This window comes from Staurois parvus, unplaced genomic scaffold, assembly GCF_062004578.1.
Source record: "Staurois parvus isolate SC_StPar_1 unplaced genomic scaffold, SC_StPar_1.0 ptg000465l, whole genome shotgun sequence".
Lineage (NCBI taxonomy): Eukaryota > Metazoa > Chordata > Amphibia > Anura > Ranidae > Staurois > Staurois parvus.
In genome coordinates, this window is record NW_028318261.1 from 374,575 (window position 1) to 518,753 (window position 144,179).

The 144,179-nt window shown below is 48.1% G+C and overlaps 1 protein-coding gene across 1 annotated transcript; it reads right to left on the reverse strand.

Moving 5' to 3' along the window:
* Window positions 1-46,160: 46,160 nt before the first annotated feature.
* LOC149452764 (GTPase KRas-like) lies at window positions 46,161-86,126 on the reverse strand. The gene is made up of 5 exons (XM_089688998.1): window positions 85,949-86,126; window positions 61,668-61,798; window positions 53,488-53,666; window positions 51,658-51,817; window positions 46,161-46,778 (listed from the first exon to the last, which is right to left on the reverse strand). Exons 2-5 carry the CDS (start codon window positions 61,776-61,778, stop codon window positions 46,668-46,670), a joined length of 561 nt encoding a protein of 186 aa, XP_089545124.1. The 5' UTR covers window positions 61,779-61,798; window positions 85,949-86,126; the 3' UTR covers window positions 46,161-46,667.
* Between the last annotated feature and the right edge of the window lie 58,053 nt (window positions 86,127-144,179).

Consider the following 144,179-nt stretch of genomic DNA (forward strand, 5'->3'; position numbering starts at 1 on the left):
GACAGCTCCAAGCAAGATTTGGAGAGCATCACAGAATTGTAGAAAAAGGCTTACCAAAATTCAGTATCACAACACTGCCTATTACATCATGGAAAGGATCCCAGTTGTGTTAGAGTCCATGTGATCAAGTCCATTATGGCCTCTTTGCCAGAAGGCGAACAATTCAAAACCCTATGTGCCAGAGATACATACTGTATTTTCAAACTTGATACCATGTCCCCTAATGGCCTCAACAAAGAGTTAGATGTGAGTACCATCCTATAGTTTTTTTACACATCTTCAGTATTCCTTGCACTATCATTTTCAACCTGGTCTGTCACCCGTGGTTTATATTTTTTGCAGATGGGTCAAGCATTGTGCATATTTTCTGATTTTTTTTCAGTCCATGGTTTCAGTTATACCCCACCCTGGATTTTAACACGAATATCCTTCACATTATTTTCATTTCATCTATCGCACCCTTATCATCAGCATTAACACTATTTGCATGTATTATCACCATACTGTGGTGCATATCTTTGATAGCAGTCCTCATTGTTATCTGCAGTCCTTTGATTCCATACATATTTCTTTCTTAGTAGCACCTCCTTTATTTAAATGGTACCATCGAGGGATAGGCTAGTTTACACAAAACCCACCTAAGTGTGGGTTTTATTGACTCCTCCAGTATTCTCTCGCTTGACACTTTGCGCTGACGTTCTTTACAGCAGAGTATACAGTTGTGTTCAAAATAATAGCAGTGTGTTAAAAAAAGTGAATAAAGCTCAAAATCCTTCTAATAGCTTTTATTTCCATACACACAAATGCATTGGGAACACTACACATTCTATTCCAAATCAAAACATGAAGAAAAATATATCAAATTTGTGTTGTTCATCTAAAAAAAATTGAAGAAAAGTGAATATTAGACTGTTCAAAAAAATAGCAGTGTTTGTATTCTTCTTTACAAACTCAAACATTCACTATATAAACTGAAAAACGTTTGAAGATTTTGCTTTCCTTTGAATCACTTAATGAATATTTAGTTGTATAAGCACTGTTTCTGAGAACTGCTGTACATCTGTGTTGCATGGAGTCACCCAACTTCTGGCACCTGTGAACAGGTATTCCAGCCTAGGATGATTGGACTACATTCCACAGTTCTTCTCTATTTCTTGGTTTTGCCTCAGAAACTGCATTTTTGATGTCACCCCACAAGTTTTCTATTGGATTAAGATCCGGGGATTGGGCTGGCCATGCCATAACATCAATCTTGTTGGTCTGGAACCAAGATGTTGCACGTTTACTGGTGTGTTTGGGTCGTTGTCTTGTTGGAACACCCATTTCAAGGGCATTTCCTCTTCAGCATAAGCCAGCATGACCTCTTCAAGTATTCTGATGTATTCAAACTGATCCATGATCCCTGGTATGCGATAAATAGACCCAACACCGTAGTATGAGAAACATCCCCATGTCATGATGCTTGCGCAACCATGCTTCCCTGTCTTCACAGTGTACTGTGGCTTGAATTCAGTGTTTGGGGGTCGTCTGACAAACTGTCTCCGCCCACTAGACCCAAAAAGAACAATCTTACTTTCATCAGTCCACAAAATGTTGCGCCATTTCTCTTTAGGCCAGTCAATGTGCTCTTTGGCAAATTGTAACCTCTTCAGCGCGTCTTTTTTTCAACAGTGGGACTTTGCGGGGGCTTCTTGCAGATAGCTTGGCTTCACAAAGGTGTCTTCTAATTGTAACAGTACTCACAGGTAACTTTAGACCTTCTTTGATCTTCCTGGAGCTGATTGTTGGCGGAGTCCTTGCCATGTTGGCTATTCTTCTATCCATTCGAATGGTAGTTTTTTGCTTTCTTCCACGTCTTTCAGGTTTTGGTTGCCATTTTAAAGCATTTGCGATCATTTTAGCTGAGCAGCCTATCATTTTCTGCACTCCTTTTTATGTTTTCCCCTCTCCAATCAACTTTTTAATCCAGGCACGCTGTTCTTCTGAACAATGTCTGGAACGACCCATTTTCCTCAGAATTTCAGAGAGAAATGCACTGTAACCAGCATGTACAACATTTGCTGCCTTCCTTCCTTAAATAAGGGCAATAATTGCCACCTGTTTTTCAAAGAATGAATGACCTCACTAATAGAACTCCACACTGCTATTATTTTGAACATGCCCCTTTCAATTAGTGATTCAATTACACAGAATCAGCAGCATGCATGTCATGACTGTTGGGTTTGTTGGATTTCTATTACTCTACTACACCTGCTAGTAAATTATTTGCCATGTAGAAATATCATTTCTACCAAAAACAGTGATTGATCAGGTTAGTGATGTCTGACTGCTATTATTTTGAACACAACTGTATATATTTTTTATATACACTTACTGGCCACTTTATTAGGTACACCTTGCTAGTATCGGGTTGGACCCCCCTTTGCCTTACTTGCCTTCATTCTACATGGCGTAGCACAAGCAAGGTGTTGGAAAAATTCCTCATAGATTTTGGTCTATATTGACATGATAGCACACAGTGACTGCAGATTTGTTGGCTGCACATCCATAATGTGAATCTCCCGTTCCATCACATCTGAAAGATGCTCTATTGGATTGAGATCTGGTGACTGTGGAGGTCATTGGAGTACAGTGAAAACATTGGTATGTGCAAGAAACCATTTTGAGATGTTTTGAGCTTTGTGACATGATGCATGATCCTGCTGGAAGTAGCCATCAAAAGATGGGTACACTGTAGTCATAACGGGATGGACATGGTCAACAACAATACTAAGGTAGGCAGTGGCATTTAAATGATGCTCAGTTGGTACTAAGGGGCCCAAAGTATGCCAAGAAAATATTCGCCACACCATTATACCACCACCACCAGCCTGAACTGTTGATACAAGGCAGGATGGATCCGTGCTTTCATGTTGTTTGTGCCAAATTCTGACCCTACCATCTGAATATTGCAGTTGAAATTAAGACTCATCAGACCAGGCAACGTTTTTCCAATCTTCTATTATCCTGTTTTGGTGAGCCTGTGCAAATTGTAACCTCTTCTTCCTGTTCTTAGCTGACAGGAGTGGCACCTGGTGTGGTCTGCTGCTGTAGCCCATATGCTTCAAAGTTCAACGTGTTGTGCATTCAGAGATGGTATTCTGCATACCTTGGTTGCAATGAGTAGTTACGAGGAGTTATTGTTGCTTTTCTATCATCTCAAACCAGTCTGTCCATTCTTCTCTGACATCAGCAAGGTATTTTCGTCCAAACAACTGCTGCTCACTAGATATTTTCTCTTTTTCGGACCATTCTCTGTAAACCTTAGAGATGGTTGTGCATGAAAATACCAGTAGATCATCAGTTTTTTAGATATTCAGACCAGCCCGTCCAGCACCAACAACCATGTCACATTCGGTCACTTAAATCCACTTTCTTCCCCATTCTGATGGTCGGTTTGAATTTTAGCAAGTCGTCTTCACCACGTCTAGATGCCTAAATGCATTTAGTTGCTGCCATGTGATTGGCTGATTAGCAATTTGTGTTACCAAGCAATTAAATAGGTGTACCTAATAAAGAGGCTGGTGAGTGTATATGTATATTTTATATACAGTCATGGCCGAAATTGTTGGCACCCTTGATATTTTTCCTGAAAATCAAGTATTTCACACAAAAAAGGTATTGCATTAACACATGTTTTGCTATACACATGTTTATTCCCTTTGTATGTATTGGAACAAATATAAAACAGAGGCAGAAAAGCAAATATGACATAATGTCACACAAAACCCCAAAAATGGGCTGGACAAAAGTATTGGCACCCTTAACTTAATATTTGGTTGCACACCCTTTGGAAAACATAACTGAAATCAGTCGCTTCCTATAACCATCAATAAGCTTCTGACACCTCTCACCCGGAATTTTGGACCACTCTTCCTTTGCAAACAGCTCCAGGTCTCTCTTATTGGAAGGACACCTTTTCCCAACAGCAATTTTAAGATCTCTCCACAGGTGTTCAATGGGATTTAGATCTGGGCTCATTGCTGGCCACTTCAGAACTCTCCAGCGCTTCTTTGCCATCCATTTCTGAGTGCTTTTTGACGTATGTTTGGGGTCATTGTCCTGCTGGAAGACCCAGGATCTTGGACGCAAACCCAGCTTTCTGACACTGGGCCCTACAGTGCGACCCAAAATCCTTTGGTAATCCTCAGATTTCATGATGCCTTGCACACAGTCAAGGCACCCAGTGCCAGAGGCAGCAAAACAACCCCAAAACATCATTGAACCTCCACCATATTTTACCGTAGGTACTGTGTTTTGTTCTTTGTAGGCCTCATTCCGTTTTCGGTAAACAGTAGAATGATGTGCTTTACCGAAAAGCTCTATCTTGGTCTCATCTGTCCACAAGACGTTTTCCCAGAAGGCTTTTGGCTTACTCAAGTACATTTTGGCAAACTGTAGTCTTGCTTTTTTATGTCTCTGTGTCAGCAGTGGGGTCCTCCTGGGTCTCCTGCCATAGCGTTTCATTTCATTTAAATGTCGACGGATAGTTCGCGCTGACACTGATGCTCCCTGAGCCTGCAGGACAGCTTGAATGTCTTTGGAACATGTTTGGGGCTGCTTATCCACCATCCGGACTATTCTGCGTTGCAATCTTTCATCAATTTTCCTCATCCGTCCACGACCAGGGAGATTAGCTACAGTGCCATGGGTTGCAAACTTCTTGATAATGTTGCGCACTGTGGACAAAGGCAAATCTAGTTCTCTGGAGATGGACTTGTAACCTTGAGATTGTTGATATTTTGCCACAATTTTGGTTCTCAGGTCCTCAGACAGTTCTCGTCTCCTCTTTCTGTTGTCCATGCTTAGTGTGGCACAGACAGACACACAATGCAAAGGTTAAGTGAACGTCTCTCCTTTTTATCTGCTTTCAGGTGTGATTTCTATATTGCCCACACCTGTTACTTGCCCCAGGTGAGTTTACAGGAGCATCACATGCTTGTAACATTCTTATTTATCCGCAGTTGTGAAAGGGTGCCAATACTTTTGTCCAGCCCATTTTTGGAGGTTTGTGTGACATTATGTCGAATTTGCTTTCTTTCCTCCCTTTTTTTGTTTTGTCCCAATACACACAAAGGGAATAAACATGTGTATAGCAAAACATGTGTTAATGCAATACGTTTCGTGAGAAATACATGATTTCCTGGAGAAATATCAAGGGTGCCAACAATTTCGGCCATGACTGTATATTTTACATAAAAATATTTTTAAAAAGTATGACGCATCTATCCATTTAAACCTTGGTTCAATGATGATGTGCTGTACTTTTCTTTTTTAAGCTGTATGCTTTTATTATGTTTTTATTACTTTACATGCTTTTAACATGCAATCATGTTTCATTATGTGTTTATCTTACTCCACTATCATCTATCAATTTATGTTTTGTGGTTGAGTGGATGTAATGCTAAGTGTGCATTTTGACAGCGCTCAGAGCAGTGTAATATGCTGGTTGCTCCCTACCTACGTCTGGAGTGGCACTCTCCCTGCACTGACAGGTCTATTTGCCAGCCATGTCTGAGCTTAGTCAGTCCGTTTACACCTGACAGTGCAGGATGGCTTAGAGCCTTCATTGCTGCCACATGTTGTGCGCTATATAAATAGCTCCGGTTGTCTTGCTGGTGATCTTGGTTGGTGGTCTTGAGTGGCTAGCTGAATACACTAGGCTGCAGACTCCAGTTGGCACAGACCAGTGTTCGCATTCAGTTAAGTCCTTGATTTGTTTTCATTCATTCATTTTATTTAAATTATTTGTGTTTGCCGGTCCCAGGTGACTTTTATGCAGGCACACACTCCCCCTCTCTCCAGCCAGCCTGCCTGTGGTCATATTCCCTGCTTATAATTTCTTTTTGGTTTTACTCTTGGCAGCTCTGGGTGCTTTGCTGCTTTTTCCTGTTGACAGCTGAGGCAATCAGCACATGAGGGTGTGTGTGCCGGCTTCCACCTCTTCTGGATCATATAAATTCTGGTGGGTAGCCCAATTTAGGCAGGCTGAAGAAGCAAGGTTGCTTTGAAACGTGCTTCTGTTGCAGCTCTAGCATTCTCCAGCAACGGAGGGCTCATATGCCTCGGCTCTGTGCTCCATCCATGTATCTGGCTCCGCAGTGATTGTGGTTTCTTGTTTCCATTCCACCTCTGCTTCCTTTCTGGTTGCCAAGGCAAGGCATTCTGGTTGCTGGTCTGTTTCTTGCCCAAGAGCCTGCCTGACTGTTATGCTGAGCTCCATTTTTACTTTGTGAATGCTACTTACTTTTTTCATTAAATCTATTTTTTACCGCTACACTATGGTTGGTGCGTTTCTTTCTCCCTACCCCCTCTTATAAGTTCCACTTTAATGTAGCTCTGTAATCACAGAAGACATCTAGTTGCAGAAAAACTGAATTTTTTTATTTACCTTTAAAATACTCCAAAAAAGGATTTGAAATGTAAGTAAAATATCCTGTTTTCTTTATTGTACATCCAAGAGACACAGGGCTTTCTAATCATTACCTTTGAAACATGCCCAAGCAATACTATGAAAGATGGGAACAGGCCCTACTGTAGGGCTGCCTGAAAGACCTTATATTCAAAACTTGCATCAACCAATGCTTGAACATTCACCTTGCAGAATTGTGTAAAGGTATTGTGACAGGAGGTCAGGAAGAACTAGGGGATGTGCTCAGGATGGGAGATATATTTGTCCCAGGTTCATGCTCTACACAGACTGTTTCTCCTTTGGTGCTGTGTAGTGAGCCTGTGTGGCTCACTGATGATGTAATTAGCTCAGGTGTAGTGAGTTAAGGGCTCTGGGCTCTATAAAACTCCCAGGCTGCAAAGGGAGAATGCTCCAACCTGGAACCAGTTTGCTTTGCAGGACAGACTGGGGAGCAACCAAATCATCCTGTGGTGAGAGATAATCTGTGTGATCTTAGACTGTGTGAACACCCTGTGTCTGAGCAGCGGTAGGCTGTATTCAGACAGCTAGATAGGAAACCTGTGTTTGTACTTAGATGCCCAGTGTGGCAAGGTTTTATTTTCTGTTTGTATTTTTTTGCTGTTTTGACCATATGCACCGTATGTTCACCAGACTTTGTAAATAAAGCACAACTTTTCACCAAGTACCTGCTGTTGTGCTGAGCCTCTTTCACGGTGTTCTGACCCATCCAGGGGGTCAAGCACAACCCGATACTGGGCTAATCCCTCACAGTATGTACCAAAGACCAGTTAGCTGCATTACAGAGTTGAAAAGCTGAAGCTTGATGTTGAAATACCCAAGAAGCACTTTTGCCCCTTGTAGAATGTGCTCTTGCTGTAAAATGAGGAATTTCCCTGTGCAGGTTAGAGGCTTGATTGATAACCTGCCTGATTCATCTAGCAAGGCTGCTTGATCCTTTCCCCTGTAAGATAAAAAATGAATCTGACCTTTCCCTAAAGGATGCTGTTGCTAAGGATATGCCCTTATAGCTCAAACTATGTATAAACAATGTAAAGCTATTTCTTTTTGCTGTTTTGGGTTGGAACAAAAGAAAGGTAAAACAATGTTCTGATTATTTCTAAAATGACATAAAAACCTTAGGTAAAAAATCCTGCCAAGGCTTTAAAACAAAACTTTCTTTGTGTATTATCAAGAATGGCACTTTACAAGACAAGGCTGCAAATTCCAATACTCTTTGAGCCAAAGTAATGGCCACGAGAAAGACCACCTATCTGGTAAAATCAGAGAGAAAGATGATAATCCAGAGGTTTAAAAGGAGATTGTTGAAGAACTGACAACACTAGATTCTGGTCCCCTGGTGCAGAAGGTTTACATACAGAGCTGTGTGCCCCCCCCCACCAAGTACAAATGTCTTTACCAGTGAATGTGAAGCCAACATCTTCTTGAAAAGTATAGCTAAAGCTTAAATTTAATTGAACTCAGAGCCAAAGAACTATCCGACCCAGCTTCACTGTATATTTTTTTAGGAAGCAATCCTTTCACTTTGTACCATCCAAAAAATGTTTTCCATAAACCTTATGGGAAGATGGCTTCCTAGCACCTAAAATAGTTCCAGTGGAAAAGTTCCCTGTTTCTTAAGACCTCAGTCTCAACAGCCAGGCCATTAAAGATTAGCTTTCTCTGCTACGTCTTACTTTGCCTTACTCTGGCTCAACTGTGGGTATAAGGATTATGTGTATGGTTTTCAACATATTGTATTTAATTTTTTTTCTGTTGGTTGAACTAGATGGACTTGTGTCATTTTTGCCAGACCCTGTTAAAGTAGGTCCAGCCATGATGGAAGGGCCCATGGAGCGTCTGTCACTAAACTGGTTATGTCCAGGTCAGGGGTGGACTGACAACTCGCGGGGCACCGGGCAATAGGGGATCATGGGGCCCCTGTGTCCTTGCCCAAACTCAAAAAAGCCTATGAAAAAGGGGCATCTCATGGGGCCCCCTGCTGACCCCGGGCCCTCGGGCAGTGCCCGAGTTTCCAAATGGTCAGTCCGCCCCTGGTCCGGGTACACCATCCTCATTGGCCAATTCAGAGCAACCATAATTACTGGAATCTACCCCAACCCTGCTCTGTAAATATGACAGTAAATTGATCAGAGGACAGGTATATATTACATGCAAATGATCCCACACAGTTACTATTCCATTCAAAACAAAAGGGATCTCTTGTTCTAGCTAAAAAGCTGTCAAGCTTGTTGTTGAACCTGGAACCAAACAGATCCAAAACCAAAACCCCCACTTGTGACATATCTGTTGAAGCACTTCTTGGTGTAAAGACCATTTCCTTAGATCTAGCTGGACCCATCTTTCAATTCTCTGTAGTATATTGTGAGTGTAATATTCATTCTCTCTCTATCTGTATAAATATACATACAGTTGTGTTCAAAATAATAGCAGTCAGACATCACTAACCTGATCAATCACTGTTACTAGCAGGTGTAGTAGAGTAATAGAAATCCAACAGACCCAACAGTCATGACATGCATGCTGCTGATTCAGTGTAATTGAATCACTAATTGGAAGGGGCATTGTCTAAATAATAGCAGTGTGGCATTCTATTAGTGAGGTCATTCATTCTTTGAAAAACAGGTGGCAATTGTTGCCCTTATTTAAGGAAGGAAGGCAGCAAATGTTGTACATGCTGGTTACAGTGCATTTCTCTCTGAAATTCTGAGGAAAATGGGTCGTTCCAGACATTGTTCAGAAGAACAGCGTACCTTGATTAAAAAGTTGATTGGAGAGGGGAAAACATATAAAGAAGTGCAGAAAATGATAGGCTGCTCAGCTAAAATGATCGCAAATGCTTTAAAATTGCAACCAAAACCTGAAAGACGTGGAAGAAAGCAAAAAACTACCATTCGAATGGATAGAAGAATAGCCAAAATGGCAAGGACTCAGTCAACAATCAGCTCCAGGAAGATCAAAGAAGGTCTAAAGTTACCTGTGAGTACTGTTACAATTAGAAGATGCCTATGTGAAGCCAAGCTATCTGCAAGAATCCCCCGCAAAGTCCCACTGTTGAAAAAAAGATGTGCTGAAGAGGTTACAATTTGCCAAAGAGCACATTGACTGGCCTAAAGAGAAACATTTTGTGGACTGATGAAAGTAAGATTGTTCTTTTTGGGTCTAGTGGCCGGAGACAGTTTGTCAGACGACCCCAAACACTGAATTCAAGCCACAGTACACTGTGAAGACAGTGAAGCATGGTTGCGCAAGCATCATGATATGGGGATGTTTCTCATACTACGGTGTTGGGCCTATTTATCGCATACCAGGGATCATGTATCAGTTTGAATACATCAGAATACTTGAAGAGGTCATGCTGCCTTATGCTGAAGAGGAAATGCCCTTGAAATGGGTGTTCCAACAAGACAACGACCCCAAACACACCAGTAAACATGCAACATCTTGGTTCCAGACCACCAAGATTGACGTTATGGCATGGCCAGCCCAATCCCCGGATCTTAATCCAATAGAAAACTTGTGGGGTGACATCAAAAATGCAGTTTCTGAGGCAAAACTAAGAAATAGAGAAGAACTGTGGAATGTAGTCCAATCATCCTGGGCTGGAATACCTGTTCACAGGTGCCAGAAGTTGGTTGACTCCATGCAACACAGATGTACAGCAGTTCTCAGAAACAGTGCTTATACAACTAAATATTAATTAGGTGATTCAAAGGAAAGCAAAATCTTCAAACATTTTTCAGTTTATATAGTGAATGTTTGAGTTTGTAAAGAAGAATATAAACACTGCTATTTTTTTGAACAGTCTAATATTCACTTTTCTTCAATTTTTTTTAGAAGAACACAAATTTGATATATTTTTCTTCATGTTTTGATTTGGAATAGAATGTGTAGTGTTCCCAATGCATTTGTGTGTATGGAAATAAATGCTATTAGAAGGATTTTGAGCTTTATTCACTTTTTTCAACACACTGCTATTATTTTGAACACGACTGTATATATCAGTGACAAGTCCATTTACACATTACAAGGGAAGTTATTAAGCTTGATGGAACTGGTAGGCTATTCCTATACCAACTCTAAAATATTCAAATGGGCAGTTGTAGTGATGGGCCAAACACTCCAGTTCATGATCGAACGTTCAGTTCACGATCGAACGTTCGAACCTGATGAACGATTAACCGCAAACTTTGAAGTTATTGGCCATAAAAGGGGTAAGGGGACTTGGGTACTGCTCTGAGGGACATGAAGCAGTCAAAACATTTTTTTCAAAAAGTACCATTTTTAAACAGGCAGTCATTTTTCATTGCTTAAAGTAAAAAAAAAAATAAAATGAAAAATTCCTTTACATATCATGCCTGGGAGGTCCCCTTAACCACCTCAATACTGGGCACCTTCACCCCCTTCCTGCCCAGGCCAATTTTCAGCTTTCAGGACTGTCACACTTTGACAATTACTCGGTCATGCAACACTGTACCTATATGAAATTATCATTTTTTTTTTAGACAGATAGAGCTTTCTTTTGGTGGTGTTTAATCACCACTGGGTTTTTTACCTTTTTCCACTATAAACGGAAAAAGACTGCAAATTTGGAAAAAGTGTGTTTTTCTTCATAAATTTTGATCGAAATATATACTGCTACATTTCTTTGGTAAAAATAATCCTAATCAGTGTATATTAGTTGGTCTGTGAGAATGTTATAGTCTACAAGCTATGGTACCAATTGAAAATTGATCACACCTGATGTACTGATGGCCTATCTCATTGCTTGAGGCCCTAACATGCCAGGACAGTACAAATACATCCCAAATGACCCCTTTTTGAAAAGTAGACAGTCCAAGGTATTTAGTAAGAGGCATGGCGAGTTTTTTTAAGTTGTAATTTTGTTTCCACAATTCTTTGGAAAATGAAGAAATGAAATAAAATTAGTTTTTTTTCCTACAAAATTGTCATAAATTATTTCTCTCACACGGCATAGGCATATTTGCAACTACACCCCAAAACACATTCTACTTATCCTAAGTATGGCAATACCCCATGTGTGAAACGTTTTCACAGCATAGCCACATGAAGAGGCCCAACGTCCAAGGAGAACCTGCAGGCGTTATCCACTTTAAGACAAGGCCGTCTTCTGACACTTTGTTTACAAGTAAAAATCTGTATTTTTGCTAGAACTTAGAACCCCAAATATTATATATTTTTTTAACAGAGGCCATAGAGAATAAAATATTGGGTTTTGCACACAAATACAATATAATACCAATCTTTTTTTGTAAAATATGGTGTTGGACCGAGTAAACAGATACCAAACATGCCACGGTTTAAAATTGGGCTTGTGAAATGGCGCCAAACTTCGGTAATTAAACATCTCCATAGACAACATTTTATAAGCCTTTAATGGTTACCAGTTTAGAGTTACAGTGAAAGTCTGGTGCTAGAATTATTGCTCTTGCACTGACGTCCGCAGCAATACCTCACATGTGTGGCGCGATCGCCGTTTACATATGCGTACAGGACCAATGTGTGCATTCGCCTTTGCATGCGAGCACGGGGATGCTTTAATTTTATTTATTTATTAGTGGGACACTGGTAAACTGCCAGATGTTTTTGCGTATTTGTACATTGTGACAATGTTGATCGCCCGCCGACAGATGTTGATGTTGTGATTGGAGCATTGTTGCAGTTTTGTGCACTTGTACGCTGTGACAGATATTGATGTGCCACTGGTGCAGATGTTTGTGCCACTGGCCCAGATGCTGATGTGACACTTGAACAGAGGCAGATGATGGTGCTTCATATACTGCGTGGGGATGGCAGCAATCTGTGTGTTCTTTGCCTAGCTGAACACTAAAATCATCAGCTATGCAGAGAGCTGTCACAGGCTTGGAGCATCCCCCTCTCAACAACCCACCCACTAAGCTTTCACTGAGCTCGGGGGTAAAGCCGAAACAGAGACACGTTTCTCTGTTTGCACTGAATGATGGCTGTGATTGGGAGGGTCAATCACAGTGCCAATATCTTGATCTGTGATTTGCTGTGTCCTTTAATATTAAAAATATTTTTAAAATGAATAAAAAAAAATAGTTCCATTGTCCATTATGGCATCTAGCGTTGCCAAGCTTGCCGAAATAGAAACCCCAATGCCTGCCAAGCACTTACAGCAATATGACAGGTCCAACATTTGCTGGTCAGTTGTAAACAAATGGGTGACGGAAGATGAGGATGGCTTAGTTATCCACTCCACCACCTCTTCTGCATGTTACGGCTCAATAACATGGCCAGCACCAGAAAAAAACGACAAGCATGCCTTGCCTGCAGATGATGCACCATGTCCACAATTACCACTTTTCAGTGTGGACACAGAGGCTACTTGCCCTCTTTTAGCTGCTTGTGAGCATCTGCCTTTCCTTGTTGGCCTTTCGAACATGATGGGGATTTTTCTTCAGGGATTTTTATAACTTTATTTTAGACTGTGGGATAGAAATTTGGTGCTTGGTTGCAATACTTTTGTGCTTGGTGCATTATAAACTGTTTTATTATTTTTTTTTGAATAAAGAAAATGGAGGGTACAGCAATTATGGAAAATATTTTTTTTACTACTGCAAAAAAAATTGAATTAAAATAAATGTAAAAAATTAAGAGACAATAAAAACAAACACTGGTGATGCAGGAGGACAAGCACCTGTGACTCAGAAGGAGGAACGGCAGTTATGGAGAAAATGTTTTTGCTACTGTACAACATAAATAAGGAAACCACAGCTGACACAGAAGGAGGAACACCTGGGAAGGGGGAACACTAATGGTGCAGCAACAGAACCTGATGCTGCAAAAAAAAAAAAAAATGGGAACAGCGGCAACGCAGAAGTGCTGTAAAACACACTGACACCACTACACTGGTCTTCACAACACTGCACTACACTCCTAGCTCCATTAAACTCCAGCAACACACTACATAAGGCTGCTGTGCAAGCAGCCTTATATAGTGAGAATCGTGGACTTAGCCGTGAGCCATGATTGGCCAAAGTCACCGTGACTTTGGCCAGTCATGGCTCTCACAGTGCATTGTGCTGAGGGGCCAAAGCATTACACCTTACCTGTGGTCTGGTGCATTGCTTTTTGCCAACCATGGCTTTCACACTGTGAGAGCGCAGTGCATTGTGGGGCACTCAGCGGGTGAATAGCCCGTTGAACGCCCTTACCATTCGTGTGTTCGGTGAACACGCGAACGGCCGATGTACAAGCCCAACACTAGGCAGATGTTTATGGTTGTAAGCAACAAGGATCGTAAATACTACAGCTGGTCTTAATTGGCAAATTATTACCGCTGGATTGTTTACCGCCAAGAGTGCTGAAACAACATTCCTTCCAATACAGAATGTGGAATGCCTCACTGTTCACCGTATGATTCCTTGCGACTCCCTGATGATTCACAAAACCTACGGCAGTTGCATTATCCGACTGGATCCTGACAGGTTGACCCTAAAGCAGCAATGTCCAGAAGTGTAAGGAGAGATGACTTGCTGAATTTCAGTATGTTGAGCAAACAAAAACATTCCTTGCTGACTACAGACCCTAAATTGACAGGGACCTCCAAACTGCACCTAAGCAGTTTTAAGGGATTTTAAATAAAGGACTTGTCAATAACATGTATGTAATTTTTTTGTGAATGAGTATGGGCAGCTATTTGCATGGGACCAGGAATGTGAGGGATAGGCCCCTGTCCTCCCTGGAAAAGTACCATGCCCATGCTAAGGGCATGTGGCCTGATCTGGATTAGGAGGGGGGGCACCCTCACTCTGCCCCCTTTTCTGGCCAGCCATGTTGCATGCTCATATTTAGGGGGGGGACACATTTTTTTTTAATATGTGCTTGGGGTTCACCCCATGTGGTTGTAAATGCAAAATGTTTTACCCTAATGCATTCCGAGCATTAAGGTAAAAAATGTCACAGTATTTTTACCCCCCCCCCACACCCCAAACACGTACCAGGGTCCTCACTAAATCCAGCAATGTGCCCATCTGTAGCAGCTCTCTCACTGTATTTACAGGACAGAGAGACAGCACTGCTGCTCTTAATCAAGCAGTGAGCAGGGGTGTGTGTGTGTGTGTTTATGGACCCACATAGCCTGGCTCAGGAGCAAGCCCACAGGTGCACCCCCATAGGAAGCAGCTTTCTATGGCAGTGCGTGGAGAAAAGCAGGAGCCAAGAGCGCCGGCAGGGGACCCCAGAAGAGGGGGTTTGGGGGGGCCTTTATGTGCAATACCATTGCACACACCAATTAAGTATAACATATTTGGACTTTTACTTACCTGATCCTCCGCTCCCACGCGCTTTGGCTGTGGACTGTCCCTCGGTATCATCATTTCCAATGCAGGTGTATAGACCTTGCTCTGTTCTTGATGACATCAGGATCCTAGAATGCTGGAGCATGGAGGAGAAAAAGCTGCGGGAAAAAGTCTAGGTGTGGGAAGGAGTGGAGCATCATAAATAAATCATTTTTTTTGTTCCCCTAGACCAAAATGAGCAATTACCCTTGCAAAAAATATTAAATTACAGTATGTTATGGTAAATACTGCAAAAAAAAAAAAAGACGGCATTTATTAACCTGCAGGTGCTTAGGTAGCAACTTACCGACAGATCCCTATGCTAGGCCCAGGTAAATTTGCTCCAAGAGATTCCTCTAAGAGTTAATATGTACATAGACCACCTTGCCTAAAGGTATTGGCCTATACTTTTAAAATGGACATCCTTGTAGTACAAGACAACACGGCTCGGTCCATTCTCTAAGGACACTGCCAGAAATCAGCCTGCTGAGAGGAGTAGTATACCTGGGATAAGGCCATCCCCTTATTCACACTATAACCCAATTGGGAGTGATTAGGAATCCTTGTACATCCCAGGACACAATAAAAAAAAATGCAGTGGGGAAAATTTCTGGATTGAAGGTAAATATTGCAGCAAATCTTGTTTTAATATATCTTAAAGCTGTTTTGTACACGTTTAAATAATTTTTGGCCTGAAGATTAGTTGAAATCCCCAAAACATTTTCTGAAAGCAGATATCCTGGAGAATAAAATAGTGTTAGTCCCAATTTTTTTGACACACAATATTTGCACAATTCAGTAAAAATATACACTAAAGTTCATTTTAGGACAATATATTGCCAAATTTTTAGGTGAATACAAAAGATGAGGTTGCACTGTGTAAATCCTGGATGTAACACAATCAAGTGTAAGGAAAATTCAACATTCCACCCTCAGAATGAATTACACTGGGCCTTTTCACAGTCAAGACTTGTATATACTCAGTATTAAATCTTTCTATTGCGTTTAGGTTACTTACAGTGGCATGGCGATTTTTGCTGTGGCTGAGGACACATCGTGGATCTTCCCTTTTCATTTCAGGGATATTGCCACTGTTTTTTCTGTGCGGCTTCCTGCTTTTACCAATCAGGCCAAGCGAGCACATCTGGACAGTTGCAGCTGGACTCTTATGGCCTCAGCTCAGGATGCAGCATCTGGACATGCCTCCGTTTTAAATCCCAGGTTGCGAAAGCAAAGCAGAAAAGCTCTTCAGGATTTGTACCTACAAGCTTAAGTATGTGAAAAAGCAAAATTTACAGCAAGATGTTACAAAGTATTCCGAAAGCTTTCAGCAAGCCTTACACTCCGTTCACACTGATCCCGACTTTGAAATTGTGCAACTTACAGTGCTAAATTTGAGGTGCGATTTGCAAGACATCTGACACAGATGTCTATACAAATCCCACCAAAAGTAGTGTATGCACTACTTTAGAAATCGGTGCTGCTCTGACCAAGTCAGCACTGCACTGATATGACTGCTATAATTGCAGACAATAAGGTGCGACTTGCCATGCGATTTTCAAGTCATATGGCATGCAAATCGAATGCATAGTTGCACCCAATGTGACTGGGCATTTAGGCTGCTTTGTTGAAGCCTTTATAGCAAACTACAGCTTCATTATGAAGACATTAAACAGATCTTAATGGGAGTGCTGAATGTCACTGCTAACAAGCTGTTCTCAGGTTGAAACATACTAGCTAGCAGCTCATATAAAGTGACAGCATTCAACTATGCAAATCTCTATTAGAAGGCAATAGAAAGTTTATGTAGAACCTTTTTTAATATATCCTATCATGCCCTGTTTATCCACATCTATACTTTAAAGCACAACTCTGGGCACAAAAAAACCCCAAAAACACTGCAGTGGGTCCTTCCACACTGCAAGTTTAAATGCTCATTAAGTCTACAGGGTTCCAGCAAGTTCCCTTGATCCCTGTGACTGGTATGCAGTCTTCTCTGTTCCTTGCTCCCTGCCACGCTAGTACTCCTGTCTTCACTACATATAATACAGGGTTAATAGCCCTGCATTGTATGTTATAACGGAAAGGCTCTGCTCAGAGACTGCAGCTTAGAGGACTGATAATTTGCTGGGTAACATAGCCTCTTTTGCAGCCACCTAGATTTAATGACCACCTAAGTATCTGAGATGTTGGCTGTCCAAAAGTGGGGGTAAGGTTGGCCCACAGAAAGGGTTTTTCTTTTGTTATGCCTGAAGTTGGGCTTTAAGGGCTTGTGTAGAATTTGTACTTCAAGTCTAAAATGGACCATGGTGTTACAGGCTGTGTATTGTCAGTACTTATCATAATTACACAAGGCAACTGTTACTGCTGTTCAGAGTTGTAACCCTCAACTCCACAGATTAAAATAAAAATCGTGTAGCTGAATTGTTGATGTTGTCAATGGGCAACAGAATTGACATTAAAAAGACAAGCACAAAAATGTTTGTTTTAAAGTGTTTGAATTCAAACTTTAAGAGACCTGGCTGCAGCAATAATAAAGTGGAACTAAACCCTCCTATCTTTTACAGCCAAGAAAGCTGCCACATTGGCCTCTGTTTGATCTCCACTTAACATGGTGCTGCACGTATGATAAGTTACTACACCAGCCATTTGATGGCTTGAAAGTTCAGCTGAAAGCACAACCAACTGTGACAGTGATCATTCATAGCATCCCTTAAAAGTAACGGTTTGGGAAGCAGTTATGTCAATGAGTATAATTGCGCTTTTCTTTTTTTTTTGTAAGTCTGCACAAGGGGGAAAAAACAACACACAATTTAGTTATACAATCATTAAAAATATATCAAGGAATCAGAGCAGGGTGCCAGATTAGAGTGTGTTAAAACAACACTTTAATACCATTTCGCACTTTCATCTGACAGACCTGTAGACTGCTCCAGGTGTGTGGTGGTGGTGGTGGTGCGATATGACAGCTCACAGCAATCTGGATGGACTGATATGGCTGCAAGGCACAATCAGGGATCCGCTGCAAGATGATAGATTGGCGCCGTCTCTTTTCTCACTCATAGCACAGGACCTTGCTTGGAAAAAGAAACGTGTTACCTGGAGGTTAAATAACCTTCCTTCGGTGCTTGAGTCACTAATGCTTTACTTCACATTGTTTTTCCTTCAAGTTATTTTTCCTTATGTGAATACTTGTTCCAGGTCACCTTGTTTCATAAAAATGTCAACACTTATTTTATGATTCAGCATTTTCCATTTAAAGCTCAGAAGCACACTGCTGTGCAAAAGTTTTAGACAGGTGTGGAAAAAAAACCTATAAATTAAGAATGATTTCAGAAACAGAAGTGTTAGAAGTTTATTTGTATCAATTAACATAATGGAAAGTAAAATGAACAGAAGAGAATTTTCTAGGTTTTTGAAGGAAATCAGGTAGGTTTTTTCAAGCTAACCACAATTCTTCTGTGGATGTAGGCTGCCTTAAATCTTTGTCTCTTCATGTAATTCCAGACAGACTCCATGATATCAAGTACAGGGCACTGTGGGTGCCAAATCATTGCTTCCAGGTCTCCTTGTTCGTTATGCTGAAGATAGTTCTTAATGACATTGCCTGTATGTTGTGGGGTACTGTCCTGCTGCAGAATAAATTTGGGGCCATTCACACACCTCCCTGATGGTATGGCATAATAGAAAAGGTATCTGTCTGTATTTTTTTTTTTTTTTAGCATTGAGGACACCCTTGATCCTGACCAAATCTCCAACTCCATCTGCAGAAATGTAGCCCCAAACTTACCTCCACAACACTTCACTGTGCCTGCAGAAACTCAGTGCACAGCTCTCCAGCCCTTTGGCCAACAAACTGCCTCCTGCTACAGCCAAATATTTCACATTTTGACTCATCAGTACAGAGCACCTGCTGCCATATTTCTGCACCCCAGTTCCAATGTTTTCTTGCATGGTTGAGTTGCTTAGCCTTGTTTTCATATCAGACGTATGGCTGTTGGCCACAATTCTTCTATGATGACCACTTCTGGCCAGACTTCTTCAGATAGTAGATGGCTGTAGCTGGGTCCCACTGGTTTCTGCCAGTTATGTGCTAATGGCACTGCTGAACATCTTTCGATGTCGAAGGGAAGTGCGCATGATGTGTTATCTGCTGCATTGTTTCCTTGGCTGCATCTAGAGTCCTCACCAGTGCCAATTTCGTTTTGTTTCATGAAAAGAGCTTGAACAGCACATCTTGAAACCTGAGTCTGCTTTGATATCTTTGCCTGGGAGAGACCTTGCTAAAGCAGTATAACTACCTTGTGTCTTGTTGCTGTGCTCAGTCTTGCCAAGGTGTACGACCTCTGACATGAACCCATTTTCCATAACCTCACCATAGTTGCAAAGTTTGGCTGTTCCTCACAGAATTTTAAGCCTCCTACACAGCTGTTTCCGTTAATGACTGTGTTTCAACCTACATATGAAATTGTGAGAATAAAATGCTACCAACAGAGTGTAGTTACTGTGGGTAACTAGTGCAGACCTGCCAGAAAGTGGTTTTTAATAAATCACATTTCTGGCAGGTCTGCACTAGTCAGCTGCAATTGTGTTCTTATAAGCTTTTTGGTTTAAAATCCACACTCGATATATGAAGTGAGACGAGGATATTGAAAGATCAGGTGATTGCACCTAATTATGATGGCAATTTTTCCTCTTTATATTAGTTACTGTGGGTGCATAACCATAGTCCTAAAGTGACTCATTCTCATTATTAACTAAATGAAAAGAGAGCGTAAACCATGGACTTTAACTGCTTCCTGACTGCCCTATAACAGGAATACTGCTACAGGGCGTCTCGGGTGTGCAAAATCAAGTATATATAAGTGATTTTGCATTTCCAAGTAGGGGGTGCATGAAGGCCATGCGCGCGCCCTACCCATGCCGCCATTCGCAGCTGCAGATGTCAATCACCGAGCCCCAGCTGCTACTTACCTGCCTGCACCCGGTGATTACCAAGCATCTCCGACGGGGAGAAAGACTGTTTTGTTTACAAACAGTCTTCTTCCCTGTCAGCTCAGACACACTGCTCGGGATGGCTGTGCACAGCACAGCCATCCTGATCAGTGTGCTTACAGTGACGCACAAACCCCCCGCCCCCTAGTAAAACACTCCCTACATAAGGAATGTGGAAAATATGTAGTGAGCGCAAAAAGATGAAAATTCACAAGCAGCTGACACAAAAGGACACTTCATCCACAAAAACATATACAAAAAAGAGTGCAGCGCTAATGTGTATACCATAAGTAACTAGTAAAACACTAAATGATTATAACTAGAGATGAGCGAAGAAATGAAAAATTCGATTCGACTGATTCGGCGAATTCGTGGACAATATTCGATTCGAGTCGAATAAATTCGCTGTGAATTTAACTTAAAAAAGGGTGTTTCTAGGCTTCAGAGAGACTTAATATTAGTGCAGAACACTGTACCTTTAATTTAAATGCCCTTGGAGTCTGCTGGGGAAGAGAAATAATACTGTCTGTCAGTATGACATGCAGATGAGTGCCGTCGATCTTAGAATCACTGCACACTTCACTCCTTTGGCCAGTCACGGGGCCAAAACCAGTGTTTGGAGCCACAGTGTGGCGGTGGAGGCAGCAGCAATGGGAGGCCATACAGCAACCTATGACAAAATGGAAACCAGCAGGAGCGTGAGGAGACCTGAAAGTGGCACATGGCAGAGTGGGAGCAATGGGAGGCGGTACAGGGACCCAGGTCACACTGTGGGCCCAGCAGCAGCGTGACCAGGCGGTACGGGGGCCCATGGCCGATATGGGGCTTGGTGGCACCTATGGAAGGCCTGTAATCTGCCAGCAACCTATGACAAAATGGACAACCGCAGGAGTGTGAGGAGATTTCAAAGTGGCACATGGCAGAGTGGAAGCAATGGGAGGCCGTACAGGGACCCAGGTCACACTGTGGGCTCAGCAGCAGCGTGACCAGGAGGTACGGGGGCCCATGGTCGATATGGGGCCTGGCGGCACCTATGGAAGGCCGCTAATCTGCCAGCAACCTATGACAAAATGGAAAACCGCAGGAGTGTAAGGAGACCTCAAAGTGGCACATGGCAGAGTGGAAGCAATGGGAGGCCGTACAGGGACCCAGGTCACACTGTGGGACCAGCAGCAGCGTGACCAGGAGGTACGGGGGCCCATGGCCGATATGGGGCCTGGCGGCACCTATGGAAGGCCGCTAATCTGCCAGCAACCTATGACAAAATGGAAAACCGCAGGAGTGTAAGGAGACCTCAAAGTGGCACATGGCAGAGTGGAAGCAATGGGAGGCCGTACAGGGACCCAGGTCACACTGTGGGACCAGCAGCAGCGTGACCAGGAGGTACGGGGGCCCATGGCCGATATGGGGCCTGGCGTAACCTATGGAAGGCCGCTAATCTGCCAGCACCCTATGACAAAATGGAACCCTGGGCTGGGGCAGGCAGAACCGCCGTATCTTTATCACGTTTTTCACAGGCCACCGAATTGCGACGCTGCATATGCTGACGCAACGCTGTAGTCCCAACATGGGCCCCCTGGCCACGCTTGACTTTCTGGCCACATAGTCGACATACGGCTACGTTTACTTCCTCGGGCGGCTTGACGAAAACTTGCCACACCGCCGAGTAGGAAACTTTGCACCCGCTACTCCTCACTGGCTGACTGCTACTTCCTCCGTGCACACCGGCACCACTACTGGCTGTGGTGGTAGGCTGCAGTGGAGCTGCTGCTCTACTCCGTGGCCGTTTGCCTCCACTGACACAGCTGCGACCCTGCTGCCTCCTGGCAGCAGCAATGGGAGGCCGTACAGGGACCCAGGTCACACTGTGGGCCCAGCAGCAGCGTGACCAGGCGGTACGGGGGCCCATGGCCGATATGGGGCCTGGCGGCACCTATGGGAGGCCGCTAATCTGCCAGCAACCTATGACAAAATGGACAACCGCAGGAGTGTGAGGAGATTTCAAAGAGGTACATGGCAGAGTGGAAGCAATGGGAGGCCGTACAGGGACCCAGGTCACACTGTGGGACCAGCATCAGCGTGAACAGGCGGTACGGGGGCCCATGGCCGATTTGACCTCATTCATCCCATAGTCCTGCCGACTCACGAATAGCGTGGCCTCCTCAAAGGGCCTGAGCAAGCGCAGGTGTCACACATGAGCTGACAATGGCTGACATCTAAGTTACACAGGGAGTACCTTTATCCGCTTTTAACATCAGGAAATCTGTGATGGCCTTTAGCTGTTCGTAAAGGCGGTCTAACATATGTAGGGTTGAATTACACCTTGTTGCAACGTCACAGCATGAGGAGTCGGTACGGGGGCCCATGGCAGATTACATGTCTGGCAGCAGCAATGGGAGGCCCGTAATCTGCCAGCACCCTATGTCAAAAAATTCAACACACCAGCAGTGTGAGGAGACCTGAAAGTGGCACATGGCAGAGTGTGGCGATGGAGACAGCAGCAATGGGAGGCCGTACAGGGACCCATGAGAGACTCTGGACCTAGCAGCAGCATGAGGAGGCGGTATATAGGGGCCTATGGCAGATTAGGGGCCTGGCAGCAGCTATGGGAGGCCCGTAATCTGCCAGCACCCTATGTCAAAAAATTAAACACACCAGCAGTGTGAGGAGACCTGAAAGTGGCACATGGCAGAGTGTGGCGATGGAGACAGCAGCAATGGGAGGCCGTACAGGGACCCATGAGAGACTCTGGACCTAGCAGCAGCATGAGGAGGCGGTATATAGGGGCCTATGGCAGATTAGGGGCCTGGCAGCAGCTATGGGAGGCCCGTAATCTGCCTGCACCCTATGTCAAAAAATTTAACACACCAGCAGTGTGAAGAGACCTGAAAGTGGCACATGGCAGCAGAGTGTGGCGATGGAGACAGCAGCAATGGGAGGCCGTACAGGGACCCATGAGAGACTCTGGACTTGGCAGCAGCATGAGGAGGCGGTATATAGGGGCCTATGGCAGATTAGGGGCCTGGCAGCAGCTATGGGAGGCCCATAATCTGCCTGCACCCTATGTCAAAAAATTTAACACACCAGCAGTGTGAAGAGACCTGAAAGTGGCACATGGCAGCAGAGTGTGGCGATGGAGACAGCAGCAATGGGAGGCCGTACAGGGACCCATGAGAGACTCTGGACTTGGCAGCAGCATGAGGAGGCGGTATATAGGGGCCCATGGCAGATTAGGGGCCTGGCAGCAGCTATGTGAGGCCCGTTATCTTGCAGCACCCTATGTCAAAAAATTAAACACACCAGCAGTGTGAAGAGACCTGAAAGTGGCACATGGCAGCAGAGTGTGGCGATGGAGACAGCAGCAATGGGAGGCCGTACAGGGACCCATGAGAGACTCTAGACTTGGCAGCAGCATGAGGAGGCGGTATATAGGGGCCCATGGCAGATTAGGGGCCTGGCAGCAGCTATGTGAGGCCCGTAATCTGCCTGCACCCTATGTCAAAAAATTTAACACACCAGCAGTGTGAAGAGACCTGAAAGTGGCACATGGCAGCAGAGTGTGGCGATGGAGACAGCAGCAATGGGAGGCCGTACAGGGACCCATGAGAGACTCTAGACTTGGCAGCAGCATGAGGAGGCGGTATATAGGGGCCCATGGCAGATTAGGGGCCTGGCAGCAGCTATGTGAGGCCCGTAATCTGCCTGCACCCTATGTCAAAAAATTAAACACACCAGCAGTGTGAAGAGACCTGAAAGTGGCACATGGCAGCAGAGTGTGGCGATGGAGACAGCAGCAATGGGAGGCCGTACAGGGACCCATGAGAGACTCTGGACTTGGCAGCAGCATGAGGAGGCGGTATATAGGGGCCCATGGCAGATTAGGGGCCTGGCAGCAGCTATGTGAGGCCCGTTATCTTGCAGCACCCTATGTCAAAAAATTAAACACACCAGCAGTGTGAAGAGACCTGAAAGTGGCACATGGCAGCAGAGTGTGGCGATGGAGACAGCAGCAATGGGAGGCCGTACAGGGACCCATGAGAGACTCTAGACTTGGCAGCAGCATGAGGAGGCGGTATATAGGGGCCCATGGCAGATTAGGGGCCTGGCAGCAGCTATGTGAGGCCCGTAATCTGCCTGCACCCTATGTCAAAAAATTTAACACACCAGCAGTGTGAAGAGACCTGAAAGTGGCACATGGCAGCAGAGTGTGGCGATGGAGACAGCAGCAATGGGAGGCCGTACAGGGACCCATGAGAGACTCTGGACTTGGCAGCAGCATGAGGAGGCGGTATATAGGGGCCCATGGCAGATTAGGGGCCTGGCAGCAGCTATGTGAGGCCCGTAATCTGCCTGCACCCTATGTCAAAAAATTAAACACACCAGCAGTGTGAAGAGACCTGAAAGTGGCACATGGCAGCAGAGTGTGGCGATGGAGACAGCAGCAATGGGAGGCCGTACAGGGACCCATGAGAGACTCTAGACTTGGCAGCAGCATGAGGAGGCGGTATATAGGGGCCCATGGCAGATTAGGGGCCTGGCAGCAGCTATGTGAGGCCCGTAATCTGCCTGCACCCTATGTCAAAAAATTAAACACACCAGCAGTGTGAAGAGACCTGAAAGTGGCACATGGCAGCAGAGTGTGGCGATGGAGACAGCAGCAATGGGAGGCCGTACAGGGACCCATGAGAGACTCTGGACTTGGCAGCAGCATGAGGAGGCGGTATATAGGGGCCCATGGCAGATTAGGGGCCTGGCAGCAGCTATGTGAGGCCCGTTATCTTGCAGCACCCTATGTCAAAAATTAAACACACCAGCAGTGTGAAGAGACCTGAAAGTGGCACATGGCAGCAGAGTGTGGCGATGGAGACAGCAGCAATGGGAGGCCGTACAGGGACCCATGAGAGACTCTAGACTTGGCAGCAGCATGAGGAGGCGGTATATAGGGGCCCATGGCAGATTAGGGGCCTGGCAGCAGCTATGTGAGGCCCGTAATCTGCCTGCACCCTATGTCAAAAAATTTAACACACCAGCAGTGTGAAGAGACCTGAAAGTGGCACATGGCAGCAGAGTGTGGCGATGGAGACAGCAGCAATGGGAGGCCGTACAGGGACCCATGAGAGACTCTGGACTTGGCAGCAGCATGAGGAGGCGGTATATAGGGGCCCATGGCAGATTAGGGGCCTGGCAGCAGCTATGTGAGGCCCGTAATCTGCCTGCACCCTATGTCAAAAAATTAAACACACCAGCAGTGTGAAGAGACCTGAAAGTGGCACATGGCAGCAGAGTGTGGCGATGGAGACAGCAGCAATGGGAGGCCGTACAGGGACCCATGAGAGACTCTGGACTTGGCAGCAGCATGAGGAGGCGGTATATAGGGGCCCATGGCAGATTAGGGGCCTGGCAGCAGCTATGTGAGGCCCGTAATCTGCCTGCACCCTATGTCAAAAAATTTAACACACCAGCAGTGTGAAGAGACCTGAAAGTGGCACATGGCAGCAGAGTGTGGCGATGGAGACAGCAGCAATGGGAGGCCGTACAGGGACCCATGAGAGACTCTGGACTTGGCAGCAGCATGAGGAGGCGGTATATAGGGGCCCATGGCAGATTAGGGGCCTGGCAGCAGCTATGTGAGGCCCGTAATCTGCCTGCACCCTATGTCAAAAAATTAAACACACCAGCAGTGTGAAGAGACCTGAAAGTGGCACATGGCAGCAGAGTGTGGCGATGGAGACAGCAGCAATGGGAGGCCGTACAGGGACCCATGAGAGACTCTGGACTTGGCAGCAGCATGAGGAGGCGGTATATAGGGGCCTATGGCAGATTAGGGGCCTGGCAGCAGCTATGTGAGGCCCGTAATCTGCCTGCACCCTATGTCAAAAAATTTAACACACCAGCAGTGTGAAGAGACCTGAAAGTGGCACATGGCAGCAGAGTGTGGCGATGGAGACAGCAGCAATGGGAGGCCGTACAGGGACCCATGAGAGACTCTGGACTTGGCAGCAGCATGAGGAGGCGGTATATAGGGGCCCATGGCAGATTAGGGGCCTGGCAGCAGCTATGTGAGGCCCGTTATCTTGCAGCACCCTATGTCAAAAAATTAAACACACCAGCAGTGTGAAGAGACCTGAAAGTGGCACATGGCAGCAGAGTGTGGCGATGGAGACAGCAGCAATGGGAGGCCGTACAGGGACCCATGAGAGACTCTAGACTTGGCAGCAGCATGAGGAGGCGGTATATAGGGGCCCATGGCAGATTAGGGGCCTGGCAGCAGCTATGTGAGGCCCGTAATCTGCCTGCACCCTATGTCAAAAAATTTAACACACCAGCAGTGTGAAGAGACCTGAAAGTGGCACATGGCAGCAGAGTGTGGCGATGGAGACAGCAGCAATGGGAGGCCGTACAGGGACCCATGAGAGACTCTAGACTTGGCAGCAGCATGAGGAGGCGGTATATAGGGGCCCATGGCAGATTAGGGGCCTGGCAGCAGCTATGTGAGGCCCGTAATCTGCCTGCACCCTATGTCAAAAAATTAAACACACCAGCAGTGTGAAGAGACCTGAAAGTGGCACATGGCAGCAGAGTGTGGCGATGGAGACAGCAGCAATGGGAGGCCGTACAGGGACCCATGACAGACTCTGGACCTGGCAGCAGCATGAGGAGGCGGTATATAGGGGCCTATGGCAGATTAGGGGCCTGGCAGCAGCTATGGGAGGCCCGTAATCTGCCAGCACCCTATGTCAAAAAATTCTACACACCAGCAGTGTGAGGAGACCTGAAAGTGGCACATGGCAGCAGAGTGTGGCGATGGAGACAGCAGCAATGGGAGGCCGTACAGGGACCCATGAGAGACTCTGGACTTGGCAGCAGCATGAGGAGGCGGTATATAGGGGCCCATGGCAGATTAGGGGCCTGGCAGCAGCTATGTGAGGCCCGTAATCTGCCTGCACCCTATGTCAAAAAATTAAACACACCAGCAGTGTGAAGAGACCTGAAAGTGGCACATGGCAGCAGAGTGTGGTGATGGAGACAGCAGCAATGGGAGGCCGTACAGGGACCCATGAGAGACTCTAGACTTGGCAGCAGCATGAGGAGGCGGTATATAGGGGCCCATGGCAGATTAGGGGCCTGGCAGCAGCTATGTGAGGCCCGTAATCTGCCTGCACCCTATGTCAAAAAATTAAACACACCAGCAGTGTGAAGAGACCTGAAAGTGGCACATGGCAGCAGAGTGTGGCGATGGAGACAGCAGCAATGGGAGGCCGTACAGGGACCCATGAGAGACTCTGGACCTAGCAGCAGCATGAGGAGGCGGTATATAGGGGCCTATGGCAGATTAGGGGCCTGGCAGCAGCTATAGGAGGCCCGTAATCTGCCAGCACCCTATGTCAAAAAATTAAACACACCAGCAGTGTGAGGAGACCTGAAAGTGGCACATGTTTGAGGCATGATTCATGGCGGATTTAGTCAGTTGTGTCAGGAACTGGTGGTTTGAAATCCAGACTAATCCACGCCTGATTCATTTTCACAAACGTGAGTCTCTCCACACTTTGGGTGGACAGTCGTGTCCTCCGCGGAGTTACAATACCTCCTGCCGCACTAAACACGCGCTCCGATGCCACGCTACTGGCCGGGCATGACAGCCTTTCAAGGGCAAATTCAGCTAGTTGGGGCCAAAGGTCAAGTTTCGTTGCCCAGTAGTCAAGGGGATTGTCTACCTCGGTTGGCAGGGTGCTGTCCAAGTAGGCCCAAGCCTGTTGTTTGAGCTCCTGCTCCAGGTCCACCTGATGCTGCTGCTGCTGCTGCTGCGGCTGGTTAGTAGTTTCCTCACTGCGCTGGTGAAGAAAGCTACTCATCATCGACTGCAGACTGAGGCAGCCGCTGCTGGTGGAGCTGCCACTGCTCCTACCACCCCACCCCTCCCCTGCTGCCATGCCAGCGGAACGCGAGCGCACAGGACCCACAGTGTCTGAGGATGGACGTTGGCGCACAAAGGCAGAGACCAACTGACTACATAGGTGGTTTTTATAGTACGTAATTTTGGCCTCCCTCTCAGCAGGTGTGAAAAAGGCCACCATTTTGGACCGGTAGCGAGGGTCCAACAAGGTGGACAGCCAAAAGTCATCCCTCTGTCTGATGGTTATTATTCGGCTGTCGCTACGCAAGCAACCGAGCATGCTATGGGCCATTTGTGCCAAGGAATGCGAGGGACTCCCTGCCTCCATCTCCACAGCATACTGCCACGGTGCGTCTGGGTCCTCTGTCTCCTCCTCCTCCTCCTCTACCAGATGCTCCTGCTCCTCCACTCCTGTCCGCTGAGTGGAAAAACCACCCATTTCACTCAATAATTCCTGAGCACAAATGTCCTCCTCTACCTCCTCCTCTTCTTCCTGTCCTGCCCCCACAGGGGTCATGTGGCGTTGAGATCTGTGCGCCACGTCTACCGCACCCTGACCAGCCATTGTTAACAGCATTTGTTCCAGGACGTGCAACAGAGGAATGACGTCGTTCATCCCATAGTCCTGCCGACTCACGAATAGCGTGGCCTCCTCAAAGGGCCTGAGCAAGCGGCAGGTGTCACGCATGAGCTGCCAATGGCTGACATCTAAGTTACACAGGGGAGTACCTTTATCCGCTTGTAACATCAGGAAATCGGTGATGGCCTTTCGCTGCTCGTAAAGGCGGTCTAACATGTGTAGGGTTGAATTCCACCTTGTTGCAACGTCGCAGATCAGGCGATGCTGTGGAATTCCGTTCTGCCGCTGCAGCTCAATGAGGGTGTTCTTTGCGGTGTAGGAATGGCTGAAATGCATGCACAGTTTACGTGACATTTTAAGGATGTCTTGCAGTGGGATGGTGGATTTTAGGAACCGCTTGACAACCAGATTGAACACGTGAGCCATGCATGGCGCATGGCACAACCTTCCTTGACGCAGAGCAGACACCATGTTCTTTCCGTTGTCAGTCAACATGGTTCCGATTTTTAGTTTGCGCGGAGACAGCCATCTGTCGATTTCTCTGTTCATTACACTCAGCAGTTCCTCCCCTGTGTGACTACGTTCGCCAAGGCATACCAGGTGCAGCACAGCGTGACACCGTTGCGCCCTGCACATGTGATATGCCGGTCGGGTAATGGGACTTGGCACGGGGGTGGCGGCTGAGGACACGGCGGAAAAAGAGGTGGTAGAGGCGGACATGCTTGCTGGACCAAGGACGTGCAAACGTGGAGGCAAAAGCGTCGTGACCTGTCCAAGTTGCTGGTGCGGCTGTGCCGGCACCACGTTCACCCAGTGGGCCGTAAATGACATGTACTGTCCCTGACCGTAGTTACAGCTCCACACGTCGGCGCTGCCGTGCACTTTGGCAGAGACCGACATGCTCATAGACTGGCCCACCATCTCTTCTACATGTGAATGCAGGGCTGGCACTGCCTTTTGGGCAAAGAAATGACGGCTTGGCACTCTCCACCGCGGCGCGGCACAAGCCATCATTTCTCGGAAAGGTGCTGAGTCCACCAGTTGGAAAGGGAGGGACTGCAGCACCAGCAACTTGGACAGGAGGACGTTCAGCTTTTGCACCGTCGGGTGCGTGCTCGCAAACTGTTGTCTCTTGGATACGGATTCCAAGAAAGACTGTTGACGGAATCCGAGAAGAGGAGTAGCAGGAGAAGGAGCATCTGAACGAGCGGAAGATGCCAACGAGCGACAACTCCCCTCAGCAGAGGTGTTGGAGCCTTGACTGGCTGATAGAGGGCGATTGACGACGTCGGGTGACGGAGCAAGTAACGGAGCGGGTGATGGAGCGGGGGCTGGGGCAGGCAGAACCGCCGTATGTTTATCACGGTTTTCCCAGGCCACCGAATGGTGACGCTGCATATGCTGACGCAACGCTGTAGTCCCAACATGGGCCCCCTGGCCACGCTTGCATTTCTGGCCACATAGTCGACATACGGCTACGTTTACTTCCTCGGGCGGCTTGAGGAAAAATTGCCACACCACCGAGTAGGAAACTTTGCCCCCGCTACTCTTCACTGGCTGACTGCTACTTCCTCCGTGCGCACCGGCACCACTACTGGCCGTGGTGGTAGGCTGCAGTGGAGCTGGTGCTCTACTCCGTGGACGTTTGGCTCCACTGACACTGATGCGACCCTGCTGCTGTCTCCTGGGCAACCCACCGACTGTTTTGCTCGCTGCCAAGCTGCCACCCTCTTCTCCTGATGATGCGGAAGAAATTGCCTGATGACGACGAGGCTGCCAAGTGCGATCAACCTCCTCATCATCAAGTAGGGTCTCCGCCTCACTACTAGCCCCCTCGGCTGCGTCTGGGTCAGGAGACAGACCTGTCTCTAGACCGGCTACCGAGCCACTCTCCTCGCCAGTACTTGTTCGCTTGGCTGCTGAAAAGGCCGATGTCTCCCCCCGTTCCTGACCGCCCTCTGTTAGCTCTTCCTCACTGTACAGTGGGGCTGAGCCCACAGCATGCGATACTTCGCTTGGTGAGGGAACAGCAAAGGACAGGGGCAGGTAGAGGACACGTGATTTCAGTGGGCTTGCTCCCGGGCCATGCCAACTAACGGTTGTGTCTGACGTACCCACCGACCGTTGGCTGTAGGTGTCAGAGGTGACCTGGGAAGAGGAAGACGACCGAGCCAACCAATCAATGACGGCAGGGTTGTCGGTGGAGACACGACCGCTGGATGACACCGGGAGCACTGGCCTCTGGCTGCGAATACTGCTGCCTCGACCCCTTCCTCTGCTGCCACGTCTGCTCGCTCCTAAAACATTGCCTCCTCTGCCACTCCTCTGCATGTTGTCTGACATACTATTTAATTCAACGATTAGGTGTCCCTGAGTAACAATTCTCTGGCACTCAGTAACAATTCTGTCTGTCCCTGAGTATGAATTCTGTGGCCCTGAGTAACAATTCTGTGTCTGTGCGAGTAACAATTCTGTGTCTGTGCGAGTAACAATTCTGTGTCTGTGCAAGTAACAATTTTGTGTCTGTGCGAGTAACAATTCTCTGGCACTCAGTAACAATTCTGTCTGTCCCTGAGTAACAATTCTCTGGCACTCAGTAACAATTCTGTCTGTCCCTGAGTAACAATTCTCTGGCACTCAGTAACAATTCTGTCTGTCCCTGAGTATGAATTCTGTGGCCCTGAGTAACAATTCTGTGTCTGTGCGAGTAACAATTCTGTGTCTGTGCAAGTAACAATTTTGTGTCTGTGCGAGTAACAATTCTCTGGCACTCCGTAACAATTCTGTCTGTCCCTGAGTAACAATTCTCTGGCACTCAGTAACAATTCTGTCTGTCCCTGAGTATGAATTCTGTGGCCCTGAGTAACAATTCTGTGTCTGTGCGAGTAACAATTCTGTGTCTGTGCAAGTAACAATTTTGTGTCTGTGCGAGTAACAATTCTCTGGCACTCAGTAACAATTCTGTCTGTCCCTGAGTAACAATTCTCTGGCACTCAGTAACAATTCTGTCTGTCCCTGAGTAACAATTCTCTGGCACTCAGTAACAATTCTGTCTGTCCCTGAGTAACAATTCTCTGGCACTCAGTAACAATTCTGTGTCTGTGCGAGTAACAATTCTGTGTCTGTGCAAGTAACAATTTTGTGTCTGTGCGAGTAACAATTCTCTGGCACTCAGTAACAATTCTGTCTGTCCCTGAGTAACAATTCTCTGGCACTCAGTAACAATTCTGTCTGTCCCTGAGTAACAATTCTCTGGCACTCAGTAACAATTCTGTCTGTCCCTGAGTATGAATTCTGTGGCCCTGAGTAACAATTCTGTGTCTGTGCGAGTAACAATTCTGTGTCTGTGCAAGTAACAATTTTGTGTCTGTGCGAGTAACAATTCTCTGGCACTCCGTAACAATTCTGTCTGTCCCTGAGTAACAATTCTCTGGCACTCAGTAACCATTCTGTCTGTCCCTGAGTATGAATTCTGTGGCCCTGAGTAACAATTCTGTGTCTGTGCGAGTAACAATTCTGTGTCTGTGCAAGTAACAATTTTGTGTCTGTGCGAGTAACAATTCTCTGGCACTCAGTAACAATTCTGTCTGTCCCTGAGTAACAATTCTCTGGCACTCAGTAACAATTCTGTCTGTCCCTGAGTAACAATTCTCTGGCACTCAGTAACAATTCTGTCTGTCCCTGAGTAACAATTCTCTGGCACTCAGTAACAATTCTGTGTCTGTGCGAGTAACAATTCTGTGTCTGTGCAAGTAACAATTTTGTGTCTGTGCGAGTAACAATTCTCTGGCACTCAGTAACAATTCTGTCTGTCCCTGAGTAACAATTCTCTGGCACTCAGTAACAATTCTGTCTGTCCCTGAGTAACAATTCTCTGGCACTCAGTAACAATTCTGTCTGTCCCTGAGTATGAATTCTGTGGCCCTGAGTAACAATTCTGTGTCTGTGCGAGTAACAATTCTGTGTCTGTGCAAGTAACAATTTTGTGTCTGTGCGAGTAACAATTCTCTGGCACTCAGTAACAATTCTGTCTGTCCCTGAGTAACAATTCTCTGGCACTCAGTAACAATTCTGTCTGTCCCTGAGTAACAATTCTCTGGCACTCAGTAACAATTCTGTCTGTCCCTGAGTAACAATTCTCTGGCACTCAGTAACAATTCTGTCTGTCCCTGAGTATGAATTCTGTGGCCCTGAGTAACAATTCTGTGTCTGTGCGAGTAACAATTCTGTGTCTGTGCAAGTAACAATTTTGTGTCTGTGCGAGTAACAATTCTCTGGCACTCAGTAACAATTCTGTCTGTCCCTGAGTAACAATTCTCTGGCACTCAGTAACAATTCTGTCTGTCCCTGAGTAACAATTCTCTGGCACTCAGTAACAATTCTGTCTGTCCCTGAGTATGAATTCTGTGGCCCTGAGTAACAATTCTGTGTCTGTGCGAGTAACAATTCTGTGTCTGTGCAAGTAACAATTTTGTGTCTGTGCGAGTAACAATTCTCTGGCACTCAGTAACAATTCTGTCTGTCCCTGAGTAACAATTCTCTGGCACTCAGTAACAATTCTGTCTGTCCCTGAGTAACAATTCTCTGGCACTCAGTAACAATTCTGTCTGTCCCCGAGTATGAATTCTGTGGCCCTGAGTAACAATTCTGTGTCTGTGCGAGTAACAATTCTGTGTCTGTGCAAGTAACAATTTTGTGTCTGTGCGAGTAACAATTCTCTGGCACTCAGTAACAATTCTGTCTGTCCCTGAGTAACAATTCTCTGGCACTCAGTAACAATTCTGTCTGTCCCTGAGTAACAATTCTCTGGCACTCAGTAACAATTCTGTCTGTCCCTGAGTAACAATTCTCTGGCACTCAGTAACAATTCTGTCTGTCCCTGAGTATGAATTCTGTGGCCCTGAGTAACAATTCTGTCTGTGCGAGTAACAATTCTGTGTCTGTGCAAGTAACAATTTTGTGTCTGTGCGAGTAACAATTCTCTGGCACTCAGTAACAATTCTGTCTGTCCCTGAGTAACAATTCTCTGGCACTCAGTAACAATTCTGTCTGTCCCTGAGTAACAATTCTCTGGCACTCAGTAACAATTCTGTCTGTCCCTGAGTAACAATTCTCTGGCACTCAGTAACAATTCTGTCTGTCCCTGAGTAACAATTCTGTCTGTCCCTGAGTATGAATTCTGTGGCCCTGAGTAAGAATTCTCTGGCACTCAGTAACAATTCTGTCTGTCCCTGAGTAACAATTCTCTGGCACTCAGTAACAATTCTGTCTGTCCCTGAGTAAAAATTCTGTGGCCCTAATAACGTTTCTGTGGCCCTAAGTAACAATTCTCTGGCACTGAGTGAAAATTCTGTCTGTCCCTGAGTATGAATTCTGTGGCCCTAACTAGCGTTTCTTTGTCCCTAAATAACGATTCTGTGGCCCTCATTAACAAGTCTGTGTCCCTGAGTAATGGTTCTCTGTCCCTAAGTAACTTCTCTCTGTCCCCAATTCTCGTTTCTGTGGCCCTAACTCTGTCCCTGTCCCTAGTACAGAGCGGTCTGCCTCTGTTCAATGACTGCAGGCAAATGAAGATTTCCAAAATGGCCGCTATATATACCTCGACCATTACACAGTGCTGGCTGGCTGGCTGCTGATTGGCTGATGCGATCACATGTCGTTGAGGAATGCATTATGGGGCAGCGCGCCTTGTCTGCGCGCCTTCCCCGACATCCCCGCTCCGTCGCCGCACATGTCAGCCGCCATTTTCGGAAAAATTTCGATTCGCGCGTCCGAATTAGGCTGTTTTTCGGATTCGGCACGAATCGAAATTTTTCCGATATTCGACTCGAATTCCACTTCGGATACTTCGATTCGCTCATCTCTAATTATAACATAAAGACTGGTGACATACGTGATAAGAATCATATTATAAGTGCATATATAAATAGCAAAAAAGTCCAAAAAAAAAAATCACAAAAATATAGTGTCCAAAAGTGTTGAATAATAATGGAGTGACATAAAGTGATAAGTGAATCCGTGGAGAAATCTTCTTCCTAATGCATTCACCAGAAGCAAAGGATAAATGAGCATTAAAAATGCAAATCCTCCTAAAGGTAAAACCTCTCCATGGCCAGAATGGATATATGACAGATACAGCTGGACTCTATGTGGATATCTTTTCCATACTGAGCAAAATGGTGACCCCCCCTTAGTCTTGGCCACGGCATTAGTGGAATGGAATGCTTTCGTAAAGTATTTACTTGACAGTTTCGGAATCTGACCAGTTTTAAAATGCGTTTCCTGCAGAAACACTATAGAGGGCTTGGCTTTGTCCAGCTCACGTAGCAGTTGGGAGCGCTTCTCAGGAACATTCAAGCCCCTGACATTGTGAGAGATAATCAGGGGCTTGTTTCCTATATTCAAGTAAGCCATGTCGGTGTAAGAAGAAAGAAAACAAAAGAAAGGAGAGATAGCAAGGAGAATCCGCAAAGAATGTGGAAGCGGTCCTGCTCCAAACAAACGTGTAGAAAAAAAAATCTTGTTTATCATTAACCTATAGGATACTGAAAACCTATAAAAGCAAGAGAAAAATGATGGAGAAAAAAGTACCGTATCACAAGGTTAATTAAGCATCAGCAGAAGTAGGCATGAATATTAGGTGTTGTAATATGAAACACAAGGTGGTACTCTGCCAAATTGCGGGACTAGTGGGAGGGGCTATTGCATGAGCAAAGCCGTCCGTCACCAAAAAAAAAAAAACAGTGCCTATGATAAAATATACCCTAGGGATGGCAAAAATGGTATAAAACAGATGTCAAAACATATAGGGAGGTCTGAGCTCCGAGCCAACAACATAAAATGCATATTTCAGGTAATTGCAAGGACAGTATCAAAGAGGGCAGCATAAGTCCAAAAATCATTTGCAATCCGTAAATATAACCCTTATGTAAGTGCAACATTTTCAAACAAAGTGCCAATAGGTGCATAACTAATACCCTTATATATAAGACATTAACATAAGGAGCTAGGACGAACACGTATCTGGGGAGGCCAGACTGCGGTGGATGGCCACAGAAAAGACCCCCACCCCCAAGCACGCGAACCCACAACCCCTTTTCTGTCTGGGAAAGGACAGTGAGGACTTCAAAAAGAGATGATAGGACAAAAATTGACTAAGCACAGTCAGGTATCATCAAAATCCTCTCTAGCTCTGCGCTGTTTGGACTTTGGAGAGGACAAGCTAAAGCCCGGACCGGTCTGCTTCTGGTGTCTGAGTTTGAAGGGGTTTACGGAGGCGTGCGTGTAGTGGCAGAAACTGCTGATGGAAGTTGAAATTCCTCATATCATTCAGGAAGATCCTCTTGCAGAAGTTGGAGGTCATCACAGAAACCCCTAAGGTCTGCAGGCAGACTGAGCAGATAATGCTTGCCATTCAGAGTCGTTTGTAGAGTAAAAGAAAACTGCCATCTGTAAGGAATCCCATTCTCCTGCATAACGACCAGTAGGGGGGTGCAACGCTTTTCTATTTTTCAGCGTAATGGGGGATAAATCCTGGAAGAGGGCAATTTTGTCACCGTTAAAAGTAATGAGCTCATTGTGCTGGGCTTTTTTTTTTTTTAAGGATTTCTTCTTTCAATACAAAATTGGCAAGACAGCAAATAATGTCCTTTGGGGTTCTTTGATGGTATTTGGATCCAGTACGGACCATTTTATATAAGACATTGTAATGTAATATTTTGCAAGCAGTTTTAGATATGTGTATGCTTAATAAAGTGTTTAAGCATTTTAATGAGTATATGCAGAGCCTTTAACCACTTGCCTAGTGGGCACTTTTACCCCCTTCATGCCCAGGCCAATTTTCAGCTTTTAGCGCTGTCGCACTTTGAATGACAATTGCGCAGTCATGCAACATTGTACCCATAAGAAATTTTTTAGCATGTTTTTCACACAAATAGAGCTTTTATTTGGTGGTATTTAATCGCCACTGAGTGTTTTATTTTTGCACTATAAACAAAAAAAAAGAACAAAAAATCTCGGGGAATAATAAAAAAAAAAAGTTTTTGTTTCTATTATAAAATTTTGCAAACAGGTAATTTTTCTCCTTCACTGATGTGCTTTTATGAGGCTGCACTGATGGGGTGGCACGGATAGGCCGCAGTGGTGGGCATTGATAAGGAGGCTCTGATATGCAGCAATGATGGGCACTGATAGGCGGCTCTGCTGGGCACTGATCATCAGTGCCCTGATCATCAGTGCAGATATCCTTTGTGTCATTAGCCGATAATCAGCAGCTGTAGTTACATTGTTATCTGCTGTGTCATTGGACACAGCTGATCACGTGGTAAAAGGCCGCTGTGATTGACCTTTTACCTCATCATGTGATCAGCACATTTTTATTATATATATATATATATATATATATACACACATAGTGGGGATCGAAAGTTTGGGCACCCCAGCTAAAAATTTGTATTAATGTGCATAAAGAAGCCAAGGAAAGATGGAACAATCTCCAAAAGGCATCAAATTACAGATTAGACATTCTTATAATATGTCAACAAAAGTTAGATTTTATTTCCATCATTTACACTTTCAAAAACAGAAAACAAAAAAATGGCGTCTGCAAAGGTTTGGGCACCCTGCAGAGTTAATATCTTGTACTGCCCCCTTTTGGCAAGTATCACAGCTTATAAACGCTTTTTGTAGCCAGCCAAGAGTCTTTCAATTCTTGTTTGAGGTATCTTTGCCCATTCTTCCTTACAAAAGTCTTCCAGTTCTTTGAGATTTCTGGGCTGTCTGTCACGCACTGCTCTTTTAAGGTCTATCCATAGATTTTCAATTATGTTGAGGTCAGGAGATTGTGAAGGCCATGGCAAAACCTTCAGTTTCCGCCTCTTGATGTAATCCCCTGTGGATTTCGAGGTGTGTTTAGGATCATTATCCATTTGTAGAAGCCATCCTCTCTTTAACTTCAGCTTTTTCACAGATAGTATCAAGTTACCATCCAAAATTTGAAATTTTATTGAATCCATTTTTCCTTCTACTCGTGAGATGTTCCCTGTGCCAGTTGGACAGAGGTTCTTTTCATTAAATTCTGTGCCCCTTCTTCTCCAAACGTACCTTTGCTCATTCCGGCCAAAAAGTTCAATTTTAACCTCATCGGTCCACAGAACTTTTTTCCAAAATGCATCAGGCTTGTCTATATGTTCATTTGCAAAGTTCAAACGATGATTTTTGTGGTGAGGACGTAGAAGAGGTTTTCTTCTGATGACTCTTCCATGAAGACAATATTTGTACAAGTATCTCTTTATAGTGGAATAGTGTACCACAACTCCAGTGTCTGCCAGATCTTTCTGGAGGGATCGTGCAGTCAAACGTGGGTTTTGAATTGTTTTTCTCACAATCCTGCGAGCTGTTTTGTCTGATATTTTTCTTGGTCTTCTAGATCTTGCTTTAACTTCCACTGTTCCTGATGACTGCCATTTCTTAATTACATTCCGAACAGAGGATATTGACATCTGAAAATGCTTTGCTATCTTCTTATAGCCTTCTCCAGCTTTGTGAGCGTCAACTATTTTCAGTTTCAGTTTTCTAGACAACTGCTTAGAAGAACCCATGGTGCTGATTGTTGGGGCAAGGTCAGATGAGTCTGGGCATTTAAAACCTTTGAGATTGACATAACCTGGTCTTCCCAGACAATGATTGAGAAGAATCCATGACACTGGCAGGTCTCAGCTTTGGAAAGGGGGCAGTGCATGCTATAAATTCTGCAGGGTGCCCAAACGTTTGCAGACGCCATTTTTTTGTTTTCTGTTATTTTGAAAGTGTAAATGATGGAAATAAAATCTAACTTTTGTTGACATATTATAAGAATGTCTAATCTGTAATTTGATGCCTTTTGGAGATTTTTCCATCGTTCCTTGGCTTCTTTATGCACATTAATACAAGTTTTTAGCTGGGGTGCCCAAACTTTCAATCCCCACTGTGTGTGTGTATATATATATATATATATATCTCTATCTATCACACACACAGTTAAGTTCATATTGAAGCTATAGTTATAGAATGGATATGGGTGGAAAGTGCATACTCTCAGGTTAAATTTGAGGGTATGTACATCCAATATGGAGGAAGGGTTTAGGAATTACAGCTCTTAAGAGCAGCCATCCCCCCTTTTTTCAAGGAACCAAAAGTAATTGGACAGTTGAATCAAAAGCTGTTTCATGGCCAGGTCTGGACTACACCTTCATTATTTTTTCATCAATTAAGCAGGTAAAAGGTCTGGTGTTTATTCTTAGTGTGGTATCTGCACTTGGAATCTATTGCTGTGAACCTACATCATGCGTTCAAAGGAGCTGTCCATGCAAGTGAAACAGGCCATTGTAAGGCTTCAAAAATGAAACAAATCCATCAGAGAGAAAGTAGCAACATTAGGAGTGGCCAAATCAACAATTTGGTACATTCTGAGGAAAGAACAACGCACTGGTGAGATCAGCAACATAAAAAGGCATGGACATCCACGGAAGACAACAGTGGTGGATAATCGCAGGATCCTCTCTATGGTAAAGAAAAACCCATTCACAACATCCAGACAAGTGAAGGACACTCTCCATGAGGTGGGCGTATCATTGACAAAGTCTACAATCAAGAGAAGACTTCACGGGAGCAAACATAGAGGGTTCACCACAAGGCGCAAACCATTCATAAGCCTGAAGAATAGAAAAGCCAGATTAGACTTTGCCAAAAACATCTAAAAAATCCAGACCAGTTCTGGAAAAGAATTCTTTGGATGGAGGAAATATTAATCTGTACCAGAATGATGGGAAGAAAAAAAGTGTGGCGAAGGCTTGGAACAGCTCATGATCCAAAGCACACATCATCTGTATATCGTGGTGGAGGCAGTGTGATGGCATGGGCATGCATGGCTTCCAGTAGCACTGGGTCATTGGTGTTTATTGATGATGTGACAGAAGTAGCAGGATGAATTCTGCAGTGTTTAGAAATATACTGTCAGCCCAGATTCAGCCAAATGCAGCAAAGTTGATTGGACAGCGCTTCACAGTACTGATGGACAATGATCGAAAACACACTACAAAAGCTACCCAGGAGCTTTTGAAGGAAAAGAAGTAGAATACTCTGCAATGACCGAGTCATTCACCTGATCTCAACCCAATTGAGCATGCATTTCATGTGCTGAAGGCAAAACTAAAGACAGAAAGACCCACAAAGAACACTGAAGACAGCTGCAGTTAGAGCCTGGCAAAGCATCAGAAAGGAGAAAAACCCAGTCTTTGGTAATGTCCATGGGTTCCAGACTTCAGGCAATCATTGCCAGTAAAGGATTCTCAACACAAATATTACAAATGAACATTTTATTTAGGATTATAGTCAATTGTCCAATTACATTTAGTCCCTTGAAAAAGGGGGGAGCTGTAATTCCTAAACTCTTCCTCCAATTTGGATGTACATACCCTCAAATTAAACCTGAGAGTGTGCACTTTCAGCCCATATCCATTATATAACTAGAGCTTGAATATGTTTTGGTAAATACCTGTACTGTAAATCTGAACATAAGTACCCCCTAAGGTACTTCTGTCAAAACTGTGGGGTTTATTTACTAAAGCTGGTTCACCCAGATCTCATGCACTTGTGCATGGTAGTCATTCAGCTTCTAACTTCAGCTTTAGAAATAAAACCTGGAAACTGAGTGATTTCTATACAGAAGTGTACAAGATTCTGAGTGAACCAGCTTTAGTAAATACACCCCTGTGCTTTGATGTGCTTCACAGTGCTGCCTAACACTGGAAGTCCAGAAACAAAAATCAGTACGCTGCTTCTCCTCTCATACACTGTCCAATCAGTAAGTGGGTGCAGGAGCAAAAAGGCAATCCAAACAAAGCTCAGGTACCTGCCTATGCAATGGACAATCATTTGCTTGAATTACAAATACTCTGAACGGCAAACTGTTTACACACATATTTTGATAGCATATTCAAATGTTCAGCTTTAGCCACTCGCCCTCCAGAGAGCTTACCCCCCCCCCCCGACCAGGCCATTTTGTGCAATACGGCACTGCGTTACTTTAACTGACAATTGCACGGTCATGCATCGCTGTACTCAAATGAAATTCATGTCCTTTTTCCCCACAAATAGAGCTTTCTTTTGGTGGTATTTGATCACTTCTGCGGTTTTTATTTTTTGTGCTATAAACACCCCCCCCCCCCAAAAAAAAAAAAAAAAAAAAAAAAAGACTGCCATTTTTTACACAGCTGATCACGTGATGTGGTTAAAGGCCAATCACAGAGGCCTTTTACCATGTGATCAGCAGTGTCCAATGACACAGCAGATCACCAGTAAAACGCAGTTGCCGGTTATCGGCTTCATTGAGTATGGAAAGTACTGCCGATACCTGGCAATTGTCAGAGAATGGATTGGCACTGATCATCAGGGCACTGCTGATCAGTGCCACCCACCAGTGCCAGTCAGTGCCCATCATTGTCACCTACCAGTGCTGCCTCATCAACGCACATCAGTGGAGAAAAATAACCTGTTTGCAAAAAAATGTTATAATAGAAACAAAGAAAAACGTGAAAGCTGAAAATGGCCTGGGCAGGAAGAGAGTATAAGTGCCCGGTATGCAAGTGGTTAAACATGTCCAGAAAAAAAAAAAAATTAAATTTTGTAATAAATTCAGGCTAAAATGTAGTCTGCTACACACCTTTGCTAAAAAAAAAAAAAAAAAAAAAAAAAGAATTCCAATACGTGTAAATTAATTGGTTTACGTGAAAGTTATAGCGTCTACAAATGGCAGTATATATACTGGGATTTTTTTTTTCATTTTTATATACTAGTACTGGCAGCGATCAGCGACTTATAGTAGTACTGCGGCGGGCATTCGGACACGGGGGGGGGACTGATATCCGCAGTGACACCAATACAGTGATCAGTGCTAATAAAAAGCACTGACAGTGTACTAATGAAACTGGGCAGAAAGGGACACCTGCGAGTCAAAGGGTTAACTGTGTGCTGTTTCACTGTGTTTTACATTGTAAGCTATGCAGAGCCATACAAAGTAGTGCGCAAAAGCTTACATACAGGTCTCTCCCACGTCCGGGACCTGGTGACTGACAGCCGAGGCCGCCGGTGGCGGGTAGGTAACACACCCCCTATCCGGCAATGCAAAAACATATTTTATATATGATTTTACACACCCCTGCTGCCATGTAGCAGTATTTCTGCTATAGGGCAGCTGGAAAGCGGTTAATACAGGTGGACATGTTTTGAAATACTACTCAGCACAAAAACCTGCAGTAATGACTACTTCTGTGACACAATTCAACCAGTGCCCAGCTACCAAATTCATGAATATAGATCCTGCTGGTAAACACTGCTATAAAGAATACAGAAGTTAAAGTGACTTGTTCATGTAAAGATCAGCTTACTCCATTTTGAACTAGTGAACTCACATAAAAGGTATTCAGGGCCTTGAGATCCAGAATCAGGCAGACCCATCAGTCTTAGGAACTGTGAACAAAATTGGAGTAAAACCCTGAAATCTGACTGGAACAATCACTCCGCCACAGTCCTGTACAGAGCCCGTAGGCCGCAGATTGGAGGGAAAAAGTTTTTTAAAAATCTGTCCAGAGGAAAGGAAAGACGTTCTATTTTGTAGCCTGAGAGAATGATTTCATGTGACCCACTTTTCAGGGATGAGAGAGGATCATAGGCCCGGAAACCAGCCAAGGCGACGCCCCACCCTGGAAATAGGCAGGGTCAACCTTCATGCTGAGGAAGACTTTTCTGCAGGTTTGGAGGGCTTCTGGGGCCAGGGTGCTTGATATCATCCACGGTAGCCTCAAACAGACTGTCTCCCTGAAAGGGCAGGTCCACAAGGGCCCTATTAGAAGTCTGGCCAGCCAACTAACACTTGATCCAAAGAACCCGTCACTGCACCGCCACCAAAATGAAAAGTTTGGAGAGAAGTGGGGCTGTCAAGGGATGCGTCACAAACATACTTTAGGCCCTGGACCAACTGATCTGCCAGCTCCACACATGCTCGAGAGAGATGGGGGAGAGAGAGAGAGCGCGAAAGAGAAAAAGATGGGGGGGAGTGAGCGAGAGAAGGGGGAGAGAGAGCGAGAGAAGGGGGAGAGAGAGCGAGAGAAGGGGGAAAGAGAGCGAGAGAAGGGGGAGAGAGAGCGAGAGAAGGGGGAGAGAGAGCGAGAGAAGGGGGAGAGAGAGCGAGAGAAGGGGGAGAGAGAGGGATAGAGCGAGAGAGCACGAGAGAGCGAGAGAGCGCAGGAGAGGGAGAGCGCGCGAGCGCAGGAGAGGGAGAGCGCGCGAGCGCAGGAGAGGGAGAGCGCGCGAGCGCAGGAGAGGGAGAGCGCGCGCAGGAGAGGGAGAGCGAGCGCAGGAGAGGGAGAGCGAGCGCAGGAGAGGGAGAGCGAGCGCGAGAGAGGAGAGAGCGAGCGCGAGAGAGGAGAGAGCGAGCGCGAGAGAGGAGAGAGCGAGCGCGAGAGAGGAGAGAGCGAGCGCGAGAGAGGAGAGAGCGAGCGCGAGAGAGGAGAGAGCGAGCGCGAGAGAGGAGAGAGCGAGCGCGAGAGAGGAGAGAGCGAGCGCGAGAGAAAAGGAGAGCGAACAAGCGAGCGAGGAGAGCGAGCGCGAGAGAATGGGAGAGAGAGGGGGAGAGAGAGAAGGGGGAGAGAGCGCGAAAGAGAAAAAGATGGGGGGGAGTGAGCGAGAGAAGGGGGAGAGAGAGCGATAGAAGGGGGAGAGAGAGGGATAGAGCGAGAGAGGGGGAGAGCACGAGAGAGTGAGAGAGGGGGAGAGCGCGCGAGCGCAGGAGAGGGAGAGCGCGCGAGCGCAGGAGAGGGAGAGCGCGCGAGCGGAGAGAGCGAGCGCGAGAGAAAAGGAGAGAGAACAAGCGAGCGAGGAGAGCGAGCGAGGAGAGAGAGCGAGCGCGAGAGAATGGGAGAGAGAAGGGGGGGAGAGAGAAGGGGGGGAGAGAGAAGGGGGGGAGAGAGAGGGGGGGGAGAGAGAAGGGGGGGAGAGAGAAGGGGGGGAGAGAGAAGGGGGGGAGAGAGAAGGGGGGGAGAGGGTGAGAGGGAGAGAGAGAGGGGGAGGAGAGAGGGATAGAGCGCGCGCGAGAGAGGAGAGGGGGAGAGAGAGAGGGGGGGGAGAGAGAGAGAGGGGGAGAGAGAGAGAGAGGGGGAGAGAGAGAGAGGGGGAGAGAGAGAGAGGGGGGGAGAGAGAGAGAGAGGGGGAGAGAGAGAGAAGGGGAGAGAGAGAGAGAGAAGGGGAGAGAGAAGGGGAGAGAGAGAGAAGGGGGGGGGAGAGAGAGAGAGAGAGAGAGGGGAGATTCTGGCTTAAATGTTTGATAGCATTATCACCCCAATGTCCTTATTTATGGCAGTGAAGTTTGGGGTCGGGGTCCTGTCACCTACCCAGACCAATCGAAATTGACTCCAACCCGCCAGAAATATTTCACCTGGAATTCCATAAGCACCTCCTCCAAGTCCATCGGAACACCTCCAACAGTGCTTGCCGGTCTGAGTTGGGCAGATTTCCTTTGCTTCTCGCAGTACAGAAGAGGGCGCTATCATACTGGGGCCATCAACAAAACAGCAGTCCTAACATACCACCATAAGGCTATACTGACCAATAAGGACCAGTTAAAGCCATGTGGCCTGCAACAACTCATTAGGCCTTGTGTATCCAAAACGCCCAACAATCTGGCCTGACAAAATCTCAAAATAAAAAAACATAATGAATGATTCCCAAGAAAAATATGTTGAGAAATTAAATAGCAAACTCAAAGAAACTGTTTACCAGTCACTGCAGAGAGACTACAAACTGGCCACATACTTGGAGGTGCTACAAGATCCCAAAGACAGACAGACTCTGAGCCGGTACAGACTGAGTGCCCATGGCCTGGAAATCGAATCAGGATGGCACAGACAGACCTACAAGGCCAGGGAGAGTAGACTGTGCCAGCAATGTGACCAGGGGGACCTGGAGGAAGAGGATCATTTCCTGCTACAGTGCCCCAAGTACTTATCAGTGAGGGACACTCACTTCCAGAGACTCTCCACTCTCATCCCAGACTTCACTTCTATAGAACAGAAGAGGAAACTCACTCAAAGAGTGAAAATAACTGTGGGGAAATTACCACAACGTGTGGGTAAGGCTCCCATGACAGATCCTCCTCTCCACCAAAATGGGAGGGCTGTCGGCCAGGGTAAGGCTAGGACACTGACTATAGGTGTCTGGCCACGTGTCCCCACAAGATGTTTAATTCACTATCCACCCCTGCCCAAGTTAGGCCATGTTGTGGCTGAGCACTAAGCTAGTGGTCTGCGCATGCTCACAGGTTGGACTAGGGTGACCACCGGGTCTAGATTTTCTAGGAGGTGCTGAGCCCCCCCCCCACTTACTGTCCTACTCCTGTAGGCAGGGCTATAAAACACAGTTTGGTCATGGATAAAGAAGAGAGGCTATGTCCGTCAATGATTGTAAGACAAATGAGTTTAAAAAAAAAAAAAAAAATGCTTCTACGATTGGAAGCACAGTGATGTCTTACACCTCCTGTAATTTACTTTTTAGGCAATCTGTGTTACGCAGGTGGGGGCAGTTTTCATGGCAGATTTAAAAGTTAAATAAATTCCTAGACACCACAGTATACATCAGGGATGATACGCTTCACACCTCAATAAACAGGAAACCCACTGACAGATGCAACTACCTCCACAGTTCTAGCTTCCACCCCCAACACACGAAACGTGCCATCATACACAGTCAGGCCATTAGATACCACCGAATATGTTCTGACCCAAGAGACAGATAAACATCTTGGGACACTAGCAGACTCCTTCCATAAGAAAGGTTACAAGGACAAAACTATCAACACCGGCATAAACACAGCCTTGAGAACCTGAAGAGAAAATCTACTTCAGTACAAAGAGAAAAAAAAACAAACAACCGTGTACTTCTAGTAACCACATACAACCCAGCACTAGAAGGAATAAGAAAAATAATCAAAGAGTTACAACCCATCATAACAGAGGATGGGACTCAAAGAAATATTCCAGCAACCCCCAATACTGGCCTTCAGACAACCCCCCAACCTCAGAAACAAACTAATCAGTAGGAAACTTCCTTCTGATCAAGATGTCACAAATAATGGAAGCACACCCTGCAATAAAAAACCGCTGCAAACTGTGCAACCAAATCAATCCATCAAAAAGTGTCAGACACTCAAAAGGGATCTTCAATATCTCCGGATCATACAGCTGCACCTCCAGTAATGTTGTGTACCTTATCCAGTGCAGAAAGTGTAGCAAAGGATCTTATGTTGGCGAAACAGGACAAAAGTTGCAAACAAGGATGAATTTGCACAGACATACCATCAAGGAACATAAAGAAGATGACTTTTGCACACCTGTGGGACACCATTTCGCACAACCAGACCACACAATTGGAGACTTCAATATTTTAGTTCTTAAAAGGAAGTTTCAAATCCATTCAGGAAAGAAAAACTTTTGAACTAAGAATGATAATTCTATTTCACACAAGAGATAACAGACTGAATTAGGACATGGGATTCCTCAATCATTATCCAACAGTTGTATGACTATCACCTCAAGCATGACTCCCTCTGTGAGTGTGGTCTCCCCCCCCCCCCAGTCTTTGCTTTTGCTGTGTCTTATCTCGTCTATTTTTTTTTTCTTTTCTTTTTCATCCCCCACATCTCTTCTAACATCCTGCTAAAACTTTGTGATTAGTACTGCTTGGACCTTGAAGAGGGGGCCACTCCCTGAAAGCTTGTCCTCAAAATTGTATGTTACTGCAAATAAAAAAAAAGTATCACGGACAGTACTTAATTGTTAAAAGTTAAATAAAAAACAAAAAAACTCAAAATACAATTTCAAACTTTTATTTCTTACTAGCATGTTTCCCATTCTCTGACAATTCATGACTATGATTTCATCACTTTTATAAAATTTCTAGGATTTCTAGTTGAGCATTAACATACTGTTGACCAGTTCTGTGTATATTCATTTGGGTGGGTTTCACTCATCGGTATCGATCCAGAGAGGGAAAAAAAAATAAAAAAATAAAAGGGAGGGCTCTTAAATTGAAACAGTCTGTTTAATTAGAGTTTGTACGTTTATTACTGCCTTTGTTTCTATGAAAGAGTATGGACTTCAAGTTTATGAAGCTCAGCCTCCACACGCAAAAAAAAAAGCAAAAACAAAAAATATGGGTTAAGAAATCCTTCTAATAAAAACAATTAATGAAGTGGATCTTGAATAAATGGCAATTATTCCCATTCACTGCATTACTTAAGTCCAAACATTCAGTTTGCTTTTAGCTGGCACACAGGCTGTGGTTTGACTGGCGTTCCTCTGAAGGATGGCACTTGTTTTAAAGAATGACACACTTCCTTTTGGAGGATTTCTTCTTCTTTCCATTGTTGATCTTTTCTTTGTGTTTGCGGATTTCACGGACGAGGGTGTAGAACGCATCTTCAACTCCCTTTGTGTCAAGATGATTCCAGGAGGATACAAGGAGGGGTGGAGTAAGAAAAAAAAAAAAAGTCAGTTAACAGGAAAATGAATTGGAATTTTCCCCTCCAGATAAAGTCGTTTGCTGCTAAAACAGGATGAGAAAGACATTTTGCTTACATGATCCCTTCCCCTTTTATATAAACACTTGAATTTACTGCCTTCGAACAATGGGACTGTCATTTCTGTCTGCCCCTGACATTTTTGATCTGGTGTGTCACGCAAAGTTTAAAAAAGGACTTTCACTTAAGCATTTAAAAAAAAATATATATTTTTTTTTCTTCCAATAGTAAAGTGTTTCCCAACTCTGTCCTTAAATCCCACCAACAGTACATAGTAAAGCAACCTCACATATACTCTGGTGCAATGATCAGTGTCCCAACCACTAAACCTGAAATTTGGTTTACTATGACTGTTGACATGACAGCTGAAGTCCAGCTTGTACAGGGAGTGTCTTATTTGTCATTGTATTAATAACAGAAGTAGGAGGTACTTAAAAGCACAAAACGACTCCCCCCAACCCCATACATAATCCTGAGCCTTCACATACTACTAGTCATGTTTCCCATCCCCTATGCAACAGGATTCAGGCCTGGTGTTTGGCCACTTAGACATGGATTTCTGCATTGCTGAAGGGCAGTAGGAACATTAATATACAGTGGGGCAAAAGTATTTAGTCAGCCACCAATTGTGCAAGTTCTCCCACTTAGTCCGTGTTGCCCAGCGACAGCCCCAAAACATCACTGCTCTAGAGGAGATCTGCATGGAGAATTGGGCCAACATACCAGCAACAGTGTGTGCCAACCTTGTGAAGACTTAGAGGAAACGTTTGACCTCTGTCATTGCCAACAAAGGATATATAACAAAGTATTGAGATGAACTTTTGATATTGACCAAATACTTATTTTCCACCATAATTTGCAAATAAATTCTTTCCAAATCAGCCAATGTGATTGTCTGTATTGTTTTTCTCATTTTGTCTCTCATAGTTGAGGTCTACCTATGATGCCAATTACAGGCCTCTCATCTTTTTAAGTGGGAGAACTTGCACAATTGGTGGCTGACTAAATACTTTTTTTGCCCCACTGTATGCCCCATACCCACAGTTTAAAATCATTAAAAACACTGTTCAAAAAAAAAAAAAAAAGACAGCAGGCAACAGCAGTAAAGTTATTACTTCCACTGCCTGTAACTCTGGATTTGCTGACTGTTTTTAACCATGTGCAAAATTTAGGGAAAGTGGAAAATCACTAGAACCAGTTGGATCCCGATCTCTGCTGCAAGAGTGCAGACAATGGGTCCTGTGCAACTGGTATATCTCATAATATATAACTGACTCTGATCCCCTTTTCTCCACGCTTTTGCAATCCAATTCCATTCATATGTAATTTTTCCCCCTTTGTGCATCTAGTATTTTTTTTTTTGCATCGAAATTTGAAGAAACACATTTGAAGAAACTCCTTTATATAAAATTCATGTTTTTTTACCAGAATCCTAAATATCCTATCCTCATATATAGGGATAAATCACTAGAAACATGAATTTTACCTACGTCAGTTGTTTTAAAACTAATAATGCCCAAAGGATAACAACTATTTCCTCATTCTGTTGCTTTTTTGTCTACATATTGGATACAAATAAACGTTTTATTGCAAGACAATATCCCCCAAATATACAGTATAAAAAAAAAAGTATACTACATTTAATTCCCCTCCCCCCCCCAAAATTTAATTTTACTTAAATTTTACTTTTGCATCATAATTTACTGCAGAGTCAAAATATAAACAAACTAAAACACTCTGGTCCATTAGAGGTTCAATACAATTTTTAATTAGAGGCAACTGTTTATAATGCTCAGGTTGAATCATACCATTTTGTAATGTAATTTCAAAAAAAAAAGGTTAAGGTCTTACAGCTGCCCTGGAATGTTACCAAACAGACAATCTTAACCTTTTTATTTTTCCTTTCTTACTCCCGAGGAACCCTAGAAATAATTTAATGTCTTTGGGAACCCCCACCAAAAAAAAAAAAAAAAAAAAAAAAAAAAAAAAAGGATTTGCACTTACAGCTCACAGTAAATGAGCCTGATCAATAGGTTGTACAATATGGAACATGATGTACCTACAGTATAGCATCCGACGCTCAGATCATTCGGTTAAGCCACTCCCCCTCGAGAGAGAGAGAGACAGAGCGCGCGTGTGTATTTACACACACAATGAGAAGTGGTTATTTCAGGATCATGGCTGCAGTTATGATCCTGGCATGAAAATTTTCAGCCGGTGATCGGTTTTGCGGTAAAAAGAGATCCAAGTGGCTCTGCAGCTGCTGGATCATTTTGCAGGGCTTGGTGGTCAATGCCGGCAGAAGATCAATTCACCATTGCTAAAGGAACCCCTGTCACTCTGAGGAGGAACCCTGGTTGATAAATGCTGCACAAAAGGGAACAGGAGTGTGATTGGCAGGCAGCCATCTAATGACATTAAAAAATATATATTCAATGTACCAAGGAGTATTTTTTTTTTTTTTATTATAACTGAAACAGATAAAGAACATTATGGGTTAAGATTGACAGAATTTACATCATTGTTATTTCCCTAGCAAAGTATGCCCATTTTTTGATTATTTCCAAATGGGGTTTTTTTTTTTTTTTAAAGTGCAAGTACATTTGGTATGTGGGAATGTTAGTTTTCAGTGCAAATTTGTTTTGTTGAATAAGCCTTCAAAAAGATGAAGAGCTACACTATAACATAATTGCCACAAAGCAGCTAAATTTATCTGAAACAGAAAAAAAAATGGTTTCTGCAGACCCAAATAGAACTGGGAACCAGGACAGAAGCAAAGCTCTACAAGTACCCTCTGTTTCCTCTGCTAGATTGTAAGCTCTAACAAGCAGGGCCCTCGGTTTCTTCTTCTACCAAATTGTATTGTAACTGTAATGTCTACCTTCATTTTGCAAAGCGCTGCACAAACTGTTGGCACTATATAAGTCCTGTATAATAATATTAATACAGTACAGCAAAGTTAGTAACTGGCTCATTAAATTATGGCTGTAGGAATATGGAAGGCTTGTATCGATGTGTTCCATATTTCCTCAGCCCCACAAGCACCTGTGTGCAACACAATGTTATCCTCCTGTAATTCTCTGTAGGTCAGCAGTGCATTAGGTGCCCTTACAACACTTTCCATATTAACAAAAACTAAAAGCTGGGTTTCTGTTAAAAAGGTTTCTAATGGCCCAAATATGAATGGAATTAATGTAAGACACTGCCAGAGCTCCCTGAATATACATTTTCTCTGTGCAAACTAACTACAGGCATACCTCGATTTATGAACGCTTCGGTTAACGCAATTTTTGGTTTACGAATGAAAATCCGTTGAAAAGAATGCCTCGATTTACGAATTTTTCACAATACAAAAACGGATTAATTGGTTTTCAAAGCACTTAGGAATTTTTTTTTTAATCATGTCCCTGTACAGTACTATGCCTTTAAAGTGAAACTTTATAAAGAGCTTTGAACAGATAAGACTTTTTTTTTACTTTTTTCTGACCTCCAGAACAGATTATTTATTATTTATTTCAGGTACTTATATAGCGCCATCAGTTTACGCAGCGCTTTACATATATATATATATATATATATATATATATTGTACATTCACATCAGTCCCTAACCCTCAAGGGGCATACAATCTAAAGTCCCTAACTCACATCCATATATACACATACTAGGGCCAATTTAGACAGGAGCCAATTACCTACCAACATGTCTTTGGAGTGTGGGAGGAAACCGGAGCACCCGGAGGAAACCCACGCAGTCACAGGGAGAACATGCAAACTCCAGGCAGGTGGTGCCGTGGCTGGGATTCGAACCAACGACCCTAGTACTGCCAGGCGGAAGTGCTAACCATTTAGCCACTTAATTGGTTTTCAATGCATTCTTATGGGAAACTGCGTTTCGGTTTACGAATTTTTCACAATACGAAAAGTCCCACAGAACGCATTAAATTAGTAAACCGAGGTACGTCTGTATATAAGAGAACATTGCAGAAATATCAACACACCATACTTGCACAGCACACAACTATTGAAACAGCTTTAGACTGTGCAATCGCAAAACTGGTGAAATTCTCTTTAATCATGCAAAAAATAATTACTCATTACTGTGAAGATATCTGCCATCTTTGCAAAGTCTACCTTTGTCTCCTTATGTTCCTGATCAAAATACACCCTTTTCCTTATAGAACATAGTCACAATCTATAGACATAACAAGGAAATCCCCTACATGCTCAGCATTAATCAATCAATGCATTACATGCAAGCTGAGTGTCAGACCTAAACCAAAAAGACGGAATAACAAAATTTTGCTATGCTGTTCCAACAATGCTTACAACACTGATAAGTGGCATTATAAACATTGTGTGGACAGGCTATGCATGTTCTTGGACTGTGCACGGTCTGTGTGTTCTGTGAGTGCTCTCCTGAGCAGTGAATTCAGTGGTATGTGGGCCTGAGAGTGTCCAGCTATGTATGAACCATCCACTATGGCTAACTATAAATGAGAGATGCTGCTCTGCAAGGAAGAGCAAGGGGAGAAATAACACTGAGCTGAGGGAGAAGGTGTGTGATCACTGAAGATGTAAACCTGAATAGGGGGAAGGTCCCTATTTTTTTCCATATTACACAGGGTATACCTACAGATCTATATCTGCAGCAGTAGGAGAATGTAGAGACATTTTGGTTGTCAGCAGGCCAAGAATAATACTAAACAGATTTGAAAAAAGGTGTGAGAAGCTGAAAAAACAAAAAGGAGGTTGAGGATTTTGAAAACATAAGCTCAAGGGAACTTACCTGTCTTGTTTTAGCAGAGGTTTCTATGAATGGAATCCCATAACTCTTTGCTAGCTCTTGTGCTTGTTTTGTGTCCACTGTCCGTGATGGGAGGTCACATTTGTTACCAACTAATACCATAGGCACATCATCAGAATCTTTTACTCGATTGATCTGTTCTCTACAGATTACAAAAAAAGATCAAAGCTGTTATTTCCAAGCGAATAAGGTCTCAGTCTATTTAAACACTGGCATTCAATTTTATTTTGATAGATGTTGGTGAATATAATCATCCACTGCTTTCTTGGATCTCTTCTCTGTCCACTACTACATTTATAGCCAAACTTAAACCATCTAGGTACATTCTAGATGCCTCAAAACAAAAATTTAAAGACAACAGCACTGCAGGAAGGATTCCCCCATCAACATGATGGGGGAATCAAGTGATTTTATTTTCTTCCTCCCATGGTGGAAGGGAAGAAAATTGCATACTCTATGGGCTGCTTTAGAAAGCAGCCACATCTTGCATACAAAAGCCTATTGTATAGCATATCCCTAAAAGCAGCTAGGAGCTTTATGTGCAATTACATCTCAACACCACTGCAGAGCTACGGAAACGGTCACTGCTTTGTACAGATGGGGCGGCCGAAACTATCCATATCCACGTGTACATCCAGCTGCAGGAGGGGAAACCGGAGGCAAGGAAGGCGTCGAGAAAGTAAGAGATTGCTTGAGTTGCCCCCCTACCCCATCCCACTCGAGCTAACCCCCCACAAGATATATACTTTTTTTGCTGGGTATACCAACATGTTCAAAAATCACTCTTCCCTTGCTGCTATTGGCATTGGCCCAAATGGTAGTTGCATAGCTTTCTTTTTTCTCGCAGTTTTGGAATATTGATGGAAAGGGTTTAAGAGTTGTTCAAAGTTCTACAACACTCTCGATAAAATAGCCTTAAGTCATGCCATTAAGCTCAATTGTCTTTCAAGCAGGTGTGATTTTTCTCCAGAAGCTCAGTAATTTCATTATGTCCTTCCACAACTATGCAGGGATTTGTGGATATTACATACATTATTTGGGTCCTGTACTACTATTTGAAATGACTAGAATGTAATAAAATCATCAGCTGTGTTTAACATATCAGCAGTCATACACCTTCATACTTATGTCAAACACAGAATTTTTGAAAGTGAAAAAAAATTGAGAAGCTAAAGGCAAAATATATATGCCTCTAACCCAGCAATGGGCAAACTACGGCCCGGCGGACCTTTTAATCCGGCCCGGCGGACCTTTTAATCCGGCCCGCGGAGCTAGGCTCTCGCTAGGCTCCTCTCACAGTCCGCCCTGAAGACCGGTGTAGCATGAAAATCTGTCTCCTATGAGGATCTGTCCCCCTCAACGTATCTGCGCATGTGCCGTAGAACGCCGATCGGCTGCTAATGCCTGAAACTGGCACATGCGCAGATACGTCGAGGGGGACAGATCCTCATAGGAGACAGATTTTCATGCTACACCCGAACGGCGCGGGAACGCGGCGAGAGGAACGCGCGGAGCAAAGGTAAGTGAATTGACACAGGGGGGACTTGGGGGCTTAATATGGGGGATGAATTACTATAGGGGGGATGAATTACTATAGGGGGGATGAATTACTATAGGGGGGATGAATTACTATATGGGGGATGAATTACTATATGGGGGATGAATTACTATGCTTACTATGGGGGAATATTACTATACTTACTATGGATGACACATACACATTATTCATCTACTCTTGGTCCGGCCCCCGGGTCCAATATATGAACCCATTGCGGCCCTCAAGTCAAAAAGTTTGCCCACCCCTGCTCTAACCTGTAATGATGGACGTCCTCAAAGGACTTTGTGTTATTAATAGCAAAGACACACAGAAAGCCTTCTCCGGTTCGCATGTACTGATCCCTCATGGCACTATACTCCTCTTGACCTGCAGTGTCGAGAATATCCAGCAGACATGTTTCACCATCTATCACAACCTGCTTTCGGTATGAATCCTGCAGTTGTAAAAAGGAAGAGAAAAAAATAAAAATACACACTAAAATCTAGGATTACCTTCACATCTAGGATTTGTTCCAATGCGGTCATTCTTTAAGTAACCTTAGTATACCCCAAGCTATTTAAAGTGTATCTATACCCAAAACATTGCTTTTCGTTTTGCAGAGTTGTAATGGCGGTGGTCAGGTTTTACTAAGTCAGAGGCTCCGCCAGGGAGGTTCCTGCATTTCCTGTCTGGTAGAAGGGTTCTATTATTTTACAAAGACAGTGAGTCTGGGTTCAGTGGTACACTGATCAGCCATAATATTATGACCATTGACCGGTAAAGTGAACATTATTTTGTTACAATGGCATCTTAACTGGGTGGGATATATTCTGCAGCAAGTGAACATGTCCATAAAGTGGATGTATTTAAAGCAGAAATAAATGAGCAAGCATTATCCTGAGAGGCAAGGGTCAAATTGTCAATGGCTAGATTACTGGGTCAGATAATCTCCCAGACAGCAGCTCCTGTGGAATGTTCCCTGTCTGCAGGGGTAAGGACCTACCAAACGTGGTTTAAGGAAGGAAATCTGGGGAACTGGCAACAGAGTCACAGGTGGCAAAGGCTCACTGATGCACGTGGGGAGCAAAGGCTGGCTTGTGTAGTCCAATCCAATAGAACAGCTATTGTAGCTCAAATTGCTGAAAAAATTAAAGTTGGTTCTGACAGAAAGGTGTCAGAACACACAACGCATTGCAGTTTGCTGAGTATGGGGCTGCAAGGCACCAACAATGGGAACCTTGGCATCAAAACTGGACCACATAGCAATGGAAACAGGTGGCCTGGTCTGATGAATTTAAGAATGGTTTGAGGAACACAACAATGAGATTGATGTATTGACTTGGCCTCCAAATTCTCCAGATCACAATCCAACAGTGCATCTGTGAGATGTTCTGGAAAACTAAGTCCGACCCACAGAGGCCCCAGCTCGCAACATACAGGACTTAAAAGGATCTGCTACTGACATCTTGATGCCAGATGCCACAGCATACCTTCAGAAGTCTAGTGGAGTCCATGCCTTGACGGATTATGGTGGGTGGTCACAATGTTATTTTTGGATTGGTGTAAAATAGCTGATTGCATAAGTAAACACCCCTTTATTATGGCACACTTAATTCATTGTTGGTGCAGCAAGTTTTTTGCCTTCGATAAGGCATTTCGAGCGGTTATCTAAATTTAAGTATGTCTGTAGGGTCCAACTTTTACTTAGTCAAAATTGTGAAGGTAAAACAAACACTCCAAGCAACTCAGTAAAGCAAGTTAAAGCCTAAGTGTAGCCAAAATAAAAACATACAAAATCAGCACAAGGGACATAACTTACAGTCAGTAGGATCTCTGAATAAAGGGCTATCAATCAATCAAAGCAGAGAGTGGTGGCTGACAGTCCCGCTCTCTGCTCAGACTGGATGTGAGAACTCAGCGCTTTGGTGAGAGGCCGAGCCAGGTGCCGCTCCAGACTCTGGGATTTTTTCCCTAGCCTGGACTGGCTGAGTGACATCAGCCAACAGCAGACTTCAGTCCGCTGTCAGCTGAAAATGAACAGAATGAACTGCACTCCTGTGATCCCTAGGAGAAGTACAGCCAAAAAAAGCTTTGGTTGTACTTCTCCTTTAACAAGCACAAAAAAAGAGGACACATACAGGGATACAAGAAATTAATTAGTCTCAAACCATCCCTTTGGGATACATGGCTTTAACTTATTTAAAAGTATGTATGCATTTAAGTGGAAGTCCACTGGGGCATGGTTTTGTATTGCATAGGATTACTCAATATGACAGCAAATTTTGAGAAAGGTTTTTTTTTAAACCTTTACCAAAGTTTTATGTATATATTTCTTTAGGTGCAATAAATTGTATTGAGATAATGCCCCATGCAGTTTTTCTTTTTTGATATATGTTGGTAATAAACAAAAGAGCAGTCTAATTGAGTCCCAAACTCAATTTTTTGTTGTTGGATAAAACAAGAAACTATCAAAGTTGCTGGATATCTCAGAGTACAAATTAAATAATGTGATCATGTGGCCAGGCTATGGACATAATGGATTTGCATATTACTGAAAAGCTACAACTGAGCTTTAAAAAGCCCTCCCTTGACCTCTGTAGCTGTAGGCACTGTGGATCAAATTATTTATTTATTTTTTTTAAGAGGACCGTCCCTCAAAAGTGAAAAAAGTACCACAAAGCCTTCTCTTCATCCCTGCCAATACATCAAGAACGGTTCATCAGGAGGTCACAGCTGGCTACCAAATCCTAGATGGCAGCACTGGAGTCCAGAAAATTAAAAAATATAAAATTTTATGGGTGCAGTCCACAGTTTGCACAGCAGCCAGCATGCTCCTCCTTCCAAAGCACAGAGCAATCCCTCCACATTTACAATAAGAGCAAAATACTGACACTGCTAGGAAAGGGAATAGAGAGAGTTGCTGTATCACTGCTGAGCGAGTGGGGGTGGCGTTTGGGGGGATGCAATGTTCAATTATAATAAACATACAATCTTCTAATCTAAGGGGGTGAATACCTATAAGTATTTTATTTGTTCCATTGCATAATCTGCAGGCCTTGCTTTCTGCTAGGTGATGCTGCCTAACGGAAGTGTTTTATAGTTCTCCCAAAATGCATCCACCAGAGCAGCTGATGCATATTTATTCCAAGCAGATGAAGCGGAACTCTAGGCGAAAACACACAGAAAATTATTAACTGCCAAAGAATCTGTTTCTGTACAGTACATCCCAGGACAACTTTCTATCCATTACAATAGGGTTATGCTGCCACATTCAAGTAGTTGGACAATGGCAAAAAGAAAAAAAAAAGGCAATAATCCCCTCCCAGGCATAACCCCTCCCTGCTAGGCACAGCCTCAGTGTTTTGAAGTGTTTTTGACAGTCATGTTTGTGCAGTCTATACACATTTACTTTTTCTTAAAATTCTTGATGGGAACAGGAGACGGCTATAGCCAGATCTGTTTTTTACGGCCTAAAGCCAAGAGGAATGGTACCCAGACCCCATGATTGATATGCAAGGATGGACTGTAATGTTGCCATTCAGCACTGCACCCTACACAATTCCATTATGTCTGGTGAACTGAAAGGGTATTATACAGGTCCTGGGTGGTGCTCTCCAGCTGAAAAGTCATGCCCCTGAAAACTGTACTGATTTGCCTGCTGAGAGGGGTGAAGTTTGAACTTCCTGGGGGTCCTGCAGCGAGAACGGTGGGTGTCCATGACTGGGGTCCCTCTGGTGACTGTACCCTGGATGGAGAAGAGAGGCATACAGTTCCAGAGGCACAGGGTGCTCAGTCATGCAATCAAGGCTTCTAGTTGGATCACTGAAATAGAGGGCAGTAATCTCCCTCTAATGTCTTATCCCCATCAACCCCAAAAATGTAAGTAAACTAAGGTCTTTATTATGCATCTTCCAAAAATGTTCAGAACACTATGCTTTTTATATCCCTTTCTTGATATCATTATGTTTTCCAAAGCAAAAACACTCAATTTTCTAATAGATCTCCCTACATAATGGAGTCCATGTTGGTACCACGGTACATGTGTGTCACATGTGTGGTGGAAAGTGGACATTATAAAGCATCTTATCTATTAAATATTAATCCACAGTGCGCTGGAAGATTTTATGTAAAAAGCAGGACTAATTTAGTAAGCACCACCTTGAGCAGGAGCTGTTGTACGCACTGGATACTTTTTTCTAACTGCAATAGTTTGCACATTTTGTGTTTTACACTTTACCATACTGATTTTTGTCATTTTATTTTGTCACTTTAACTGTCTGTTCAGCTGTTTTGCACATTTTTTGATATACACCGAGTTGTGTATTTTGCAGTTTCATTCCCATCAAACTACACAGTTTGGAACTATTGTAGCTCACTATAAGAACATTGTGAATGTTACACAAGGTTAAAATATGTGTCATCACAAGTGTAGCACAGGTATATGAGATATAGGTGTTCGTTGCATAAAGATTTTGGAGTAAATTAGGCGCTGGTCCACAGAATGCACAGCTGCCAGAGGTGTAAACTGCTGTATTTTCCTCTCTGACAGCTGTCTGTTGTGGCTGCAGTAGAGGGCAGTGTGGTGAGCGATTCAGCGCATATAACACAGCTCCCTTTTTTTGTATTCGTACAAACTTTAAGTATACAGAAAACATACACTTATAAAATTCATGGCGCTGTACAGCAGCATGATGCGATAAAGTGCAGCATGCTTGTATTTTAGCACAGCCTCAGGCTGCGTTGCAGTGTGAATGGGACACACAGGAAACAATTGTTTGGTGTGTTGTTGCTGTGACAGACGTTTTACAGTAAGACACCTGTCACTGCACTATGTCTGAAATACCCTTTGTGCTGCATCACACACACACACACTTTTTGATAATCACAGGATATTCTGATACAGCTGGTGGGTCAAATGAAGTACTTATCTGGTGCAGATATAACACATATTACGTGTATTCTGGGGAAGATGGTCACTTTCTTCAAGGTGGTACCATTTGCCCGGTTTAATTCCAGAGCTGTTTAACGGAATGCCTTGTTAGCATTGGACACAGTTACTGGATTCTATAATGTGTCTGCACCCAAACAAATAACTGTCACTCGATTGGTGGATCTCCATACAAATGTTGCAGGTGGACAAACTGTTCCTTCCACTGTCCAGGAGAGCCCCAACAACAGATGCCAGCCTCTTGGTTCAGGGCACTTGATTGAAGGGAAGAAAGTTGCCCATCAACATCTACATAGCTCTTCTGCATTGGTAGGGATACCCCAAGAGGTCTCCCAGTGCAAATTTTCTTGGACGTTACCATGGTGGTGAACATTAATCACCAATAAGGAACAAGAAGTCGTGTGGTTTGTTTCCTCCTGATCTAAAATCTGGTTTAGGATGAAAAACGTTCCTGCCCTACTATACATATTCCCAGTGTAAACAATTGGAAGCCAGTATTCCTCAGCAGACATCGGATCCCTGGGGATTTGGCTATTCACAAGTAGGTGCTTGAAGCAAAATGCAAAACTGGAGAGATCTGTGTCCAGGACTAGGGATCTACGTTTGACAGATGCCTCAGTGACTTTGTGTGATCAGTCTCCCCCAATTTATTATTGCCTCTGCTGCAGCTTCTGCCCTGGATGCTTCACAGGATAAGGTTATAAAGGGATTCTGGTGATGTCCTGCCCTGGCCAAGGAAGACAAGATATGCTGACATTGTAAACTTGTCTGTGGACAAGCTGTGGACTCTTCCGGATTGACCCAACCCTCCTTTGGCAGGTTCTGATATTTCATTCTGCTTCACAGCCACTGGATTTAATGGATTGTCTGTTGAAGTCAGGGTCCTGAGATGCAGGAGTGTACGATCCCTATGCTTCTTAGGTATAAGCAGGCAACTTCACAGATTTAAGATCAGACGTGGATGTTTTCTTTTGCGTTGTGTGAGGTACATAAACTTCATCCCTACAAGTACATCATGTGACAAGTTCTGGTCTCTCTCAAAATCGGGAGTGGACAAAAGTTTGGCACCAAGTACCATTTGTGGAACCTTTGCTTGCAGGGTTTTGGAGTTGGCCATTTTTGTTTGCAAGAAACCTGTCTTGGTAATTCATTGAGATAAAATTGGTCTTATGATCTCAGCAGCCTTTTTTGCCCAAACTACCGTATTTGCCGGCGTATAAGACGACTGGGCGTATAAGACGACCCCCCTACTTTTCCTGCTAAAATGTAGTGTTTGGGCTATACTCGCTGTATAAGACTACCCCTCTTCCAATGCACACCAGTGGGAGGAATAGTGCCCCATCATTGATGTCAGTGGGAGGAATAGTGCCCCATCATTGATGTCAGTGGGAGGAATAGTGCCCCATCATTGGTATCAGTGGGGGGAATAGGTGCCCCATCATTGGTATCAGTGGCAGGAATGGTGCCCCATCATTGGCATCAGTGGGAGGAATAGTGCCCCATCATTGGTATCAGTGGGGGGAATAGGTGCCCCATCATTGGTATCAGTGGCAGGAATAGTGCCCCATCATTGGCATCAGTGGGGGGAATAGGTGCCCCATCATTGGTATCAGTGGCAGGAATAGTGCCCCATCATTGGTGTCAGTGGGAGGAATGGTGCCCCATCATTGGTGTCAGTGAGGGGTGGAATAGTGCCCCATCATTGGTGTCAGTGAGGGGTGGAATAGTGCCCCATCATTGGTGTCACTGGGGGGAGGAATAGTGCCCCATCGTTGGTGTCAGTGGGGGGGGGAATAGTGCCCCATCGTTGGTGTCAGTGGGAGGAATAGTGCCCCATCGTTGGTATCAGTGGGAGGAATAGTGCCCCATCATTGGTATCAGTGACACCAATGATGGGGCACTATTCCTCCCACTGAGACTTGCTGACCCTGTTCTCGTATAGTGCTGCTGCAGCCAGCATATGTGGTTGCAGCAGCACCTCTACACAGAGCACTTACCTGCTGCTCCGGCACTCAATTTTCGCGGGGCCGCTCGGCTCCGCCCCCTCGCCGGTGATTGGCCGCCTGTGTGCCTTTCCTGAGCTACAGTTCTGGCGGCCAATCACCGGTGAGGAGGCGGAGCCGCGCAGCCGCACGAACATCCAGTGGCCGAACTGAAGGAGACGCCGCGCTTCCTGGACCGGATCGTCGTGGGACTGGATCCAGGTAAGAGACGTCAGCCCCTGCAAACCCCTGTACTTAATGCCGCAGCCCCCCTAACATGTGTACCGGCGTATAAGACGACCCCCGACTTTTGAGAAGATTTTCAAGGGTCAAAAAGTCGTCTTATACGCCGGCAAATACGGTAGTTTCTTTATTCCATCACAGCCCTTCTTTCTGCCCCAATCTTAAGCAAACGGAATATTGAGCTTTTCATACCTTGGATGAGTGGTTTGTGCGGTAAACATTTACCTAAATTTGACTGCATCGACTTGAAAACTTCATTCTCGGTTTGTCCTTCAGGATGAACCAACAAAGGAGCATGCTGCTTCAAAATATACCATTTCTAGGAGAGTCCATCAGCATATTTTTCTGGCTTACAGCCTTAAAGGAAGAGTTCTGCCATTCCCTGTAATGGCTCATTCTACCAGGAGTGTTGGTGCTTTCTGAGCTATTCACACTCAAGCTTCTGCAGCTCAAGTTCGTAAGGCTGCTGTTTGGTCTTCAGTTCATACCTTTACAAAGTTCTATCAGGTAGATGTTCTGGCCTCTGTGGATGCTTCCAATGGTGGAAGGTGTTGCAGGTGTTGGTCTAAAGTTCTAACCTATTGTGACTTTGTTTTTTGGGGCCTGTTGTCTTCCCCCGCATATTCAGTTCTTTGGGACATACCTATGGATATGCATATGCCCTGGGTGCTTGGATGTACAATAAAGAAATAATTATTTATGGTTTACTTGTGAAATTCTTGTCCTGGGAGTACATCAGAGGGATCTCACCTCCATCCTATGTTGTACATGGCTTGCTACAAAACTGAAGTTGTGCCTAGCGGGGAGGGGATTACTGTCTGTCTTTTTTGGGAGTGTCCAATCACCTGAAGGTGACAGCATAACTATGGTAATGGATATGAAGATGCCCTATGTCCTGGGATGTACTCAAAGAAAAGGATTTTACATGTAAATCAAAAATCACATTTTTATACAGCCAGTCTTGCCATTTACATAATTTCTGCCACACCATACAACCTTGGATGTGATGCCTGGCTCAGTAATACAGATTAAGATGTTACATTTCCACCCTCAAATCTGTTCACTTAGGTTCACTGACCAAAGACATTGTGAGCTTGGAATCAGATGGTTTTATGTGGGCACTTAAGCTCATATCAAACCATTTGTTTTCAAATTTGCAATGTTGTTTCTGTGCAGAGCAGAAAAAAAAAATTGCAATGAAGCACTACAGAGGGGTTTTTATGCACATTTATAAGTTAGCCTAAATCTATGAAAAGCCATAACAAATAAATGTTCTGCTCACCTCAATAGTGGGATCATACTCATCAACAAAGTGGTTCTGTATGAGCTGGATGGTCAGAGCACTCTTGCCCACGCCTCCAGCACCAACCACGACCAGTTTATATTCAGTCATTTCACTTGCACAGATCCTGTCTAAAGCAAAAAAAAGATAAAATAGAAGTTAAAATGTGTCAACAGATCACTTTATTATTAATTAAAAAGAAACTTTAGTTTAGTTTAAAGCAGTATTAAACCCAAAAAGCAAAAAAACATTTATGGTCTTGCAGCATACCAATTCTCAGATGCGATGGCTGCATTAGTAATCTTTTTTAGGCGTTCTACTATTTTCATCTGGTGATCCAGCCAGCAACTCTTATTTTTCAAAAGCTCAAGCTCTCTAGCAGAATGTATCCGTTTACACAGATAAGACAATCCATTTACCACTGGCAGGGGTGATTAACATTATCAGCTTTTATTTATTCATGTAAAACCTTTAACCCAAAAGAAAAACAAAAACAGTTTGCTGTAACTGATTATAAAGTGTTAGCTGGAGTTTGGCTTCAATCTGCTATTGTATATTGCATTCAAATCTGCACTCCCCTGCCTCCCAAACTGAAAATGCCACTGTCTGCTGTGCTCCACTAATACAGAAGGTGTGTTACTGGCCAGATCACCAGGTGAAAACAGAGGCAAAAAGAAAAAAAAAAAAAAAAAAAAAAAAACAGATACAGCTACCACATCTGATGATCCAATAGGATACATTTTTGGTTTGAGGTTTACATTGTTACCAAACCCACAACGTAAAATCAGCCTGCATATGCAGTAAAGGATGCTTGTTGTACTCACTGTGGTACCGAAGGGGTTAGTCCTCTGCATTGTGTAAAAATGCCATTTGATCCTGTATTATCTGATCCTCCCCTTCTTCCAATACACCCCCCTCATCTCCTAAGCCATATCATGAGGAGTCACTCTCCGCATCCTCAGTTTGATATGTATTGCTACAGATTTTTTTTTTTTCTTCGTGGGCGAGTGCATGTGATCAGCGCAGGGCCAATCAGCAGTGTCCAGACATAGGTCAGGGGTCCCACATTCTCCTAGAGCAGAATGAAAACTCCTCCTACAAGCTTTAACATGTGCTTTGCTGAACACTGACTTCAGTGGTTATACCAGGATGATGCCACCGGATAACCATAGAGCTGATCAGAGACTGGAATGGTTCTGATCATCTCTATGGTCTAAGAAACCAGAAGCAAAGAGTATTTAGTAACTTCTGGTTTTGCTGGTTATAAACAAACCACTACTAGTCTAGGGGAAAAAAAAAAAAAAAAGTATTGGATCACACCGATTGTGATATGATCCGAAGCTTTAGGGCAAAAAGATTTGGGGTCTAATAGGTCCCAGATCTCTCAGTAAAAGGATACCTGTCACTGCCCATGCTATTACAAGGGATGTTTTTAATCCCTTGTGATGGCGATAAAATTATAAAAATAAAAAAATTAAGAGCCCCTGTTTCTCCTTCGTGCTCGCACACAAAAGGCAAACACACATGCCAGTCTTGTGTTGGTACGTAAACAGCGATCACACCACACATGTGAGGTATCACTGCAAACATCAGATCGAGAGAAATAATTCTAGCACCAGACCTCCTGTGTAAATCTAATGGCAACATTCCAAAAGGCACACGCAATTTTAAAGTGTGACATATTTGGTATCTATTTACTTGACATAACATTTATTTTTCCAAACAATATTAGTTTATGTTAAAAAAAAAATTAAAATTTTTAATTTTAAATATTTTCTTTTCAAAACAATTTTTTTTTTAAACATACTATCATCAATAGTGCAGTACAGCATCTTGACTGGTGTGGCACTGATCAAGGACACTGACTGGTGACAGCATGTTGGAGAAAAAAAAAAAAAAAAAAAAAAAAAAAACCAACAACACCACCACATACAAAAAACAAACAAAAAAAAAAGTCGGTATCGCCAATGAGTGCCACAACAGTCAGAATACGTTGTATTGTGCTGACTGCTTGCTTACTTTCCAAAAAGGGAGGTATTTGTACTGTCCTGGCATTTTAGGGTCTAAAGAAATGAGATGCTACACCCCAAGTTGTCATCAGTACATCAGAATTCATTAATTTTCAAAATATATTTGCCATAGTTTGTAGACGCTATAAAAACTCTTTCACACAAACCAATTAATATGCCCTTATTTGTTTTTGTTTTTTTTACAAAAGACATGTAACAGAATACATTTTGGCCTAAACTGATTAAGACATTTGATTTTATTGGATATGTTTCACAGCAGAAAGTAGAATTTTTTTTCCTCAAAATTAGTTTTTTTCGTCTACACAATAAAAATTAAAAAAAAAAAACTGTGGTGATCAAATACCACCAAAAGTAAGCTCCGTTTGTGTGAAAAATGACACATTTTATTTGGGTTCAGTGTTGTATCACCAAGCAATTGCCAGTTAAAGTAGCACAGTGCTGAAAAGCAAAAAAAAAATGGCCTAGTCGGGAAGGGGGTAAAACCTTCCGAAGGGCAAGTGGTTAAACCTCAGTTATCCAGGGTCTGGGGTTTTCTAGTCTAGTCATGGTGAAACCAAAAATGTCAATATCAAAAAAGATAAACAGAGCTCTTAGGCCCTCAGAAAGGAAGCTGTTGATGCCAAATGGGTCTGGCAATAAAAATATTGCCAAATTATTTGAATTTGAGTAAATGGGTTAATGGCTGATTATTTTTTTGTTTTTAATGGAGTGGTTTGGTTTTTAGTAGTGGTGCACCGAAATGAAAATTCTGGTGCCGAAACCAAAAATTCAAAATGCACTTGGTCGAAAACTGAAATGCTCAGTTTTTAAAAATGAATATATATTTTTTGGGAAAAAATGCACTTTGATTAAAAAAAACAAACAAACAAAAAAAATAAAAACACAAACACTATATACCCCAGTTTTTTGTGAAATAAAAAAGAGGCTGTCATATCGAGTAAATAGATACCCAACATGTCAAGCTTTAAAATTGCGCAGACTTGTGGAATGGCCTCAAACTGCGGTACTTAAAAACTTCCATGGGTGATGCTATAAAAAGGTCTACAGGTTAGCAGTGTAATGTTACAGAGGAGGTCTAGTGCTAGAATTATTGCTGTGATGTTCGTGTCGATACCTCATGTGTGTGGTTTGAACACCATTTACATATGGGGGCATGGGCTACGTATACATTCACCACTACGTGTGAGCACGGGGGGGGACGGGGGGCACTTTAAACTTTTTTTTTTAATTTAATGTTTTTTGTACTGTCCCTTTAAAAAAAAAAAAAAAAAAAAAAAAAAAAAAAAAAAGGGCTTTGATCTAGAGTTTTAACAAACAAAAAAAATGTCCAGAACCGGAAGTGACATTGCTCCAGTCCTCCAAAGGCATAGCGATGAGTGGAGGCCATCTTTTCTTCACTTATCTCTATGCCCAGCACCGGGATCGTTGGATGGTTTCTCAGGTAAGGCTGAGAACTACTGAGCAGCAGTGGCAGACAGGTGGGTTTTTTCCAACACCTATATCAATGCTTTTATTTTTTTTCATTTTGGCAGACGGCCGAAAAGGGCGATTTCGGTGCCTAGTTTTTAGCAAACATGTCAATTGTAACCACAGTCAGTATTTTAGGAGCAAGACCTTAAAACTGTGAAGAATGGTGGTGGCAATATTGTGGCTCGGGGTTGCTTCAGGGACTGAGCAGCTTGAATTCAAACATACATTCTGTATCATATCAACATTTAATAAATTAATTTTAATATATTAAATCTGCTTTAAGTAATGTCTGGGGTTTTTTAAAAACAAAAAAAGGGGCTTTATGGTGACTGAAACGTTTAATATTTTTAACATTGCACGGTTTATCTCCTCTTCCCCTACCTGCCTCTCTCCAGCACCGCACCCGGGGACTAACGGGGAGGAGAGAGACTTTGCAGTGTAATGAGCACTGATTGGCTACTCATCAGGAAAGGGGAGTGTCCGGCTTATCCTTTATACATTTCATTGCCAGAGCTGTTTTTGTGTTATTTGCACTAGTTAAAAAAAAAATCGTTTTAGGTCTGAAGATGACACAAACCCCCCAAACATTGTATATTTTCTGAAAGCAGAGACCCTAGAAAATAAAATAGCGGTAGTTCCAATTTTTTATGCCACACAATATTTTCACAAAGGTTTCAGTAAAAAAAATACTTAATTTTAGGGGACAAAAAGCAATAAATTATCAATTTTGTTTGTAAAATATAAAAGACGAGGTTGCAGCGTGTAAAAAGATATCCAACATGTCAAACCTTAAATTTACATGCGCTCGTGAAAAGGCAAACTTTAGTACCCTAGATTTTCTATAGGTGACACTTTTAAAGCCCTTTATACGTCATCAGTATAATGTATGGAGGCGGTCTGGTGCTAGAATTATTACTCATTCTGGCATGCGCAGCGATGTGCAACATGTGTATCGAAATCCACGTTTTCATGTGTAGGTGCCCGAGTATGTGCTTTTACATTTGTGTGTGTGTACATATGTGGGGGTGGGAGGCCTTGAAAAATTTGGGGGTGTTATATACTTGGGCGTAACTTTAATTAAAAAAAATTATTTTTTTTTTCAAATCACATATGGGACAAAAAAGACCCTGCACTTCTCCCCCTGTACTACACTGAATGTAATGCGGTGCACATCTCATTACATTATTTCCCGGCCTCAATGACCGGGAATCTGTTGAACGGGGACCCCACCAAGGGTCTGCCGTCACTTTAGACTGTTATTACGAACTCTTGTTTTTATCCCCCTTTGGTTTGTGAGTATGCATGTATATGATTTTAAATAAATTTGTTTCACCACGGTAATGCAAGAAGAGAGTGCGCCGTTTTGTTTACTATTACTAAGATTTCCCGATCTTCTAAGGCAGGGCTTAAAATTTCGAGTCTAGACCTACTAGCCAGGCACAAACCTTACTCTCCACCATTTGCCCTACCCAACCTTGCGCAGGTCCGCCTCCAACCCCACCCCTGTCCCGTGCCCCAACCCCGCCTCCTTAAAGCTTATGAAATTACATTTTTCTTTAAAGAGTCCAAAATATAAAAAACTGCAATTATAACATAGCTGTATTATGTCAATTTAAACATAACAGCAGTAGCAATAGGGTGCAATCAAAATATCAAGTTTTACAGCTTTAAACCTGTAGTAAAAACATTTTGTATTTTTTTGGTTTATCTCCTGCATCTTTAACTAGCTGCCGACCGCAGATAGCCGAATGATGGCTACACTGCGGCCGGCCAGTTCTGAGTGGATGTCATATGACGTCCTCCCAGAACGCGCTCTCCTGCGCGCCCCAGGGGGCGCGCACCCGGCGATCTCCGCGATCGCTGTGTCCTACGGACACAGCTGATCACGTGATGTGGTAAAAGGCCAATCACAGCGGCCTTTTAGCACGTGATCAGCGGTGTCCAATGACACGCTGATCAGAGGGAAATGCAAGTGCCGGTTCTCGGCTGCACTTTCCTCACGCTGTCATATCGTGAGGAAAGTACTGCCGAGAACCGGCAGTTGTCAGAGCGGGGATCGGCACCGATCATCAGGGCACTGATGATCAGTGCCCTGATGATCGGTGCCCAGCAGTGCCACCCGCAAGTTCCGCCCACCTGTGCCCAGCAGTGCGCCCACTAGCTCCGCCCACCTGTGCCCAGATCACCCACCTGTGTCCAGCAGTGCACCCACCTGTGCCACTCTGCAGTGCCACCCACCTGTGCCCACCAGTGCCACCCACCTGTGCCCACCAGTGCCACCCACCTATGCCCACCCACCAGTGCAGCCAGTCAGTGTCGCCAGTCAGTGCCCAGGGGTTGTGCCAGTCAGTGCCCAGGGTTTGTGCCAGTCAGTGCTGCCAGTCAGTGCCCAGCAGTGATGCCAGTCAGTGCCGTCTATCAGTACCCATCATCAGTGTCACCTATCAGTGCTGCATATTAGTGCCGCCTATCTGTGACACCTCATTAGTGCTGTCTATCCGTGCCGCCTATCCGTGCCACCTCATTAGTACTGCCTATCAGTGCCCTTTAGTGCTGCCTATCAGTGCCCATCAGTGCCGCCCATCAGTGCCGCCTCATCAACGCACATCAGTGAAGGAGAAAAATTACCTGTTTGAAAAATTTTATAATAGAAACAAAGAAACTTTTTTTTCAAATTTTTTGCAATTTTTTTATTTATAGCGCAAAAAGTAAAGCGCCCAGTGGCGATTAAATACCACCAAAAGAAAGCTCTATTTGTAAGAAAAAAAATGATCAAAATTTCATATGGGTACAATGTTGCATGACCGCGCAATTGTCAAAGTGCGGCAGCGCTGAAAGCTGAAAATTGGCCTGGTAAAGAAGGGGGTATAAGTACCTGGTAAGCAAGTGGTTAAAGAGACTTTAGTAACTATAGTCTCTTTAAAGTTCAGTTTACAGAAGTATAGCATAAGAAAAAGTGCTTATTTTGATGCTGAAAAACATAGAATAGTTACTGAAAATATGTTGTATTTTTTTTTTTATCTCCAGCAGAGACCTTAGAGAAGTGTGGCATAAAGAAAAAAGTGCCTCTTGATGGCCAAAAAACATTGCATAAAATAACAATAGTAAATATTTTGCATTTTTAATCTCCAGCATCTTATTAAAAAAAGAGCTTAGAGAAGTAGCACATTAAGAACAAACAAAAAACTGCTTCTTTAGATGCCAAAAAACATGGAATAACAACAGTTAACATTTTACCAAAGATGTGCTAATAGAGCAGCCATGGTTTGTGTTGTACAGAAGGACCAAGACTTGTGTAATACCCTTTTTCTGATGCAAAATACCACTTCAATGGCTGTATGTGGATTGCAATCTATTCCATGAAGAAAAAACACCAAAAATTTATTTTTTTGGATAACAAAAAAGCAGTGGGAAGCCAGTTTCACACCAAGATTTGCAATGTTTTTCATTGTACAGCAGGACCAAGACTTGTGTAATACCCTTTTTCTGATGCAAAATACCACTTGCGGTGTAGAGCGGGCCTCGTGTCCCCCAAGGCGGTGAAGAGCGGGCCTCTCCTCGAGTCCCCAGCGGCGGGAGAGAGCAGACCTTGTCCTCGAGTCTCCAGCGGCGGGAGAGAGCAGACCTTGTCCTCGAGTCCCCAGCGGCGGGAGAGAGCAGACCTTGTCCTCGAGTCCCCAGCGGCGGGAGAGAGCAGACCTTGTCCTCGAGTCCCCAGCGGCGGGAGAGAGCAGACCTTGTCCTCGAGTCCCCAGCGGCGGGAGAGAGCAGACCTTGTCCTCGAGTCCCCAGCGGCGGGAGAGAGCAGACCTCTCCTCGAGTCCCCAGCGGCGGGAGAGAGCTCCTCGAGTCCCCAGCGGCGGGAGAGAGCAGACCTCTCCTCGAGTCCCCCCGTGGCGGTGGAGAGGGTGTCTCCTCTCAGCAGAGGAGAGCAGACCTCTCCTGCACCTGTCCCCTCAACGGCACTGCCAGTGTAATGGCGGTGCCGAAGAAGCCGGAAACCGGAACTCGGCTTCACAATGAGGCTTGGAGTGCAGGTGTAGCCACTCCATCATCTGAAGAACACAAGAATTTCTCCTCACATTTGGCAAGCGGCTTTTTCAAGCCCTGTTCTAAAGGCTGCACCTCAACGCATGGCATTTAACGTTATGCTAGTCTGAATGAAGATCTGAGCACTGGTTTCGTTTGTTTATTTGAACACATTTGTAAAAGACTGGGTCGCTCTCAGGAGCTCAGTGCATTCAAGCGTGGTGCCGTGATGGATTGACACCTGTGCACTGTGAAATTTCTTTGCTACTAAATATTCCACAGTCAACTGTTCGTGATATTATAACAAAGTGGAAGCAAAAAGGAACAACATCCAAGAAGTGGTAGGCCACGTAAAATGACAGAGCGTGATCAGTGCATGCTGAAGCACACAGTGCGCAGACATCACCAACTGTCTGAAGAGTTCCATGGGCCTCTTCAAGAGTTTCCTTGGTTTTGAGTTTGGGATCATTGCCTTGCAGAAATGCCTACCCTTGTTTCATCTTCATCATCCTGGTAGATGGCAGCAGATTTTTACCAAGGATGTCTTGGAACATTTTTCCATTCATCCTTCCTTCAATAATATGAAGTTTGCCAGTACCATATACTGAAAACAGCCCCACACCATGATGTTCCCAACTCCAAGCTTCACTGTTAGTATGATGTTTTTGGGGTGATGTGCAGTGCCATTTTACCTTCAAACATGTGATGTCACTTACGAGTCCCCGATGACAGATCTCTCGCCGTTTGAGGGCGGGAAAGAATGTAATGCAGTGCAATGTACACTGCATTACATCCAGTGTAGTATAGGGGAGACAATGGGGTCTTTTGGACCCTGGATGTCTGGGAAAAAAGAAAAAAAAAAAAAACGGTCACCAAAAAAACCATCACATAGGGGACTTTGTCCCTTATGTGATGGAAAAAAAAAAAAAAGTTCAGTTAAAAAAAATGTTCTTACCAAGCCTTACATCACCAAGCATAATGCAAAGCGTCAGATGCAGTGGTGTAAAGCACAACGCCACTGGACCCTACAGCAGTGGAGACGTGTTCTCCGGAGTGGCGAATTACACTTCTCTGTCTGGCAATCCGATGGATGTGTCTGGGTTTGGAGGTTGCCAGGAGAACGGTACTTGCCTGACTGCATTGTGTCAAGTTTGTTGGGGAAGGGGGGGGGGTTGGGGAATTATGTTGTGGGGTTGTTTTTCAGGGTTTGGGCTTGGCTCCTTAGTTCCAATGAAGGGAACTCTTAAGGGGTCAGCATGCCAAGACATTTTGGACATTTTTGTGCTCCCAACTTTGTGGGAACAGTCTGGCGATGGCCCCTTCGTGTTCCAACATGACCGTGCAGCTGTGCATAAAGGTCCATAAAAGACATGGATGAGCGAGTTTGGGATGGAGGAACTTGACTGTCCTGCACAGAGTCCTGACCTCAACCTGATAGAACACCTTTGGGATGAATTAGAGTGGAGACTGCGCGCCAGGCCTTCTCGTCCGGCATCAGTGCCTGACCTCACAAACATACCTCCGGAACAATGGTCAAACATTCCCATAGACACACTAATAAACCTTGTGGACAGCCTTCCCAGAAGAGCGGAAGCTGTTATAGCTGCAGAGTGGGCCAACAAGGTATTGAACCCTGCGGACTAAGGCTGGGATTCCATTAAAGTTAATTTGTGTGTAAAGTCAGGCGTCCCAATACTTTTGGCAATATAGACTGTAATATACACACACACACACACATCCCAATCAGCTGAACGGTGTAGGAATTACAACAGTTTGCATATGTGCCTCCCACTTGTTAAGGGACCAAAAGTAATGGGACAATTGGCTTCTCAGCTGTTCCATGGCCAGGTGCGTGTTATTCCCTCATTATCCCAATTACAATGAGCAGATAAAAGGTCCAGAGTTCATTTCAAGTGTGCTATTTGCAATTGGAATCTGTTGCTGTCAACTCTCAAGATGAGATCCAAAGAGCTGTCACTATCAGTGAAGCCATCGTTAGGCTGAAAAAACAAAACAAACCCATCAGAGAGATAGCAAAAATATCAGGTGTCGCTAAAACAACTGTTTGGGACATTCTTAAAAAGAAGGAACGCACCGGTGAGCTCAGCAACACCAAAAGACCCGGAAGACCACGGAAAACAACTGTGGTGGATGACCGAAGAATTCTTTCCCTGGTGAAGAAAGCACCCTTCACAACAGTTGGCCAGATCAAGAACACTCTCCAGGAGGTAGGTGTATGTGTGTCAAAGTCAACAATCAAGAGAAGACTTCACCAGAGTGAATACAGAGGGTTCACCACAAGATGTAAACCATTGGTGAGCCTCAAAAACAGGAAGGCCAGATTAGAGTTTGCCAAACGACATCTAAAAAAGCCTTCACAGTTCTGGAACAACATCCTATGGACAGATGAGACCAAGATCAACTTGTACCAGAGTGATGGGAAGAGAAGAGTATGGAGAAGGAAAGGAACTGCTCATGACCCTAAGCATACCACCTCATCAGTGAAGCATGGTGGTGGTAGTGTCATGACGTGGGCATGTATGGCTGCCAATGGAAGTGGTTCTCCTGTATTTATTGATGATGTGACTGCTGACAAAAGCAGCAGGATGAATTCTGAAGTGTTTCGGGCAATATTATCTGCTCATATTCAGCCACATGCTTCACAACTCATTGGACGCTTCACAGTGCAGATGGACAATGACCCAAAGCATACTGCAAAAGCAACCAAAGAGTTTAAGGGAAAGAAGTGGAATGTTATGCAATGGCCAAGTCAATCACCTGACCTGAATCCGATTGAGCATGCATTTCACTTGCTGAAGACAAAACTGAAGGGAAAATGCCCCAAGAACAAGCAGGAACTGAAGACCGTTGCAGTAGAGGCCTGGCAGAGCATCACCAGGGATAAAACCCAGGGTCTGGTGATGTCTATGCGTTCCAGACTTCAGGCTGTAATTGACTGCAAAGGATTTGCAACCAAGTAATAAAAAGTGAAAGTTTGATTTATGATTATTATTCTGTCCCATTACTTTTGGTCCCTTAACAAGTGGGAGGCACATATGCAAACTGTTGTAATTCCTACACTGTTCACCTGATTTGGATGTAAATACCCTCAAATTAAAGCTGACAGTCTGCAGTTAAAGCACATCTTGTTTGTTTCATTTCAAATCCATTGTGGTGGTGTATAGAGCCAAAAATGTTAGAATTGTGTCCATGTCCCAATATTTATGGACCTGACTGTATATACACATACAGACATACATACACACCACACGGGAATATTATTTATGTTAGTTTTTTTATATGAAGAGACACTAGAGGTGAATTAATTTGAATATACACAGGATGCGCAACAAAATTCTATTCATTTCTATAAAGTTTTGTGGGAACACACATATTTGTATGCAGCCTTCAATTCAGACTTTTATTTGCAGAATAGACCAGGTAGCGCAGGATTGCCTCTTTACATTTGTATTATACCAGCCGAAACTTACCAGCAATACTGGCTTAAGGAATATGTTCAATCCCAGGCTACAGCTCTAGTAACCAGAACAAAATGGCAGCTCAAGTATGGTCCTGCAATTCTACAGTACATCTGAACCACAATATGTGTAAGTAGGACATAAGATTACAGAACATGCCTTATATAAAGGCCACACAGTTGAACTAGCTGCAATCTACAGGAAGTGGGTTTAAGAACATCTTCTGACACAGAGAAATATTGCTTTGAAAGCTGCCCATGAGAACAGAATGCAACAAGGTATCATTATCCAGAGATAAACTATGAAAAAGTTAACACTTTATTCACTTGCTTGCATTCTTGATAAAAGAATTGTTTTGGCCTGGCAACTATGTTTACAATCCACCTAGATTCTGCAAGTGACAATCTACTAAACTGATCTGGCTGCTGTCTTGAGCTCGCTGCCAACTCCACCATCACTTTGGTGAACATTTGGGAAGCTGAATGGTAGTGCTTGAAAGTGCTACGCTAAGGAATTTCCTGGAGTTCTCTTGCTTTTTAGCCACTTTTTCCCCATCAACCATATCCAGCATTTATCTAGGTGAGAACCTAACACAGTTGCTTTGCTTTAAAGGATTGAAAAGCCTTGGTCTGTGCTGGATAATGTCGCTTTTGCTATCATTAAAGCAGATTCTAAAAGTAACTAAAAAAACATCTTTAAAACTGGCAGAGATTCTAAAACCTCTTTAGGACTACCCTCTGATGGGATTCCCTATATGCCTAAATCAAACCTCTGAGGTCCGCTCAGCCTGTGCATCCGAGTATTACTGTACAGATCATGTTAAAGTTTACATGTGATATAAGTGACGGGGTTTACAAATACTTTAAGGGTTAGTATCTAAGCATACATCCATGTCAAGGGTTATCCACGTGCAGGTAGTCCCTTTTAGGTCTATTGAAATTCCTAGAAGCTAAATCATACTGATATTTAAAGCATGTAAACAATATGTAAACATTAACAATGCCAGTAACAAGCAATCTGCTCAGCCTTACAATGAAGAAAAAAAAAAAAAAAAACACAATAGCAATACAAAACGTAAGCATAACTAGGACCATGAAGGACCTGGGGAACCCTGCATTGGAGCTGCAAAACATGCCCTCTGGCACACGTAGCATGTTGTGGCAAACAATAGTAATGGTCAGATTGTGCATAACAGTTGGATTGGCTTAAAGGGGGATGATCAAAGAGAAGCGGAGTCTAGTCACTGTATACATTGCACACGTGTACCACAGTCCTTGTACCCACATAATTCCCCTAATTATTGTGCCACAAGAGTCAAGGACGGGGGAGAGAGAGAGGAAGGTAAGGGGGTGAGACGAAAACCTTAACTAAAATGACATTTAAAGTTCTGCGTATCAAACAATTATGTAAATACAGTGCAAAAAGAACGTTAAAAATCAGTAAACCTATCAATATAGAGGCATAAACCCTGTGCTATCACTATGCACTCCATAACATGACTAATGTACAACCATTTTCATGTGTTGCCAAAAAAAAAAAAAAAAAAAAAAAAAAAAAAAATCTTCATATTACTCCACCCAAAACTACAATTCTGTATATCTGATATCAGTGTCCACATTAATTAGATGTGCAATACTATTCCTACGAAGCAGGCCATACACTATGCAATTTTCTATCCATCCACTACTGGCTTAAAGCGGAGTTCCACTCACTCTGTCAAAAAATTAAAGTCAGCAACTGACTGACTTTAAAAAAAAACAAAAAAAAAACCCCACACACTCACCTGTCCCTCTGTCCCACGGTGTCTCCCCTGCAGCCCGTTTTAACGGCCGTCTTCTCTCCCTGGGTGCCGGCATCTTCTGTGTGGGCACCCGGCTGTGACAGCTTGTGGCTTCACAGCCAGGTATCCACTGTGCATTGCATGTACGAGTAGAACTGCGTTTTCTGAATGGTCCTGTAGTCTTCTGGGACCTGTCACGTGACCCAAAAGACTACGGGAGGAAGGACACCTTCCACTTCTGATCGACTAGGTGATCGGAGTGGAAGTGGGAGCGGGTAACTGTCAAATTCGGGTACCCGCTCCCCCCCACCCCCCAAAAGGTGCCAATCCTTAATGGGGAGCGGGGGACCTTTAAAGCAGAACTTACCCTTTTGGGTGGAGCTCCGCTTTAAGGAGAGAAAGAAAAAAAAAAATTGCTCGATTCCCCCATCAACACAGAATGGATACTTCAGAGTACATTCACTGATGACACCATTGGCTGCAGCTCACTGGAATATCTAAAATGGTGAACATTTAGGAGATATTAATTTTACCTACAGATAAGTTTTATTATAAGCTAACCTTTAGGTAAAAAGTTGCAAACTGGACTTTATCCCTTTCTGTGAGGGGAACCTTACTTTTGAAGTAGAACTTTGCTCTCTTAATCAATATAATCTATTTTTCATCCTTATGCTGCTAGAATTAGTAAATAGACAGGAAGGTGTAAAAGTGTTACCATTAAAAAAAAATAAATTTTTTTTTATATATCTATTTAGTTGCTTTCGGTGGTTTTATGCATAGGCCAAAATAATGTCATACATCCCCCGAGTCTTCATAGGCATTTTTTTTCCATCTGGAGGTGGGGATGAGGGGCCTTCTGAGCTGATCTCCTGCCTGAGCTAAGAGCAGGTGGATTCCAGGAAGTAAATGCTACATGGACCATCTGCCCTTTCTTAGGATTCTGGCCATCAAGATAGGGGGTGTTTCTCAAAGTGATTACTAAACAGGACAAAGAATGAAGACATGGATGGATAAGTTCTCTATGAATTTAAAAAAGAAAAAAAAAAAAAAAAGGATTTAAATACTGGGTTCTGGGATATGGGGGGTGATTTACTAAAAGTAAATAGCCTGTGTACTTTGCAAGTCCTGGAAGAATTTCGGAAATACCGTTACCAGTAAGTGTAACCATGGTTTTCCCAAATCATCTTCCAGGACAGCTACTTGAAGTGGGGTAGGGCAACAATGACAATCATCCTTCAGAAGGACATTTCCAAACAGTAGCGGTTCCCGAAAGCATGCCGTGAGTACCATATCCCAGTCTTAGGGACTTCTTCCCATGAAGCACCTGTTCTTTTCTCCTGATGCAGAAAACAACCTTGGGGAGTGAGCTCTTTCATGGGGAAGTAAAAGAAAGGGAGGATCAGAGAAAACACAATCAAACAGCCTTTTTACACAATGCAGAGGATTAAACCCCTTGGGTTCCACAGTGAGTATAACAAGCATGCTTTACTGCATATACAGACCGATTTCACTGTTGTGTGTTTAGTAAAGTTTTAAACATACGGGGCAACAACACTTTCTAACGCCTTCCTGCAGTAAATCCAGAAGTGTATGAAACGAATATCTTTTTTGCTGGGAAGAAAGTCTTCCAAACGTTAGTCTATACATTTCCTGGAATTCATGCTAAGGAGAAGGGTAATAATTTCCCTTTCCAAACCACTTTTATTGAGAATCCTTCTCTTATCCTCCAGGCCATCAGGTAGAAGAGCTAAAAAATCTGAATGGATCAACAGTCACTGTAATAGTAAATCTGAGCAATTCTGTAGAATTCAATGAGAACTCACTGCCAGAAACTTCAGAGCCGAGACCCAGCTCCTTTCTGGACCCATGGTGATACCAAAAGTAATTCTGCATGTTCCTGAATGATCTTCCTGATCACGAGTAGCACAAATATAGGGGGAAAACACTGCCCAACCTGAACAACCCCTTGATCTGTCCCCAGCCGGCTCGAAGAGTGAGAACTGAGCAATCAAGACACCACTGATCGCAAACTTCTCAATGCCGCTCTGAGCAGAGAGCCGTGACTGTCAGTCACTTTTGTCTACTCTGCCCCGCCACCTTTCCCCAGCACTCACTGAAGCGCTGGACTGTGCAGGGCGCAGGAACGGCTGGCTCAGGCTCTCAGCAGCTCATTGAGAGGGTGAGTCAGGTGCCAGTCCTGGGTGGATCACGACCATATGGTTGCAATCTTTCCACAAGCTATGGCTGTAATTCTCCTCTAAGTACCCGTTTCATTGCCTACTGAATATCTTTAACATCATCATTGAAGAGCCGAGTCATAATCCATCTGAAACCTTGCAGACGTTATTTCTTTAAATCATAAACCAAGTAAATTTTTGCTTCACCACTGCCAAATCCACTACTGGACTCTTCCATGTGGTTGCTATGGCGATTTTAGCTGCCAGAAACAAAAGTATAGGGTCTGAGTAGATCTGGGAACCCCTTTAACACGTTCATTAAGCAGCGCAATACTGGGGCCTTTAATGACATTTGTCATAATTGCTGAGTAAATCAGGGCGTGAACTCCAGTACCATCTAATCCTACAGCAGGTCCAGCTCGTATTGGTACGTTGTACCCACCTGCCCACAAACCCGGAAACAGAGTAAGGAGGAGCCTTGGTACATTTTTGACAAACGATCAGGCACTAAGTAACAGCGGGACAGTACTTTATAACCAGCCTCTACAAGGGAGACATTCATGATACCTTTATAGGTCCTGAAAGACCAGTCCCCTCAGTCTTCCTCATCAATTCCCAAATGATCATGTGCAGAAGTTTACCAACAGTGTCCACAAATAACTTCTACACCTCTGAGGTGCCACCCTTCCGAGTCTCACCTAGGAAGCATCGGTTTTCAAGAGCTGGCTACGTGGATATATCAGCGGTGCTTCATTTTAATGAAGCAGAGAAAGTGCAGTTTTCGTTGCAAGTGAAATAACTCAGTGGAAGGCACATCAAGATGTTGAGAAAAATAGGTTGTAGAACTTGTGCCCCTGTGGTCCAGGAAGTGGACAATGTAATGAAGGTCCCTATGAGCCCTTGGAGTACAGGCCTGGTGGAAATTCCAGATTGTTAAACAGCAGTGCTACCGGCAAATGAGGGGAGTGAAGAGAAACGAATTTGCAAGCGGTATCCCTGTAGAGAGTGGGATAGGGTAGGACAGAGAATAGCTTTCCAATATAGAGCCTGAGCCTCTAAGTCGATCCAATCCAGGTTGTACAATTTAGAGTACAAGTGGGTCAGCTGGTTTACCTTCACGGCTCTATAATATTTCCTAGGATATGGTACCCCCAGCCCACCTAATTCCTGTGGTGTATATAAAGAATGGCACATTTGGCCTGTAATTAGTAACAACACCAAGATCCCTACTGTGTTTGGGAAAAATGCTGATGAAAGCCCTATTGGAGTCCACATCCATGGCATCACCGTTTCAAAGTGCATTAAAGTAGTGCACTAGGTGAAGAGCAAGAATTGAAGCAAATTACTTTTAGTACAAGGCGATACAGCCATCAGATCCTAAGGCCTTGGTTGATTTGGATTCTTTAATAGCCCTGAAAACTTCAGCCAGGGTAGATGTTTGTTTCTTTGACACATAAGGCATTCTGCATGGTACCACATAGGTTAGTGCATGACCTCTTGTCTGCAAGATAAACTGATACCTCTTGTGAAGAGACTACATACACCCTGGGACTTCCAGTCTAGTGCTGGTGAAAACTAAAACAGTACTTAGATAAGATTAGGTACAGGGGAAAGCAATTAACAGCACTGACTGCACACTGCAGTAAATGACATTGTAGAGAGTAGATGCACACTGAGAAATGGCAAAACACGCATGACCTGAAAGAAGTTGCTTGTCCCTCTGGTGAAATGGGGACAAGGTAGGTGGATCTATGGAGATCAATCAGCCATCACACTACAAACTAGCCATTACTTGTGAATCCATCATTACAAGGTAACGCAAACAACTGAAAGTGTATAATCCAAGCACATCAATTTGATGAAGCCTACCCCCCCCCCCCCCTTCCCCACTCTCGCACATCATAAAAACACTTATTCAAATGGAAGATTCTAATCCTGTTATAAGCAGGATATGTTTCTCATACAAAGCTTGCCATATGAATCACAAAGCTTAAATTTACAACCTCCACATCCTTAGGTGCCTCCCAGCCCTTTAAGAGGCCGGGAGGCAGAGGCAAGCATTTCAGTTATGTGACTGCCGTGATTGACTGTCACAGTGGTCACATGATCACAAAGCTCCCAAACGCAAGTACAAATTGGGAGCTGTTACCTAGCAATAACTGTGCTGGGAGTACACACGGGGCGCACCCCCAGCAATCATTGTTTACATTTTTGGTACACATATATGCAGCCTCTCGGCATTAAACTAGACTACCTTAAAATAGGAGTAGAAAAGCTTTGCTAAGAGCCCGTGAACCTAAAGCAATAATCACAAGGTACTGTGGTATGGTCATGTCTTAGGAAGTGCAGCTCTGAAAGTAGAGGTGGACCCCAGTCTAGTCTGCCCAAGTTTCATTGCTCCCCGATGACTCCTCACTGTGCTACATCCAGTGGGGAATCATTAGGAGGCATGCCGTCTGGACCCTGGACACAGCCTATGACCCACATCAGTATGTGCTCCACTCCTACAGATTGTAGTATTCACTGGCCCAATGTCACCCTAATGTCAGCCACTTTCGGCAATTAGAGCCAAGAATAGAATTTGAAAGAGAGTGGACAATCATGCTTCTAAGTGGCTGGGCGGAAATGTACATCCCGGAAGTGTTTCCAGAATGGGCTCAGCTCCATCTTTGTTCTTCTTGGATTACCATACAGAGGACCTATACTGATGGAAAAATGCAAGAAAAAAACCCTCAGGGGGACCGAGGATCACCAGCATTACTACCGCATCAGAAGGAACAGGCCAAAAAAAGCAACAGACTGCTGGAGTTGGTTGCATAGTCAATGTTTTTTTTTTTTTTTTTTTAATATAAATATTAATCATGTAATACTTACCTGATCTGTGCAGTGGTTTTGCACAGAGCAGCCCCGATCCTCCTCTTCTTGGGTCCTCCGCTGGCGCTCCAGGCCCCTCGCTCCTGTCTAGTGTTCATTCACACACGTAGCCTGATCTGGCCCTGCCCCCACTCTCTCCTTATTGGCTCACTGGCAGTGATTGACACTAGTGGGAGCTAATGGCTACCGCTGCTATCTCTGCCAATGAGGAGGGAGAGACCCAGGAGAGCCCAGGCTTTTGTGCACATCTCTGGATCGAGAGGGGGCTCAAGTTTTAGTGGGGCTGCTGCACACAGTAGGTTATTTACCTTCATACATACAGTGCATGAAGGTAAAAAACCTTGAGCCTTTACTTTAAGCAACCTGATCAGGAACACTGGCACACCAAGAGCTAGTCACCTGAAGGGGGCCCGACAACAAAAATGATCAGAGATAGGGAAAACAAAACAATCACGATGAAGTGTATTCCACTATGGTAGGAAATACAAAACAATTGAGGACGGGGGGAGGGCATTTTTAATCACTTTCTGGTTTGTGTTTCCTGTACAAGGTGGAGCCAATCATCTCTCATGCAGCTGTCCTTAAAGATGATTTGGGAAAACAGCATTTTTGCTTGAATATAATTGGATGTTAAAAATCAGCAGAGCTATACTACATTCACTAAGGTCTGTGGAAAAGGAGTACAATTGCACAGTCTATGTGCCTTCAGTAAATCAACCTCACACTTAAGTGCTGCTTTATGGTCACCATACACATCACAATCTGACCAAACAATCAAATTTAGATATACCAAAATCGATTTGTATCCAGTCAGACGGGCCCTTGCACACATCTGCAGGACATTGAACAATCAGATTAATGTGTGTGGCACACGTTAGACAGTTGTCCCCTGAACAGATCTCTCCCACTGGAAGATATCATCTCACCTCCTGTGCTAGGGATAAGTCTATAAATTTGGACTCCCACTCGATAAAAGCGATCACTGGTAGAAATGGAGGGATTAATCTCCCCAGTGGGAACCCGGACAACAATACAGAGGGTCTAACCATTCTAAGCTCTGTCCAAACCTAAAATGTTTTACCTAGAGATACATTTTAAAGCTGTATTAGAAAAAAAAAAAGTAATATCTATCAGCTTACCAATTCTTGTATGTGGTGGCAGCATGAATTTTTTTTTCTCTATTTTCAACTGGCTGATTTGGCCAGCAAGTCTTATTTTTCAGCCTTCTTGAACAGGACAAACTGTCCAGACAAAGTAGAAATAAGAGGGTTAAGACAAACATCTTAAAGTGGAACTAAAGAGATGATACTCTTCTTCCCAACGCTCCCTCGCCAGCATCTTCTCCTGTGAGCCAGGTTTCGTCCATCTTCATTGACTGGCACAGGATGATGTCACTCCTGGTAATGAGCTAGTCATCCCAGCACACAGGATCAACCCAGACACTGCAAGTTGAACTGCGCATGCACAGCTCAGTTTACAGTCTGGGGATCACTAGGAGCAGGCAGGTGGGCATGTCTTGTCTGCAATAAAATGTCTGCCGGCTCACAGTGTATCATACTGGAACTTTATTTCAGCTTTAACATCGACAGGGGTGCTTACAATGATCAGCTTTTATTCATTTAGGTAAAACCTTTATCCCAAAAGAAAAAAAAAAAATGTATGCTGGAATGGCTTAAAAAGTGTTAAAAGGAGAAGTTCATCTCTCATGTTACACCCATATTCAGGGTGAAACATGTAACATTATGAAAGGACCTGCCCCCGATCCCCTGCTTTGACAGCTAGAGGGGGGTTGTCTCCTCCCACTAGCTGTCAAAATGTTTTTTTAAAAAAACACAGCCTCTGTGAATGAGAAAATGACAAGTCCCAGCAGCCTTACTCCCCTTTCACACAGGCGTTCCGTTATTTTATTAGTTCACTCAAGTTTTTTAAAAGAAAAAAAACTGATTCTTTTACAGTTTCTACATTTTTTTACTTTACCAATGCAAAAACTGATACAAAAACAGGCCAGATGTCCGTTGACATCCGTTCCATTTTATTATTACGGAAGAAAAATAGGGCTTTCTTCCATTTAAAAGAATGTATGTTAACGGATGTGGATATTAAACAGATGATCATCTGCTAGTCCATAGAAATACATTAGTGTCCATTTTTCATCCGTAAATAGAGAAATGAAAAACAGACATATGAAACGCCCGTGTGAAAGGACCCTTACTGACGGTCTGTAGATAAGTTAGTGAGCGCACTCCAGTGAGCAGCAAATGCACTAAAAGGAACCACAAAACCTTTCCAGCTGAAATTGACAAAATAAAAGTGCAGCGCTACAAACAATATCTTTATATCAATTATGTGAAATAACTCATGAGAAAAGATAATTGTCCAATGTAATAATATCAGATGTGGTAAGCAGTTCAATTATGAAAAACCTTCCAAAAACGTTGGTGTAATCCAATATCGAGGGATAGATAGATTGCCCACTTACCAGAAGCGCAATCTCAATGCGCATGTACAGGTCACATGTAGCTGAGGTCTCATGCAGGCGCTGCTTGGTGGTACCCGGGTGGTCCCTCAATGATAAGTAGATATTGGTCTGGTCGGATCACACTGCTCCTTAGATCCACGCAGAAGCCTAAAAAAGCTGGGGCTGAGGTATGAGAACTCAGTGCCAGATATAAGAAGTAAAGGTACTCATAGTGTAGTATTTCAAATAAAAATGTATTAAATCCAATGTGAAAAAATCAAATAGGGATTACAAAGCACATGCCTGCAGCCTGTAGCCAGTAGAAGAGGCTGTAAAAAACATCTAATCACTATTTGATTTTTTCACATTGGATTTAATAAATTTTTATTTTTTTTCATTTTAAAGTTTTTTCATAATTGAACTGCTTACCACATCCGATATTATTACATTGGACAATTATCTTTTCTCATGAGTTATTTCACATAATTGTTATAAAGATATTGTTTGTAGAGCTGCACCTTACTGACTGTCGGCTTGTAGTTCTCAATTAACTACCACGGCGCTGTGAGCACCGCAGTAGTTCAATGATTCTACCTATCAGTATCTCTGCTTGCCCGCACATTCCTTACGGGGAAGCAGATATACTGGCAGGCCTGCAGGAGATCTGCTGATTGCTGGTGCAATTCTTTACAGGCATCTGCAAAAAAACACACTTTTTTTACCAGCAAAAAAATGTGCATTTATTAATTTTTTTGTCAAAAGATGAACTTATCCTATAAAGAATAAGTTCACCTTTCAAAATATGTTACACATTACACCAGTAATTCAGGTGTAACGTGTAGAATGCTCCAGACCTTCCTCCTGCACCCCCAATCCCTCCCCCCTCTCTCTGTGACAGCGGGCAGGAATCATCTTCTTCTACAACCGCTGTCACATTTTGAAAATACAGCGGCCGTTGCTCATTCAGAATTCTTTGAATGAGAGAACTACAAGTACCATCAGCCATTGCAGCTGACCGCTTGTGGTTCTCAATCAACTGACACTGACAAGCACTGTTGTAGTTCATTCACAAGCCCTGAAGCTTGTAAACAGTCAGCCCATGTCAGACGTACGGGCTGGCAGCTGCAGGGCTTGTCTGTTGGAACCAGACATTGCATTCCCAATCCACTGATCACAGGTGCAATGCTTTGTAGCTCCCAAGGGAAAAAATAAATGCATGTTTTTCCTGCAAAAATATGAGCATTTATTTTTTTCCCCAAAAAGTTGAACTTACCCATTAAGGTTTAATTTGATATTGAAGTCTGCTAGTCTAACACTACCTCCCCCTCAGACTGAAATACTGCTGTGTAAAGATGTCTGCTTTACTACTCAAGACAGGAAGTGTTACTGGCCAGATCACCAGGTTAAAATAAAAGAAAAAAAAAAGCATAAAAAATAAATAAAACGAATGCATGTATCACATTTTATCCCGGTTCATACCAGTCTACAAAGTAGCCTTTTACCGTGCGGGCAACTGCCAGCGAACTCCAGCATGGAGCAGAGTGGTGTGTTTTAGCGTATCACTCTGCTTTTACTTTTGTACAGTGTCAGTGCTTTTTATTAGCACTCCTGCTTTAAGTTGCTGATCGCAGCCATTGGTAGTATAAAAAAAATAAAAGTAAATAAATTCCAGTATATATATACCCCGCCATTTGTGAATGCTATAACTTTCACGTAAACCAATTCATTTACAAGTACTGGGATTATTTTTTAGCAGACATGTAGCAGAATACATTTTGGTCTAAATTTATGAAGAAATTTGATTATTACTGGATATGTTTTATAGCAAAAAAAGTCAAAAATATTGTTTTTTTTTTTCAAAATTGCCAGTCTTTTTTTGTTTATAGGGCAAAAAAAAAAACAAAAAAAAAAAAACCACAGGTGATCAAATACTACTGAAAGAAAGCTATACTTGTGGGGGAAAAAAAGAAAAAAAAAAGGACATACATTTCATTTATGTACAGCGTTGCGTGACCGCGCAATTGTCAGTTAAAGTAACGCAGTGCTGTATCCCAAAAAGATAGCCTGGTCAGGAGGGGGGATCCTCTGGAGGACAAGTGGTTAAAGTACAATTCCGGTCAATTCCACTCTTAAAAATACCCCCACCTTCACATCCTATCACCAATTCTGACAAACCCGTGTAACAAAAGTTCTGGATACTTACCTTTTTGTCCCGCTTCGGTCTGGTCATGTGATCTGGCACCAGTTTGCCAGCCAGCGGCGGTGGCTGCTGGGGAAATCACATGACCGAAACAGAGCAGCCTGAAAACAGGCAAGTATACAGATCTTTCTTACAGAGACTAGTCGGAATAGGTGTTGGGGGGAATTCTACTTTAAAAGTGGAACCTAAGGCTAGACTTTTAGTTATGGATAGAGTAGAGAGGGATAAGAACCCCAGTCAGGTTTTTATTAATGTTTGTCCCCCATTAGGGACATTCACCCCATTTCTCATGTTTACCATTATCAAAAGTGAGAAAAAGAAAAATTACACATTTTAGGTTGTCCCCAGAATAGTAATAAAGGAGAAATCTTCCAATGAGGACACTAGTTCTGGTGACACCCAAAAGATTCCTTAAAACTTCCTGTTTTGGTTATGGGACCAATAGGACACCGAAGACAAAAAAATAACCTGACAGAAGTTATATTCTTCCCTTACTCTATCGGAAATGGAAAGAAAAAAAGTTTGCCTTTAGTTTTACTTTAACCACTTCCAGCCCACACACTTCACTGCAGGCGGCTCGTACAGGCAAAGTCATGTATCTGCACATTGACAGGGTCTTCTGGGTTCAGGGTGCCCCCTCCCCCCAGCCAACTCACGCTGTGTCCAATCTTTTTTGTCAAAAGGTTTCAACCAATGATACATGGGTGAGATCTGCTAATTGACTGTGTCCAATCACAGCCTTGTGTTGACGAACAACACAGGACTCTGCACAGAGGGAACAATCTTTTTGTTTTCTTCTCCCTGCAATGCAAGGCGATGGAACAAACAGATATTTAGTAAAAAGCAGCACATGATACACACATTAACACTTGATTACCCCAGGATGTTAGCCCCTTCCCAGCCAGTGTCATTAGTACAGTGACAGTGTATAGTATCCCTCTTGTATTGACTCCCGTTATATTGTAAAGCGCTGAGCAAACTGTTGGCACTATATAAATCCTGTATAATAATAATTACCAGTTAAAGCAGAGCAGTGCCTAATAGCAAACAATGGTCTGGTCATGAAGGGGGAAAACCTTCCACAACTAAAGTGGTTAAAATAACTAAAGGCAAAACTTTTTTTTTGTTATGGAGAGCGTGAAGAGGGATTAGATCAAATGACAGTTTTCCCCACCAGGGAGATTCAGACTATTTATCTTTATCACTGAAAGTGAAAGACAATTCCACATTTTGGGTTGTGCCCAGTACAGTAAAAGAGGGAAAATCTTCCAATTAGGATACTACTTCTGGTGACAACCCATGATTCCCTCACTTTGAAGGAATTTCCCTTCACTTCCTGTTTTGGTTATGGGGCAGGAAGTGAAGGGAAATCTCCCCAATGGTAGAAAGATGCTAAATAAAAAGCCACACAGAAGGGGTCATATCCCTCCCTTACTCCATCCAAGATGGAAACACCTTTAGCTGGACTGTACAGAGGACAATGTGCAATATACTCCAATCCCTACAGCAGTACAGGCAGAGCCCATCACATGACCCAGGTGGGAGGGGCTGGCTAAGGATGTTTCCTATAAACTCTCAGCCATCCCTGAAGCTTCTCTGTGACTCTCGGTGTATGAGAAGCTCCAGGTATAGTGGGACTGAGGGCCTGTCCGTGGACACTGATCCCCACACTGTCCCCTATGATGGAGGGTGAGGTGGGAGGACAGCAGGCAGAGCCCAGTCCCTGTCCAGCTGATGGCAGTACGGGGGTGGGGGATCCCATTGCCGGTACAGCCGCCTCTTACCCAGCTGCCGACTTCCCCGGGGCTCTGTGTCCGCCTGTAGCTCCTGTTTCCCGTTCCGTCTCCCGGCTCTCTCCCCCGGGTCACAACTTCTCAGCGGCTCCCATTCTCCGGCATTGTATGCGTCCTCCCGCAGAGCTGACACCAGGGATCCGGAAGTGCACACAGCCCCGAATGCACAGACGCGCCCAATCACACGCTGACGTTCCTTGACTACTTCCTGTTGGTGGAGCGGGCCAATCAGTTTGTGGGGTTGTGTGATTGGCAGGACGCGCTCACTCCCCCACTGGCTAAGTCGAGACTGGGCAGAGCGGTGACAATGCGGGAAGAGGCGGTGTGGAGTGATGTGGCGCTCACTGACGGCTCCCGGCCTGGAATAGAACTTTGAATGAGTGAACTAGGTCCCTGAGCTAGGACTGTGCTGGACATGTAGGGGTACTGCCTGCTGGTCTCTGCTGTGTGTGCGAAGCTAGGCCACTGTTCATGACTACAGTGTGACAAAACCTGTTCCGGGTACAAGAAATAGTGTGCTTGGGACAATGCTGACTTTATTTACACTGCGTTGTCACCCCCCCACTCCGAGTCCAAGGTAATCGCTGCAACCACAAGCCTATTACAACACGTCTCTCCTACATTTCAAAACAGCATTTCTTTCCTAAAAAAATGCTTAGAACCCCCCCCCTTTAGAGCAAAACAACCCATACATCAACATCATTTGTCTTACAAGAAAAACACAACAGAGCTTCCACTGATCACCAGCACGGGGGTCAAAGTTCCATAGACCTCCAGCACAAGGAGCAAAGTTCCACTGACCACCAGCACAAGGGGGCAAAGTTCCACTGACCACCAGCACAAGGGGGCAAAGTTCCACTGACCACCAGCACAAGGGGGCAAAGTTCCACTGACCACCAGCACAAGGGGGCAAAGTTCCACTGACCACCAGCACAAGGGGTCAAAGTTCCATAGACCTCCAGCACAAGGGGCAAAGTTCCACTGACCACCAGCACAAGGGGTCAACGTTCCATAGACCACCAGCACAAGGGGGCAAAGTTCCACTGACCACCAGCACAAGGGGTCAAAGTTCCATAGACCTCCAGCACAAGGGGGCAAAGTTCCACTGACCACCAGCACAAGGGGCAAAGTTCCACTGACCACCAGCACAAGGGGGCAAAGTTCCACTGACCACCAGCACAAGGGGGCAAAGTTCCACTGACCACCAGCACAAGGGGGCAAAGTTCCACTGACCACCAGCACAAGGGGGCAAAGTTCCACTGACCACCAGCACAAGGGGTCAAAGTTCCTTAGACCACCAGCACAAGGGGGCAAAGTTCCACTGACCTGCACAAGGGGGCAAAGTTCCACTGACCACCAGCACAAGGGGCAAAGTTCCACTGACCACTGGCACAAGGGGGCAAAGTTCCACTGACCACTGGCACAAGGGGGCAAAGTTCCACTGACCACTGGCACAAGGGGGCAAAGTTCCACTGACCACCGGCACAAGGGGGCAAAGTTCCACTGACCACCGGCACAAGGGGGCAAAGTTCCACTGACCACCAGCACAAGGGGGCAAAGTTCCACTGATCTCCGGCACAAGGGGGCAAAGTTCCACTGACCTCCAGCACAAGGGGCAAAGTTCCACTGAACAGCAGCACAAGGGGGCAAAGTTCCACTGACCACCAGCACAAGGGGGCAAAGTTCCACTGACCACCAGCACAAGGGGTCAAAGTTCCATAGACCTCCAGCACAAGGGGCAAAGTTCCACTGACCACCAGCACAAGGGGTCAACGTTCCATAGACCACCAGCACAAGGGGGCAAAGTTCCACTGACCACCAGCACAAGGGGTCAAAGTTCCATAGACCTCCAGCACAAGGGGGCAAAGTTCCACTGACCACCAGCACAAGGGGCAAAGTTCCACTGACCACCAGCACAAGGGGGCAAAGTTCCACTGACCACCAGCACAAGGGGGCAAAGTTCCACTGACCACCAGCACAAGGGGGCAAAGTTCCACTGACCACCAGCACAAGGGGGCAAAGTTCCACTGACCACCAGCACAAGGGGTCAAAGTTCCTTAGACCACCAGCACAAGGGGGCAAAGTTCCACTGACCTGCACAAGGGGGCAAAGTTCCACTGACCACCAGCACAAGGGGCAAAGTTCCACTGACCACTGGCACAAGGGGGCAAAGTTCCACTGGCACAAGGGGGCAAAGTTCCACTGGCACAAGGGGGCAAAGTTCCACTGACCACCGGCACAAGGGGGCAAAGTTCCACTGACCACCGGCACAAGGGGGCAAAGTTCCACTGACCCCAAGAACAAGGGGGCAAAGTTCCACTGACCACCAGCACAAGGGGGCAAAGTTCCACTGACCACCAGCACAAGGGGGCAAAGTGCCACTGACCACCAGCACAAGGGGTCAAAGTTCCATAGACCACCAGCGCAAGGGGGCAAAGTTCCACTGACCTGCACAAGGGGGCAAAGTTCCACTGACCACCAGCACAAGGGGGCAAAGTTCCACTGACCACCAGCACAAGGGGGCAAAGTTCCACTGACCGGCACAAGGGGGCAAAGTTCCACTGACCACCGGCGCAAGGGGGCAAAGTTCCACTGACCACCGGCACAAGGGGGCAAAGTTCCACTGACCACCGGCACAAGGGGGCAAAGTTCCACTGACCACCAGCACAAGGGGGCAAAGTTCCACTGATCTCCGGCACAAGGGGGCAAAGTTCCACTGACCTCCAGCACAAGGGACAAAGTTCCACTGAACAGCAGCACAAGGGGGCAAAGTTCCACTGACCATCGGCACAAGGGGGACAAAGTTCCACTGACCACTAGCACAAGGGGGCAAAGTTCCACTGACCGGCACAAGGGAGCAAAGTTCCACTGACCACCGAAACAAGGGGGCAAAGTTCCACTGATCTCCAGCACAAGGGGGCAAAGTTTCACTGACCACCAGCACAAGGGGTCAAAGTTCCATAGACCACAAACACAAGGGGGCAAAGTTCCACTGACCGGCACAAGGGGGCAAAGTTCCACTGACCACCGGCACAAGGGGGCAATGTTCCACTGACGACCGGCACAAGGGGGCAAAGTTCCACTGATCTCCAGCACAAGGGGGCCAAGTTCCACTAAATACTAGCACAAGGGGGCAAAGTTTCACTGACCACCAGCACAAGGGGGCAATGTTCCACTGACCGCCAGCACAAGGGGGCAAAGTTCCACTGATCTCCAGCACAAGAGGGCCAAGTTCCACTGAACACTAGCACAAGGGGCAGAGTTCCACTGACCACCAGCACAAGGGAGCAATGTTCCACTGACCACCAGCACAAGGGAGCAATGTTCCACTGAGCACCAGCACAAGGGGGCAAAGTTCCAATGACCACCAGCACAAGGGGGCCAAATTCCATTGACCACCAGCATAAGGGGGCAAAGTACCACTAACCACCAGCACAAGGGAGCAAAGTTCCAATGACCACCAGCACAAGGGGGCCAAATTCCATTGACCACCAGCACAAGGGGGCAAAGTACCACTAACCACCAGCACAAGGGGCAAGGTTCCACTGACCACTAGCACAAGGGGTCAAAGTTCCACTGACCACCAGCACAAGGGGGCAATGTTCCACTGACCACTAGCACAAGGGGGCAAAGTTCCACTGATCACCAGCACAAGGGGTCAAAGTTCCATAGACCACCAGCACAAAGGGGCAAAGTTCCACTGAACACCAGCACAAGGGGGCAAAGTTCCACTGAACATCGGCACAAGGGGGCAAAGTTCCACTGACCATCGGCACAAGGGGGCAAAGTTCCATTGATGACCGGCACAAGGGGGCAAAGTTCCACTGACCATCGGCACAAGGGAGCAAAGTTCCACTGACCACCGGCACAAGGAGGCAAAGTTCCACTGATCACCAGCACTAGGAAAAGTTCCACTGAACACCAGCAAAAGGGGGCAAAGTTGCACTGACCACCGGCACAAGGGGGCAAAGTTCCACTGGCACAAGGGGGCAAAGTTCCACTGACCATCGGCACAAGGGGGCAAAGTTCCACTGATCACCAGCACTAGGAATATTTCCACTTAACACCAGCACAAGGGGGCAAAGTTCCACTGAACACCAGCACAAGGAGGCAAAGTTCCATTGACCACTACCATAAGGGGGCAAAGTTCCACTAACCACCAGCACAAGGGGCAAAGTTCCACTGACCACTAGCACAAGGAGGCAAAGTTCCACTGACCACCAGCACAAGGGGTCAAAGATCCTTAGACCACCAGCACAAAGGGGCAAGGTTCCACTGATCATCGGCACAAGGGAGCAAAGTTCCACTGACCACCGGCACAAGGAGGCAAAGTTCCACTGATCACCAGCACTAGGAAAAGTTCCACTGAACACCAGCAAAAGGGGGCAAAGTTCCACTGACCACCGGCACAAGGGGGCAAAGTTCCACTGGCACAAGGGGGCAAAGTTCCACTGACCATCGGCACAAGGGGGCAAAGTTCCACTGATCACCAGCACTAGGAATATTTCCACTTAACACCAGCACAAGGGGGCAAAGTTCCACTGAACACCAGCACAAGGAGGCAAAGTTCCATTGACCACTACCATAAGGGGGCAAAGTTCCACTAACCACCAGCACAAGGGGCAAAGTTCCACTGACCACTAGCACAAGGAGGCAAAGTTCCACTGACCACCAGCACAAGGGGTCAAAGATCCTTAGACCACCAGCACAAAGGGGCAAAGTTCCACTGATCACCAGCACTAGGAAAAGTTCCACTGACCTCCAGCACAAGGGACAAAGTTCCACGGACCTCCAGCACAAGGTGGCAAAGTTCCACTGATCTCCAGCACAAGGGGGCAAAGTTCCACTGAACACCAGCACAAGGGGGCAACGTTCCACTGACCACGAGCACAAGGGGGCAAAGTTCCACTGACCACCAGCACAAGGGGTCAAAGTTCCATAGACCACCAGCACAAAGGGGCAAAGTTCCACTGAGCACCAGCACAAGGGGGCAAAGTTCCACTGACCATCGGCACAAGGGGGCAAAGTTCACTGGCACAAGGGGGCAAAGTTCCACTGACCATCGGCACAAGGGGCAAAGTTCCACTGACCATCGGCACAAGGGGGCAAAGTTCCATAGACCACCAGCACAAGGGGGCAAAGTTCCATTGACCTGCACAAGGGGGCAAAGTTCCACTGACCACCAGCACAAGGGGGCAATGTTCCACTGAGCACCAGCACAAGGGGGCAAAGTTCCACTGATCTCCGGCACAAGGGGGCAAAGTTCCACTGACCACCAGCACAAGGGGCAAAGTTCCACTGAACAGCAGCACAAGGGGGCAAAGTTCCACTGACCATCGGCACAAGGGGGCAAAGTTCCACTGACCACTAGCACAAGGGGGAAAAGTTCCACTGACCGGCACAAGGGAGCAAAGTTCCACTGACCACCGAAACAAGGGGGCAAAGTTCCACTGATCTCCAGCACAAGGGGGCAAAGTTTCACTGACCACCAGCAGAAGGGGTCAAAGTTCCATAGACCACAAACACAAGGGGGCAAATTTCCACTGACCGGCACTAGGGGGCAAAGTTCCACTGACCACCGGCACAAGGGGGCAATGTTCCACTGACCACCGGCACAAGGGGGCAAAGTTCCACTGATCTCCAGCACAAGGGGGCCAAGTTCCACTAAATACTAGCACAAGGGGGCAAAGTTTCACTGACCACCAGCACAAGGGGGCAATGTTCCACTGACCGGCACAAGGGAGCAAAGTTCCACTGACCACCGAAACAAGGGGGCAAAGTTCCACTGATCTCCAGCACAAGGGGGCAAAGTTTCACTGACCACCAGCAGAAGGGGTCAAAGTTCCATAGACCACAAACACAAGGGGGCAAAGTTCCACTGACCGGCACTAGGGGGCAAAGTTCCACTGACCACCGGCACAAAGGGGCAATGTTCCACTGACCACCGGCACAAGGGGGCAAAGTTCCACTGATCTCCAGCACAAGGGGGCCAAGTTCCACTAAATACTAGCACAAGGGGGCAAAGTTTCACTGACCACCAGCACAAGGGGGCAATGTTCCACTGACCACCAGCACAAGGGGGCAAAGTTCCACTGATCTCCAGCACAAGAGGGCCAAGTTCCACTGAACACTAGCACAAGGGGCAGAGTTCCACTGACCACCAGCACAAGGGAGCAATGTTCCACTGACCACCAGCACAAGGGAGCAATGTTCCACTGAGCACCAGCACAAGGGGGCAAAGTTCCACTGACCATCGGCACAAGGGAGCAAAGTTCCACTGACCACCGGCACAAGGAGGCAAAGTTCCACTGATCACCAGCACTAGGAAAAGTTCCACTGAACACCAGCACAAGGGGGCAAAGTTCCACTGACCACCGGCACAAGGGGGCAAAGTTCCACTGGCACAAGGGGGCAAAATTCCACTGACCATCGGCACAAGAGGGCAAAGTTCCACTGATCACCAGCACTAGGAATATTTCCACTGAACACCAGCACAAGGGGGCAAAGTTCCACTGAACACCAGCACAAGGAGGCAAAGTTCCATTGACCACTAGCATAAGGGGGCAAAGTTCCACTAACCACCAGCACAAGGGGCAAAGTTCCACTGACCACTAGCACAAGGAGGCAAAGTTCCACTGACCACCAGCACAAGGGGTCAAAGATCCTTAGACCACCAGCACAAAGGGGCAAAGTTCCACTGATCACCAGCACTAGGAAAAGTTCCACTGACCTCCAGCACAAGGGACAAAGTTCCACGGACCTCCAGCACAAGGTGGCAAAGTTCCACTGATCTCCAACACAAGGGGGCAACGTTCCACTGACCACGAGCACAAGGGGGCAAAGTTCCACTGACCACCAGCACAAGGGGTCAAAGTTCCATAGACCACCAGCACAAAGGGGCAAAGTTCCACTGAGCACCAGCACAAGGGGGCAAAGTTACACGGACCAGCACAAGGGGGCAACGTTCCACTGACCACCGGCACAAGGGGGCAAAGTTCCACTGACCACCGGCACAAGGGGTCAAAGTTCCATAGACCACCAGCACAAAGGGGAAAAGTTCCACTGATCACCAGCACTAAGAAAAGTTCCACTGAACACCAGCACAAGGGGGCAAAGTTCCACTGAACACCAGCACAAGAGGTCAAAGTTCCACTGACCATTGGCACAAGGGGACAAAGTTCCACTGACCATTGGCACAAGGGGGCAAAGTTCCACTGACCACCGGCACTAGGAAAATTTCCACTGAACACCAGCACAAGGGGGCAAAGTTCCACTGAACACAAGCACAAGGAGGCAAACTTCCACTGACCATCGGCACAAGGTGGCAAAGTTCCACTGACCACTGGCACAAGGGGGCAAAGTTCCACTGACCATCGGCACAAGGGGCAAAGTTCCACTGACCACCAGCACAGAGGGGTAATGTTCCACTGACCACCAGCACAAGGGGCAGAGTTCCACTGACCACCAGCACAAGGGTGCAATGTTCCACTGACCACCAGCACAAGGGAGCAATGTTCCACTGAGCACCAGCACAAGGAGGCAAAGTTACATTGACCACCAGCACAAGGGGGCAAAGTTCCAATGACCTCCAGCACAAGGGGGCCAAGTTCCATTGACCACCAGCACAAGGAGGCAAAGTTCCATTGACCACTAGCATAAGGGGGCAAAGTTCCACTAACCACCAGCACAAGGGGCAAAGTTCCACTGACCACTAGCACAAGGAGGCAAAGTTCCACTGACCACTAGCACAAGGTGTCAAAGTTCCACTGACCACCAGCACAAGAGGGCAATGTTCCACTGACCACTAGCACAAGGGGGCAAAGTTACACTGATCATCAGCACAAGGGGTCAAAGTTCCATAGACCACCAGCACAAAGGGGCAAAGTTCCACTGAACACCAGCACAAGGGGGCAAAGTTCCACTGAACATCGGCACAAGGGGGCAAAGTTCCACTGACCATCGGCACAAGGGGGCAAAGTTCCACTGACCATCGGCACAAGGGGGCAAAGTTCCATTGATGACCGGCACAAGGGGGCAAAGTTCCACTGACCATCGGCACAAGGGAGCAAAGTTCCACTGACCACCGGCACAAGGAGGCAAAGTTCCACTGATCACCAGCACTAGGAAAAGTTCCACTGAACACCAGCACAAGGGGGCAAAGTTCCACTGACCACCGGCACAAGAGGGCAAAGTTCCACTGGCACAAGGGGGCAAAGTTCCACTGACCATCGGCACAAGGGGGCAAAGTTCCACTGACCATCGGCACAAGAGGGCAAAGTTCCACTGATCACCAGCACTAGGAAAATTTCCACTGAACACCAGCACAAGGGGGCAAGGTTCCACTGAACACCAGCACAAGGAGGCAAAGTTCCATTGACCACTAGCATAAGGGGGCAAAGTTCCACTAACCACCAGCACAAGGGGCAAAGTTCCACTGACCACTAGCACAAGGAGGCAAAGTTCCACTGACCACCAGCACAAGGGGTCAAAGATCCTTAGACCACCAGCACAAAGGGGCAAAGTTCCACTGATCACCAGCACTAGGAAAAGTTCCACTGACCTCCAGCACAAGGGACAAAGTTCCACTGACCTCCAGCACAAGGTGGCAAAGTTCCACTGATCTCCAGCACAAGGGGGCAAAGTTCCACTGAACACCTGCACAAGGGGGCAACGTTCCACTGACCACCAGCACAAGGGGGCAAAGTTCCACTGACCACCAGCACAAGGGGGCAAAGTTCCACTGACCACCAGCACAAGGGGGCAAAGTTCCACTGACCACCAGCACAAGGGGTCAAAGTTCCATAGACCACCAGCACAAGGGGTCAAAGTTCCATAGACCTCCAGCACAAGGGGGCAAAGTTCCACTGACCACCGGCACAAGGGGGCAAAGTTCCACTGACCCCAAGAACAAGGGGGCAAAGTTCCACTGACCACCAGCACAAGGGGGCAAAGTTCCTCTGACCACCAGCACAAGGGGGCAAAGTTCCACTGACCACCAGCACAAGGGGTCAAAGTTCCATAGACCACCAGCGCAAGGGGGCAAAGTTCCACTGACCTGCACAAGGGGGCAAAGTTCCACTGACCACCAGCACAAGGGGGCAAAGTTCCTCTGACCACCAGCACAAGGGGGCAAAGTTCCACTGACCGGCACAAGGGGGCAAAGTTCCACTGACCACCGGCGCAAGGGGGCAAAGTTCCACTGACCACCGGCACAAGGGGGCAAAGTTCCACTGACCACCGGCACAAGGGGGCAAAGTTCCACTGACCACCAGCACAAGGGGGCAAAGTTCCACTGATCTCCGGCACAAGGGGGCAAAGTTCCACTGACCTCCAGCACAAGGGGCAAAGTTCCACTGAACAGCAGCACAAGGGGGCAAAGTTCCACTGACCATCGGCACAAGGGGGACAAAGTTCCACTGACCACTAGCACAAGGGGGCAAAGTTCCACTGACCGGCACAAGGGAGCAAATTTCCATTGATCTCCAGCACAAGGGGGCAAAGTTTCACTGACCACCAGCACAAGGGGTCAAAGTTCCATAGACCACAAACACAAGGGGGCAAAGTTCCACTGACCGGAACAAGGGGGCAAAGTTCCACTGACCACCGGCACAAGGGGGCAATGTTCCACTGACGACCGGCACAAGGGGGCAAAGTTCCACTGATCTCCAGCACAAGGGGGCCAAGTTCCACTAAATACTAGCACAAGGGGGCAAAGTTTCACTGACCACCAGCACAAGGGGGCAATGTTCCACTGACCACCAGCACAAGGGGGCAAAGTTCCACTGATCTCCAGCACAAGAGGGCCAAGTTCCACTGAACACTAGCACAAGGGGCAGAGTTCCACTGACCACCAGCACAAGGGAGCAATGTTCCACTGACCACCAGCACAAGGGAGCAATGTTCCACTGAGCACCAGCACAAGGGGGCAAAGTTCCAATGACCACCAGCACAAGGGGGCCAAATTCCATTGACCACCAGCACAAGGGGGCAAAGTACCACTAACCACCAGCACAAGGGAGCAAAGTTCCAATGACCACCAGCACAAGGGGGCCAAATTCCATTGACCACCAGCACAAGGGGGCAAAGTACCACTAACCACCAGCACAAGGGGCAAAGTTCCACTGACCACTAGCACAAGGGGTCAAAGTTCCACTAACCACCAGCACAAGGGGGCAATGTTCCACTGACCACTAGCACAAGGTGGCAAAGTTCCACTGATCACCAGCACAAGGGGTCAAAGTTCCATAGACCACCAGCACAAAGGGGCAAAGTTCCACTGAACACCAGCACAAGGGGGCAAAGTTCCACTGAACATCGGCACAAGGGGGCAAAGTTCCACTGACCATCGGCACAAGGGGGCAAAGTTCCATTGATGACCGGCACAAGGGGGCAAAGTTCCACTGACCATCGGCACAAGGGAGCAAAGTTCCACTGACCACCGGCACAAGGAGGCAAAGTTCCACTGATCACCAGCACTAGGAAAAGTTCCACTGAACACCAGCAAAAGGGGGCAAAGTTCCACTGACCACCGGCACAAGGGGGCAAAGTTCCACTGGCACAAGGGGGCAAAGTTCCACTGACCATCGGCACAAGGGGGCAAAGTTCCACTGATAACCAGCACTAGGAATATTTCCACTTAACACCAGCACAAGGGGGCAAAGTTCCACTGAACACCAGCACAAGGAGACAAAGTTCCATTGACCACTACCATAAGGGGGCAAAGTTCCACTAACCACCAGCACAAGGGGCAAAGTTCCACTGACCACTAGCACAAGGAGGCAAAGTTCCACTGACCACCAGCACAAGGGGTCAAAGATCCTTAGACCACCAGCACAAAGGGGCAAAGTTCCACTGATCACCAGCACTAGGAAAAGTTCCACTGACCTCCAGCACAAGGGACAAAGTTCCACGGACCTCCAGCACAAGGTGGCAAAGTTCCACTGATCTCCAGCACAAGGGGGCAAAGTTCAACTGAACACCAGCACAAGGGGGCAACGTTCCACTGACCACGAGCACAAGGGGGCAAAGTTCCACTGACCACCAGCACAAGGGGTCAAAGTTCCATAGACCACCAGCACAAAGGGGCAAAGTTCCACTGAGCACCAGCACAAGGGGGCAAAGTTCCACTGACCAGCACAAGGGGGCAAAGTTCCACTGACCACCGGCACAAGGGGGCAAAGTTCCACTGACCTCCGGCACAAGGGGTCAAAGTTCCATAGACCACCAGCACAAAGGGGAAAAGTTCCACTGATCACCAGCACTAAGAATAGTTCCACTGAACACCAGCACAAGGGGGCAAAGTTCCACTAAACACCAGCACAAGGGGACAAAGTTCCACTGACCATTGGCACAAGGGGGCAAAGTTCCACTGACCACCGGCACAAGGAGGCAAAGTTCCACTGATCACCAGCACTAGGGAAATTTCCACTGAACACCAGCACAAGGGGGCAAAGTTCCACTGAACACAAGCACAAGGAGGCAAAGTTCCACTGACCATCGGCACAAGGGGGCAAAGTTCCACTGACCACTGGCACAAGGGGGCAAAGTTCCACTGACCATCGGCACAAGGGGCAAAGTTCCACTGACCATCGGCACAAGGGGGCAAAGTTCCATAGACCACCAGCACAAGGGGGCAAAGTTCCATTGACCTGCACAAGGGGGCAAAGTTCCACTGACCACCAGCACAAGGGGGCAATGTTCCACTGAGCACCAGCACAAGGGGGCAAAGTTCCACTGATCTCCGGCACAAGGGGGCAAAGTTCCACTGACCACCAGCACAAGGGGCAAAGTTCCACTGAACAGCAGCACAAGGGGGCAAAGTTCCACTGACCATCGGCACAAGGGGGCAAAGTTCCACTGACCACTAGCACAAGGGGGAAAAGTTCCACTGACCGGCACAAGGGAGCAAAGTTCCACTGACCACCGAAACAAGGGGGCAAAGTTCCACTGATCTCCAGCACAAGGGGGCAAAGTTTCACTGACCACCAGCAGAAGGGGTCAAAGTTCCATAGACCACAAACACAAGGGGGCAAAGTTCCACTGACCGGCACTAGGGGGCAAAGTTCCACTGACCACCGGCACAAGGGGGCAATGTTCCACTGACCACCGGCACAAGGGGGCAAAGTTCCACTGATCTCCAGCACAAGGGGGCCAAGTTCCACTAAATACTAGCACAAGGGGGCAAAGTTTCACTGACCACCAGCACAAGGGGGCAATGTTCCACTGACCACCAGCACAAGGGGGCAAAGTTCCACTGATCTCCAGCACAAGAGGGCCAAGTTCCACTGAACACTAGCACAAGGGGCAGAGTTCCACTGACCACTAGCACAAGGGGGAAAAGTTCCACTGACCGGCACAAGGGAGCAAAGTTCCACTGACCATCGGCACAAGGGGCAAAGTTCCACTGACCACCAGCACAGAGGGGTAATGTTCCACTGACCACCAGCACAAGGGGCAGAGTTCCACTGACCACCAGCACAAGGGTGCAATGTTCCACTGACCACCAGCACAAGGGAGCAATGTTCCACTGAGCACCAGCACAAGGAGGCAAAGTTACATTGACCACCAGCACAAGGGGGCAAAGTTCCAATGACCTCCAGCACAAGGGGGCCAAGTTCCATTGACCACCAGCACAAGGAGGCAAAGTTCCATTGACCACTAGCATAAGGGGGCAAAGTTCCACTAACCACCAGCACAAGGGGCAAAGTTCCACTGACCACTAGCACAAGGAGGCAAAGTTCCACTGACCACTAGCACAAGGTGTCAAAGTTCCACTGACCACCAGCACAAGAGGGCAATGTTCCACTGACCACTAGCACAAGGGGGCAAAGTTACACTGATCATCAGCACAAGGGGTCAAAGTTCCATAGACCACCAGCACAAAGGGGCAAAGTTCCACTGAACACCAGCACAAGGGGGCAAAGTTCCACTGAACATCGGCACAAGGGGGCAAAGTTCCACTGACCATCGGCACAAGGGGGCAAAGTTCCACTGACCATCGGCACAAGGGGGCAAAGTTCCATTGATGACCGGCACAAGGGGGCAAAGTTCCACTGACCATCGGCACAAGGGAGCAAAGTTCCACTGACCACCGGCACAAGGAGGCAAAGTTCCACTGATCACCAGCACTAGGAAAAGTTCCACTGAACACCAGCACAAGGGGGCAAAGTTCCACTGACCACCGGCACAAGAGGGCAAAGTTCCACTGGCACAAGGGGGCAAAGTTCCACTGACCATCGGCACAAGGGGGCAAAGTTCCACTGACCATCGGCACAAGAGGGCAAAGTTCCACTGATCACCAGCACTAGGAAAATTTCCACTGAACACCAGCACAAGGGGGCAAGGTTCCACTGAACACCAGCACAAGGAGGCAAAGTTCCATTGACCACTAGCATAAGGGGGCAAAGTTCCACTAACCACCAGCACAAGGGGCAAAGTTCCACTGACCACTAGCACAAGGAGGCAAAGTTCCACTGACCACCAGCACAAGGGGTCAAAGATCCTTAGACCACCAGCACAAAGGGGCAAAGTTCCACTGATCACCAGCACTAGGAAAAGTTCCACTGACCTCCAGCACAAGGGACAAAGTTCCACTGACCTCCAGCACAAGGTGGCAAAGTTCCACTGATCTCCAGCACAAGGGGGCAAAGTTCCACTGAACACCTGCACAAGGGGGCAACGTTCCACTGACCACCAGCACAAGGGGGCAAAGTTCCACTGACCACCAGCACAAGGGGGCAAAGTTCCACTGACCACCAGCACAAGGGGTCAAAGTTCCATAGACCACCAGCACAAGGGGTCAAAGTTCCATAGACCTCCAGCACAAGGGGGCAAAGTTCCACTGACCACCGGCACAAGGGGGCAAAGTTCCACTGACCCCAAGAACAAGGGGGCAAAGTTCCACTGACCACCAGCACAAGGGGGCAAAGTTCCTCTGACCACCAGCACAAGGGGGCAAAGTTCCACTGACCACCAGCACAAGGGGTCAAAGTTCCATAGACCACCAGCGCAAGGGGGCAAAGTTCCACTGACCTGCACAAGGGGGCAAAGTTCCACTGACCACCAGCACAAGGGGGCAAAGTTCCTCTGACCACCAGCACAAGGGGGCAAAGTTCCACTGACCGGCACAAGGGGGCAAAGTTCCACTGACCACCGGCGCAAGGGGGCAAAGTTCCACTGACCACCGGCACAAGGGGGCAAAGTTCCACTGACCACCGGCACAAGGGGGCAAAGTTCCACTGACCACCAGCACAAGGGGGCAAAGTTCCACTGATCTCCGGCACAAGGGGGCAAAGTTCCACTGACCTCCAGCACAAGGGGCAAAGTTCCACTGAACAGCAGCACAAGGGGGCAAAGTTCCACTGACCATCGGCACAAGGGGGACAAAGTTCCACTGACCACTAGCACAAGGGGGCAAAGTTCCACTGACCGGCACAAGGGAGCAAATTTCCATTGATCTCCAGCACAAGGGGGCAAAGTTTCACTGACCACCAGCACAAGGGGTCAAAGTTCCATAGACCACAAACACAAGGGGGCAAAGTTCCACTGACCGGAACAAGGGGGCAAAGTTCCACTGACCACCGGCACAAGGGGGCAATGTTCCACTGACGACCGGCACAAGGGGGCAAAGTTCCACTGATCTCCAGCACAAGGGGGCCAAGTTCCACTAAATACTAGCACAAGGGGGCAAAGTTTCACTGACCACCAGCACAAGGGGGCAATGTTCCACTGACCACCAGCACAAGGGGGCAAAGTTCCACTGATCTCCAGCACAAGAGGGCCAAGTTCCACTGAACACTAGCACAAGGGGCAGAGTTCCACTGACCACCAGCACAAGGGAGCAATGTTCCACTGACCACCAGCACAAGGGAGCAATGTTCCACTGAGCACCAGCACAAGGGGGCAAAGTTCCAATGACCACCAGCACAAGGGGGCCAAATTCCATTGACCACCAGCACAAGGGGGCAAAGTACCACTAACCACCAGCACAAGGGAGCAAAGTTCCAATGACCACCAGCACAAGGGGGCCAAATTCCATTGACCACCAGCACAAGGGGGCAAAGTACCACTAACCACCAGCACAAGGGGCAAAGTTCCACTGACCACTAGCACAAGGGGTCAAAGTTCCACTAACCACCAGCACAAGGGGGCAATGTTCCACTGACCACTAGCACAAGGTGGCAAAGTTCCACTGATCACCAGCACAAGGGGTCAAAGTTCCATAGACCACCAGCACAAAGGGGCAAAGTTCCACTGAACACCAGCACAAGGGGGCAAAGTTCCACTGAACATCGGCACAAGGGGGCAAAGTTCCACTGACCATCGGCACAAGGGGGCAAAGTTCCATTGATGACCGGCACAAGGGGGCAAAGTTCCACTGACCATCGGCACAAGGGAGCAAAGTTCCACTGACCACCGGCACAAGGAGGCAAAGTTCCACTGATCACCAGCACTAGGAAAAGTTCCACTGAACACCAGCAAAAGGGGGCAAAGTTCCACTGACCACCGGCACAAGGGGGCAAAGTTCCACTGGCACAAGGGGGCAAAGTTCCACTGACCATCGGCACAAGGGGGCAAAGTTCCACTGATAACCAGCACTAGGAATATTTCCACTTAACACCAGCACAAGGGGGCAAAGTTCCACTGAACACCAGCACAAGGAGACAAAGTTCCATTGACCACTACCATAAGGGGGCAAAGTTCCACTAACCACCAGCACAAGGGGCAAAGTTCCACTGACCACTAGCACAAGGAGGCAAAGTTCCACTGACCACCAGCACAAGGGGTCAAAGATCCTTAGACCACCAGCACAAAGGGGCAAAGTTCCACTGATCACCAGCACTAGGAAAAGTTCCACTGACCTCCAGCACAAGGGACAAAGTTCCACTGACCTCCAGCACAAGGTGGCAAAGTTCCACTGATCTCCAGCACAAGGGGGCAAAGTTCAACTGAACACCAGCACAAGGGGGCAACGTTCCACTGACCACGAGCACAAGGGGGCAAAGTTCCACTGACCACCAGCACAAGGGGTCAAAGTTCCATAGACCACCAGCACAAAGGGGCAAAGTTCCACTGAGCACCAGCACAAGGGGGCAAAGTTCCACTGACCAGCACAAGGGGGCAAAGTTCCACTGACCACCGGCACAAGGGGGCAAAGTTCCACTGACCTCCGGCACAAGGGGTCAAAGTTCCATAGACCACCAGCACAAAGGGGAAAAGTTCCACTGATCACCAGCACTAAGAATAGTTCCACTGAACACCAGCACAAGGGGGCAAAGTTCCACTAAACACCAGCACAAGGGGACAAAGTTCCACTGACCATTGGCACAAGGGGGCAAAGTTCCACTGACCACCGGCACAAGGAGGCAAAGTTCCACTGATCACCAGCACTAGGGAAATTTCCACTGAACACCAGCACAAGGGGGCAAAGTTCCACTGAACACAAGCACAAGGAGGCAAAGTTCCACTGACCATCGGCACAAGGGGGCAAAGTTCCACTGACCACTGGCACAAGGGGGCAAAGTTCCACTGACCATCGGCACAAGGGGCAAAGTTCCACTGACCATCGGCACAAGGGGGCAAAGTTCCATAGACCACCAGCACAAGGGGGCAAAGTTCCATTGACCTGCACAAGGGGGCAAAGTTCCACTGACCACCAGCACAAGGGGGCAATGTTCCACTGAGCACCAGCACAAGGGGGCAAAGTTCCACTGATCTCCGGCACAAGGGGGCAAAGTTCCACTGACCACCAGCACAAGGGGCAAAGTTCCACTGAACAGCAGCACAAGGGGGCAAAGTTCCACTGACCATCGGCACAAGGGGGCAAAGTTCCACTGACCACTAGCACAAGGGGGAAAAGTTCCACTGACCGGCACAAGGGAGCAAAGTTCCACTGACCACCGAAACAAGGGGGCAAAGTTCCACTGATCTCCAGCACAAGGGGGCAAAGTTTCACTGACCACCAGCAGAAGGGGTCAAAGTTCCATAGACCACAAACACAAGGGGGCAAAGTTCCACTGACCGGCACTAGGGGGCAAAGTTCCACTGACCACCGGCACAAGGGGGCAATGTTCCACTGACCACCGGCACAAGGGGGCAAAGTTCCACTGATCTCCAGCACAAGGGGGCCAAGTTCCACTAAATACTAGCACAAGGGGGCAAAGTTTCACTGACCACCAGCACAAGGGGGCAATGTTCCACTGACCACCAGCACAAGGGGGCAAAGTTCCACTGATCTCCAGCACAAGAGGGCCAAGTTCCACTGAACACTAGCACAAGGGGCAGAGTTCCACTGACCACTAGCACAAGGGGGAAAAGTTCCACTGACCGGCACAAGGGAGCAAAGTTCCACTGACCACCGAAACAAGGGGGCAAAGTTCCACTGATCTCCAGCACAAGGGGGCAAAGTTTCACTGACCACCAGCAGAAGGGGTCAAAGTTCCATAGACCACAAACACAAGGGGGCAAAGTTCCACTGACCGGCACTAGGGGGCAAAGTTCCACTGACCACCGGCACAAGGGGGCAATGTTCCACTGACCACCGGCACAAGGGGGCAAAGTTCCACTGATCTCCAGCACAAGGGGGCCAAGTTCCACTAAATACTAGCACAAGGGGGCAAAGTTTCACTGACCACCAGCACAAGGGGGCAATGATCCACTGACCACCAGCACAAGGGGGCAAAGTTCCACTGATCTCCAGCACAAGAGGGCCAAGTTCCACTGAACACTAGCACAAGGGGCAGAGTTCCACTGACCACCAGCACAAGGGAGCAATGTTCCACTGACCACCAGCACAAGGGAGCAATGTTCCACTGAGCACCAGCACAAGGGGGCAAAGTTCCACTGACCATCGGCACAAGGGAGCAAAGTTCCACTGACCACCGGCACAAGGAGGCAAAGTTCCACTGATCACCAGCACTAGGAAAAGTTCCACTGAACACCAGCACAAGGGGGCAAAGTTCCACTGACCACCGGCACAAGGGGGCAAAGTTCCACTGGCACAAGGGGGCAAAATTCCACTGACCATCGGCACAAGAGGGCAAAGTTCCACTGATCACCAGCACTAGGAATATTTCCACTGAACACCAGCACAAGGGGGCAAAGTTCCACTGAACACCAGCACAAGGAGGCAAAGTTCCATTGACCACTAGCATAAGGGGGCAAAGTTCCACTAACCACCAGCACAAGGGGCAAAGTTCCACTGACCACTAGCACAAGGAGGCAAAGTTCCACTGACCACCAGCACAAGGGGTCAAAGATCCTTAGACCACCAGCACAAAGGGGCAAAGTTCCACTGATCACCAGCACTAGGAAAAGTTCCACTGACCTCCAGCACAAGGGACAAAGTTCCACGGACCTCCAGCACAAGGTGGCAAAGTTCCACTGATCTCCAGCACAAGGGGGCAACGTTCCACTGACCACGAGCACAAGGGGGCAAAGTTCCACTGACCACCAGCACAAGGGGTCAAAGTTCCATAGACCACCAGCACAAAGGGGCAAAGTTCCACTGAGCACCAGCACAAGGGGGCAAAGTTACACGGACCAGCACAAGGGGGCAACGTTCCACTGACCACCGGCACAAGGGGGCAAAGTTCCACTGACCACCGGCACAAGGGGTCAAAGTTCCATAGACCACCAGCACAAAGGGGAAAAGTTCCACTGATCACCAGCACTAAGAAAAGTTCCACTGAACACCAGCACAAGGGGGCAAAGTTCCACTGAACACCAGCACAAGAGGGCAAAGTTCCACTGACCATTGGCACAAGGGGACAAAGTTCCACTGACCATTGGCACAAGGGGGCAAAGTTCCACTGACCACCGGCACAAGGAGGCAAAGTTCCACTGATCACCAGCACTAGGAAAATTTCCACTGAACACCAGCACAAGGGGGCAAAGTTCCAATGAACACAAGCACAAGGAGGCAAAGTTCCACTGACCATCGGCACAAGGTGGCAAAGTTCCACTGACCACTGGCACAAGGGGGCAAAGTTCCACTGACCATCGGCACAAGGGGCAAAGTTCCACTGACCACCAGCACAGAGGGGCAATGTTCCACTGACCACCAGCACAAGGGGCAGAGTTCCACTGACCACCAGCACAAGGGTGCAATGTTCCACTGACCACCAGCACAAGGGAGCAATGTTCCACTGAGCACCAGCACAAGGAGGCAAAGTTACATTGACCACCAGCACAAGGGGGCAAAGTTCCAATGACCTCCAGCACAAGGGGGCCAAGTTCCATTGACCAGCAGCACAAGGAGGCAAAGTTCCATTGACCACTAGCATAAGGGGGCAAAGTTCCACTAACCACCAGCACAAGGGGCAAAGTTCCACTGACCACTAGCACAAGGAGGCAAAGTTCCACTGACCACTAGCACAAGGAGGCAAAGTTCCACTGACCACCAGCACAAGGGGTCAAAGATCCTTAGACCACCAGCACAAAGGGGCAAAGTTCCACTGATCACCAGCACTAGGAAAAGTTCCACTGACCTCCAGCACAAGGGACAAAGTTCCACTGACCTCCAGCACAAGGTGGCAAAGTTCCACTGATCTCCAGCACAAAGGGGCAAAGTTCTACTGAACACCAGCACAAGGGGGCAACGTTCCACTGACCACGAGCACAAGGGGGCAAAGTTCCACTGACCACCAGCACAAGGGGTCAAAGTTCCATAGACCACCAGCACAAAGGGGCAAAGTTCCTCTGAGCACCAGCACAAGAGGGCAAAGTTCCACTGACCAGCACAAGGGGGCAAACTTCCACTGACCACCGGCACAAGGGGGCAAAGTTCCATAGACCACCAGCACAAGGGAAAAGTTCCACTGATCACCAGCACTAGTAAAAGTTCCACTAAACACCAGCACAAGGGGGCAAAGTTCCACTGAACACCAGCACAAGAGGGCAAAGTTCCACTGACCATTGGCACAAGGGGGCAAAGTTCCACTGACCACTGGCACAAGGGGGCAAAGTTCCACTGAGCACCGGCACAAGGAGGCAAAGTTCCACTGATCACCAGCACTAGGAAATTTTCCACTGAACACCAGCAAAAGAGGGCAAAGTTCCACTGAACACAAGCACAAGGGGGCAAAGTTCCACTGACCATCGGCACAAGGGGCAAAGTTCCACTGACCATCGGCACAAGGGGGCAAAGTTCCACTGACCATCGGCACAAGAGGGGAAAATTCCACTGACCACCGGCACAAGGGGGCAAAGTTCCACTGACCAACAGCACAAGGGGGCAAAGTTCCACTGACCACCAGCACAAGGGGGCAAAGTTTCATTGACCACCAGCACAAGGGGCAAAGTTCCACTGACCGGCACAAGGGGGCAAAGTTCCACTGACCACCGGCACAAGGGGGCAAAGTTACACTGACCACCGGCACAAGGGGTCAAAGTTCCATAGACCACCAGCACAAAGGGGAAAAGTTCCACTGATCACCAGCACTAGGAAAAGTTCCACTGAACACCAGCACAAGGGGGCAAAGTTCCACTGAACACCAGCACAAGGGGCAGAGTTCCACTGACCACCAGCACAAGGGAGCAATGTTCCACTGACCACCAGCACAAAGGGGCAAAGTTCCACTGACCACCAGCACAAGGGGGCAATGTTCCACTAACCACCATCACAAGGGGCAAAGTTCCAATGATCTCCAGCACAAGGGGGCCAAGTTCCACTAAACACTAGCACAAGGGGGGCAAAGTTCCACTGACCACCAACACAAGGTGGCAATGTTCCACTGACCACCAGCATAAGGGGGCAAAGTTCCACTGATCTCCAGCACAAGGGGCCAAGTTCCACTAAACACTAGCACAAGGGGCAGAGTTCCACTGACCACCAGCACAAGGGAGCAATGTTCCACTGACCACCAGCACAAGGGAGCAATGTTCCACTGAGCACCAGCACAAAGGGGCAAGGTTCCAATGACCACCAGCACAAGGGGGCCAAGTTCCACTGAACACCTGCAAAAGGGGGCAAAGTTCCACTGACCACTAGCACAAGGGGTCAAAGTTCCACTGACCACCAGCACAAAGGGGCTATGTTCCACTGACCACTAGCACAAGGGGGCAAAGTTCCACTGATCACCAGCACAAGGGGTCAAAGTTCCATAGACCACCAGCACAAAGGGGCAAAGTTCCACTGATCACCAGCACTAGGGGGAAAAGTTCCACTGAACAGCAAAAGGGGGCAATGTTCCACTGAACACCAGCACAAGGGGGCAAAGTTCCACTGAACACCGTCACAAGGGGGAAAAGTTCCACTGACCATCGTCACAAGGGGGCAAAGTTCAACTGACCACCGGCACAAGGGGGCAAAGTTCCACTGACCATCGGCACAAGGGGGCAAAGTTCCACTGACCGGCACAAAGGAGCAAAGTTCCACTGACCACCGAAACAAGGGGGCAAAGTTCCACTGATCTCCAGCACAAGGGGGCAAAGTTTCACTGACCACCAGCACAAGGGGTCAAAGTTCCATAGACCACAAACACAAGAGGGCAAAGTTCCACTGACCGGCACTAGGGGGCAAAGTTCCACTGACCACCGGCAAAAGGGGGCAATGTTCCACTGACCACCGGCACAAGGGGGCAAAGTTCCACTGATCTCCAGCACAAGGGGGCCAAGTTCCACTGAACACTAGCACAAGGGGGCAAAGTTCCACTGACCACCAGCACAAGGGGCAATGTTCCACTGACCACCAGAACAAGGGGGAAAAGTTCCACTGATCTCCAGCACAAGAGGGCCAAGTTCCACTGAACACTAGCACAAGGGGCAGAGTTCCACTGACCTTCAGCACAAGGGAGCAATGTTCCACTGACCACCAGCACAAGGGAGCAATGTTCCACTGAGCACCAGCACAAGGGGGCAAAGTTCCAATGACCACCAGCACAAGGGGGCCAAATTCCATTGACCACCAGCACAAGGGGGCAAAGTACCACTAACCACCAGCACAAGGGGGCAAAGTTCCAATGACCACCAGCACAAGGGGGCCAAATTCCATTGATCACCAGCACAAGGGGGCAAAGTACCACTAACCACCAGCACAAGGGGCAATGTTCCACTGACCACTAGCACAAGGGGTCAAAGTTCCACTGACCACCAGCACAAGGGGTCAAAGTTCCACTGACCACCAGCACAAGGGGTCAAAGTTCCATAGACCACCAGCACAAAGGGGCAAAGTTCCACTGAAGACCAGCACAAATGGGCAAAGTTCCACTGAACATCGGCACAAGGGGGCAAAGTTCCACTGACCATCGACACAAGGGGGCAAAGTTCCATTGATGACCGGCACAAGGGGGCAAAGTTCCACTGACCATCGGCACAAGGGAGCAAAGTTCCACTGACCACCGGCACAAGGAGGCAAAGTTCCACTGATCACCAGCACTAGGAAAAGTTCCACTGAACACCAGCACAAGGGGGCAAAGTTCCACTGACCACCGGCACAAGGGGGCAAAGTTCCACTGGCACAAGGGGGCAAAGTTCCACTGACCATCGGCACAAGAGGGCAAAGTTCCACTGATCACCAGCACTAGGAATATTTCCACTGAACACCAGCACAAGGAGGCAAAGTTCCACTGAACACCAGCACAAGGAGGCAAAGTTCCATTGACCACTAGCATAAGGGGGCAAAGTTCCACTAACCACCAGCACAAGGGGCAAAGTTCCACTGACCACTAGCACAAGGAGGCAAAGTTCCACTGACCACCAGCACAAGGGGTCAAAGATCCTTAGACCACCAGCACAAAGGGGCAAAGTTCCACTGATCACCAGCACTAGGAAAAGTTCCACTGACCTCCAGCACAAGGAACAAAGTTCCACTGACCTCCAGCACAAGGTGGCAAAGTTCCACTGATCTCCAGCACAAGGGGGCAAAGTTCCACTGAACACCAGCACAAGGGGGCAACGTTCCACTGACCACGAGCACAAGGGGGCAAAGTTCCACTGACCACCAGCACAAGGGGTCAAAGTTCCATAGACCACCAGCACAAAGGGGCAAAGTTCCACTGAGCACCAGCACAAGGGGGCAAAGTTACACTGACCAGCACAAGGGGGCAAAGTTCCACTGACCACCGGCACAAGGGGGCAAAGTTCCACTGACCACCGGCACAAGGGGTCAAAGTTCCATAGACCACCAGCACAAAGGGGAAAAGTTCCACTGATCACCAGCACTAGGAAAAGTTCCAATGAACACCAGCACAAGGGGGCAAAGTTCCACTGAACACCAGCACAAGGAGGCAAAGTTCCACTGATCACCAGCACTAGGAAAATTTCCACTGAACACCAGCACAAGGGGGCAAAGTTCCACTGAACACAAGCACAAGGAGGCAAAGTTCCACTGACCATCGGCACAAGGGGGCAAAGTTCCACTGACCACTGGCACAAGGGGGCAAAGTTCCACTGACCATCGGCACAAGGGGCAAAGTTCCACTGACCATCGGTACAAGGGGGCAAAGTTCCACTGACCATCGGCACAATGGGGCAAAGTTCCACTGACCACCGGCACAAGGGGGCAAAGTTCCACTGACCACCGTCACAAGGGGGCAAAGTTCCACTGACCACCAGCACAAAGGAGCAATGTTCCACTGACCACCAGCACAAGGGGCAGAGTTCCACTGACCACCAGCACAAGGGTGCAATGTTCCACTGACCACCAGCACAAGGGAGCAATGTTCCACTGAGCAGCAGCACAAGGAGGCAAAGTTCCATTGAGCACCAGCACAAGGGGGCAAAGTTCCAATGACCTCCAGCACAAGGGGGCCAAGTTCCATTGACCACCAGCACAAGGAGGCAAAGTTCCATTGACCACTAGCATAAGGGGGCAAAGTTCCACTAACCACCAGCACAAGGGGCAAAGTTCCACTGACCACTAGCACAAGGAGGCAAAGTTCCACTGACCACCAGCACAATGGGTCAAAGATCCTTAGACCACCAGCACAAAGGGGCAAAGTTCCACTGATCACCAGCACTAGGAAAAGTTCCACTGACCTCCAGCACAAGGGACAAAGTTCCACTGACCTCCAGCACAAGGTGGCAAAGTTCCACTGATCTCCAGCACAAGGGGGCAAAGTTCCACTGAACACCAGCACAAGGGGGCAACGTTCCACTGACCACGAGCACAAGGGGGCAAAGTTCCACTGACCACCTGCACAAGGGGTCAAAGTTCCATAGACCACCAGCACAATGGGGCAAAGTTCCACTGAGCACCAGCACAAGGGGGCAAAGTTCCACTGACCAGCACAAGGGGGCAAAGTTCCACTGACCACCGGCACAAGGAGGCAAAGTTCCACTGACCACCAGCACAAGGGGTCAAAGTTCCATAGACCACCAGCACAAAGGGGAAAAGTTCCACTGATCACCAGCACTAGGAAAAGTTCCACTGAACACCAGCACAAGAGGGCAAAGTTCCACTGACCATTGGCACAAGGGGGCAAAGTTCCACTGACCACTGGCACAAGGGGCAAAGTTCCACTGACCACCGGCACAAGGAGGCAAAGCTCCACTGATCACCAGCACTAGAAAAATTTCCACTGAACACCAGCACAAGGGGGCAAAGTTCCACTGAACACAAGCACAAGGAGGCAAAGTTCCACTGACCATCGGCACAAGGGGGCAAAGTTCCACTGACCACTGGCACAAGGGGGCAAAGTTCCACTGACCATCGGCACAAGGGGCAAAGTTCCACTGACCATCGGCACAAGGGGGCAAAGTTCCACTGACCATCGGCACAAGGGGGCAAAGTTCCACTGACCACCGGCACAAGGGGGCAAAGTTTCACTGACCACCAGCACAAGGGGGCAAAGTTCCACTGACCACCAGCAAAGAGGGGCAATGTTCCACTGACCACCAGCACAAGGGGCAGAGTTCCACTGACCACCAGCACAAGGGTGCAATGTTCCACTGACCACCAGCACAAGGGAGCAATGTTCAACTGAGCACTAGCAAAAGGGGGCAAAGTTCCAATGACCTCCAGCACAAGGGGGCCAAGTTCCATTGAACACCAGCACAAGGGGGCAAAGTTCCACTAACCACCAGCACAAGGGGTAAACTTCCACTGACCACCAGCACAAGGGGGCAAAGTTCCACTGACCACCGGCACAAGGGGTCAAAGTTCCATAGACCACCAGCACAAAGGGGAAAAGTTCCACTGATCACCAGCACTAGGAAAAGTTCCACTGAACACCAGCACAAGAGGGCAAAGTTCCACTGACCATTGGCACAAGGGGGCAAAGTTCCACTGACCACTGGCACAAGGGGGCAAAGTTCCACTGACTACCGGCACAAGGAGGCAAAGTTCCACTGATCACCAGCACTAGGAAAATTTCCACTGAACACCAGCACAAGGGGGCAAAGTTCCACTGAACACAAGCACAAGGAGGCAAAGTTCCACTGACCATCATCACAAGGGGGCAAAGTTCCACTGACCACTGGCACAAGGGGGCAAAGTTCCACTGACCATCGGCACAAGGGGCAAAGTTCCACTGACCATCGGCACAAGGGGGCAAAGTTCCACTGACCATCGTCACAAGGGGGCAAAGTTCCACTGACCACCGGCACAAGGGTGCAAATTTTTTACTGACCACCGGCAAAGTTTCACTGACCACCGGCAAAGTTCCACTGACCACCAGCACAGAGGGGCAATGTTCCACTGACCACCAGCACAAGGGGCAGAGTTCCACTGACCACCAGCACAAGGGTGCAATGTTGCACTGACCACCAGCACAAGGGAGCAATGTTCCACTGAGCACTAGCACAAGGGGGCAAAGTTCCAATGACCTCCAGCACAAGGGGGCCAAGTTCCACTGAGCACTAGCACAAGGGGGCAAAGTTCCAATGACCTCCAGCACAAGGGGGCCAAGTTCCATTGAACACCAGCACAAGGGGGCAAAGTTCAACTAACCACCAGCACAAGGGGTAAACTTCCACTGACCACCAGCACAAGGGGGCAAAGTTCCACTGATCTCCAGCACAAGGGGGCAAAGTTCCACTGATCACCAGCACAAGGGGTCAAAGTTCCATAGACCACCAGCACAAGAGGGCAAAGTTCCACTGATCACCAGCACAAGGGGCAATGTTCCACTGACCACCAGCACAAGGGGGTAAAGTTCCACTGATCTCCAGCACAGGGGGGCCACGTTCCCCTAAACACTAGCACAAGGGGCAGAGTTCCACTGACCACCAGCACAAGGGAGCAATGTTCCACTGACCACCAGCACAAGGGGGCAAAGTTCCACTGACCACCAGCACAAGGGGGCAATGTTCCACTGACCACCAGCACAAGGGGGCAAAGTTCCACTGATCTCCAGCACAAGGGGGCCAAGTTCCACGAAACACTAGCAAAAAGGGGCAATGTTCCACTGACCACTAGCACAAGAGGGCAAAGTTCCACTGATCACCAGCACAAGGGGTCAAAGTTCCATAGACCACCAGCACAAAGGGGCAAAGTTCCACTGATCACCAGCACTAGGGGGAAAAGTTCCACTGAACAGCAAAAGGGGGCAATGTTCCACTGAAATCCAGCACAAGGGGGCAAAGTTCCACTGAACACCGCACAAGGGGGCAGAGTTCCACTGACCATCGGCACAAGGGGGCAAAGTTCCACTGACCACCGGCACAAGGGGGCAAAGTTCCACTGACCATCGGCACAAATGGGCAAAGTTCCACTGACCATCAGCACAAGGGAGCAAAGTTCCACTGACCACCGGCACAAAGAGACAAAGTTCCACTGCTCACCGGCACAAGGGGGCAAAGTTCCACTGAACACCAACACAAGGGGGCAAAGTTCCACTGACCACCGGCACAAGGGGGCAAAGTTCCACTGACCACTGGCACAAGGGGGCAAAGTTCCACTGACCACTGGCACAAGGGGGCAAAGTTCCACTAACCATTGGCACAAGGGGGCAAAGTTCCACTGACCACCGGCACAAGGGGCTGAGTTCCACTGACCACCAGCACTAGGGAGCAATGTTCCACTGAACACCAGCACAAGGAGGCAAAGTTCCATTGACCACTAGCATAAGGGGGCAAAGTTCCACTAACCACCAGCACAAGGGGCAAAGTTCCACTGACCACTAGCACAAGGAGGCAAAGTTCCACTGACCACCAGCACAAGGGGTCAAAGATCCTTAGACCACCAGCACAAAGGGGCAAAGTTCCACTGATCACCAGCACTAGGAAAAGTTCCACTGACCTCCAGCACAAGGGACAAAGTTCCACTGACCTCCAGCACAAGGTGGCAAAGTTCCACTGATCTCCAGCACAAGGGGGCAAAGTTCCACTGAACACCAGCACAAGGGGGCAACGTTCCACTGACCACGAGCACAAGGGGGCAAAGTTCCACTGACCACCAGCACAAGGGGGCAAAGTTCCACTGACCACCAGCACAAGGGGGCAAAGTTCCACTGACCACCAGCACAAGGGGTCAAAGTTCCATAGACCACCAGCACAAGGGGTCAAAGTTCCATAGACCTCCAGCACAAGGGGGCAAAGTTCCACTGACCACCGGCACAAGGGGGCAAAGTTCCACTGACCCCAAGAACAAGGGGGCAAAGTTCCACTGACCACCAGCACAAGGGGCAAAGTTCCACTGACCACCAGCACAAGGGGGCAAAGTTCCACTGACCACCAGCACAAGGGGGCAAAGTTCCACTGACCACCAGCACAAGGGGGCAAAGTTCCACTGACCGGCACAAGGGGGCAAAGTTCCACTGACCACCGGCGCAAGGGGGCAAAGTTCCACTGACCACCGGCACAAGGGGGCAAAGTTCCACTGACCACCGGCACAAGGGGGCAAAGTTCCACTGACCACCAGCACAAGGGGGCAAAGTTCCACTGATCTCCGGCACAAGGGGGCAAAGTTCCACTGACCTCCAGCACAAGGGGCAAAGTTCCACTGAACAGCAGCACAAGGGGGCAAAGTTCCACTGACCATCGGCACAAGGGGGACAAAGTTCCACTGACCACTAGCACAAGGGGGCAAAGTTCCACTGACCGGCACAAGGGAGCAAAGTTCCACTGATCTCCAGCACAAGGGGGCAAAGTTTCACTGACCACCAGCACAAGGGGTCAAAGTTCCATAGACCACAAACACAAGGGGGCAAAGTTCCACTGACCGGCACAAGGGGGCAAAGTTCCACTGACCACCGGCACAAGGGGGCAATGTTCCACTGACGACCGGCACAAGGGGGCAAAGTTCCACTGATCTCCAGCACAAGGGGGCCAAGTTCCACTAAATACTAGCACAAGGGGGCAAAGTTTCACTGACCACCAGCACAAGGGGGCAATGTTCCACTGACCACCAGCACAAGGGGGCAAAGTTCCACTGATCTCCAGCACAAGAGGGCCAAGTTCCCCTGAACACTAGCACAAGGGGCAGAGTTCCACTGACCACCAGCACAAGGGAGCAATGTTCCACTGACCACCAGCACAAGGGAGCAATGTTCCACTGAGCACCAGCACAAGGGGGCAAAGTTCCAATGACCACCAGCACAAGGGGGCCAAATTCCATTGACCACCAGCACAAGGGGGCAAATTACCACTAACCACCAGCACAAGGGAGCAAAGTTCCAATGACCACCAGCACAAGGGGGCCAAATTCCATTGACCACCAGCACAAGGGGGCAAAGTACCACTAACCACCAGCACAAGGGGCAAAGTTCCACTGACCACTAGCACAAGGGGTCAAAGTTCCACTAACCACCAGCACAAGGGGGCAATGTTCCACTGACCACTAGCACAAGGGGGCAAAGTTCCACTGATCACCAGCACAAGGGGTCAAAGTTCCATAGACCACCAGCACAAAGGGGCAAAGTTCCACTGAACACCAGCACAAGGGGGCAAAGTTCCACTGAACATCGGCACAAGGGGGCAAAGTTCCACTGACCATCGGCACAAGGGGGCAAAGTTCCATTGATGACCGGCACAAGGGGGCAAAGTTCCACTGACCATCGGCACAAGGGAGCAAAGTTCCACTGACCACCGGCACAAGGAGGCAAAGTTCCACTGATCACCAGCACTAGGAAAAGTTCCACTGAACACCAGCAAAAGGGGGCAAAGTTCCACTGACCACCGGCACAAGGGGGCAAAGTTCCACTGGCACAAGGGGGCAAAGTTCCACTGACCATCGGCACAAGGGGGCAAAGTTCCACTGATCACCAGCACTAGGAATATTTCCACTTAACACCAGCGCAAGGGGGCAAAGTTCCACTGAACACCAGCACAAGGAGGCAAAGTTCCATTGACCACTACCATAAGGGGGCAAAGTTCCACTAACCACCAGCACAAGGGGCAAAGTTCCACTGACCACTAGCACAAGGAGGCAAAGTTCCACTGACCACCAGCACAAGGGGTCAAAGATCCTTAGACCACCAGCACAAAGGGGCAAAGTTCCACTGATCACCAACACTAGGAAAAGTTCCACTGACCTCCAGCACAAGGGACAAAGTTCCACGGACCTCCAGCACAAGGTGGCAAAGTTCCACTGATCTCCAGCACAAGGGGGCAAAGTTCCACTGACCACCAGCACAAGGGGGCAACGTTCCACTGACCATGAGCACAAGGGGGCAAAGTTCCACTGACCACCAGCACAAGGGGTCAAAGTTCCATAGACCACCAGCACAAAGGGGCAAAGTTCCACTGAGCACCAGCACAAGGGGGCAAAGTTACACTGACCAGCACAAGGGGGCAAAGTTCCACTGACCACCGGCACAAGGGGGCAAAGTTCCACTGACCACCGGCACAAGGGGTCAAAGTTCCATAGACCACCAGCACAAAGGGGAAAAGTTCCACTGATCACCAGCACTAAGAAGAGTTCCACTGAACACCAGCACAAGGGGGCAAAGTTCCACTAAACACCAGCACAAGGGGACAAAGTTCCACTGACCATTGGCACAAGGGGGCAAAGTTCCACTGACCACCGGCACAAGGAGGCAAAGTTCCACTGATCACCAGCACTAGGAAAATTTCCACTGAACACCAGCACAAGGGGGCAAAGTTCCACTGAACACAAGCACAAGGAGGCAAAGTTCCACTGACCATCGGCACAAGGGGGCAAAGTTCCACTGACCACTGGCACAAGGGGGCAAAGTTCCACTGACCATCGGCACAAGGGGCAAAGTTCCACTGACCATCGGCACAAGGGGGCAAAGTTCCATAGACCACCAGCACAAGGGGGCAAAGTTCCATTGACCTGCACAAGGGGGCAAAGTTCCACTGACCACCAGCACAAGGGGGCAATGTTCCACTGAGCACCAGCACAAGGGGACAAAGTTCCACTGATCTCCGGCACAAGTGGGCAAAGTTCCACTGACCACCAGCACAAGGGGCAAAGTTCCACTGAACAGCAGCACAAGGGGGCAAAGTTCCACTGACCATCGGCACAAGGGGGCAAAGTTCCACTGACCACTAGCACAAGGGGGAAAAGTTCCACTGACCGGCACAAGGGAGCAAAGTTCCACTGACCACCGAAACAAGGGGGCAAAGTTCCACTGATCTCCAGCACAAGGGGGCAAAGTTTCACTGACCACCAGCAGAAGGGGTCAAAGTCCCATAGACCACAAACACACGGGGGCAAAGTTCCACTGACCGGCACTAGGGGGCAAAGTTCCACTGACCACCGGCACAAGGGGGCAATGTTCCACTGACCACCGGCACAAGGGGGCAAAGTTCCACTGATCTCCAGCACAAGGGGGCCAAGTTCCACTAAATACTAGCACAAGGGGGCAAAGTTTCACTGACCACCAGCACAAGGGGGCAATGTTCCACTGACCACCAGCACAAGGGGGCAAAGTTCCACTGATCTCCAGCACAAGAGGGCCAAGTTCCACTGAACACTAGCACAAGGGGCAGAGTTCCACTGACCACTAGCACAAGGGGGAAAAGTTCCACTGACCGGCACAAGGGAGCAAAGTTCCACTGACCACCGAAACAAGGTGGCAAAGTTCCACTGATCTCCAGCACAAGGGGGCAAAGTTTCACTGACCACCAGCAGAAGGGGTCAAAGTTCCATAGACCACAAACACAAGGGGGCAAAGTTCCACTGACCTGCACTAGGGGGCAAAGTTCCACTGACCACCGGCACAAGGGGGCAATGTTCCACTGACCACCGGCACAAGGGGGCAAAGTTCCACTGATCTCCAGCACAAGGGGGCCAAGTTCCACTAAATACTAGCACAAGGGGGCAAAGTTTCACTGACCACCAGCACAAGGGGGCAATGTTCCACTGACCACCAGCACAAGGGGGCAAAGTTCCACTGATCTCCAGCACAAGAGGGCCAAGTTCCACTGAACACTAGCCCAAGGGGCAGAGTTCCACTGACCACCAGCACAAGGGAGCAATGTTCCACTGACCACCAGCACAAGGGAGCAATGTTCCACTGAGCACCAGCACAAGGGGGCAAAGTTCCACTGACCATCGGCACAAGGGAGCAAAGTTCCACTGACCACCGGCACAAGGAGGCAAAGTTCCACTGATCACCAGCACTAGGAAAAGTTCCACTGAACCCCAGCACAAGGGGGCAAAGTTCCACTGACCACCGGCACAAGGGGGCAAAGTTCCACTGGCACAAGGGGGCAAAATTCCACTGACCATCGGCACAAGAGGGCAAAGTTCCACTGATCACCAGCACTAGGAATATTTCCACTGAACACCAGCACAAGGGGGCAAAGTTCCACTGAACACCAGCACAAGGAGGCAAAGTTCCATTGACCACTAGCATAAGGGGGCAAAGTTCCACTAACCACCAGCACAAGGGGCAAAGTTCCACTGACCACTAGCACAAGGAGGCAAAGTTCCACTGACCACCAGCACAAGGGGTCAAAGATCCTTAGACCACCAGCACAAAGGGGCAAAGTTCCACTGATCACCAGCACTAGGAAAAGTTCCACTGACCTCCAGCACAAGGGACAAAGTTCCACGGACCTCCAGCACAAGGTGGCAAAGTTCCACTGATCTCCAGCACAAGGGGGCAACGTTCCACTGACCACGAGCACAAGGGGGCAAAGTTCCACTGACCACCAGCACAAGGGGTCAAAGTTCCATAGACCACCAGCACAAAGGGGCAAAGTTCCACTGAGCACCAGCACAAGGGGGCAAAGTTACACGGACCAGCACAAGGGGGCAACGTTCCACTGACCACCGGCACAAGGGGGCAAAGTTCCACTGACCACCGGCACAAGGGGTCAAAGTTCCATAGACCACCAGCACAAAGGGGAAAAGTTCCACTGATCACCAGCACTAAGAAAAGTTCCACTGAACACCAGCACAAGGGGGCAAAGTTCCACTGAACACCAGCACAAGAGGGCAAAGTTCCACTGACCATTGGCACAAGGGGACAAAGTTCCACTGACCATTGGCACAAGGGGGCAAAGTTCCACTGACCACCGGCACAAGGAGGCAAAGTTCCACTGATCACCAGCACTAGGAAAATTTCCACTGAACACCAGCACAAGGGGGCAAAGTTCCACTGAACACAAGCACAAGGAGGCAAAGTTCCACTGACCATCGGCACAAGGTGGCAAAGTTCCACTGACCACTGGCACAAGGGGGCAAAGTTCCACTGACCATCGGCACAAGGGGCAAAGTTCCACTGACCACCAGCACAGAGGGGCAATGTTCCACTGACCACCAGCACAAGGGGCAGAGTTCCACTGACCACCAGCACAAGGGTGCAATGTTCCACTGACCACCAGCACAAGGGAGCAATGTTCCACTGAGCACCAGCACAAGGAGGCAAAGTTACATTGACCACCAGCACAAGGGGGCAAAGTTCCAATGACCTCCAGCACAAGGGGGCCAAGTTCCATTGACCACCAGCACAAGGAGGCAAAGTTCCATTGACCACTAGCATAAGGGGGCAAAGTTCCACTAACCACCAGCACAAGGGGCAAAGTTCCACTGACCACTAGCACAAGGATGCAAAGTTCCACTGACCACTAGCACAAGGAGGCAAAGTTCCACTGACCACCAGCACAAGGGGTCAAAGATCCTTAGACCACCAGCACAAAGGGGCAAAGTTCCACTGATCACCAGCACTAGGAATAGTTCCACTGACCTCCAGCACAAGGGACAAAGTTCCACTGACCTCCAGCACAAAGTGGCAAAGTTCCACTGATCTCCAGCACAAAGGGGCAAAGTTCTACTGAACACCAGCACAAGGGGGCAACGTTCCACTGACCACGAGCACAAGGGGGCAAAGTTCCATAGACCACCAGCACAAGGGGTCAAAGTTCCATAGACCACCAGCACAAGGGGCAAAGTTCCTCTGAGCACCAGCACAAGAGGGCAAAGTTCCACTGACCAGCACAAGGGGGCAAACTTCCACTGACCACCGGCACAAGGGGGCAAAGTTCCATAGACCACCAGCACAAGGGAAAAGTTCCACTGATCACAAGCACTAGGAAAAGTTCCACTGAACACCAGCACAAGGGGGCAAAGTTCCACTGAACACCAGCACAAGAGGGCAAAGTTCCACTGACCATTGGCACAAGGGGGCAAAGTTCCACTGACCACTGGCACAAGGGGCAAAGTTCCACAGACCACCGGCACAAGGAGGCAAAGTTCCACTGATCACCAGCACTAGAAAAATTTCCACTGAACACCAGCACAAGGGGGCAAAGTTCCACTGAACACAAGCACAAAGAGGCAAAGTTCCACTGACCATCGGCACAAGGGGGCAAAGTTCCACTGACCACTGGCACAAGGGGGCAAAGTTCCACTGACCATCGGCACAAGGGGCAAAGTTCCACTGACCATCGGCACAAGGGGGCAAAGTTCCACTGACCATCGTCACAAGGGGGCAAAGTTCCACTGACCACCAGCAAAGAGGGGCAATGTTCCACTGGCCACCAGCACAAGGGGCAGAGTTCCACTGACCACCAGCACAAGGGTGCAATGTTCCACTGACCACCAGCACAAGGGAGCAATGTTCAACTGAGCACTAGCAAAAGGGGGCAAAGTTCCAATGACCTCCAGCACAAGGGGGCCAAGTTCCATTGAACACCAGCACAAGGGGGCAAAGTTCCACTAACCACCAGCACAAGGGGTAAACTTCCACTGACCACCAGCACAAGGGGGCAAAGTTCCACTGACCACCGGCACAAGGGGTCAAAGTTCCATAGACCACCAGCACAAAGGGGAAAAGTTCCACTGATCACCAGCACTAGGAAAAGTTCCACTGAACACCAGCACAAGAGGGCAAAGTTCCACTGACCATTGGCACAAGGGGGCAAAGTTCCACTGACCACTGGCACAAGGGGGCAAAGTTCCACTGACTACCGGCACAAGGAGGCAAAGTTCCACTGATCACCAGCACTAGGAAAATTTCCACTGAACACCAGCACAAGGGGGCAAAGTTCCACTGAACACAAGCACAAGGAGGCAAAGTTCCACTGACCATCGGCACAAGGGGGCAAAGTTCCACTGACCACTGGCACAAGGGGGCAAAGTTCCACTGACCATCGGCACAAGGGGCAAAGTTCCACTGACCATCGGCACAAGGGAGCAAAGTTCCACTGACCATCGTCACAAGGGGGCAAAGTTCCACTGACCACCGGCACAAGGGTGCAAATTTTTTACTGACCACCGGCAAAGTTTCACTGACCACCGGCAAAGTTCCACTGACCACCAGCACAGAGGGGCAATGTTCCACTGACCACCAGCACAAGGGGCAGAGTTCCACTGACCACCAGCACAAGGGTGCAATGTTCCACTGACCACCAGCACAAGGGAGCAATGTTCCACTGAGCACTAGCACAAGGGGGCAAAGTTCCAATGACCTCCAGCACAAGGGGGCCAAGTTCCACTGAGCACTAGCACAAGGGGGCAAAGTTCCAATGACCTCCAGCACAAAGGGGCCAAGTTCCATTGAACACCAGCACAAGGGGGCAAAGTTCCACTAACCACCAGCACAAGGGGTAAACTTCCACTGACCACCAGCACAAGGGGGCAAAGTTCCACTGATCTCCAGCACAAGGGGGCAAAGTTCCACTGATCACCAGCACAAGGGGTCAAAGTTCCATAGAACACCAGCACAAGAGGGCAAAGTTCCACTGATCACCAGCACAAGGGGCAATGTTCCACTGACCACCAGCACAAGGGGGTAAAGTTCCACTGATCTCCAGCACAGGGGGGCCACGTTCCCCTAAACACTAGCACAAGGGGCAGAGTTCCACTGACCACCAGCACAAGGGAGCAATGTTCCACTGACCACCAGCACAAGGGGGCAAAGTTCCACTGACCACCAGCAAAAGGGGGCAATGTTCCACTGACCACCAGCACAAGGGGGCAAAGTTCCACTGATCTCCAGCACAAGGGGGCCAAGTTCCACAAAACACTAGCAAAAAGGGGCAATGTTCCACTGACCACTAGCACAAGAGTGCAAAGTTCCACTGATCACCAGCACAAGGGGTCAAAGTTCCATAGACCACCAGCACAAAGGGGCAAAGTTCCACTGATCACCAGCACTAGGGGGAAAACTTCCACTGAACAGCAAAAGGGGGCAATGTTCCACTGAAATCCAGCACAAGGGGGCAAAGTTCCACTGAACACCGCACAAGGGGGCAGAGTTCCACTGACCATCGGCACAAGGGGGCAAAGTTCCACTGACCACCGGCACAAGGGGGCAAAGTTCCACTGACCATCGGCACAAATGGGCAAAGTTCCACTGACCATCAGCACAAGGGAGCAAAGTTCCACTGACCACCGGCACAAAGAGACAAAGTTCCACTGCTCACCGGCACAAGGGGGCAAAGTTCCACTGAACACCAACACAAGGGGGCAAAGTTCCACTGACCACTGGCACAAGGGGGCAAAGTTCCACTGACCACTGGCACAAGGGGGCAAAGTTCCACTGACCACTGGCACAAGGGGGCAATGTTCCACTGACCACCAGCACAAGGGGGCAAAGTTCCACTGACCACCGGCACAAGGGGCTGAGTTCCACTGACCACCAGCACTAGGGAGCAATGTTCCACTGACCACCAGCACAACGGAGAATTTTTCCACTGAACACCAGCACAAGGGGGCAAAGTTCCAATGACCACCAGCACAAGGAGGCCAAGTTCCATTGACCACCAGCACAAGGGGGCAAAGTTTCATTGACCCCCAGCACAAGGGGGCAAAGTTCCAATGACCACCAGCACAAGAGGCAAAGTTCCACTGACCGGCACAAGGGGGCAAAGTTCCACTGACCACCGGCACAAGGGGGCAAAGTTACACTGACCACCGGCACAAGGGGTCAAAGTTCCATAGACCACTAGCACAAAGGGGAAAAGTTCCACTGATCACCAGCACTAGGAAAAGTTCCACTGAACACCAGCACAAGGGGGCAAAGTTCCACTGAACACCAGCACAAGAGGGCAAAGTTCCACTGACCATTGGCACAAGGGGGCAAAGTTCCACTGACCACTGGCACAAGGGGGCAAAGTTCCACTGACCACCGGCACAAGGAGGCAAAGTTCCACTGATCACCAGCACTAGGAAAATTTCCACTGAACACCAGCACAAGGGGGCCAAGTTCCATTGACCACCAGCAAAAGGGGGCAAAGTTCCACTGACCACCAGCACAAAGGGGCAATGTTCCACTGACCACTAGCACAAGGGGGCAAAGTTCCACTGATCACCAGCACAAGGGGTCAAAGTTCCATAGACCACCAGCACAAAGGGGCAAAGTTACACTGATCACCAGCACTAGGGGTAAAAGTTCCACTGAACAGCAAAAGGGGGCAATGTTCCACTGAACACCAACACAAGGGGGCAAAGTTCCACTGAACACCGGCACAAGGGGGCAAAGTTCTACCGACCATCGGCACAAGGGGGCAAAGTTCCACTGACCACCGGCACAAGGGGGCAAAGTTCCACTGACCCTCGGCACAAGGGGGCAAAGTTCCACTGACCATCGGCACAAGGGAGCAAAGTTCCACTGACCACCGACACAAGGAGGCAAAGTTCCACTGATCACCAGCACAAGGGGGCAAAGTTCCACTGAACACCAGCACAAAGGGGCAATGTTCCACTGACCACTAGCACAAGGGGGCAAAGTTCCACTGATCACCAGCACAAGGGGTCAAAGTTCCATAGACCACCAGCACAAAGGGGCAAAGTTCCACTGATCACCTGCACTAGGGGGAAAAGTTCCACTGAACAGCAAAAGGGGGCAATGTTCCACTGAACAACAGCACAAGAGTGCAAAGTTCCACTGAACAGCGGCACAAGGGGGCAAAGTTCCACTGACCATCGGCACAGGGGGGCAAAGTTCCACTGACCATCGGCACAAGGGGGCAAAGTTCCACTGACCATCGGCACAAGGGGGCAAAGTTCCACTGACCAACGGCACAAGGGAGCAAAGTTCCACTGACCACCGACACAAGGGGGCAAAGTTCCACTGATCTCCAGCACAAGGGGGCCAAGTTCCATTAAACACCAGCATAAGAGGGCAAAGTTCCACTGATCACCAGCACAAGGGGGCAATGTTCCACTGACCACCAGCACAAGGGGGTAAAGTTCCACTGATCTCCAGCACAAGGGGGCCACGTTCCACTGAACACTAGCACAAGGGGCAGAGTTCCACTGACCACCAGCACAAGGGAGCAATGTTCCACTGACCACCAGCACAAAGGGGCAAAGTTCCACTGACCACCAGCACAAGGGGGCAATGTTCCACTAACCACCAGCACAAGGCAGCAAAGTTCCAATGATCTCCAGCACAAGGGGGCCAAGTTCCACTAAACACTATCACAAGGGGGGCAAAGTTCCACTGACCACCATCACAAGGGTCCATGTTCCACTGACCACCAGCACAAGGGGGCAAAGTTCCACTGATCTCCAGCACAAGGGGCCAAGTTCCACTAAACACTAGCACAAGGGGCAGAGTTCCACTGACGACCAGCACAAGGGAGCAATGTTCCACTGACCACCAGCACAAGGGAGCAATGTTCCACTGAGCACCACACAAGGGGGCAAAGTTCCAATGACCACCAGCACAAGGGGGCCAAGTTCCATTGACCACCAGCAAAAGGGGGCAAAGTTCCACTGACCACTAGCACAAGGGTTCAAAGTTCCACTGACCACCAGCAGAAAGAGGCAATGTTCCACTGACCACTAGCACAAGGGGGCAAAGTTCCACTGATCACCAGCACAAGGGGTCAAAGTTCCATAGACCACCAGCACAAAGGGGCAAAGTTCCACTGATCACCAGCACTAGGGGGAAAAGTTCCACTGAACAGCAAAAGGGGGCAATGTTCCACTGAACAACAGCAAAAGGGGGCAAAGTTCCACTGAACACCGGCACAAGGGGGCAAAGTTCCACTGACCATCGGCACAGGGGGGCAAAGTTCCACTGACCATCGGCACAAGGGGGCAAAGTTCCACTGACCATCGGCACAAGGGGGCAAAGTTCCACTGACCATCGGCACAAGGGAGCAAAGTTCCACTGACCACCGACACAAGGAGGCAAAGTTCCACTGATCACCAGCACAAGGGGGCAAAGTTCCACTGAACACCAGCACAAAGGGGCAAAGTTCCACTGACCACTGGCACAAGGGGGCAAAGTTCCACTGACCACTGGCACAAGGGGGCAAAGTTCCACTAACCATTGGCACAAGGGGGCAAAGTTCCACTGACCACCAGCACAAGGGGCAGAGTTCCACTGACCACCAACACTAGGGAGCAATGTTCCACTGACCACCAGCACAACGGAGCAATTTTCCACTGAACACCAGCACAAGGGGGCAAAGTTCCAATGACCACCAGCACAAGGGGGCCATGTTCCATTGACCACCAGCACAAGGGGGCAAAGTTTCATTGACCACGAGCACAAGGGGGCAAAGTTCCACTGACCACTAGCACAAGGGGGCAAAGTTCCACTGACCACTAGCACAAGGGGGTAAAGTTCCACTGACCACTAGCACAAGGGAGTAAAGTTCCACTGACCACTAGCACAAGGGGGCAAAGTTCCACTGAACACCAGCACAAGTAGGCAAAGTTCCACTGACCATCGGCACAAGGGGGCAAATTTCCACTGACCATCGGCACAAGGGGTCAAAGTTCCACTGACCACCGGCGCAAGGAGGCAAAGTTCCAGTGACCACCGGCACAAGGGGGCAAAGTTCCACTGACCACAGGCACAAGTGGGCAAAGTTCCACTGAACACCGGCACAAGGGGGTAAAGTTCCACTGACCACCAGCACAAGGGGGCAAAGTTTCATTGACCACTAGCACAAGGGGGCAAAGTTCCACTGACCACTAGCACAAGGGGGTAAAGTTCCACTGACCACCAGCACAAGGGGGCAAAGTTCCACTGACCTCCAGCAGAAGAGGGCAAAGTTCCACTGAACAGCAGCACAAAGGGGCAATGTTCCACTGACCACTAGCACAAGGGGGCAAAGTTCCACTGATCACCAGCACAAGGGGTCAAAGTTCCATAGACCACCAGCACAAAGGGGCAAAGTTCCACTGATCACCAGCACTAGGGGGAAAAGTTTCACTGAACAGCAAAAGGGGGCAATGTTCCACTGAACAACGGCACCAGGGGGCAAAGTTCCACTGAACACCGGCACAAGGGGGCAAAGTTCCACTGACCATCGGCACAGGGGGGCAAAGTTCCACTGACCATCGGCACAAGGGGGCAAAGTTCCACTGACCATCGGCACAAGGGGGCAAAGTTCCACTGACCATCGGCACAAGGGAGCAAAAGTTCCACTGACCACCGACACAAGGGGGCAAAGTTCCACTGATCTCCAGCACAAGGGGGCCAAGTTCCATTAAACACCAGCATAAGAGGGCAAAGTTCCACTGATCACCATCACAAGGGGGCAATGTTCCACTGACCACCAGCACAAGGGGGTAAAGTTCCACTGATCTCCAGCACAAGGGGGCCACGTTCCACTGAACACTAGCACAAGGGGCAGAGTTCCACTGACCACCAGCACAAGGGAGCAATGTTCCACTGACCACCAGCACAAAGGGGCAAAGTTCCACTGACCACCAGCACAAGGGGGCAATGTTCCACTAACCACCAGCACAAGGCAGCAAAGTTACAATGATCTCCAGCACAAGGGGGCCAAGTTCCACTAAATACTAGCACAAGGGGGCAAAGTTTCACTGACCACCAGCACAAGGGGGCAATGTTCCACTGACCACCAGCACAAGGGGGCAAAGTTCCACTGATCTCCAGCACAAGAGGGCCAAGTTCCACTGAACACTAGCACAAGGGGCAGAGTTCCACTGACCACCAGCACAAGGGAGCAATGTTCCACTGACCACCAGCACAAGGGAGCAATGTTCCACTGAGCACCAGCACAAGGGGGCAAAGTTCCAATGACCACCAGCACAAGGGGGCCAAATTCCATTGACCACCAGCACAAGGGGGCAAAGTACCACTAACCACCAGCACAAGGGAGCAAAGTTCCAATGACCACCAGCACAAGGGGGCCAAATTCCATTGACCACCAGCACAAGGGGGCAAAGTACCACTAACCACCAGCACAAGGGGCAAAGTTCCACTGACCACTAGCACAAGGGGTCAAAGTTCCACTAACCACCAGCACAAGGGGGCAATGTTCCACTGACCACTAGCACAAGGTGGCAAAGTTCCACTGATCACCAGCACAAGGGGTCAAAGTTCCATAGACCACCAGCACAAAGGGGCAAAGTTCCACTGAACACCAGCACAAGGGGGCAAAGTTCCACTGAACATCGGCACAAGGGGGCAAAGTTCCACTGACCATCGGCACAAGGGGGCAAAGTTCCATTGATGACCGGCACAAGGGGGCAAAGTTCCACTGACCATCGGCACAAGGGAGCAAAGTTCCACTGACCACCGGCACAAGGAGGCAAAGTTCCACTGATCACCAGCACTAGGAAAAGTTCCACTGAACACCAGCAAAAGGGGGCAAAGTTCCACTGACCACCGGCACAAGGGGGCAAAGTTCCACTGGCACAAGGGGGCAAAGTTCCACTGACCATCGGCACAAGGGGGCAAAGTTCCACTGATAACCAGCACTAGGAATATTTCCACTTAACACCAGCACAAGGGGGCAAAGTTCCACTGAACACCAGCACAAGGAGACAAAGTTCCATTGACCACTACCATAAGGGGGCAAAGTTCCACTAACCACCAGCACAAGGGGCAAAGTTCCACTGACCACTAGCACAAGGAGGCAAAGTTCCACTGACCACCAGCACAAGGGGTCAAAGATCCTTAGACCACCAGCACAAAGGGGCAAAGTTCCACTGATCACCAGCACTAGGAAAAGTTCCACTGACCTCCAGCACAAGGGACAAAGTTCCACGGACCTCCAGCACAAGGTGGCAAAGTTCCACTGATCTCCAGCACAAGGGGGCAAAGTTCAACTGAACACCAGCACAAGGGGGCAACGTTCCACTGACCACGAGCACAAGGGGGCAAAGTTCCACTGACCACCAGCACAAGGGGTCAAAGTTCCATAGACCACCAGCACAAAGGGGCAAAGTTCCACTGAGCACCAGCACAAGGGGGCAAAGTTCCACTGACCAGCACAAGGGGGCAAAGTTCCACTGACCACCGGCACAAGGGGGCAAAGTTCCACTGACCTCCGGCACAAGGGGTCAAAGTTCCATAGACCACCAGCACAAAGGGGAAAAGTTCCACTGATCACCAGCACTAAGAATAGTTCCACTGAACACCAGCACAAGGGGGCAAAGTTCCACTAAACACCAGCACAAGGGGACAAAGTTCCACTGACCATTGGCACAAGGGGGCAAAGTTCCACTGACCACCGGCACAAGGAGGCAAAGTTCCACTGATCACCAGCACTAGGGAAATTTCCACTGAACACCAGCACAAGGGGGCAAAGTTCCACTGAACACAAGCACAAGGAGGCAAAGTTCCACTGACCATCGGCACAAGGGGGCAAAGTTCCACTGACCACTGGCACAAGGGGGCAAAGTTCCACTGACCATCGGCACAAGGGGCAAAGTTCCACTGACCATCGGCACAAGGGGGCAAAGTTCCATAGACCACCAGCACAAGGGGGCAAAGTTCCATTGACCTGCACAAGGGGGCAAAGTTCCACTGACCACCAGCACAAGGGGGCAATGTTCCACTGAGCACCAGCACAAGGGGGCAAAGTTCCTCTGATCTCCGGCACAAGGGGGCAAAGTTCCACTGACCACCAGCACAAGGGGCAAAGTTCCACTGAACAGCAGCACAAGGGGGCAAAGTTCCACTGACCATCGGCACAAGGGGGCAAAGTTCCACTGACCACTAGCACAAGGGGGAAAAGTTCCACTGACCGGCACAAGGGAGCAAAGTTCCACTGACCACCGAAACAAGGGGGCAAAGTTCCACTGATCTCCAGCACAAGGGGGCAAAGTTTCACTGACCACCAGCAGAAGGGGTCAAAGTTCCATAGACCACAAACACAAGGGGGCAAAGTTCCACTGACCGGCACTAGGGGGCAAAGTTCCACTGACCACCGGCACAAGGGGGCAATGTTCCACTGACCACCGGCACAAGGGGGCAAAGTTCCACTGATCTCCAGCACAAGGGGGCCAAGTTCCACTAAATACTAGCACAAGGGGGCAAAGTTTCACTGACCGGCACTAGGGGGCAAAGTTCCACTGACCACCGGCACAAGGGGGCAATGTTCCACTGACCACCGGCACAAGGGGGCAAAGTTCCACTGATCTCCAGCACAAGGGGGCCAAGTTCCACTAAATACTAGCACAAGGGGGCAAAGTTTCACTGACCACCAGCACAAGGGGGCAATGATCCACTGACCACCAGCACAAGGGGGCAAAGTTCCACTGATCTCCAGCACAAGAGGGCCAAGTTCCACTGAACACTAGCACAAGGGGCAGAGTTCCACTGACCACCAGCACAAGGGAGCAATGTTCCACTGACCACCAGCACAAGGGAGCAATGTTCCACTGAGCACCAGCACAAGGGGGCAAAGTTCCACTGACCATCGGCACAAGGGAGCAAAGTTCCACTGACCACCGGCACAAGGAGGCAAAGTTCCACTGATCACCAGCACTAGGAAAAGTTCCACTGAACACCAGCACAAGGGGGCAAAGTTCCACTGACCACCGGCACAAGGGGGCAAAGTTCCACTGGCACAAGGGGGCAAAATTCCACTGACCATCGGCACAAGAGGGCAAAGTTCCACTGATCACCAGCACTAGGAATATTTCCACTGAACACCAGCACAAGGGGGCAAAGTTCCACTGAACACCAGCACAAGGAGGCAAAGTTCCATTGACCACTAGCATAAGGGGGCAAAGTTCCACTAACCACCAGCACAAGGGGCAAAGTTCCACTGACCACTAGCACAAGGAGGCAAAGTTCCACTGACCACCAGCACAAGGGGTCAAAGATCCTTAGACCACCAGCACAAAGGGGCAAAGTTCCACTGATCACCAGCACTAGGAAAAGTTCCACTGACCTCCAGCACAAGGGACAAAGTTCCACGGACCTCCAGCACAAGGTGGCAAAGTTCCACTGATCTCCAGCACAAGGGGGCAACGTTCCACTGACCACGAGCACAAGGGGGCAAAGTTCCACTGACCACCAGCACAAGGGGTCAAAGTTCCATAGACCACCAGCACAAAGGGGCAAAGTTCCACTGAGCACCAGCACAAGGGGGCAAAGTTACACGGACCAGCACAAGGGGGCAACGTTCCACTGACCACCGGCACAAGGGGGCAAAGTTCCACTGACCACCGGCACAAGGGGTCAAAGTTCCATAGACCACCAGCACAAAGGGGAAAAGTTCCACTGATCACCAGCACTAAGAAAAGTTCCACTGAACACCAGCACAAGGGGGCAAAGTTCCACTGAACACCAGCACAAGAGGGCAAAGTTCCACTGACCATTGGCACAAGGGGACAAAGTTCCACTGACCATTGGCACAAGGGGGCAAAGTTCCACTGACCACCGGCACAAGGAGGCAAAGTTCCACTGATCACCAGCACTAGGAAAAATTCCACTGAACACCAGCACAAGGGGGCAAAGTTCCAATGAACACAAGCACAAGGAGGCAAAGTTCCACTGACCATCGGCACAAGGTGGCAAAGTTCCACTGACCACTGGCACAAGGGGGCAAAGTTCCACTGACCATCGGCACAAGGGGCAAAGTTCCACTGACCACCAGCACAGAGGGGCAATGTTCCACTGACCACCAGCACAAGGGGCAGAGTTCCACTGACCACCAGCACAAGGGTGCAATGTTCCACTGACCACCAGCACAAGGGAGCAATGTTCCACTGAGCACCAGCACAAGGAGGCAAAGTTACATTGACCACCAGCACAAGGGGGCAAAGTTCCAATGACCTCCAGCACAAGGGGGCCAAGTTCCATTTACCAGCAGCACAAGGAGGCAAAGTTCCATTGACCACTAGCATAAGGGGGCAAAGTTCCACTAACCACCAGCACAAGGGGCAAAGTTCCACTGACCACTAGCACAAGGAGGCAAAGTTCCACTGACCACTAGCACAAGGAGGCAAAGTTCCACTGACCACCAGCACAAGGGGTCAAAGATCCTTAGACCACCAGCACAAAGGGGCAAAGTTCCACTGATCACCAGCACTAGGAAAAGTTCCACTGACCTCCAGCACAAGGGACAAAGTTCCACTGACCTCCAGCACAAGGTGGCAAAGTTCCACTGATCTCCAGCACAAAGGGGCAAAGTTCTACTGAACACCAGCACAAGGGGGCAACGTTCCACTGACCACGAGCACAAGGGGGCAAAGTTCCACTGACCACCAGCACAAGGGGTCAAAGTTCCATAGACCACCAGCACAAAGGGGCAAAGTTCCCCTGAGCACCAGCACAAGAGGGCAAAGTTCCACTGACCAGCACAAGGGGGCAAACTTCCACTGACCACCGGCACAAGGGGGCAAAGTTCCATAGACCACCAGCACAAGGGAAAAGTTCCACTGATCACCAGCACTAGTAAAAGTTCCACTAAACACCAGCACAAGGGGGCAAAGTTCCACTGAACACCAGCACAAGAGGGCAAAGTTCCACTGACCATTGGCACAAGGGGGCAAAGTTCCACTGACCACTGGCACAAGGGGGCAAAGTTCCACTGAGCACCGGCACAAGGAGGCAAAGTTCCACTGATCACCAGCACTAGGAAATTTTCCACTGAACACCAGCAAAAGAGGGCAAAGTTCCACTGAACACAAGCACAAGGGGGCAAAGTTCCACTGACCATCGACACAAGGGGGCAAAGTTCCACTGACCACTGGCACAAGGGGGCAAAGTTCCACTGACCATCGGCACAAGGGGCAAAGTTCCACTGACCATCGGCACAAGGGGGCAAAGTTCCACTGACCATCGGCACAAGAGGGGAAAATTCCACTGACCACCGGCACAAGGGGGCAAAGTTCCACTGACCAACAGCACAAGGGGGCAAAGTTCCACTGACCACCAGCACAAGGGGGCAAAGTTTCATTGACCACCAGCACAAGGGGCAAAGTTCCACTGACCGGCACAAGGGGGCAAAGTTCCACTGACCACCGGCACAAGGGGGCAAAGTTACACTGACCACCGGCACAAGGGGTCAAAGTTCCATAGACCACCAGCACAAAGGGGAAAAGTTCCACTGATCACCAGCACTAGGAAAAGTTCCACTGAACACCAGCACAAGGGGGCAAAGTTCCACTGAACACCAGCACAAGGGGCAGAGTTCCACTGACCACCAGCACAAGGGAGCAATGTTCCACTGACCACCAGCACAAAGGGGCAAAGTTCCACTGACCACCAGCACAAGGGGGCAATGTTCCACTAACCACCATCACAAGGGGCAAAGTTCCAATGATCTCCAGCACAAGGGGGCCAAGTTCCACTAAACACTAGCACAAGGGGGGCAAAGTTCCACTGACCACCAACACAAGGTGGCAATGTTCCACTGACCACCAGCATAAGGGGGCAAAGTTCCACTGATCTCCAGCACAAGGGGCCAAGTTCCACTAAACACTAGCACAAGGGGCAGAGTTCCACTGACCACCAGCACAAGGGAGCAATGTTCCACTGACCACCAGCACAAGGGAGCAATGTTCCACTGAGCACCAGCACAAAGGGGCAAGGTTCCAATGACCACCAGCACAAGGGGGCCAAGTTCCACTGAACACCAGCAAAAGGGGGCAAAGTTCCACTGACCACTAGCACAAGGGGTCAAAGTTCCACTGACCACCAGCACAAAGGGGCTATGTTCCACTGACCACTAGCACAAGGGGGCAAAGTTCCACTGATCACCAGCACAAGGGGTCAAAGTTCCATAGACCACCAGCACAAAGGGGCAAAGTTCCACTGATCACCAGCACTAGGGGGAAAAGTTCCACTGAACAGCAAAAGGGGGCAATGTTCCACTGAACACCAGCACAAGGGGGCAAAGTTCCACTGAACACCGTCACAAGGGGGAAAAGTTCCACTGACCATCGTCACAAGGGGGCAAAGTTCAACTGACCACCGGCACAAGGGGGCAAAGTTCCACTGACCATCGGCACAAGGGGGCAAAGTTCCACTGACCGGCACAAAGGAGCAAAGTTCCACTGACCACCGAAACAAGGGGGCAAAGTTCCACTGATCTCCAGCACAAGGGGGCAAAGTTTCACTGACCACCAGCACAAGGGGTCAAAGTTCCATAGACCACAAACACAAGAGGGCAAAGTTCCACTGACCGGCACTAGGGGGCAAAGTTCCACTGACCACCGGCAAAAGGGGGCAATGTTCCACTGACCACCGGCACAAGGGGGCAAAGTTCCACTGATCTCCAGCACAAGGGGGCCAAGTTCCACTAAACACTAGCACAAGGGGGCAAAGTTCCACTGACCACCAGCACAAGGGGCAATGTTCCACTGACCACCAGAACAAGGGGGAAAAGTTCCACTGATCTCCAGCACAAGAGGGCCAAGTTCCACTGAACACTAGCACAAGGGGCAGAGTTCCACTGACCTTCAGCACAAGGGAGCAATGTTCCACTGACCACCAGCACAAGGGAGCAATGTTCCACTGAGCACCAGCACAAGGGGGCAAAGTTCCAATGACCACCAGCACAAGGGGGCCAAATTCCATTGATCACCAGCACAAGGGGGCAAAGTACCACTAACCACCAGCACAAGGGGGCAAAGTTCCAATGACCACCAGCACAAGGGGGCCAAATTCCATTGATCACCAGCACAAGGGGGCAAAGTACCACTAACCACCAGCACAAGGGGCAATGTTCCACTGACCACTAGCACAAGGGGTCAAAGTTCCACTGACCACCAGCACAAGGGGTCAAAGTTCCACTGACCACCAGCACAAGGGGTCAAAGTTCCATAGACCACCAGCACAAAGGGGCAAAGTTCCACTGAAGACCAGCACAAATGGGCAAAGTTCCACTGAACATCGGCACAAGGGGGCAAAGTTCCACTGACCATCGACACAAGGGGGCAAAGTTCCATTGATGACCGGCACAAGGGGGCAAAGTTCCACTGACCATCGGCACAAGGGAGCAAAGTTCCACTGACCACCGGCACAAGGAGGCAAAGTTCCACTGATCACCAGCACTAGGAAAAGTTCCACTGAACACCAGCACAAGGGGGCAAAGTTCCACTGACCACCGGCACAAGGGGGCAAAGTTCCACTGGCACAAGGGGGCAAAGTTCCACTGACCATCGGCACAAGAGGGCAAAGTTCCACTGATCACCAGCACTAGGAATATTTCCACTGAACACCAGCACAAGGAGGCAAAGTTCCACTGAACACCAGCACAAGGAGGCAAAGTTCCATTGACCACTAGCATAAGGGGGCAAAGTTCCACTAACCACCAGCACAAGGGGCAAAGTTCCACTGACCACTAGCACAAGGAGGCAAAGTTCCACTGACCACCAGCACAAGGGGTCAAAGATCCTTAGACCACCAGCACAAAGGGGCAAAGTTCCACTGATCACCAGCACTAGGAAAAGTTCCACTGACCTCCAGCACAAGGAACAAAGTTCCACTGACCTCCAGCACAAGGTGGCAAAGTTCCACTGATCTCCAGCACAAGGGGGCAAAGTTCCACTGAACACCAGCACAAGGGGGCAACGTTCCACTGACCACGAGCACAAGGGGGCAAAGTTCCACTGACCACCAGCACAAGGGGTCAAAGTTCCATAGACCACCAGCACAAAGGGGCAAAGTTCCACTGAGCACCAGCACAAGGGGGCAAAGTTACACTGACCAGCACAAGGGGGCAAAGTTCCACTGACCACCGGCACAAGGGGGCAAAGTTCCACTGACCACCGGCACAAGGGGTCAAAGTTCCATAGACCACCAGCACAAAGGGGAAAAGTTCCACTGATCACCAGCACTAGGAAAAGTTCCAATGAACACCAGCACAAGGGGGCAAAGTTCCACTGAACACCAGCACAAGAGGGCAAAGTTCCACTGACCATTGGCACAAGGGGACAAAGTTCCACTGACCACTGGCACAAGGGGGCAAAGTTCCACTGACCACCGGCACAAGGAGGCAAAGTTCCACTGATCACCAGCACTAGGAAAATTTCCACTGAACACCAGCACAAGGGGGCAAAGTTCCACTGAACACAAGCAGAAGGAGGCAAAGTTCCACTGACCATCGGCACAAGGGGGCAAAGTTCCACTGACCACTGGCACAAGGGGGCAAAGTTCCACTGACCATCGGCACAAGGGGCAAAGTTCCACTGACCATCGGTACAAGGGGGCAAAGTTCCACTGACCATCGGCACAATGGGGCAAAGTTCCACTGACCACCGGCACAAGGGGGCAAAGTTCCACTGACCACCGTCACAAGGGGGCAAAGTTCCACTGACCACCAGCACAAAGGAGCAATGTTCCACTGACCACCAGCACAAGGGGCAGAGTTCCACTGACCACCAGCACAAGGGTGCAATGTTCCACTGACCACCAGCACAAGGGAGCAATGTTCCACTGAGCAGCAGCACAAGGAGGCAAAGTTCCATTGAGCACCAGCACAAGGGGGCAAAGTTCCAATGACCTCCAGCACAAGGGGGCCAAGTTCCATTGACCACCAGCACAAGGAGGCAAAGTTCCATTGACCACTAGCATAAGGGGGCAAAGTTCCACTAACCACCAGCACAAGGGGCAAAGTTCCACTGACCACTAGCACAAGGAGGCAAAGTTCCACTGACCACCAGCACAATGGGTCAAAGATCCTTAGACCACCAGCACAAAGGGGCAAAGTTCCACTGATCACCAGCACTAGGAAAAGTTCCACTGACCTCCAGCACAAGGGACAAAGTTCCACTGACCTCCAGCACAAGGTGGCAAAGTTCCACTGATCTCCAGCACAAGGGGGCAAAGTTCCACTGAACACCAGCACAAGGGGGCAACGTTCCACTGACCACGAGCACAAGGGGGCAAAGTTCCACTGACCACCTGCACAAGGGGTCAAAGTTCCATAGACCACCAGCACAATGGGGCAAAGTTCCACTGAGCACCAGCACAAGGGGGCAAAGTTCCACTGACCAGCACAAGGGGGCAAAGTTCCACTGACCACCGGCACAAGGAGGCAAAGTTCCACTGACCACCAGCACAAGGGGTCAAAGTTCCATAGACCACCAGCACAAAGGGGAAAAGTTCCACTGATCACCAGCACTAGGAAAAGTTCCACTGAACACCAGCACAAGAGGGCAAAGTTCCACTGACCATTGGCACAAGGGGGCAAAGTTCCACTGACCACTGGCACAAGGGGCAAAGTTCCACTGACCACCGGCACAAGGAGGCAAAGCTCCACTGATCACCAGCACTAGAAAAATTTCCACTGAACACCAGCACAAGGGGGCAAAGTTCCACTGAACACAAGCACAAGGAGGCAAAGTTCCACTGACCATCGGCACAAGGGGGCAAAGTTCCACTGACCACTGGCACAAGGGGGCAAAGTTCCACTGACCATCGGCACAAGGGGCAAAGTTCCACTGACCATCGGCACAAGGGGGCAAAGTTCCACTGACCATCGGCACAAGGGGGCAAAGTTCCACTGACCACCGGCACAAGGGGGCAAAGTTTCACTGACCACCAGCACAAGGGGGCAAAGTTCCACTGACCACCAGCAAAGAGGGGCAATGTTCCACTGACCACCAGCACAAGGGGCAGAGTTCCACTGACCACCAGCACAAGGGTGCAATGTTCCACTGACCACCAGCACAAGGGAGCAATGTTCAACTGAGCACTAGCAAAAGGGGGCAAAGTTCCAATGACCTCCAGCACAAGGGGGCCAAGTTCCATTGAACACCAGCACAAGGGGGCAAAGTTCCACTAACCACCAGCACAAGGGGTAAACTTCCACTGACCACCAGCACAAGGGGGCAAAGTTCCACTGACCACCGGCACAAGGGGTCAAAGTTCCATAGACCACCAGCACAAAGGGGAAAAGTTCCACTGATCACCAGCACTAGGAAAAGTTCCACTGAACACCAGCACAAGAGGGCAAAGTTCCACTGACCATTGGCACAAGGGGGCAAAGTTCCACTGACCACTGGCACAAGGGGGCAAAGTTCCACTGACTACCGGCACAAGGAGGCAAAGTTCCACTGATCACCAGCACTAGGAAAATTTCCACTGAACACCAGCACAAGGGGGCAAAGTTCCACTGAACACAAGCACAAGGAGGCAAAGTTCCACTGACCATCATCACAAGGGGGCAAAGTTCCACTGACCACTGGCACAAGGGGGCAAAGTTCCACTGACCATCGGCACAAGGGGCAAAGTTCCACTGACCATCGGCACAAGGGGGCAAAGTTCCACTGACCATCGTCACAAGGGGGCAAAGTTCCACTGACCACCGGCACAAGGGTGCAAATTTTTTACTGACCACCGGCAAAGTTTCACTGACCACCGGCAAAGTTCCACTGACCACCAGCACAGAGGGGCAATGTTCCACTGACCACCAGCACAAGGGGCAGAGTTCCACTGACCACCAGCACAAGGGTGCAATGTTGCACTGACCACCAGCACAAGGGAGCAATGTTCCACTGAGCACTAGCACAAGGGGGCAAAGTTCCAATGACCTCCAGCACAAGGGGGCCAAGTTCCACTGAGCACTAGCACAAGGGGGCAAAGTTCCAATGACCTCCAGCACAAGGGGGCCAAGTTCCATTGAACACCAGCACAAGGGGGCAAAGTTCAACTAACCACCAGCACAAGGGGTAAACTTCCACTGACCACCAGCACAAGGGGGCAAAGTTCCACTGATCTCCAGCACAAGGGGGCAAAGTTCCACTGATCACCAGCACAAGGGGTCAAAGTTCCATAGACCACCAGCACAAGAGGGCAAAGTTCCACTGATCACCAGCACAAGGGGCAATGTTCCACTGACCACCAGCACAAGGGGGTAAAGTTCCACTGATCTCCAGCACAGGGGGGCCACGTTCCCCTAAACACTAGCACAAGGGGCAGAGTTCCACTGACCACCAGCACAAGGGAGCAATGTTCCACTGACCACCAGCACAAGGGGGCAAAGTTCCACTGACCACCAGCACAAGGGGGCAATGTTCCACTGACCACCAGCACAAGGGGGCAAAGTTCCACTGATCTCCAGCACAAGGGGGCCAAGTTCCACGAAACACTAGCAAAAAGGGGCAATGTTCCACTGACCACTAGCACAAGAGGGCAAAGTTCCACTGATCACCAGCACAAGGGGTCAAAGTTCCATAGACCACCAGCACAAAGGGGCAAAGTTCCACTGATCACCAGCACTAGGGGGAAAAGTTCCACTGAACAGCAAAAGGGGGCAATGTTCCACTGAAATCCAGCACAAGGGGGCAAAGTTCCACTGAACACCGCACAAGGGGGCAGAGTTCCACTGACCATCGGCACAAGGGGGCAAAGTTCCACTGACCACCGGCACAAGGGGGCAAAGTTCCACTGACCATCGGCACAAATGGGCAAAGTTCCACTGACCATCAGCACAAGGGAGCAAAGTTCCACTGACCACCGGCACAAAGAGACAAAGTTCCACTGCTCACCGGCACAAGGGGGCAAAGTTCCACTGAACACCAACACAAGGGGGCAAAGTTCCACTGACCACCGGCACAAGGGGGCAAAGTTCCACTGACCACCTGCACAAGGGGGCAAAGTTCCACTGACCACTGGCACAAGGGGGCAAAGTTCCACTAACCATTGGCACAAGGGGGCAAAGTTCCACTGACCACCGGCACAAGGGGCTGAGTTCCACTGACCACCAGCACTAGGGAGCAATGTTCCACTGAACACCAGCACAAGGAGGCAAAGTTCCATTGACCACTAGCATAAGGGGGCAAAGTTCCACTAACCACCAGCACAAGGGGCAAAGTTCCACTGACCACTAGCACAAGGAGGCAAAGTTCCACTGACCACCAGCACAAGGGGTCAAAGATCCTTAGACCACCAGCACAAAGGGGCAAAGTTCCACTGATCACCAGCACTAGGAAAAGTTCCACTGACCTCCAGCACAAGGGACAAAGTTCCACTGACCTCCAGCACAAGGTGGCAAAGTTCCACTGATCTCCAGCACAAGGGGGCAAAGTTCCACTGAACACCAGCACAAGGGGGCAACGTTCCACTGACCACGAGCACAAGGGGGCAAAGTTCCACTGACCACCAGCACAAGGGGGCAAAGTTCCACTGACCACCAGCACAAGGGGGCAAAGTTCCACTGACCACCAGCACAAGGGGTCAAAGTTCCATAGACCACCAGCACAAGGGGTCAAAGTTCCATAGACCTCCAGCACAAGGGGGCAAAGTTCCACTGACCACCGGCACAAGGGGGCAAAGTTCCACTGACCCCAAGAACAAGGGGGCAAAGTTCCACTGACCACCAGCACAAGGGGCAAAGTTCCACTGACCACCAGCACAAGGGGGCAAAGTTCCACTGACCACCAGCACAAGGGGGCAAAGTTCCACTGACCACCAGCACAAGGGGGCAAAGTTCCACTGACCGGCACAAGGGGGCAAAGTTCCACTGACCACCGGCGCAAGGGGGCAAAGTTCCACTGACCACCGGCACAAGGGGGCAAAGTTCCACTGACCACCGGCACAAGGGGGCAAAGTTCCACTGACCACCAGCACAAGGGGGCAAAGTTCCACTGATCTCCGGCACAAGGGGGCAAAGTTCCACTGACCTCCAGCACAAGGGGCAAAGTTCCACTGAACAGCAGCACAAGGGGGCAAAGTTCCACTGACCATCGGCACAAGGGGGACAAAGTTCCACTGACCACTAGCACAAGGGGGCAAAGTTCCACTGACCGGCACAAGGGAGCAAAGTTCCACTGATCTCCAGCACAAGGGGGCAAAGTTTCACTGACCACCAGCACAAGGGGTCAAAGTTCCATAGACCACAAACACAAGGGGGCAAAGTTCCACTGACCGGCACAAGGGGGCAAAGTTCCACTGACCACCGGCACAAGGGGGCAATGTTCCACTGACGACCGGCACAAGGGGGCAAAGTTCCACTGATCTCCAGCACAAGGGGGCCAAGTTCCACTAAATACTAGCACAAGGGGGCAAAGTTTCACTGACCACCAGCACAAGGGGGCAATGTTCCACTGACCACCAGCACAAGGGGGCAAAGTTCCACTGATCTCCAGCACAAGAGGGCCAAGTTCCCCTGAACACTAGCACAAGGGGCAGAGTTCCACTGACCACCAGCACAAGGGAGCAATGTTCCACTGACCACCAGCACAAGGGAGCAATGTTCCACTGAGCACCAGCACAAGGGGGCAAAGTTCCAATGACCACCAGCACAAGGGGGCCAAATTCCATTGACCACCAGCACAAGGGGGCAAATTACCACTAACCACCAGCACAAGGGAGCAAAGTTCCAATGACCACCAGCACAAGGGGGCCAAATTCCATTGACCACCAGCACAAGGGGGCAAAGTACCACTAACCACCAGCACAAGGGGCAAAGTTCCACTGACCACTAGCACAAGGGGTCAAAGTTCCACTAACCACCAGCACAAGGGGGCAATGTTCCACTGACCACTAGCACAAGGGGGCAAAGTTCCACTGATCACCAGCACAAGGGGTCAAAGTTCCATAGACCACCAGCACAAAGGGGCAAAGTTCCACTGAACACCAGCACAAGGGGGCAAAGTTCCACTGAACATCGGCACAAGGGGGCAAAGTTCCACTGACCATCGGCACAAGGGGGCAAAGTTCCATTGATGACCGGCACAAGGGGGCAAAGTTCCACTGACCATCGGCACAAGGGAGCAAAGTTCCACTGACCACCGGCACAAGGAGGCAAAGTTCCACTGATCACCAGCACTAGGAAAAGTTCCACTGAACACCAGCAAAAGGGGGCAAAGTTCCACTGACCACCGGCACAAGGGGGCAAAGTTCCACTGGCACAAGGGGGCAAAGTTCCACTGACCATCGGCACAAGGGGGCAAAGTTCCACTGATCACCAGCACTAGGAATATTTCCACTTAACACCAGCGCAAGGGGGCAAAGTTCCACTGAACACCAGCACAAGGAGGCAAAGTTCCATTGACCACTACCATAAGGGGGCAAAGTTCCACTAACCACCAGCACAAGGGGCAAAGTTCCACTGACCACTAGCACAAGGAGGCAAAGTTCCACTGACCACCAGCACAAGGGGTCAAAGATCCTTAGACCACCAGCACAAAGGGGCAAAGTTCCACTGATCACCAACACTAGGAAAAGTTCCACTGACCTCCAGCACAACGGACAAAGTTCCACGGACCTCCAGCACAAGGTGGCAAAGTTCCACTGATCTCCAGCACAAGGGGGCAAAGTTCCACTGACCACCAGCACAAGGGGGCAACGTTCCACTGACCATGAGCACAAGGGGGCAAAGTTCCACTGACCACCAGCACAAGGGGTCAAAGTTCCATAGACCACCAGCACAAAGGGGCAAAGTTCCACTGAGCACCAGCACAAGGGGGCAAAGTTACACTGACCAGCACAAGGGGGCAAAGTTCCACTGACCACCGGCACAAGGGGGCAAAGTTCCACTGACCACCGGCACAAGGGGTCAAAGTTCCATAGACCACCAGCACAAAGGGGAAAAGTTCCACTGATCACCAGCACTAAGAAGAGTTCCACTGAACACCAGCAAAAGGGGGCAAAGTTCCACTAAACACCAGCACAAGGGGACAAAGTTCCACTGACCATTGGCACAAGGGGGCAAAGTTCCACTGACCACCGGCACAAGGAGGCAAAGTTCCACTGATCACCAGCACTAGGAAAATTTCCACTGAACACCAGCACAAGGGGGCAAAGTTCCACTGAACACAAGCACAAGGAGGCAAAGTTCCACTGACCATCGGCACAAGGGGGCAAAGTTCCACTGACCACTGGCACAAGGGGGCAAAGTTCCACTGACCATCGGCACAAGGGGCAAAGTTCCACTGACCATCGGCACAAGGGGGCAAAGTTCCATAGACCACCAGCACAAGGGGGCAAAGTTCCATTGACCTGCACAAGGGGGCAAAGTTCCACTGACCACCAGCACAAGGGGGCAATGTTCCACTGAGCACCAGCACAAGGGGACAAAGTTCCACTGATCTCCGGCACAAGTGGGCAAAGTTCCACTGACCACCAGCACAAGGGGCAAAGTTCCACTGAACAGCAGCACAAGGGGGCAAAGTTCCACTGACCATCGGCACAAGGGGGCAAAGTTCCACTGACCACTAGCACAAGGGGGAAAAGTTCCACTGACCGGCACAAGGGAGCAAAGTTCCACTGACCACCGAAACAAGGGGGCAAAGTTCCACTGATCTCCAGCACAAGGGGGCAAAGTTTCACTGACCACCAGCAGAAGGGGTCAAAGTCCCATAGACCACAAACACACGGGGGCAAAGTTCCACTGACCGGCACTAGGGGGCAAAGTTCCACTGACCACCGGCACAAGGGGGCAATGTTCCACTGACCACCGGCACAAGGGGGCAAAGTTCCACTGATCTCCAGCACAAGGGGGCCAAGTTCCACTAAATACTAGCACAAGGGGGCAAAGTTTCACTGACCACCAGCACAAGGGGGCAATGTTCCACTGACCACCAGCACAAGGGGGCAAAGTTCCACTGATCTCCAGCACAAGAGGGCCAAGTTCCACTGAACACTAGCACAAGGGGCAGAGTTCCACTGACCACTAGCACAAGGGGGAAAAGTTCCACTGACCGGCACAAGGGAGCAAAGTTCCACTGACCACCGAAACAAGGTGGCAAAGTTCCACTGATCTCCAGCACAAGGGGGCAAAGTTTCACTGACCACCAGCAGAAGGGGTCAAAGTTCCATAGACCACAAACACAAGGGGGCAAAGTTCCACTGACCTGCACTAGGGGGCAAAGTTCCACTGACCACCGGCACAAGGGGGCAATGTTCCACTGACCACCGGCACAAGGGGGCAAAGTTCCACTGATCTCCAGCACAAGGGGGCCAAGTTCCACTAAATACTAGCACAAGGGGGCAAAGTTTCACTGACCACCAGCACAAGGGGGCAATGTTCCACTGACCACCAGCACAAGGGGGCAAAGTTCCACTGATCTCCAGCACAAGAGGGCCAAGTTCCACTGAACACTAGCCCAAGGGGCAGAGTTCCACTGACCACCAGCACAAGGGAGCAATGTTCCACTGACCACCAGCACAAGGGAGCAATGTTCCACTGAGCACCAGCACAAGGGGGCAAAGTTCCACTGACCATCGGCACAAGGGAGCAAAGTTCCACTGACCACCGGCACAAGGAGGCAAAGTTCCACTGATCACCAGCACTAGGAAAAGTTCCACTGAACCCCAGCACAAGGGGGCAAAGTTCCACTGACCACCGGCACAAGGGGGCAAAGTTCCACTGGCACAAGGGGGCAAAATTCCACTGACCATCGGCACAAGAGGGCAAAGTTCCACTGATCACCAGCACTAGGAATATTTCCACTGAACACCAGCACAAGGGGGCAAAGTTCCACTGAACACCAGCACAAGGAGGCAAAGTTCCATTGACCACTAGCATAAGGGGGCAAAGTTCCACTAACCACCAGCACAAGGGGCAAAGTTCCACTGACCACTAGCACAAGGAGGCAAAGTTCCACTGACCACCAGCACAAGGGGTCAAAGATCCTTAGACCACCAGCACAAAGGGGCAAAGTTCCACTGATCACCAGCACTAGGAAAAGTTCCACTGACCTCCAGCACAAGGGACAAAGTTCCACGGACCTCCAGCACAAGGTGGCAAAGTTCCACTGATCTCCAGCACAAGGGGGCAACGTTCCACTGACCACGAGCACAAGGGGGCAAAATTCCACTGACCACCAGCACAAGGGGTCAAAGTTCCATAGACCACCAGCACAAAGGGGCAAAGTTCCACTGAGCACCAGCACAAGGGGGCAAAGTTACACGGACCAGCACAAGGGGGCAACGTTCCACTGACCACCGGCACAAGGGGGCAAAGTTCCACTGACCACCGGCACAAGGGGTCAAAGTTCCATAGACCACCAGCACAAAGGGGAAAAGTTCCACTGATCACCAGCACTAAGAAAAGTTCCACTGAACACCAGCACAAGGGGGCAAAGTTCCACTGAACACCAGCACAAGAGGGCAAAGTTCCACTGACCATTGGCACAAGGGGACAAAGTTCCACTGACCATTGGCACAAGGGGGCAAAGTTCCACTGACCACCGGCACAAGGAGGCAAAGTTCCACTGATCACCAGCACTAGGAAAATTTCCACTGAACACCAGCACAAGGGGGCAAAGTTCCACTGAACACAAGCACAAGGAGGCAAAGTTCCACTGACCATCGGCACAAGGTGGCAAAGTTCCACTGACCACTGGCACAAGGGGGCAAAGTTCCACTGACCATCGGCACAAGGGGCAAAGTTCCACTGACCACCAGCACAGAGGGGCAATGTTCCACTGACCACCAGCACAAGGGGCAGAGTTCCACTGACCACCAGCACAAGGGTGCAATGTTCCACTGACCACCAGCACAAGGGAGCAATGTTCCACTGAGCACCAGCACAAGGAGGCAAAGTTACATTGACCACCAGCACAAGGGGGCAAAGTTCCAATGACCTCCAGCACAAGGGGGCCAAGTTCCATTGACCACCAGCACAAGGAGGCAAAGTTCCATTGACCACTAGCATAAGGGGGCAAAGTTCCACTAACCACCAGCACAAGGGGCAAAGTTCCACTGACCACTAGCACAAGGATGCAAAGTTCCACTGACCACTAGCACAAGGAGGCAAAGTTCCACTGACCACCAGCACAAGGGGTCAAAGATCCTTAGACCACCAG

Excerpts from the sequence above, each read along its gene's own strand:
- LOC149452764 (XM_089688998.1), bottom strand. The coding sequence starts at position 61,778 with ATGACTGAATATAAACTGGTCGTGGTTGGTGCTGGAGGCGTGGGCAAG. Across the intron at positions 51,818-53,487 it reads GAGGACGTCCATCATTACAG|AGAACAGATCAATCGAGTAA; the intron begins GTTAGAGCAGGG and ends TGTAATCTGTAG. Across the intron at positions 46,779-51,657 it reads CCTCTGCTAAAACAAGACAG|GGAGTTGAAGATGCGTTCTA; the intron begins GTAAGTTCCCTT and ends CTTGACACAAAG.